The 144,179-nt window shown below is 44.4% G+C and overlaps 3 protein-coding genes and 1 pseudogene across 3 annotated transcripts in view; 1 reads left to right on the forward strand and 3 right to left on the reverse strand.

Moving 5' to 3' along the window:
• Positions 1 to 2,091: 2,091 nt before the first annotated feature.
• On the reverse strand, positions 2,092 to 88,721 carry Gpr156 (G protein-coupled receptor 156). Its single transcript, XM_041673210.1, has 10 exons — positions 88,577 to 88,721; positions 57,371 to 57,799; positions 56,753 to 56,889; positions 29,270 to 29,399; positions 28,850 to 28,960; positions 19,296 to 19,421; positions 18,346 to 18,441; positions 15,519 to 15,755; positions 8,703 to 8,861; positions 2,092 to 3,372 (listed from the first exon to the last, which is right to left on the reverse strand). The coding sequence occupies exons 2-10, from the start codon at positions 57,464 to 57,466 to the stop codon at positions 2,092 to 2,094; spliced, it is 2,373 nt and encodes a 790-aa protein (XP_041529144.1). The 5' UTR covers positions 57,467 to 57,799; positions 88,577 to 88,721.
• Positions 27,844 to 27,992, reverse strand: LOC121462073 (annotated as a pseudogene).
• A 25,857-nt stretch (positions 88,722 to 114,578) lies between the features above and the next one.
• On the reverse strand, positions 114,579 to 130,475 carry Lrrc58 (leucine rich repeat containing 58). The gene is made up of 4 exons (XM_041673408.1): positions 129,829 to 130,475; positions 119,263 to 119,391; positions 117,843 to 118,120; positions 114,579 to 116,062 (listed from the first exon to the last, which is right to left on the reverse strand). Exons 1-4 carry the CDS (start codon positions 130,311 to 130,313, stop codon positions 115,854 to 115,856), a joined length of 1,101 nt encoding a protein of 366 aa, XP_041529342.1. The 5' UTR covers positions 130,314 to 130,475; the 3' UTR covers positions 114,579 to 115,853.
• Positions 130,476 to 143,104: 12,629 nt separating this feature from the next.
• LOC121461627 (V-set domain-containing T-cell activation inhibitor 1-like) overlaps positions 143,105 to 144,179 on the forward strand; it is a 9,291-nt gene continuing 8,216 nt past the window's right edge. Inside the window, exons 1-2 of the mRNA XM_041672717.1 lie at positions 143,105 to 143,144; positions 143,703 to 144,104. Of these exons, the coding sequence (XP_041528651.1) occupies positions 143,105 to 143,144; positions 143,703 to 144,104 (442 nt within the window). The remainder of the gene's footprint in view (positions 143,145 to 143,702; positions 144,105 to 144,179) is intronic.

The raw sequence follows: 144,179 nt of genomic DNA on the forward strand, positions 1-144,179 counted from the left end.
ATTTGACTGTGAATCCTCAGGTCCAACATAAGGAAGAGAAGGCTGCCAGGGGTAGCATACTGGGGGGAGGAGAGCTAAGGAGAAGCTCATCCAGAGACCCCACCACTTGGGAGGAGTTTCTAGGGGTCTTCACTGTGTCCTCTGCCAGCTCAAGGGGATGTTTTGGGGATAAGGACCTGTGCAGATAGATCATCAGAGAGTCTGTTACAAATGGAACTTTGTAAAAAGTTGCTCACGGAACTGTCATAACCCAAGGGCGGTTCTGTATCTTCCCCTTTCAGCAGCTTAGTCTTCCCCAGGCTCCTCCCAGAGCAAGACTACAGCTTTAGAAAAGACTTACTTGAGGGTCATTTCCCTTTTATTAAGGTATGCTTGGTGATCATTCAAACAACACACATGGGAACTACAGCCCCCTATGCAGAATAAATTATGAACAGTAGATGGCAGAAGCTGCTGTCCGGCCAGCAGGGCTCCCATGGCTAAGCACCTGGAGGCTCATGAGGTGTCAGCAGACCCTGAGAGAATGTTTTATGTTAAATGCACCCCTCCTCCCAAACCCAAACTCCTTCACAAAACCCACACACAGCCCAGATGCAGGATGGCAGCCAGGGCAGGAGATGACGGGTTAAACAACAATTGAAGTGGACCCGCTTGACTTCCCTGCAGCTTTAGTGGCGGGTGGGTTTCCGGATCTCACTCCTTATCAACTCCGTGCCTCCCCTGGAACTGCAGGCGCCCCAGCAGTGGAAAGAGGGGGTGAAGAACTTGGCTTTGTCCTCTGAGACTGCAGGCTGAGCACATCTTCAAAGTTCACTCTGCTCATGTTTAGCTCTCTCCTCAGTCTCGCCAGCCACTTGCAGAAGAATGAATAGAGAGATGCGTCCCTGGGGAAAGCCATCAGCAGTGCAGGCAAACTGGCAGAGGCCAGTCACTTTCCAGCACTGTGGTGCTGGGGAGACATTGCATTTCCCCAGTCCCATGGTCCCTAGCTGAAGAAATAAGGGCATCCATCTATTTTAAAGGGGTGTCGTGAGGAACTACTAGAATTTGCTATTGCCAAGTCCCAAGCGAAATGTTCACAACCTTTTGTCTTTCTTGCCTTCTTTCCTTCCTTTTTTTTTTTTTTTGTATTTTTAGTTTTAGACAGGGTCTCTCTACATAGCCCTGGTTGTCTTAGAACTCATTCTGTAGACCAGGCTGGCCTCGGATTCACAGAGATCCACCTGCCTCTGCCTCTGCCTCCCGAGTGCTGGGATTAAACGCTACTCCTGGCCCTTCATTTCTTCTTTTCTATTTCCCCATTTTGAGCAATAATTCTCCCAGCACAGACTGCTGCTATGTGTTCGCGTAGAACAGTGTCACTAGGAAGCAGCAAGAAACGGGTACTATTGAGTGCACTGAGAAGACTATGGGCACATGTTAGGAAACTATTGGGGATCATGGTGAGTGAGGCACCACAATAGTGGCTGGACAGGAAGAAGCAGGGTAGGAAGTGCTGAACTGACTTGAACCAGAAGTTGGAACCCTGAATCAGTGATGCTTACGGCCTTCAGCAGCAAGCAAGTCACCCTTCCTACAGGTTGGACAGATAACAGCGTAGGTCTGGTCACTGAAAGGCTAATTTGGTGGGTCACAGTGGTTCTGCGTAGGCTTATCTACCTGGCAGGTCTGGCCACTGAAAGGCTAATTTGGTGGGTCACGGTGGTTCCGCAGAATTTTCCCATCCATCAACGCATCTTTCTGTCCATCCAGCCAGCTAGCCACTTGGTATACATTCAGAGTTTCGTAGAATCCAGGCTGAGTTGAATGGACAGCTCTGTCTGCTCATTTAGCACCTTCAGGGTAAGGAGGTCTACAGTCCCTCACCAAAGCTCTTCACAGGAATGCTGAGGTAGTAGCGGGGTGGACAATGCCCTTCTTTTCATAGACTGAGACGTCTTCAAAGTAAGAGTGAACACAGCAAAAACCCAGCCGAGGTTGGTCAAGGCTGGCGCCGATCTGGTCCTCGAAGACAGATCTAGCTCTCCTGCCACGATTGCCTGTTTCTAGGGGACCCAGACTGGCCTCTGGCCAGCCCTACCTTGCTGCTTCTCACACTAGTGTGGGTTTCAAGTCATCTTTAAAGTTCACAACAGGCTTGGAGCGGGACCACAGCTTTTCCCAGGAGGCTCGTCCTGAAGCCTGCTCAAGGTCACTGTCTGAGGTGTCGCTGTCACCAGAGTCTGAAGAGCTCTGGAAGCAGAGTTCACAGTAGGGCCGGTGGCAGCGACAAAAGAATTCGTCTGAGCTGCTGGACTCACTGTCCAGGTTGTAGCACCCAGAGGACAAGGCAGGATATCCAGGGGACGCTGGGAGTCGAGACTGACGGTGCCTGGGCAGACCTGGTGAAGAGGGTGGGCGTGGGGCAAAAGCGGAAGGTTGGCAGGGAACGCTCACATCGCATCCTCCATTCCCCTGAGGCTCGGGCTGGCATCGCTTGCTATCCTCTAGGGCACTCCGTCTTTGGGGAGGATCTGTGAGTGGTGACAGTTTTACAGAAGAGGACCGTGGTACCTTGGACCTCGCATTTTGGTGGTCCAGCCTGGGGCTGTCCCGGCTCTGCTCAACCAGCCCGCTTTGCGCATCAAAAACCGCCCTATTTGCCTGTTGCCCCATATTGAGGGCCACAGAAGCAGGGATATGGGAGCGAGCCCGCTGGGCTGCCCGTCTCCTCCTCACCACATATGGGCTGAAACCCAGTTTAGATGGGGACAGCTTCTGGGGACTGCGGGAAGTGGTGCTCTTCCAAAGCTGTTGGGAACAAGGTAGTGGGGAAAGGGGAGCCTCGGGGCCCAGGTCCAGCTCTTGTAGGACTTCCTGAAGCTTCTCTCTGACCACTGAACTGACCCGAGGTGGCCTCTCTGGGACTTCCTCTGAATTCTGCTTGGGCCTATGGGGGTTACACCCCACTCCATCAGGCATGAAACTCTGGCTGGGTGTCATGGGTCCCTGATCACCTCTTTCTGGACCCTCACTTTGTTCAGCCTGTGGCTTTGGGCTGCAACCTCTGTCCAAATGATCACAGAACTGTTTCAAAGTCACGTTATCCTTTTGGTCTCGGGAAGGACTATCGTCCCTTTTAGATGCCCCAGGGCTTTTCAGGTACCGGGAGGCCACCGAGGCATGCAGGGAGTCCTCCGCAGCTGCACCGACAGCATTCTCAGAGGCAGTGGGGTGTTCTGAAGGTCCCTGAACTGCCAGCCCATGGGCCGAGGCTGCATGTGGGACAGTCCATTCCGGGGAGTCGTAGGAGCACTCCGAAGACATCAGCTTTACTATCTTCGCCTTGGCGTTGTTGACTTGTTCTTGCAGGCTTTCGATTACTGCGTTTTTCTGTGGAATAAAAGCAAGACCATCAACAAAAGATGCTTCTAAAGGCCTTCTGCGGTGGAAAATGTGACACTGGAGACCCTGCTTAAATCCCAGTTTTTCCAGTGCCCTGGTTGGTGACCTTAAGCTTAGAGGCAGGACTTAACATTGGGTGAACTAACTAGGCCTGCCAAGTGTTTAGCACAGGCACGGGTATGTGGTTCCCAGAAAGGCAGTATGGGCTCTCCTCCCAGCCCTGGACTATGCACTGCTGTCTGTGAGGATGAAGGGGGCCCAGCCTCAAGGCTTGCTGGTAGCTGCAGTATCGTCTCATTTCCCCCAGCCCCAAGAGGGTCAGGTTACTCTGAGGAAACCAGACTGAAGAGGGATCGGGATTGTTCAGCTCGGCCTTCTCAGACTTGTAGGAACCACAGATGAATCTGAAGCGCGTCTCTCGGGATGACCACAGAGAAAACAAACGCTTTGCCTCTTGTGAAACAGCCCGGAGAATGGGAAGGAGAGGGAGATACCATTCATACCGGAACTACGTGAGCCAACGAGGATCTCAAGGCAGCTTCAACTCATCCTTGGAAGTGGCAGGGTCTCCTGGAGTGATGGGCCTCAGGGACCAACTGGCTATCACTAGCTCTTAAAGAAGTGTGTGTATCAGCATTATTGTAGCTTAACATGTAATAATAGCAAGAATGGCAAGCAGGGTTACATCAGAGTAAAAGTCTACTAAGAAGCACAGAGAACAACCCAACGATGACCGATAGAACCAGAGAGGTTTGTTTGTCATCAATTCCTCTACGGAGGGCCAATGTGCAGAATATAGAAAGAACCTAAAAACTACTCAGCAATAAGGACTCAAAGAGTCCAATTTTAAAATGGGTGGACGATCTAAATAGGTACTTCTCTAAAGAAAAAAATACGAGTAGTCAATACATATATGAAAAGATACTCAACATATTTATCCATAAGGGGAATACAAAAATCAAATCACATGAGAAATAACCTTATCCAGTTAGGATGTCTGTAGTTAAAAACGCTGGTGAGGGTATGGAGAGCACAGAGCCCTTATACGATGTTGGTGGGAATGAAATTAGTACAGCCACTTTGGAAATCAAGGCAGCGGTTTTCAAAAAACTAGGAGTAAAACTACCAGGTGACCTAGCTATCCCAGTCCTGAGTAGACAGAGAGCCAAAGGAAATGAAATGGCTATCGTTACCATCCTGCCATGCACTGACTGCAAAGCACAAAGGAGAGAACCAGCTGAGGCGCCCGTCAACAGAAGAGTTAATCAAGAAAATACAACACACATCAACAGAGTGTTATTCAACTCTGAAGAAGTATGACGCCCTGCCATTTGTAGAAAAATGGGTGGAATTTCAGGACATCATGTCAAGTGAAATAAACCAGACCCAGTCAAATGGTTCATGTTATTTTTCCCTCAGGTGTCGATGCAAAAAGAATAATGACCTAAATTAGAAAATAGGCTATTAGGAACTAAGAAGGAAGTGTGTGGGGGTTGGGGGGAGAAGTAAGGTGGGGGAGAAGGTGCGGATGGCCATGATCAATGCAGACTGTACACAGGCCCAGGAATATCACAGTGAGTCCCATTAATTCCCAAATTAATCCGTGATAACTTAAGAAAAGGCTTGCTAGAGGAGCTGAAAGCAGATCGCTTGATTAAGTAGCTCTAGAACCCAGTGCAGAAGGCGAAGGAGGCCGGAGCAGTTCTGCCGTCCTGTGCAGATGTCAGTGAGTCAACAGGCTGTGCCCCAGAGGGCAGGCAGGAGACAGCTGCAGAAGTGTGCCTGTCCTAACTGCACGCTGTGGGGCAGGAAGCAGACACGGGTGTGAGCTGCCGCTGGGTGTCTGGGCATGCCCACACTCTAGCCGAAGTGGAGGGCAGCAGTGAACTGTCTAGCTCAGAATGTGTGTTCTCCCACGCTCAAGGCAGAGCAGCGGTGAAAAGTGTCTCATGAGGAATGGATGGGCTGAGGAAGATGAAACAGACTCTGGGGAAAATGGTCTGGCAAGCACTGGGTTCCAGCAAGATTTGTCTGGATAATTCAGTGCTGATCTTGTGGCTGCCTCCTTTTTAGGAGCTAACGACCAGTACTGAGATACCCTTTATCATGCCTGGAAACAAAAGAATGCACTCTCTCTCTCTCTCTTCCTCTACCTCTCCCTCCCCCCCCCCCCCCCTCCAGGGTTTCTCTGTGTAGCTTTGGAGCCTGTCCTGGAACTTGCTCTGTAGACCAGGCTGGTCTCGAACACACAGAGATCTGCCTGCCTCTGCTACCAAGCGCTGGAGTTAAAAGTGTGCACCACCACTGCCCTGTCTGGACTCTGCCTTACAATAATAAAACTCCAGTCTGGGGGGATGGAAAGATGGCTTAGAGGTTAAGATTGCTGTTCCAGAGGTCCTGAGTTCAGTTCCCAGCAACCACATGGTGGCTCACAATCATCTGCAATGAGATCTGGCGCCCTCTTCTGGCCTGCAGGCATACATGCCAGAACACTGTATACATAATAAATAAATACATTAAGGAAAAAAAAGTTAAAACTCTAGTCTGGCCATGGACAGAACCTAGGCTTGCTTAAATAAATTACATTGAAAAGTTGACCAGAAATGATTCTTTTTGGTTTTGAGACAGGGTACCCCAGCTGGCCTAAAACTCACTATGTAGCCCAAGCCGCCCTCAGATTCATGGCAATTCTCCTGTTTTGATATCCCAAGCGTTAAAATTACGGGCATGCACACCACACCTGGTCAGAAATGACAATTTAAGGGAGGAAGGCATGGAATACAACCTTCCAATAAACCTGCAGTGGCCTGTAAGTCCCTGTCCCTGGGCAAAACCAGGAGGTGGTATTTACTGGTGCTGGCTTTCCTGTTCTTCCTTGCCATCAGAAGAGAAGCCAAGGCCAGTGAGAGACTGATGGAGCAGGCAGAAGGGACTTTCAGAGGAGTTCCCACCTGCCAGGTCTCCCTCCCCCTCTTGAAGTGATGTAGATCCGCTGGTTGGTGAGGGGAGACTCACCCAGAACAGAGTCCACGAGTGACAGGGGAATTTGTCAGGTGGCTCTAAGGACCTCACAAGGTAACCATGGTGGTAGCTGCTCAGTAGAGACTTGATCCCCTTCTTCCTCCCCCAGCGCCCATTCCTGAAACCCACCCTGCCAGCCTCAGCAGGCAGGAAGAAGCCGTAGCTGATGAGCCCACTCTAGGGGTGAAATGGGACTTCTGTCTCCTTGTGCTTTCTCTCCAAATGGCTTTGAGTATAGGAAACTCTTATGAACATCCAGATGAGAACGCCCTCCTCCCAGCTCACCAAATGTCTGAAGCTGGCTGACTACCGATTTAGAAACATCAATGTAAACAGTCAATTTCCCTTCTTCCACAAAAGGAAGCAAGACTGTGTTTTCACCGCGGCTTTGTTAATTAGAGGCGTAGTGTGAGGTCCTGCCACAAGGAGATCTGTCCTCTTGTGGCAGCAGCTTTTACACGAATATTTAAATCATTGCTTTGGTCTACGGTGACATGGAAGAGGAAACGGACCCTAGGAGTCCACATCTCACGTCTCTAGTACCAGGACAAAAGAAAGGGTCGCCAGCACAAGGGACAGTCTGCCCATTGCTCTCTTGCACACTGGTGCAAGAGAAACGCGCTGTGCGAGAGGCCAAGAGAAGACCTAATTGTGGTGGTGCATGCCTGTAATTCTAGTCCTTGGGGAACTGAGGCAGGAGGATCGCAGTTTAATGGCAACCTGGTTACACAGACACTGTCTCAAAAACAAAAGCAAATAGAAAAACACAAGACACAAATGAGAAGCTGGGCTGTCAAATCATGGCAACTGCAAGGGAGGTCTAGTGAGCTTAGACCAAACCCTGGCTAGGCGGGTGCTGTCCTGCATAAGGAAAAGGCAGCAGGGGTAGCACCCAGGATGAAGAGCCAACCATGCCCTGGCTGCCCACCTCTGGTCGCCAGGACTGGCTACTGGCTCTCGGGCCTGTTCTACGGAAGACGCTCTGGCATTGCCAGCGCAACAGAAGCCGTGTTTTGCTGCTAATGTACTCGAGCCTGCAAAGGGCTCTTGCCCTGCAGACTCAAGGTTTCTTTTGGAAAGAGCACATTCAGCCACTGCGTGGGAAACAGGGTAGCATGGCAGAGGTACAATAAGCTGCTCAAAAAAATTACCATAAGGCTAAAGAATCCGTTCCAGTCCATTTGGCCGTTCCAGTGTTAGCTGATTGTAAATGAGGACCGCCCTGCTGAGTCTAGCCAAGTTTCAGGCCTTCTGTTTATCGGGGGAAAATATTTCTTTAAAAACTTTGCAGAACACCAGAGGCAGGGCCACTGCATTGCCAGGTGGAGAGACAGCAGGCTTTAAAATAATGCCCAGAGTGATTAATAAAGAGGGAAGAAAAGCAGAGGTTTCTCTGATGGGTAAAGAAGACCCAGAGGGGAGGGTATATTGTAGGAGGCCGAGAAGCAGGGCCCCATGGGTGCTGACCAGGCTTGGCCTTTCATCTGGGCATGACTATGTCTAAGGTTTCTCCCGCACTGTACTCTCATGAGGATGTTCATGCTCAGGACACAGTCCTGCTATCAAAAACAAGTTTGCTTTCCCTAATAGCACTAACTCAGGCATGTTTTGCATATATATGCATACACACACACACACACACACACACACACACGTAATTTGACTTAATTTGTGTCAAAATACTAATTCCTTCACCTGGCCTGTACTGCCTTCTTATGGAGCAGAGTCCTCAGGGTTTTCAAGTCCACACTATGCTTGTCTGGGAGAGGGGCCAATTCTGGTTTAAGTACAGAATAAAAAAGGCCCGGCCGGGGCACCCAGGCTGCCTTGATGCTGTGGTGACCTTCAGAGACCCGTATTCACCCCACTCCCACCTGTAGACACATCGGGAAATGCTGGGCACTGAGAAGGTTGAGCTGCCCCAGAGAGGCCCCATCATGTTGTGGACACAATGTCATGACTGTACATAGAGAGCGCTCACACAGATCCTAGTCGCTAGAGCTCAGGGTCTTTCTAATGCTCGTCCCTCTGCATGGGTTTGTTTTGTTTTTTTGACTCATTCCCTGGCCAATTGGTCCTCATCATTAGTCTTCATCCAGAGCCTTTTCTGACTATTCTGCTGGGTTTCTTTTCCCCCCTTCCCCAGCCCATCGCTCTCACTTATCAACCTGATTGCTTCTTTCCTGGTTGTCATCACTGTTTCAATTCTTTCCTTTCTTTGGTTCTGGAGCATGTGGGATTGCTCCCACGGGGTTGAAGTTCCTCACAGGGAGCCTGCGAGGCAAGGTGAGGCTTACTTCTGTGAGAAGCCTCTCCATGCAGCTCTTCTCATCCCTCAGGTGGCCGTTCTGGTCCTCATCAAACTGGCTGTGGAAGGGTTTGCTAGGCGTGCTGAAATATTTGGCCATGCGCTGGGTTGTTTGGTTTTCTCCTTCAAATGCCTTCCATTGCTTCAGCTGTTAGTCAAAAGAACACATGTTATTTATTTAATCGCACGCCCAGAAATACTTCCCTTGCTCTTGCTCGTAAATACCAAGGGACGACACTGTCACCAACACACATATGCACGTGCTATTTACCCCTTGCAACGCCGTTTGCTCTGCAGTGTCCATGGGCAGTAATGACAGAAAACACGGACGATGTTAAGGTGTCATGCTTTAAAAATGCCCAAGAATAAGACAGACTATGATACAGAGCAGCCTCTCTGGGGTCAGAGTGTCAAAGGAAATCAGAGCAAAGATGTGTCTCGAGCAGTGTTCTAAACTCCTGGTTGGAAGCTGACTGAACAAGAACATGTCTATGATGCTTATCCTAGTGTGTAGTTCCTCTTGGCATTTTCAGTTGTTGAGGAACGATGTGTTAATTGTTGGAGGCTTTCTACTCCAAATTAATGACCAAAGACCAAATAAAAACCCACAGGTTCCCAAAAAGAAAAACAAAAACAGAATGTCAGGCATGACACATGACCATATTTTCAACAGTGAAAATGGGTAGGAGTGTGACTTTTCCACGGTCACACGTCACTTTTGACAGCTGGAATCAGGGCCACCACACTTTGGATTCTCATGTAACTGATGAAGAGACAGAACGTTGGGTATCCAGAAACTGTTTTGGGGGAGCACTCGGTAGAGGCATGGACTGGTCAACTTTCATAGTGTCAGAAGTGAGCTAGAACATTCTCAGACAGGAGTCTGCTACAGAGTTGCAGGGACACTGTATCTACCTAGCAAGTGTCGATGACGTGAATGACAGGGGACCATTGCAATAGAGGCAGAGACCTCTTATCTTTGGCATCTCAGTATCCCTGCTGGAGCCATGCTGGCACTGCTGCCAAGGACTAGCTCAACATAAGCACAAGGCCATGTTAGCCTTGGGTTTAGCTCACGTAAGCTGGTGGAGCCATGGCACCATTTGACCAAAGTCCTCCAATCCCTTTCAGTTCCTTCTTTTGGAAGGTCCTGGTCCTCAAGATTCGACTCTTTGCATTTTCTGGGATATCCATAATCAATCCTCAAGGAGCAAAACACTTCCTCCAAAGGACCAGCAAAAAAAAAAAAAAAAAAAAAAAATTCTGGCTTCTGGGTGACGTGAGTGCTATAGCACATGTTCTGGCTACTCATGTCTCTTACCTGTCTCTGAGTCCTTGCACCTGGTTGACTGTTGTCTCAGACGGCCAATGGAATTTCGTGAATGTAATGTTAAGGTTGGGGATGGAAGGATTATTCAGATAGGCCATTGTCATTAAAGAGTCCATATAAGTGAGGAGGAGGAGAGTCAGAGAAGAAGGTGTGGGTAAAGAGAGAGAGAAGGGATGGCCATGAAGATGCCTCTCTGCTCGATCAGAAAGGGGAGGGAGGACCATGACCTAAAGAAGACAGGGGGCCTCTAGAAACTGGAAAAACCAAGAAATGGATTCTCCTCTTGTCTGAAGAATAAATACAGATCTATGGATACTTTGGTTATAGTCAAATAAAACCCATTTCAGATATCTGCCCTACAGAACTGCAAGACTGGTGGTTTGAAAGAGAATGGCCCCCAAAAGGAGTGGCATTATTAGGAGGTGCGGCCTTGTTGGAGGAAGTGTGTCACTGTGGGGGCACACTTTGAGGTCTCTTTTGCTCAAGCTTCCCTCAGTGTGACTGTTAGTCAACTTCCTGTTGCCTCTGTCAAGATGCAAGGATTGTTAGCTCCAGCACAGTGTCTGCCTGCGCACCATCATGCTCCCTGCCCTGATGATAGTGGACTGACCCTCTGAAACTGTAAGCGAGCCACCCCAATTAAATGTTTCCTATAAGAGTTGCTGTGTTCATGGTGTCTCTTCCCAGTCATAGAAACCCTAAGACAAAAACAATACATTTGTTTGGTTTAAAGCCACTGGTGATTATTACAGCAGCCACTGGAAGCCGGTACCCGTGGGAATCTGTGTGGCATCGGGCCACACTGTGCTTCTAGAAACCCACAGAGCTGCCCCTCTACCCTCTCACCTTATCTCCATTTCAGAACTAGCAGAGAGGCTGGAGAGATGGCTTAGCAGTTCAAAACACTGACTGCTCTTCTAGAGGACCCCAGTTCGGGTCTCAGCACCCATGTATTGGCTTACAACTGTCTGTAACTCCAGTTCCAGGGGGTTTGGTACCTTCTTTTGGACTCTGTGGGCACCAAGAATGCACATGGTGCAAAGACATACATGCGGGCACATAAAAGATTAATAAAAATAAAATTAATTGAAAAATAGCAAAGAGTGGACTGGCAAGATGGTACAGTGGGTAGGGGTGCTTGTCATTAGGCCTGGTGACCTGGGTTCACTCCCAGGAACCCCCACAGTGAAAGGAAAGAACCAGTTCCTCCTGAAAGTTGTCCTCTGACCTCCCTCCGTGCTCCATGGTATTCATGCATACACATATATGCACACACATACACATATGCACACACATACACATATGCACACACATACACATATGCACACATATGCACATGCACATACACACAAATAAAAGTATTTTTAAATACAATAAAATGAAAAGAGTAAAGTCTGGATATTCCTTCCCCGGAGTTGTCCCACTCTTACGAGTTTTTTCTCACTTTCTGTCTTATTTCTTTCTACCTGCTTGCTGCATTTGTCTCAAGACTGACCTCCAACGCCCGTTTGTTGTGAAGATGCCGCGAGCTCTAGGAAAGTCTAGGGCAGCTTCCAAAGCATCTGGCATGCGTATCTTAATTCCTCTTATATCTACTTCCCACCAGACTTAAAGAGGGGAAGGACCCTGTGCGTCACTGCCTGTACGTACCAGCTAAGATGTGACCAGAGGACTCCCAAATAAACAAACGATGTTCTCCAATCTTGTGGGCACAAGGGAAAGGGGACAAGTCCTAAGTGTGTCGCGGATGCGGGGCTGAAAAAGAAAATATCCTCGGAATTTTGCCTTTCGGGATGGAATGGAGAGTTGGGGGATGGGTCACACCCAGGTCACAAAAGCAGGGGCTGGCTGGAGGCTGGCGATGACCTCAGCGCTTGGCATCAGAGACACCCAGGCATTTCCTGAGAGCTGTGTACAAGCTTCTTAGTTCCCTTGCCTACAGTCGCTTCACCCTGCTCTCCAGCGCCGCCTAGAGACCCTTCCGACAGCAGCTCGGAAGGCTCCGGCTAGCCCAGGACTCACCTCCCTTTCAGCCAGCCATCGGATCCTCCCCCTAGCCCGCCTCGGACGTCTCTCGGCCCTGGGGGCACAGCGCGAGTCTCACAGGGAGAGCCAGCCCTGCTTCTACCAAACATCTCTGAGCTCAGAGGAGAAATCAATATAGGAACAGACCTCGGTCATTTTTCTCTGATGAAAAACGATTTAGCCTCTAAAACTATAATACTATAAAATATAGTTTAATCTCAGAAAACAGTAAGTTCAAGAGGCAAAACCGAGAGAGAGAGAGAGAGAGAGAGACAGAGAGAGAAAGAGAGAGAGAGAGAGAGAGAGAGAGAGAAAGGCCAAGAAAACCAGGAGGAAAAGGGGTGAGGCAGGGGAGGGACAGTCGCCCACCCACCACATTCCGGGACTCAATAGCGGTCCCTTCCCCGCTCGCGCTCCGGCACAGTTGGCAACAGTAGGTAAATTCTGGGGGACAGCAGTTAATGTGTTCATCACAGATGCAGAGGATTCTAACGCCAGAGGAAGGAGGCCTATGCTGAGGCTCAGGACAAAGGGTAAGAGTGACAAGCAGAAACACAATCCAGGACCAGCCAGGGAGACTGCCTCCATTTTCACAGGGCATGTTGCTCAGAAAGCCTTTCCTTCGGAGTTCCTTGGTGGTTAGTGTTCGCCTTCTCTCATCCTCCCCCATCCCCTTCCCTCTCTGTTCACTATAAACTCTGCCCCAGACCTATTCTTTATATATTTTAAAATTTAGTCTCTTGTATCTGTCTGTCTTTTGCTCCCTTAGTTTGCTAACTCAATATTTTGTGGTGTCTAAATTGCCTATTCAGGGCTTCATTTCAATTTAGCATCGGTTTTCATCCTTACTCAATATTTTATTATCTAAGACTAGACTCCTGACTTTGTGCTTTGCTTTTGTTGAAAAGGGGCAATGCCCTTGGAATCCTGTTGACCAAGCAGAATAAATATCTTGGAACATTTCCAGCTGTAGAAGAAGGCCGGACCTTCAGCCATGTGGTCTCCTTTGTGCCTGTGGGTTTTCCTCAAGAATCCTTTTGCCAGGTGGTGACACAGACCTTTAGTCCCAGCTCTCGGGAGACAGAGGCAGGTGGATCTCTTGTGAGATGGAGGGCAGCCTGGTCTACCGAGAGAGAGAGAGTTCCAGCCAGGGCTAAACAGAGAAACCCTGTCTCGAAAACCAAAAAACCAAAACCAAACCAAAATAACAACATCAAAAACCCTCTTCTTTAAACAGAAGGAGCTACAGTATAATAAATATATTTTATTGATCACAACTGACTGCCTTCACTCCAGACATTACATATATTCAGGTATTCAAGGCAGAAAGAAGGTAAAAAGGATATGCCAACAATATTTGTCTTTATTTATTTATTTCTTTTCAGGAAGGTAGGAAGTTTCTAAGACACCCTCCAGAAAACCTCTAGCGTTTCAGATGGTGTTCTGGGGATACCTCTAGCCAGCGGGAGGCTGGAAAGGCAAATGCTTCGTTCTTTCACAGCTAAATAAGAAAGGAAAGGAATGACAAAAAAAAAAAAAAAAGGCTAGGCCACCCCAAAGTTTCTCCTCACTTCTATATCTCCTAGGGATGAAGAGCCCAAACAATGAACCTCCACTCTTTTTGTTGTTATTGTTTTGGTTTGGTTTTTCAAGACAGGGTTTCTATGTAAAACAGTCCTGCTCCCCCTGGACTCACTCTGTAGAGCAGGCTGGCCTCAAACTCTCAGAGATCCACCTGCCACTGCCTCCTGGGTGCTGGGATTCAAGGCGTGCGCCACCACCACCCAGGTGAGCCTCCACTCTTAGTGGTCTTCTCTAGCACAGTTCTTACAGTGTTAGATGCTGCGAAGTCCCTCCAGTTTGTGACACAAAAGGCACACCCAGGTTTATCCACCCCCCCATTTGTTTATATGCTGAATGTTTTGTTGAGAACTATTGAGCAGGCACCCCCCCCATTTGTTTATATGCTGAATGTTTTGTTGAGAACTATTGAGCAGGCACCCCCCCCCCCATTTGTTTGTATGCTGAATGTTTTGTTGAGAACTATTGAGCAGGAAGAGACTGAAGTGCCTATGTGTCACGCCATGGTGGTCCAGGGTTGTCTGTAACCTTGACAGTCAACAGTGGGATGGGCCCTTAGTTTCACCAAGGGATTCAGAATGGGGCTAGGCTCAGGGGACGAAAGGGAGAGCGAGAGGGAAAAAGAACGCATGCAGCAGCTACATCACTGAGGTGATGGTTAAGGCCCTGTGGCCCATCAGCTCAGGAAAACAGCCACCAGAGCTTTCCTCCCCAGGCTTAAAGACTTCCCCGCCTCTTCTCTCCTTGCCAGGATGTGTTCTCTGCTTCTGCCTTCCTCCTCTATTTGATTTTATTCTTAACCTACATAATAGGAAATGCATTTTAACTCTCTCTCTCTTTCTCTGTGTGTGTATGTATTAATGTAGGATTCCCCTCTGTATGCCATGAGTATGTTTTATTACCATTGGTTAATAAAGAAGCTGCTTTGGCAGGGGAGAATATAGGTAAACAGGAAAACTAAACTGAATGCAGGGAGAAAGACAGGTGGGTCAGGCAGATGCCATATGGCTGCTGAAGAAAAAAGATGCTGGAACCTTACTGGTTAGCCACAGCCTCATGGCGATACATAGATTAATAGAAATGGGTTAATTTAAGATGTAAGAGTTAGTTAATAAGAAGCCTGAGCTAATAGGCCAAGCAGTGTTGTAGTTCATATAGTTTCTGTGTGATTATTCGGGTCTGGGTGGCCAGGAAATGGATAAGTAGTCTCATTTACAGTGTGTGTTTCAAGACAGGATTTCTCTGTGCAGCCCTGGATATCCTGTATCCTCAAACCTGCTCTGTAGACCAGGCTGGCCTTGAATTTATAGAGATCCACCTGCCTCTGCCTTATGATTGTTGGGATTAAAGGTGTGTGCTACCACCACCACCCAGCTAATTTCTCCCTTTCATAAAGAGAATGCTTTATGTGGCAGAGAGAGAGAGACAGAGAGAGACAGAGAGTATCTGAGGGTGACTCAACTCTCCTGCTTCCTTCTCCCAGGAGTTGGGGTTACAGGGGTTCACCACCACACCTGGCTAGGAAAACCATTCTACATCTCGAAGTTCTAACAGAAAATTCTCTATGAACCTGCAATCCCAAATCCCAAATTAGAAACGAAAAGGCTTTCTTCTTTGAGGTTAGCCTGAACTACACAGTAAGTTTCAGAGCAGAGTGGGAGCTGGGTGGGAAGCAGGGGTGCAGTCACCGAGGAACAGACCCCCCAGCACTGGTCGCTGTCTTTGGCCTGACTTGGGAACAGAGCTGTCTTCTCCTAAGCATTGAAGAGGTACGGAGGGGCTGTAGGCCTTCTTCTGACCACTATGACTGCAGGGAAAGCAAGTGACCCATCGTGCCCATGAAGAACCCTACAAAGCACTCGTGCGTACCTGGGGAAGGAACACACAGCAGTTCACAGTGGTTGTGCAAACGAAGATCCCTCCAGATGTGAATCCAAAGACTAGATTGGGCCAGGAGTGCAAGTATTTGGTGAGCACGAAAATCAGGCCAGCAGTGAGCAGCAGGAGGTTGACTCCGACCATGATGGTCAAGGATTGGTTCACCGGAGGAGAGCTGACATGGTTGGTCAGGCCAGCCAGGTAAGCACCATACAGCAGCAGCAGCCCCTGCAGGAGGAGCAGGAACCACAGGTCAGAGGAGCAGGGTTGGGGCCAGTGTCCTCATCGGTAACACCAGCTAATCATATCTGCCTAAAGATTTGCTATGAGCTCACACTAAGAGACGTCCCTAGAAACCAGGAGATAAATCCTTCTACCTATGGGTTCTGAAAGTCACTTCCGGTTCTTCACTAAGAAGTTTATCAGAGGCTGGCGAACAAGCTATCGGATAATACAACATTCTTTGGGGAGAAGGCACAGAGCCTAGTGGCGGTGCCTAGGAGTTCCACAGATGGGCAGTGGGCATGCGGAAGGCAGGGGAGCCGGCTCCTGCTGTTGTTTATGTCGGGGGAGGGGGGGCGTGCTACATATCCGTTATGGCTTAGCAGTGAGCGAGGCTGAGTGGCATGTGGGAACCAGAAGGGACCTACGGTGCGCTTCTCCAGTCCTGTGCTACAGACACAGGGCAGTGCCAGAGGGAGGGGCTGCTATTTGATTTCCCAGGGTACTCAAAGGCACCATCTGCCTGCCAGACTCTGCACCTGCAGGTCTGCCTCTGCCCGCAAGAGCAGGGTTTTCTGCTCCACACAAAGGAACTCCATAGGCTACCGGTGCTCTGTGCAGCAGGGGTTCTTGGGAGAAGAAAGATGGAAAACGAGGAGAACAAAGGCAGGCTGGGATCCCAGCAAGAAGGAGGGGTGGGACAGCCAGTAGGCGCTACATCTGAACTGCTTTGTGACATTCCCCGCCTCTACCACAAGGAACTGGGGCCCAGCTCTCTCTCTCTCTTCACAAGCAAAAATCTGTCCTCCCGGTTCTCACTTGTACTAGGGAGAAAATGGCGTGGTCCCTGACAGTGCTGTTTCCCCGGGACAGCTGCGCACATCTGGACGTCAAAGTTTTCATCGGCCATCCTCCGTGTACAGATTCTGTATGCACTGGTCTTTCTGACTTGTTCAGAGCACTATGCTACAAACCATTGAGACCAAGGACATTCACAACCAGGCATGATGGGTAACTAGTCATCCCAGCACTAGTGAGGCTGAGGCAGCAGGATTGCTGTGAGTCTGAGACCAGTTTGGGCCACACGTGGAGACCTTGACTCAAAACAAGAGCGATAACATCAGGAGGGCAACAATAGCAGAATGGAGGGCTTGGATGGTAGGGAGAGGAGAGGAGGCCAGCCAAGCCCTTGCTCAGAACTGGAATATGTAGATGCTGTTGGGTATGAGGTGAGGCTGAGAGCTAAGGGGATTTGAGAGAAGGAAAGTCAGGCCAGGTGTCCTGTTGACTCTGACATCACATGACCTGGCCAACTCCAACTGCAGGTATGGCTCTCAGGGGTAACTTTGGAAGCTTTGGTTCTACCAAATGGGGGTGCAGGGTCAAAGCCGCTCACCATCGGATCTTCACTGATGACCCTGGGTACCACTGAGTGCCACTCAGCACTTACATCATTACCAAAGGTGAATAAAATTAATTCTGTGATTCTGAAATGTTAGATATGATTTTCATAAAACAGTTTAGTTCCAATAAGGGAATATTAATTTCATTAATATTCTTGCTAAAAAGGGAAACAGGTATGAGTAAAAGCCAGTGTGCCCATGACTGCTATTTGAGGGTTGTCACACCTGATCCTTGATTGTCATCTGTCTTTTGTTAGCAAGCTTGGGGCGGGGGTGGGGGTCAGCCCTTCTCAGGAGCTCCTTGCTGGCTGGTGCCCCCAGGAGGTCGGCTGAGGTGGTATTCCTTTCCTCATATCTATAGACACTGCGGTAGTAAAAAGAAGCGCCATGGGAACACGCAGAAAATAATGGAGGAGGTGTACGAAGACAGGGTGTGGGGTGGAGGGATGAAGTGGAGGATAAGCTCCAGAATCCAAGAACTGAGATGACCGAGTGCTTCAGAAGTGTCCAGAGGAAGAACAAGAATAATAAGATGGAAAGTTCTGCAGCCCTCGCTAAGGGCAGGGGTGGCTGGAAACTCTAAGCCAGTGAAAGCGGCTCTAAAGGGGCTGTATCTTTGTCCCTACTCCTGGGGGAATATGGCTCCTGGGGGTTAGATGAGGTTGGGGTTCAGCTCAGAAGGAGTTCAGCGCCATTTGGCAGCATTCAGAGGTTCAGTTCCTAACCATTTCCAGGATACAAGCGAGTGATGGCTGTTTGCTTCCTGGATTCTTTAAGAAAAGAAAAAAGAAACACTCCTAAGTCAGTTACAGTGAGTCACATTGTGAGTTCAAGGACAGCCTGGCTTATACAGCAATTAGGGCTGCATATAAAGACCCTCAATAAACAAAGTTCCTCCCTGAGAAACCCACCCCAAACAGAAAAACAAATCATAATATGAGAGAAACTGATCTCAGTGATTTGTCAGTAGACTGAAAGAAGGCCCATGAGGAGTTGCAAAAGTGCCCCTCCAAATGTAAACGGTGAAGAAATAAAAGGTTCACAGTTTGGGACTTCCGCATGAGCTCAGGCTGGCTCTGAGCTTACCATTCTCTATCATCTCTATCCATGAATAAATCTCTTTAATTCGCCATTCTCTTTCCAAACCCATCTTATTGGAGACGGCCTGTAACCTGTGGAGTTGTCGTACCAACCTTGCATCCCCAAACCAGAGCAATCCAGACATCGGAGTACCGCGAAGCACAGGTGTGTGTGTTGGTCAAAGAGCAGGACACATCTCTCCCTGTCACCTGTGAGGGACACAGGATCAGAACCAAGGGCATTTAATTCCTGGGACCACACAGCAGAGCTCTGTGAACTTCCAGGGGTATAAACTCCTCCCTAGCAGAGAATTTCCCTGCTCAGTACATAAAAACGGGAGAAAAATGTAGAAAAGTTTACGTTCTGTAGAACCTAAACCAGAGTGCCTGAGTGAGAGGGAAGGGAAAGAAAGGTGGGTGGCTAGAGACACTGGGCCACTTCGGGGCTTACCTGAGGGTGTGGGCTTTGCTACCACGGTGGCTTCAGACAGCACCTCAGCAAAATTACAAGAGTATTCTACATCGTGAACCATTATTCAAAAATAGTCTTCACTGACCCTTGCAGTATCGATTCCATTCAGCCCTGTATCTGAACTCTTTCTCCTAATCTTCACTTGAGCTCAGTGAAGAAGGTGATCTTGTTACCTCCTCCTTACCCCTCTCTCTGGAAAGGAGAGGTTTGCAGCCTTCCCCCAGGAGCACGGCTGGTGCAGGGTGTGATTTGAACTGAAGAATACAGAGACAGCCGCAAGACATCACCTGTATCTCTCAACAGGGAGTGGAAGGCAACTAACTCCCTAGAGCAGGATGTTCTCATCAGTGACTGCAAGCCCAGAGCGAGTTGTCAGGCAGATTCCCCAAGCACTGACATCTGGGAGGACACCCACGAGAAGATCAGGGACACGAGGAGCATTGTGGGTGGCAGCACAGCCTGCAGACACGTGACAGGGTGCCCAGGGCAGCCAGGACTCCTGATTTCTCTGCAGGACAGCTGTTCAGTGAGTGCTGCTGACATGAGCACCAGCCCACATGAAGAACCAGAAGGCTTAGGGATAGGCCCTCACCTTCATGCTCACACCAAGGATCTGGAGGCACTGGATGGGATCAGTCAGCACCCACGTGACAAGCAGGATGACATCAGCCACCACCAGGACTGCCACCAACCCCAGCAACTGCAGGTCTTTGATAATCTGCAAAAGAGTCACGGTCAAAATGTCTCCTCAATTGCTGACTGTATTTAACACGATTGCAAGAGTGTGCCCTGTGTTCAGAGCTGTGGGCTATAGTAACAGCGCTCCATAGGACCCAGCCATCAACGCCACCACCACTAGCCCTGTTTAGAATGAGGCTGTAAGACTGAATGCCTCCTCATAAGTATTCAGTTATTATTATTGGTACCACTAAACATTTCCATTTGTTTAGCATTTTGTTTGTTTATTTTGTTTTTGATTTTCAAGATAGTTTCTCTTTGCCCTGGCTGTCCTGGAACTTGCCCAGTGGACCAGGCTGGACTCAAACTCAGAGCTCTACCTGCCTCAACCTCCTGAGTGCTGGGATTAAAGGTGTGCACCACCACTCAGCTGGTTTAATATTTTGATGTTCTAACTTTTCTGGCAGAGGTTTCCAGGGGTCTTATAAAGGAAGCTCACTTTTATTTCTAGATGTAGCTCTATGAGCACGTAGAGAAATGGAGAGGTTTTACTGCCAGACTTCGCCATTAGCTCAGGCATGGGATTAAAAGATGAAGGAATTATTAGCATTTTTCTATAATTTTACTAGTACGAGAGAATGTTTTTTTTTATTTATTGATTTTTATTGAGCTCTACATTTTTCTCTGTTTCCCTCCCTACCTCCCCCCTCCCCTTCAACCTTCTCCCAAGGTCCCCATGCTCCCAATTTACTCAGGAGATCTTGTCTTTTTCAACTTCCCATGTAGATTAGATCTATGTATGTCTCTCTTAGGGTCCTCATTGTTGTTTAGGTTCTCTGGGATTGTGATTTGTAGGCTTATGGTGAGTACATGTGATAATTGTCTTTCTGGGTCTGGATTACCTCATTCAAAATGATGTTTTCTAGCTCCATCCATTTGCCTGCAAATTTCAGGATGTCATTATTTTTTCCTGCTGTGTAGTACTCCATTGTGTAAATGTACCACATTTTTATTATCCATTCTTCTGTCGAGGGGCATTTAAGTTGTTTCCAGGTTCTGGCTATGACAAACAAAGCTGCTATGAACAAAGTAGAGCTCATGTCCTTGTGGCACTACTGAGCATCCTTTGGATATATACCCAAAAGTGATATTGCTGGGTCTTGAGGAAGGTTGCTTCCTAATTTTCTGAGAAATTGCCACACTGACATCCAAAGGGGCTGTACCAGCTTGCACTTCCACCAGCAATGAAGGAGTGTTTGTTTCTTTACCCCACATCCTCTCCAGCATAAGTTGTCATCAGCGTTTTTGATCTTGACCATTCTTACATTTCTTTATTTACATATGAGGGTGCCCTTGTACTTGGGGCATAGATGTTCAGTATTGAGATTTCCTCTTGTATGCAGCAGAAGGATGGATTCTGTTTTTGTACCCAATCTGTTAGCCTGTGTCTTTTTTATAGGGGAGTTGAATCCATTTATATTAAGGGATATTAAAGACCAGTGATTGTTATCTTATGTTAATTTAGTTTAGTTGTTGGTGATGTTAATTTATGTGTTTTCCCCTTCTTTGGGATTTGCTGTTGTGAGTTCATCTATTATCTGTGTTTTTGTTGATGTAGCCAACTTCCTTGGGTTGGAGTTTTCCTCCTAGTACTTTGTGTAGGGTTGGGTTTGTGACTAGGTATTGGTTAAATCTGGTTTTGTCATGGAATATCTTGTTTTATCCTTCTACAGTGACTGAAAGTTTTGCTGGGTCTAGTAGTCTGGGCTGGTATCCATGTTCTCTTAATGTCTGCATAACGCTTGACCACAACCTTCTGACTTTTATTGTCTCCAATGATAAGTCAGATATAATTCTGATAGGTCTACCTTTATATGTTTCTTGGCCCTTTTCCTTTGCAGCTCTTAAAAATCTCTCTTTATTCTGAATGTTTAGTGTTTTGACTATTATGTGGCAAGGGGACTTTTTTTTTTTGATCCAGTCTATTTGGTGTTCTATAAGCTTCTTGTATCTTCATAGGCATATCTTTCTTTAGGTTGGGAAAGTTTTCTTTCATGATTTTGCTAAATATATTTTCTGTGCTTTTGAGTTGAACTTCTCTTTCCTCTATATCTGTTATTCTTAGGTTTGACCTTTTCATGGTGTCCCATATTTTCTGGATAATCTGTGTTAAGCTTTTGTTAGATTTAATGTTTTCTTTGACTGATGAGTGTATTTCTCTATTGTATCTCAGTGCTTGAGATTCTCTCTTTCATCTCTTGTATTCTGCTGTTTATGCTTGTTTGTGGTGCCTGATTGTTTTCTCATGATTTCTGTTTATATAATTCCCTCAGCTTGTGCTTTCTTTATTGTCTCTATTTCAGTTTTCAAGTCTTGAATAGTTTCTTTCATATGTTTGATTATATTTTCCTGGTTTTCTTTAAGGGATTTGCTGATGTCTTGCAATTTTTTGTTTGTCTTTTCCACCATTTCTTTGAGGGAATTCCTCATTTCCTCTTTAAGAGTCTCAAACATTTTCCTGAAGTTATTTTTTATGTTATTTTCTTCTCTTTCATCTATATTTGGTTGCTTGAATCTTGCTGTTGTAGGGTCTTTAGGTGTCATTTTGCTCTTTGTGGTGTTGTGTGTGTTCTTACCTTGTCTGCTTGTCTTTTCCTCTCATTGGTATGGTTGGGGCTGTCTAGAACTTTGGTGATTAATCTTGGTGGATCCAAGGCTCAGATGGCTGTTCCTCATGGTACATGGTACATGAACACCATGTTCCTAGAGGTCACTCAGCATTCCCCGGGTTTGCTCTTCTCCGTAGAGTTTGCTGTCTCAGGCCTGCTCTGGTCTAGGTTGCCAGCTCAGACATGTTTCTCTAAATGTCCCTGGTCTGGATCTGCTCCTGCAGAGGTCCCTGGCTTGGGGTTGATCCTGCAAAGGTCTCTGGCTCTGATCTACTCCCTTGGAGGTCCCAGACTCATGCCTGGACCTGCAGAGGTTTCTGGTTCCTGCCTACTCTCTCAGAGGTCCCAGACTGATGCCCAGACCCACAGAGGTCCTGGCTCAGGTCTACTCCCTCAAAGGTCCTAGATTCACACCTGAAACCCCACAGTAGTCTCTGGCTCTGGCCCAGGTTGCTGGCTCAGTCCTGCCTTGCAAATGCCCCTGGTCTGGATCTGCTCCTGCTCCCATGGAGCTTGCCATCTCAGGCCTGCTCAGGCCTATGTTGCTGGCTCAGTTCCCTCCTGTGGAGCTTGCTGCCTCAGGCCTGTTCCAGCCTAGGTCACTGGTCCCAAGAGCTCTTTTACAAATATGTATTCATGTATTGTGTTATATGTGCATGTTCATACACTCAGAGGAAGGCCAGCTTGTGGAAGTTGGTTCTCTTCTTCCATCACATGGGTTTTAGAGATCAAATTCAGACCATCAAACTTGGCAGCAAGCGCCTTTACTCACTAAGCCTTCTCAGTACCTGGGCTCTTCATTTCTGCAGAGTCAAAATCCCACTATCATCTGTCCAAGCAGTCACCGGGATCCCTTTTCCATATTAAGTAGTTGCAGTCACTGCTACTTCAAGGCTGCTCACATCTCTCCTCTCTGCATGCGTCCTATAGCAGGTTCCTGGCAAGTCCATTTCCCTTTCACACTGCACTAAGGGTCAGCATGAGCGGCAGAGACAGGTGCTCATCTTGGACTCTTTCGTTTTATGAAGTGAGAATGTTTTTTTATGACAATAAATCTTAAACTTTTTATGACAATTTAATAAAAGTATGTATAACACTGTTGATTTTTTATGTTTAGTTCTTTATATATTCTAGCTAACTATCTAATTGGTAAAGTGTTTTCCATTCTGTAGGCTTCTGCTTTGTCCAAATGATGGTGTCCTTTCCGTACAGAAGTTTTTAGTTTCACAAAGTCCCGTTTATTAATTGTTGGTCTTAATGCCTATGGTGTTCATTCAGAAAGCCTCTACCTGTGTCAGAGAGTCCAAGCCTATTCCCACTTTCTTTTCTACCAGTTCAGGGTATTTGGTCTAATGTTGAGGTCCTTGATCTATTTGGAGTTCCGTTTTCTACAGGGTGATGGATGTGGTAGATCCACGTTCTTGACAACCACCAAAGAAAAGAAGCAAGCTAGTTATAAAGTTCGCAAGAGCAAGATAAACTTTGCTTAATCAAATTGCTCACAAGAGAAACCACTGCTAGCAATTAGGGGAAAAAACAAACTCTGTACGGAGAAGCAAAGATCAGGAGTCAGACCTCACCATATAAGGTCAAGTGAGAAGACACTGGGAGAGATCATCTTCATCCATGTACGGAAACAAAAGGAAACATTCGAAGGTTGGGATGCAGCTAGCGGTAGATCCACTGCCTAGTGTGAGTGGCTCTGTTCTCCACCCCCAACACTACACAACAATCAAGTGGCACTATATCTTTTGGAAATACAGTCACAATAAAGACATTTTCAGTCCTATGAAGCTGAAAGAGTTCAGCACTTCTACACTCACACTAGAACGTTTTTAATCCTTCAGATCAAAAGGGAATGATACCAAATAAAAATGAGGATATAAGGCTGAGGGTGGTGATATACTTCTTTAATTCCAGCACTTGGGAGGCAGAGGCAGGTGAATTTCTGAGTGGCAGGCCAATCAGGGCTACATAGTGAGACCTCATCTCAAAAAACAAACAGACAAAATGTGTACAGGAAATTAAGAGCACTGGAAATGTCAACTATTTAGGAAAATGTGTGATTTATTTTTCCTAAATAACTTTACGAGATAGTTGTTTAATAAAAATTACAACAACTGAGTGGGGCTTATAGTACATGTAAAAATGAAAGCAATAGCATGCAGAATAGAATGAGAAGAAAGGGAAGTGCACAGCTGCATGGTGACAAGTGCACAGCAATAGCGCACAGATTGGGATGAGAAGAAAGGGAAGTGCACAGCTTCATGGTGAGAAGTGCACAGCAATAGTGCACAGATTTGGATGGGAAGAAAGGGAAGTGCACAGCTTCATGGTGACAAGTGCACAGATTGGGATGAGAAGAAAGGGAAGTGCACAGCTTCATGGTGAGAAGTGCACAGCAATAGTGCACAGATTGGGATGAGAAGAAAGGGAAGTGCACAGCTTCATGGTGACAAGTGCACAGCAATAGTGCACAGATTGGGATGAGAAGAAAGGGAAGTGCACAGCTGCATGGTGAGAAGTGCACAGCAATTTTACCATTGTCTACAAAGCTCTCTAGAAACCGAAGAGAAAAGAATCCTATCCAGCTCATTCTACAACATCAGAATTACCCTGATACCCAAACTGGGCAAATGAATGCACTGTAAGACAAGAAAACTGCAAAGCAATAGCCGCTAAAAGCATAAGTGTGCAAATCCAAACAAAATTATCATAAAGAGGAATTCTAACAAACAGAAAGCATATAACAGCGCATGACCAACTTAAATTTACCCAGGAATACAAGTCTGTTTGGGCATCCTACAATCATTTTAACACAATCCATCATATGAGCAGATCAGACAAGAAAATAATATGACAACTTCAATAGACAAGGAAATTTGTTAGACAAAACCCAACACCAATATTGATAAAAATTATCAGGAACCTAAGGGGGGAAACAAAAACCTTCCGCAAGTGGAAAAACAGAGTCTATGAAACTGCAGCCAACACCCATGCTTTGTTTGTTCTTTAAAATGTTTTTATTAGTATACATTAATTATACATGATAATGCAACTCATTATGACATCTTCATGCATGCATATGATGATTCTTTTTGTTGTTTGTTTTGTTTTTGAGACAGGGTCTTGCTTTGGCTGGCCTCAGACTCACCAAATTCCTGCCTCTGCTTCCCAAGTGTTAGGACTACTGGGATAAGCCACACACCCAATCCATGCTTAGTATGGAAGGGCTTCCCCATCGGCCAAGAATAATTGAAGGAAGCTGGAAAGCGGGCTTATCCTTTAAGAGGGCCAGAAGAGGCCCAGTTTCCAGCATCCATGTGGAGCCTCACAAATATCTGCAACGCCAGTTCCAAGGGATCTGATGCCCTCTTCTGGCCCCCTTGGGCACTGCATGCACACGGTGCACAGATATACAAGTGGTCAAGACACACATATTTATATAAAATAACAACCATTGAAGGATATTTTACTCATCACTTCGGTTTGAAGTTGTACTATTGCTTTTTCCAGTTCTCCCAGAAAAGAGCTCTTTACTTACGGGTGATGTGACAACAATGCAGAGAATCTAATGGAGTCTATTAAAGAATTGCTGGAAGAGCTGGGCAGTGGTGGCGCACACCTTTAATCCCAGCACTCGGGAGGCAGAGGCAGGCACATCTCTGTGAGTTTAAGGCCAGCCTGGTCTACAGAGTGAGTTCCAGGACAGGCTCCAAAAGCTACAGAGAAACCCTGTCTCAAAAAACCAAAATTAATAATAATAATAATAATAATAATAATAATAATAATAATGAAGTTGCTACAAGTCTGCACATGCTAGAATGACTATAGTAGTCTGGCATTTTGGAAGCTGAGACAGGAAGACCACCATGAACCCAAGGCAAGCCTAGACGACAGAGGTCAACTTGGTCTATATTATGAGACCGTCTTAAAAAACGACACTGCTAGAACTCTTATGGAATTTAGCAAGGTTGAGATATACATGGTCAGCACCAAAACCCATCTGTCTGTCTGCATCTGAGCAAAAATCAATATAAAAGTATAGTTTACAAAACAATAAAACATTCAACATATAACAACTTAAAGAGTAATAAATCTGGAAAAATACGTGAAAGCTCTATACTGAGAAATACACAATATTGCTGAGATAAATTAATAAAAACCTAAATGGGTGGAGACATGTACAGTAGTTATAGATTAAAAACCATCATTGTTAAGAAATCAATTCTCAATAGTTTAATCTTAGATTCAAAGCGTTTCCCATCATAATCCAAATGTGATTTTTACACAGATTGGCAAACCACTTTAAAGCTTTGTTTGCGAGCTGGTGAAATGGCTCACAGGTAAAACTGCTTGTCAGCAAGCCTGATGACCTGAGCTGGTCCCCCGGTCTCACATGGTGAAAGGAGAGAGCCATACATACGCCGTGGCCAGAGTGCCCATTCTGTCACACACACACACACACACACACACACACACACACACACGCACATGCGCGCACACGCACACGAAAAAAAAAACTCTAAAATTTCTAGAAGTAAACTCAGGAGAAAAAATAAAAATTTTGATGACACCGATGAGGCAAATATTTCTTATATTTAATAACCAAAGCATGAGCTATGAAGAATAAGTTAGCGCTGGAGTGGGACACACATCTATAATTCCAGTACTCAGAAAGCAAAGGCAGGCAGATCTCTGTGAATGCAAGGCCAACCTTGAAGTGAGTTGTGAGTTACACACAAGCTAGGGCTATCCAGTGAGACCTCACCTCAAAAACAAAAACAAAACAAAAACGTGCAGAACAAAGTTAAATACACACTGGCTATGTGCGCCAACCATTCTCCTCTCAGGTTTTGAGCAAAGAAAATGGAAGCATGTATCTATGCAAATATGAGGATATGAATGTTCACACCATCTTTATCTGTATTAGTCCCAAACTGCAAACAACTCCAACTCCATCAGTGGACAAACAGATAAACTACTGCTGGACACAGCAATGTGGATGAGTAATTACATTCAAAATAATTACATGAATAAAATAAACCAGATTAAATGAGAGTACCCACTGCATGGTTCACAGCAGGCAGTCTTCCCACTGAAATACGTCACCAGCAGCAAAATTGTATTTTCATTTATTTATTTAATTTTGAGATAGGGTCTCATGTGTTCTTACTATATGGCTAAGGATGACTTTGAACTTTTGTTTCTCTTCAACGATTTGTTTTTAGGTGCTGGAGAGATGGCTCAGTGGTTAAGAGTACTTGCAGAAGATCTACATTTGGTTCCCAGCACACAAGTAGTGGCTCACAGCCATCTGTAACTCCGGTTCTGCGGGATCTGATGCTCGATTCTTACCTCCTTGGTCACAGGCACACACATGGTGCACATACATACATGTAGGCAAAGCACTTACACACATAAAATAAATATAAAATTTGTTTTTTTAAAAAAAGATTTATTTTTAGTTTTAAATTAAACACATGTGTGCACTTTTGCGTAGGTGTGTGCGCATGCCCAACATGGGTGCTGACAACCCACTGTGTTAACTGCTCAGCTATCTCTCCAGCCCATGATTCTACTGATGTAAAACCCTGGAAAAGGAAAACCAGTCTTTAATGCTGGAAACCAAAACAGTGATGTCCTCGGGATAAGGAGGGACAATGTAACAATGTGACGATGTAACAATGTGATGATGTAACAAAGGGCAGAGGATGCTGAGAGTCTGGGGATGGTGATGTTTGCAGGATCACATGTTTCATGGGTTGACATAATACCACACTTTTTTATTCAGGAGAGAGAGCTAATACAGTCCCTCACTACCACAAATTATGCAGCCGAGTTTCCTGTGTGTGTGGAAATCTCAGGAGTCAGCTCACCCTAAGTGTGTGAGCCTTTCTCTGGAAAAACCTGATCATGGTGTTCCCCTGCCAGGTAAGTATCTTGTCACACTTTTAATATTGTATTTCCTGTGTGTCAATTCTGCCTAAAAGAAAGAAAGAAAGAAAGACAACAACAACAACAAAAAAACCCCATAGTTTTGAATCCGTCCTTTTAGCCAACTTTCTGCATCTGTGTGCTTAAAGCAAAACTTTTGCTAAGTAGCCACCGTGATCCAATAATGTTTGCTTTTTAACATCCCATAATTACAGAGAAGCAGTCTGACAGAATTAAATATAAAAGTCTGGGGAGTCTCTAGCCAAAGAGACTCATGGTCTGGGCAGTCATAATCAGGGAATCTGATAAAATGGAGGAATATAGTTATAATAAATGCTGGATGTCAGGGCCATGCGGATGACCTAGCTGCTGCAGGGCTTGCTCAGTCAATTCTTCCTGCTGAGTCCCTTTTATGCTCACTGCTTTAGCTATGCCCTTCTCTGGGCAGAAAATTGCCTGTTTAAGAAAGACCTGCACCCTAGGGAGAGGAATCGTTCTGCTTCTTGCTATAGCTTCTCTGCACTCCCTCTTTCACTTACAGCTCCTATCTGTGCCAAGAGCCAGTCTCTGGGCATCTTGTTTTCATTCCCATTGTGCCAGGTACTGGCCAGCTCACAGGTTCCCGTGGAGCCTGGTGTACTTAAAGCAGCCCATGTTCCCAGATGTAGTTCCCGGCTGCGCTCACTCTCAGACCTAGAAGTCTGGGCCTTTACGGAGCCACATCACTCTAAGGATTGAAGAGAGGAGCAAGAATTCCAGCCATCCTATAGTTATCCTAGAGATCTGTACTAACTTTCTCAGCTCTGAGCCTCCATGGAGCTCCTGCTGCCACCCAGCATTGTGTACCGGCTGTCCAACTCACCACTCTCTTGTCGGGGACCCTCTGGGTGAAGACCTTGTAGAGTCGCCAGCTCTTCCCCAGAATAGGGCCGAACACAAGGGATGTCCCAATGCATAGCATGGACAGTCTCATCTGAGGGCAAACGAGGACAGAAGCAAGAGTCACGGTGGAACCTTCCTCCATCTTCAACATCTCAGGTCCACAGAGGATGGGGGATAGAAAGTGGGCCTCACTGAATGTGCCCATAACACGGACACATAGCTATAACACAGATACACAACTGTAACATGGATACACAACTGTAACGCAGATACATAACTATAGCATGGATACAAACTACAACATGGATACATATCTACCACTCACAGAAAGAGCCATGATCATGGAATATCATCAAAATCTAACATGGTGTCCGAAACAAAATTTCAAAGTGTCACCTACCTGAACGAGCGCTTCCATTGAATTCCCCACTGAAGCATCTTGAATCCCAAAAAGGTAAGCACTACTGTAAGTCAGACAGCTGCCCAGTAAGGTCACAATGTTCAGATTGGGGCTGGACATCTTCACAATCCTGGGTGGGAATAGGAAGAGTGGCATAGCTGTGACCCATTGAGCCCGTGTCGAAGGCATGCCAGAGCAATGTCCTTCTAAGGACAATCCCCACTGCAGCCCTGTCACTGGGGAGGAGCCACTGTGCACCCTCCAAGAAACTTATGGTTTATTTACATGCATTTAAAAACAACCAAACCCTGGTTTGCTTTATTTTTTATGTTTTGAGATAGGACCTATTGTAGCCCAGGCTGGCCTTGAACTCCTGTCTCTCTTGTCTCTATCCTGTGCTGGTATGGCAGGCACGTGCCAATATGTCTAATTTAAAAAAGAAAAAAATTTATATGCCGGATGTCATGGTGCATGCCTTTAATCCCAGGACTTGGAAAGCAGAAGCAGGCTGATCTCTGTGATTTCAAGACCAGCCTGTTCTGCAAAGCAAGTTTCAGGACAGCTAGGGCTGTTACACAGAGAAATCCTGTCTCAAAACAAACAAACGAAACACCAAAAATGTCTCGAAAGTTTTATTTTATAAATACGAATGCTTTGTCTACATGTATGTATGTGTGTGTATCATGTGTGCACCTCATGCCCACGGAGAACAAAGAAAGGCATCTGATTCCTCAGAGCTGGCGCTATGGAGAGCAGTGAACCAACTATGTAAGTGCTGGATACTGAACCCCGGTCCTCTGCAAGAGCAACTCGGAACTGTTGAGCCGTCTCCCCAGCCCTCCTGGCTTTTAGTTTCTTGAACCCAAATTCTTGTATCTCTTGCTTTTATAACAGAGACTTTGAAAGGAAGGCTGACCATCGACACACAGATGACGCCAGAGAAGGGCGAGGGCTTGGTCGGTGAAGTTGAGGCTGTTAAGGGACAGGCCAGCGTATGGGAGCCACAGCCCGTGGGTGCACAGGGGGACAGCGTGGGGCTTGCAGAACTGAGCTGTAAAGGAGACTACTGTTTGCAGAGGGGTCTGGGTTTCTTTACAAACACTCATTGTTACACGCACACATTGCTTTTCTTTCTTCACTTGACTGAAACAAGAGGCAGCAGAGATTAAAATAGGGGATTAAGTTAGGGTCGTTTTTAGGAGGGGGCAAAACGAAGTCAGTGGTGGATGGAGAATGCAGATAACTGGGGTCTTAGACAAAGTTGGCACGGGCAGAGGCTCCGGGTGTGATATCAATCTAAGGCAGAAATCAGGCTGATTTTGTGGATCACTGATGTGTGAGCTTCTGTAAGACCCTTTTCCATTAGCCTCCCACAAGCTCCTACACATAAGCCATGACCACAATGGCGGCCCTCTCATGACTTCCTGCCAGGACCTCGTAGCTAAACGTCTGCTTGTCTACATCACTGACAAACAGCTTTGCAGCCCAGCTCAGCTTGGCACCTACCTTGTTCGAACGCCCTACTTTGGTCTCATTTGCACAATCCAGTATTTCACAGATCCTAATTTGGAATTCTCCCCCTTTCTGACTTAGTGAAGAGGAGCCCTGTCTAGTTATTTCTAAGGAACTAGGCATTCTCTAGCATTCATGTCTCAAGCCCTGGTGTAAACCCCTTGTCCAGGTAAACATGCCTTGGACCCAGACGTGAATTTTTTTTTTTTTTGGTATTTTTTTCTTGAGAGGTTTTTACTGAGGGTATCTCATAAAAGAAAACATGAATAGGAGATGATTAACCTGTTTAGTTTGGCTGAGTGAGTGAACATCTGTGAAGCCATGTAAGTGTCAATCAGCTCCAATTCAGTAGGTAATGACTTGTCTGGGGACCTTCTTTGCTGTGTGGGGAGGTATTCAGCCACCATGTCATTTTATTTTTCTATTGAACTAAATGATGAAGTCTGCAAAGCTGAATGTCTTCCCTCATCTACCAACATGCAGAAGATTTTATAATGCCAGGAGAGTTGGGCCTCATGAGGCCCCGAGTAACTTCCTGAGCCTAACTTGAGTTTGAGGAGAGAGGAGTGACTCAGCACAGCCTGACCTAGCCCCGCCTCTGTCTAGTCACCACTGACGTGGCAGGATATTATTGGCCCCTATTCCTCACTCCACTACCTCAGCCCTATATAAGTTCCTGCCCTGAGGCAATCAAGTGAGCTGCTGCTTTAACAGACTCCCACTTCAGTGTGTGTTTCTCCTCAGTGGCCAAGGGGGAGGTCTGGATTGTCAACACTCACCATCCTGCTCAGCCCCAGGGAGAGATCAGCTGGAGCCACTCTGCCTCAGCCCTATCTGCTGGAGAACCCGGCACAGGAGATTTAAATATTACACACTTAGTTACAATGACATGACTTGTGTTGCACGTACCAAGAGTTGAAAGTCTAGACTAGGTGACTAGCAGTCAGAAAACAAGGTGTTGGGGGGTGTTGGGGATTATATAACAATCTTTTTTCTTTTCATACTTATTTATCGACTAGAAACGTGAGACAAGGATTTTCTCAATTTTTCTGTTCTCCAGTAGACTCAGGTCATGCAAACAAACATGTAGGTCTTGTATTGTCACTCTTGTGGTCTAGTAGACCCAGGAACTGTGGCATTCACCAGCTCAAACACTGGCCTCTGAGCTAGGGGACTTTGAGAGTTACTGAATTTGGAAACACAGTTCAAGGTTGTGTCTGGGATGTATCTGGGCAAGTTATGGCTAGGCTAGAAGGAAACTTCCCTTAAAACATCACAGGGCACACTTTATATGACGCGTCATGAGTTGATGCAAAGGCTAACACTGAGTAGCTTGGTTCTGTTTAAATTTATGGGTATGGATGTTTTGCATGTGTGTATGGATGTCTGTGCACCAGTTGTATGTCTGGACAGGAACAGGCACCAGATTCCCTGGAACTGGAGTTACGGACATTGGTGAACCGTGTGGGTGCTGGGAGGAGTTGAACCTGGGGCCTCTGGACTGCAGTGAGTAGTATATGCTCTTAACCACTGAGTCGTCTCTCCAGCCCCTATCACTGAGCTCCGTCACAGCTAAAACAAATACAGGAGTCATTCACAGCTCGGCAGTGGAAAAAATTTATTTCTGAGAATCTGTTGAGTTTTTCATTCAGTCTGCTAATTTGATCATATTATGTTACATACAATAAGATTATAAATGTATGTCATACACAACTCCAGCTTTATTATGTGACCTGCTGTCATGCCACAGATCTGATCTGCTGCCGTTTTGTCGATTTGGTTTGAGTTCATCAATCCAAATCCTGCACACCTCACGCTAACACTATAGCGTGACCTCTAACTATTGGGCTTCACGCCTGTGCCGGCCTGCGGCTTCATCCCACCTGGGCCTCCTTAGAGGACCATCCAGAGAGGTCAGTGTAACCTTTCAGCTCCCTGGGCTCTACATCCGCTCATCAGAACGATTTCATTTTATTTTGCTTCAGGGTCTCTGGATCCTTTGTCTCATCATTTGAAAGAGTCCTACTTTCAGGATTCTGAAACATAAATATACTCCCCCACCCCACCCCACCCTCATTAAGATAGGGCCTCACTGTGTGTCCCTGGCTGCTCTGGAACTTGCTGTATGTTCCAGGCTGACATTGAACTCACAAAGACCCACCTGCCTCTGCCTTTGCCTGGGATCAAAGGTGTGTACCACCGCATCTGGCGCTCTCTCTCTGTCTCCCTCCCTCCCTCTCTCTCTAAACCACAGTCCATTCAGAATTTAACTCTTTGTCTTCTTCCATATGTTGTTATCTGCCATCCTTCTCCAGCTCAGCACACGAACTCCATCTTTCTGTTTGCTTGGATCAAAAACCTTGAAGTCATTGCTGACTCTTTACCTCCCACATCCAATCTGTCTTGAAGTCTCATTCTGGAAATACAAGCAGAACCCAGCTACTTCTCACTACCTCTACTGCCACCAACTGATCAAAGTCTTCCTTGCAGCGGCCTAACTGCTCTCCCAGCTTCTATCCGGGAACTTCCTTCTCAATCACTGGAAGCCAGAGGGGGCCAGGAGCTGGCTTAACGTCCACGTGTTAGACAAAGAGGGCACGTGTTGGGGAACAGAAGTGGCTTCCAGGTGTCTCTGCGGACTTTCATGGAATGGTTGAGACTTCCCTGCTGTTAGTGCACACAGAAAGATCAGAGTTATTTTAGGGCTGTGAGCGCTGTGGAGTTCTGTAGACCAGACTGGAGTCCTCACTGACAAGCCTAGTTGTGTGGGTGAGCCTCTCCCGGGCTTCCCTCCCAGCATGGTGCTGAGAGAAGCCCGGAAATAGAGAAGCCCGGAAATAGACGAGAGATCCTAACCTGGTGTCTGTGCAGCTCCGTGCTCCCCCACCCTCTGTTTCTAGGGAACCGCAGCGTCTGTGGCAGGATGGCTTCACATATGCACATGCGCACGTAGGTTCACGGTCTCCAATGAGATCAGTCTCCTCCAAAGTGCCCCTTCCATTGGCCAAATCCTTCCTGGAGAATTGTCCTAGGAAATGCTTCTGTCTAACCCATCTCCCAGGTCACGCGGCCAAGAGGGCCCCGAGGGCCCAGCAGACCTCATCTTGATGACCACACATCCCACGTCTCAGCTGACATTAGTGACAGAAGTGAACGGCGCACATTGCTCTCCCAGACTTCAGAAAACCTGCTGATCTTGGATGGCCTTGCTGCTTGCAGCTGGCAAGGAAGCTTGAGTGCCCGGTGGCCTGGCCTCTCTAAGCTCACTTGCTTTTTAAAGCAAACTCAGTGCTTGTACAGCTTTGTCTAATCCAAAGAGCGAAATTCCCAACCACCAACCTGTCATTTGGACCCACAGTCACTGACTCCATAAAGGACCTGGAAGCAGAAGGCTACAGGATAGCTGCGTAGCTAGCAGCAGTGGGACCCAATGAGACCCAGGGTCCCTTCCAGCTCTTCCCTTTAGCCACAGAATCTTCTCCTGCCGCTAGCTTGTCAGCAAGCTAGTCACGTGCATTTCTGCCTCAATTCCTTAGCCTGTAAAGCAGACTGACCTGGTTTCCAGAGATGTGGTGGGTTTTACAGCCCGATCACCTGATCATCCAAATAAAAGCTTTGCTTATTAAGTACTAAAGAAAACTTGCCAAATGTCCTGGCCCCAGATTCGCCTTTAGCCGATGGCCTCGGTGTTCTTGGCTTTGCTCATCCTCTCATTAATGGTCATTTTGTGTCAAACATTAATTCCTGAATAGCAGCCTATCACAGCATTGAGAAAATGGAGATGGCAATGCAGATTAGCTAGAATCTCTGCCCTCAACTCATGAGGCTGCTTCCTGGGGGGGGGGGGGGGTAGCTTTCTCACGACAAAGATAGTGTTCTGATTTCTCTTTTAAGACAGAATAAAAGCTGCACATAACACTAACAGTCCTTTCCTCAGCATCCAGGGCTATCTAACACACACATATGAGAACATATAGACTAAAAAATTCAAACTACATTTATTTGCATGTGCCTTAACACCTGTGTACCATGGCATGCACACGGAGTCCAGAGGACAACTCACAGTTCTTGGTTTTCCTTTCCACTGCGTGGGTCTGGCATGGTGGCAAGCACCTTTGTCTGTTGAGCCAGCTACACAGCCCATAGAATTATATATATATATTTGCATATATATGTATATATGTGTGTATGCTATATAAATTTAATATATGAAAATACATATAGATTTATAGTACACATATTTCAGAATTCATAGCTTTCCTGGGCTACAGACATAACTGAGTCTCGATTCAAAACTGCATCCTCACATCCATTTTAAAAGCTGGAACATGGAAATGTAGATTTCCATTTCACAGCAAATGTCCCTTAGCTCGTTGTACCGGCTCAGGTGTAGGACGGTAGTGGAAGGCCCATTGAGACACACTGCTGGTGAGGGGAAGCAAAAGCCACAGGGCACCCTTAGAAAGAAAGCCTGCTTTCTTTAGGAGTATTAAGGTAACATTTGGCATCTATTAAAAAAAAAAATCAACTCCCAAATGTATATTTCCATGTCTCGTGACAACTGTACAATATTTTAAATGTGCTTTTAAACAACAAGAGGGGACAATAGACGCACAGAAGAAAATCCCATTTTCCCTAAACTCTCCCACCCGAGGGTTCCAGTTCCACACGTGTTGTGATTGATTGTTCAGGCTGCGATTTTAACTTCCGTTCTCCCTCCCACTGCCCGACTGCAGCTGTAGGAAAGGCCTCCAGTGATTTCTAGCAAGACTCTTGTAGCTCTTCCAAAAAAAAAAAAGAGAGAGAGAGAAAAGAAACAAAGCCAGCCCAGGCGTCCTGGTTCTATGCAGGACAAAAAACACAGGCACAGTTGGCCGTCAGACGCAACCAATCGCGGGGCGCCAGCCCCAGGTGGCTGTAAATCCGTCTTTGCTCCTCGTTCCTCTTCAGGTTTATTATGTCGGGAGAATGCTGGGCCACGGTGTGCATGGGACTCTGTGAGGAATGCTGAATACATAAACACCAGCAAGAATGGTTCTCTACTGGGCCAGAATCTGGGAATCCACGACCCTGGGGCTGAGTTTGGCCCAGCTTTCTACCTACGAGCACCTTCTATGAGGCCTCTCAGTAGCACCTCATTATTTATCTTCCGAGGTACAGGGTTTCTCTGTAGCTTTGGAGCCTGTCCTGGAACTATTTCTTGTAGACCAGCCTGGCGTCAAACTCAGAGATCTGCCTGCTTCTGCCTTCCTAGTACTGGGATTGAAGGCATGCGCCAAAACCACCCAGCCTGTAAAATTAATTCTGCCACTAGATTTAGATGAGTGTTAGGCCTTAGAAAAACAAGAAATAAGAGATCACGAAAAAAGATCTGTTGCTCCCTGTTGCCTTGTCCCCACCAGCTGTCCAGGGCAGGACTGGAGTCCCCAGGCCCTGAGACTCACACCCTCCCCTGGCTCTCCTTTTACGATGAAAGGACTGGGGACAGTGTGGGCACAACTGACCTGCACACCCTCTCTGACTCTGGGATCCTCTAGCATTCTTTTTCTTTCCTGAACTGATCACAGTTGCCTGGGACCCTGTTCTTTCTCAGAGGCCTTTCTGACGCTGGCTGCTAACACCCTGTAATAGTGTTATTAGACCGTGGGTTTGCACCTGGCTCCCCAAAGGCCCTGTTTGGCTGACAGCGACAGCAAGAGCAGACCCAGAGGACCACTGCTCTCCTTGTGGTATACACAGCCTTCGGTGCTCTTCACAGGGACTGTGTCTTCAGATCCCATTGCTGGCTCAGGCCTAGGAATCTGGCTGATTTCCCATCATGCTTCCTGGTTTTACCCACTGGCTGGAATCCAGTCTGAATTCCTGCTGCAGCTGGCTTTGGGCTCTTGGGCTTTTGCCATTGTCTAGTGTCTCGAAGCCTTGGCTCCAGCGATGGCTTGGCAGCGTTGGCTCTGTACTATGGCAGACAGGAATTATGCATTCTTTCCTATAATCTGATGAAAAAGGAACAACTAATTGTGTGTATGTGTGTGTGGGATGTGTGCGAACATCTGTACATGTGCACACTCACGCTACAGGTACGGGTACACACCTGGAGGTCAGAGGACAACCCCAAGTGTCCATCTCTCTCCACCTTGTTTGAGTCATGCTCTCTTGGTTGTTGACTGCCTTGGACCATGGGCCTCTGGGGATTGTCCTGACTCTACCTTCCATCTTGCCATAAGAGTCCTAGAATTACAGCCATGAGAACTACCATGCTCAGTTTTACATAGATTCTGGGGAGTCAAACTCAGGTCCTTGAATGTGTGTAGCAAGTGCTCTAGCTCCCGAGTCTCCTCTCAAGCTCCCAATTTATTTCATTGATTATTTTGACACTATTATAAATGAGATTGTTGTCTGGATTTCCTTTTCAGACAGTACATTGCCAGTGTCTCCAGTCATAAATATCAAGCTAACATAAATATTTATATCTAGGTTTTTGGGTAAACATATGTTTCCATTTCTCTAGGGTAAATACCCAGTAATACAATGACTAAGTCACACAGTATGTGTTTGATTTTTCTAAGAAATTACTAAAATGTCACGCAGAGATTCATGAGAGATTTAATTTTTCCATATGTTTCCTAACATTTAGTATTGGTGTGTGTATGTGTGTGGTATATATCGGCCTTTAAGAGTAGAAGCCTTGGGGTTGGGGCTGGAGAGATAGCCCAGTGGTTAAGAGCATGGACTGTTCTTCCAGAGGATCCAGGTTCCAGTCTCTGTGGTGATACTTTGTTTGTGTTTTAACAAATAAAGCTTGCCTGAAGATCAGAGTGCAGAGCTAAGCCACTAGAGGCCAGGCAGTGGTGACACACATCTTTAATCCCAGGACTCGGGGAAGACAGAGGCAAACAGACCTCTGTGAGTTCAAGGCCACCCTGAGCTATACTAGATTAATCTAGTTTCAAAGAGAAACAGAGTCAGCTGGTGGTAGCTCACATCTTTAATCCCAGCACTAGGGAGATGGAGACATGAGTGATATGGCTGGGTGGAGAGAGGAGTATAAAGTGGGAGGAGACAGGAGCTCAGTGTTGTCTGAAGTTTGGTGGAAACAGTTGCAATCCAAGCATACAGTCTGAGGTGCAGTCTGAAGCAGTCTGAGGACAGGATTTTACTTTGGTCTGAGCATTGGTAGAGGTAAAAGGTCTCTCTAGTGGCTGGCCACCCTGCTTCTCTGATCTCTCAGCTTTTACCCCCTAATATCTGACTGCGGGTTTTTATTATTAAGAGCTCTTAGAATGCATGCTACAAGTCAGACCCACATGGTGGCTCATAGCAATTACTGCAGGTCTCTGAGGGTACCTTATGAGTGTGGCACACAGACATACAGCAAAACACCCATTGATTTTAAAAAAAATGAATAAATCTTTTAAAAAATGAATAGAAGCCTTGGATTCCATTTGTTTATCAGGAATAAATCTTGTAGGGGAGAAGGTATATTTCAGTAAGCTGAATTTTTGCTCATATAAGTGTACATGCAGAAGTTGACATCAGCTTCTTCCTCAATTGCTTGTCACCTTATATTTTAATGTTTATTCATATATATACATTATATTTATATATACATTATATATGCATATATATATATAGAGAGAGAGAGAGAGAAAGAGAGAGAGAGAGAGAGAGAGAGAGAGTGTCTGTTTGTCTATGTTGAGGAGCACCCATGGGCACCCATGGAGCCAGAGGAGGGTTTTAGAATCCCTGGAACTAGGTGTGCTCTTAACCTCTGAGCCAGCTCTCTTGTCCTCATCACCATATCCGTTTGAGGGAGAGTCTCTTCTGCACCTGGAGCTCATAGATTTGACTAGACTGACTGCCCAGTTTGCTTCAGGGATCCCCACTGCCTCTTCAGTGCTGGGATTCTAAGTGACTGTCACTGCATTCAACATGTTTGTGTGGGTGCGGGAGACGGAGCTGAGGGCTTCAGGCTGCCCAGCAAGCACTTCACTGACTGGGCCAAATCCCAGCCTCTAATGTCCTCAACCCGGATCAACACCCTTCTTAGTGCTAGGCCTTGTGGCAGATGTGGAAAACAAAAATATAGGCCTTGCCTCAGATGTTAGCAAAGGCAATGGGAGAGTGAACAAGGAGATCTACTTCTGAGATAAAATAAGCATTGGTCAACGGATGTGGAGCTTGATAAGGGAACTGTGCCTTACCACGGTTGTTCTTAAATTCCAGAAGGACCAGAACCATGTGGAGACTTGTCAACACACAGACTGCTGGTCCTCATCACCCCCAAAAGTTTTGGATTAAGTAGACTCTAGGGTTGGGTCTGAGGTTGCATTTTGGACAGGTTTCCGGGTGGTTCTGCTAATTCGGACCTAGGACCCTCATTTGAAGAGGCAGGAGTTTGTTTTAAAGGGTGAATGACTTTCTCTGGTGATAAACGGAGAGCCACGAAACACTTCTACATGAAAACCCAACTACAGAAGGTAACCAATGTGCACGCTACACTGCTAGAGTTTGGAGTAAAGGGAAAACGTGGGCATTGTGTGTTACAAACAACACAAACACTTAAATGTGTGTCAGGCATGGTGGTGCATGCCTTTAGTCCCAGCACTCAGGACACAGAGGAACCCTCTGTGAGTTCCAGGACAGCCTGGTCTACATAGTGACCCTATCTCAAAAACAAAACTTCCCTAAACTTTAAATGCTTACCTAAGGAGCTGTGTAGGCAAGCCCAAGCCTGCATTAGGAAACCATGATGAGCTTCTTAAGTTATATTGACAAAAGATTGAAGCTTACAAAATGAGACCTAATAAGGGGACAAGGCAACCATTCCAATAAAAACAAATTAAGGGGACTGGAGAGATGGCTCAGTGGTTAGGAGCACTGGCTGTTCTTTCAGAGGACCCAGATTCAATTCCCAGCATCCACATGACAGCTCACAACTGTCTGTAATTCCAGTTCTAGGATTTGATACCCGCACATAGACATACACACAGGCAAAACACCAATATATATAAAGTAAATAAGCAAATCTTTTGAAAAGCTAAGACTATACTTAGACAATGGTGCTGGATAATAAGAGACAAATTTGAGAGACATTCCAGAGTTTAAATAGCTGAGACTTGTTGGCAACTATCTGTATATATGGGATATGATAGAAATAGATATGGATGAATTGTTTATTAATAAATGATATGAAATTCCCCTCTGTATGCTGTGAATATGAGTTCTTACCATTAGTTAATAAAGAAGTTGCTTCGGCCTATGGCAGAATAGAACAGAGCTAGTGTGGGGGGAACTAAACTGAATGCTGGGAGAAAGAAGGCAGAGAAGCAGATGCCATGTAGTTGCCAAAGGAGATAGATGCCAGAAACTTACCAGTAGGCTATAGCCTCGTGGGGATACATTGATTAATAGAAATGGGTGATGGAGGAAGGTCATTGGCTAATAAAGAAACTGCCTTGGCCCATTCGATAGGCCAGCCTTTAGGTGGGTGGAGTAAACAGAACAGAATGCTGGGAGGAAGAGGAAGTGAGCTCAGATGCAAGGTGCTGCTCTCCAGGGCAGACGCGATGAAGCTCCAACCCAGGATGGATGTAGGCTAGAATCTTCCTGGTAAGCGCACTTCGTGGTGCTACATACATTAATAGAAATGGGTCAAGCAGTGTTTATATGAATACAGTTTGTGTGTAGTTATTTTGGGGCATAAGCTAGCCAGGCGGCCAGGAACTGGGTGGCAGGAACGCAGCCTGCAGCTCCTTCTACAAATGGGTTAATTTAAGATGTAAGATTTAGTTAATAAGAAGCCTGAACTAATAGGCCAAGCAGTGTTGCAATTAATAGAGTTTCTATGTGATTATTTGGGTCTGGGTGGCCAGGAAACAAATTAGCAGTCTCCATCTGCAAATAAACAAGATGGAAATTACATGGTCAAGGGGAGAGCAAGACTAGTTGCTTGTAGATGAAAGTTTCTCTCCTGCCTGGTCTCTCCAACCATTCAGTGCCAAAGAAACACATAGAGGCTTATATAAATTGTAAGCTGTTTGGCCTGTTAGCTCAGGTTTATTATTAACTAGCTCTTTCAGCTTAAATTAATTCTTATCTATGTATAGCCACATATGGTACCTTTTCTCAGTGAGGTATTCTCATCTTGCTTCCTCTGTGTCTGGCTGATGACTGTGTCTCTGACTTTCCTTTTTCTAAAATTCCCTTTGTCTGGTTGCCCCACCTATACTTCTATCTGGTTACTGTCCAATCAGCATTTTATTAAACCAATACAAGTGACAAATCTTTAGTGTACAAAAGCATTATTCCACAGCAGTGACTAAAGTCTGGTTTTAGTCAATGAATCTAAACTAACTATGGAAAAATCCTTAAGGGCAACTGTGAGGTCAGACAGGATTAGAGAAAGTCATGGCTGAGGACACTGAAGAGGAGACATTAAGACCAGACAAAAGGCTCAGTGTAAGAAGTAAATCAAGAATCAAGAATCAAGACTGGAATTCAGGGTGACATCAAAATTAAGTGGGTAGATGGAATTCTAGAACTGTTGGAAGCAACTGGTGAGTACAGAGGTAAAACTGGATTCTTAAAAATTTGTTTTATTTTTAATTATGTGCGTGTGTGTGTGTGTGTGTGTGTGTGTGTGTGTACATGAGTGTATTGCCTACCAGGTCAAAAGAGGATGTTGAATTCCCCTGGAGTGGGAGTTACAAGCGGCTGTGAGCTTCCTGAGGTGGTGCTGGGGACTAACCTTGAATCCTCTGGAAGAGCAGCAAGCACTGTTAACCCCTGAGCCATCTATCCAGTCCCCCAGAACTGGATAAATGGTAGAAATTGAGAAAAGAGAATGTTCAGAAAGAAGAATGGAGCCAGGCACAGTGGAACATGCTTATAATCTTGGTACCTGGGAGGCAAAAGCAGGAGGATTATGAGTTCCAGAATAATCCTGGGCTACATAGTGAGGCCCTGTCTACAAAAAAAAAATTGTAAGAAAAACAAAGAAGGAAAGGAAGGAAGGGGAGATGGTTAACTGCATTAATGTATCTTCAAAAGCTAAAAAGTGTGATGGTTCAGAATCATCTGTTGAGTTAGTGGCCTTGGCAAGGAATCAGACTTAATGACCTTTCCGGGAGGAAAGTGTTGAAGAATCAACTACAGATAAGAAGACAGAGCTGGCTGCTGAGGACACTCTTTTAAGAGGTTTGGTGATGAGGGGTGGGTGGGGGCGAAAGCTTCAGGGAGAGGGACAACCAAGGGAAGATGCTTCTGGAAGCCTTCTAAAAGCTAACCTGTATTTATTTGACTGCCTAAACAAAAATTTGTAAAATCCAGCGAAATACTCGATGACTGCAACTGGGTCCCGTTAGGAGGCAGCTTAGGGGTGACAGTAACTCTGGTGTTTTCAATAAGCTCAGAGGTGTGAAATTACGTAGCCCATTGTCTTCTGTAAGTGGAGCAGTCCCTGTGGCCCCTAGAGCAGCAAAAGATGCCACTGTCGTCCGAGCTTCCTCCTTTTAATAGATTTAAAAATAATCCCCTTATGTGCTCTTAGCTCTCTTCAAAAGCACTTCTAAATGTCTAACACACACGCCCGACACCGTTCCTAACCCAACACCCCGTGAGCCCCCCCCCCTTTTACATTTTTTGAGAGACATCATTTTCCTCCAGCAGTAACCGCTGTGACTGTCATGTTTTCATGTGCTTAGATTTCTGAAAATTCCTCACTTGCTCTTTTGCTATGCTTCTAATAAAGTCTTTAAAAATAGCCTCCACTTCTCCTGTGACTTTCAAAACCACCTTTCAATTTTTCCTAGAGAATATTTTTTTTCCTTCGGTGAACATCAAATGTTGAGATAAGTTCCCTGGGCTCACAGATTTAATTGTGTCTGCTTTAATTCTCACACATGCATGGTTACCTCATGAGAGTGTCTCCTGGACAAGACTCACAGCTAGGTCATTTTCTCTAGCTCTAGGCAGTTTGAAACTTCCTGTAACAGGGATGCTCATTTCTCTTTCCTTCCTTCTTTCTTTTTCTTTTGAGACAGAGTTTCTCTGTAGCTTTGGAGCTTGTCCTGGAACTCGCTCTATAGACCAGGCTGGCCTCAAACTCACAGAGATCCGCCTGCTTCTGCTTCCTGAATGCTGGGATTAAATGTTGGCAGCGATGTTCATTTTATTATCCCCCCATTAAATAGCTAATCACTGCCTTTTGTCCCCATCAGCCACTTGATGACTTATATTTGAGTCAACTCTTATTATGACTTGCATAATATCTGTGTTTCTGTGCTGTTAATGTTTCTGTGTTAGCATCATGGGCTTTTGGTCAGCTCGTCTGTGTAGTGATGAGGTGAGCAGGCCTGCTTTTCTTCCCACCCAGCTCCCACATGGCTAGCTTTGCACCCGAGATAACAACACACAAACTGTATTCATTTAAACACTGCCTGGCCCATTAGCTCTAGCCTCTTACTGGCTAACTCTCACATCTTGATTAACCCATTTCTATTAATGTGTATTGCCACTTGACTGTGGCTTACCGGCATGAGTCTAACCACTGTCCATCCTGGGTAGGAGAAGCATGGTGTCTGTCAGACTCTGCTTTTTTCCTCCCAGAATTCTGTTCTGTCTACTCCACCCACCTAAGGGCTGGCCTATCAGGCCAAGCAGTTTTCTTTATTAATTAACCAATGAAAGCAACAGATAGATAGAAGACCCTCCTACATCACATCTGTAGCAATGTTTCTCAAAAACTTTAATCACATGCATAGATTTTTAATGTCTGCTTGATATTCTGATTTAACTAAAATAAATAAAGCCTAAGCAGTTTTTTTAAGAAAGATGCACTTTTTAAAATTTTTATTTATTTATTTTTTGAGACAAGGTTTCTTTGTAGCTTTGTGCCTGTCCTGGAACTTGCTCTTGTAGACCAGGCTGGCCTTGAACTCACAGAGATCCACCTGCTTCTGCCTCCTGAGTGCTGGGATTAAAGGCGTGTACCACCACCACCTGGCACACTTTTTTATTATATGAGTGTTCTGCCTGAATGCATATATGTTCACCACATGCCTGCAGTGCCCATGGAGACCAGAAGAGAGCACTGATCTTCTAAAACTGGAGTTACCAGTGGTTGTGAGTATTGGAAATCTCTCTAGCCCCCAGCATGAAGATTTTGTTTTTAAAAGTCTCATAGGAGAGCTTAAAGCAAATCAAGTTCGACATACATTATTTCAAGTACAACCCTATAAAGTAATGAATATTTTTGGAATTATCAAAGGATTTGGATAGGCGTGTCTCCAGCAAAGATACTGAAATGACCAATAAGAATATGAAAAAACTCTCAGCATCGTTGGTCATCAAGGAAATGGAAATGAAAACCGTGAGACACCGCTTTATATCCATTGGGATGACTGGAATTGAACAGGTCGTGCATACGGGCACTGGTGAGGATGTGGAGAAGTAGGAGTCGCCATAGATTGTTGGTGAGACTTTAAATTATGTAGCCATTTTGTTAAACAGTTTTAAAGGTAGGTTAAACAGTTGCCATGAAACTCTGTTCCATGGCAAGCAAAATGTGTGCTTACATAAAGACTTACATGTGAATTCCCGAGCAGCATTTTATTGAATAACAGCCTCAAAGCAGGAAAAAAGAAGCATCTGTTAGCTGACGAATGGATAAACAAAATGTGTGGCATCCATGTAATGGGATGCTACTCAGTCACCAAAAGAAATGAAACGCTGATTGATCCTACCGCACGAATACACTTGAAACATGCTAACATTATACTACTAATAATAACATTATACTACTAATAAAAGAAGCCAGACATTAATGTGTGAATCCATTTACATGAAGAGTCTGGAACAGACAAAGCTACAGATATAGAAAGGATCATTGGTTTCCAGGGGCTCAGGGAAGGAGGACTGGAGAGAAGCTGCAAACCAACACAGGGTACCTTTGGGGTAATAAAGTGGTCTGGGATTAGTGATCCTTGAACTTACTGTCTAGTGATGGCTTCCGGACAGAGAGACTATACCGCAAACTTCTGAAAGGCAGGGTTGATGTATGGTGTATGAGCCCCATCTCCAAAGACATCAAAAGGGCCTCTGAATTTCTCCTGTCATCTCGCAGGTCCGAGGGGTTCCTACTCACAGTTCCTTGAGGACAATGCCCTTTGCTAAGCACATTTCTGATTTACTATGTTTCCCAACAGCTCGAGCACCGGGATGGAAAAGAAGGGAGTCGCCTAGTTTCGTCTGATGCCTACACGACGTTCTCAGAGGATATCATTGTGGACTGTCTGACATTAGCCACTTTGAGGAGAAGAGAAAAATAAGTTCTATGGAAGGAAAACACGAGTTACAAGGGACCCTAATAAATGAGGCTGGATCATTTTGAAGCCAAGAAATAAACAGACCATGGAGGTGTGAAGAGATCCTGAGTGAGTCTGGCAGAATACAATTCCTGAACGCTTGAAAGATAAACTACCACTTAAAAGTTTGGATACGAGGCCAGTGAGGCGGCTCTGTGAGCAAGGGTGATTGTTCCTAAGCCTGGCAATCTGAATTTGACCCTGGGACTCTCAGGGTGGAAGAAGAGAACCAACTCCTGAAAGTTGTCCTCTGACTGCCACGTGCACACGGTAGCATGTACATGCCCATGATCCCGCACACACATAGATAAATAAGTACATGCAAGAAGAAGAAAAGGCTCAGATATGTAAATTAGGCTATTATAGATAAATTGCTTTATCTATAGTATTTTTTATTTATAATTTTTATAATATATTTTATTTCTATCTATAACTTTTTTAACCTGTGAAACAGTAAATTTTAGAATGGTTATTACCATCTAACAGACAGTACAGGAAAAAAAAATACATAATGTTAAAGCAGTGTTTCTATAGTAGAATCTGTTCAAAGTGAGCTACCGCTAATAGGTGCTTTAAGTCTCTTGTTTTGGGAGACAGCCCTAACCATGAAGGCTGATGTGTATCTGTGTTCTCCTGCAAAGATGACTGTTGTCGCTTCTAGAGGTAGAAATATTGTCAGCACTGACAAACGGTAGTCAAAGAATTTAAATGAGAAGAGTTTAAATCCTGCAGGCAGATCCACAAACCTTGACATCATAGGCAGTGGTGAGCAAGGGACTGAATACATAAAGATGTGCACAGCCAGGAGATATTCTGCGGAAGAAAGGAAAGACAGACAAAAGACCAGACTGTGCACGTGAGTCTATCAGGCAGAAAACCCCCACAGTGCCCAAGGAGGGGAAGGTGGGGGCATACAGGCCCAGGCTGGCTGGGACATCTTCCCCAGGTCTAGGACTATGGACGGGCAATTGACCATCAGAAAGGAATGAACATATCTTGACAGCTGTGGTCTGCTCCCTTTAGCTATCCCCCTAAGGCGTGCTGACATACATGATTTGGTGACTATTGGGGCAGCAGAATAAAAACAGACAAAAGCCCAGGCCCACCAAACTACACTGGGTTTGGGGACCAAGTTCCAACATGCCTAATGTCCATCCAGGCCCGTGTCAGGATCCCCAGGGGTTGATCAGCTGGAGCCGTGGAGACATCTGGACAATAAGAGTGTTAGGACCCAGGAAGTGGTGGTTATGATCTGAGGGTTGTAGATGGTTGTAGCACAAATAATAAGATCCCAGAGACAGATATTGGGGTTCACGCTAAAGATCAGAAAAGCCAAGCAGTCAACCGCTAGAGAGACCTTTTCTCTCTACCAAATCTTCAGATTGTAAGGGTGAGATCTTATCTCCATGAATCCACAGACTCCCTACTCCAGTGAGTTCCTGTCCCTCCCTTTACATTTCTCTCTCTGCCCAGCCATATTGCTCTTGTCTCCACCTCCCTAGTACTGGGATTAAAAGTGTGTGACTCCCAAACACTGTGTTTAAAGATGTGAGCCACCACTACCTGGATCTGTTGTTTCTGGATCAATCTTGTGTAGCACAGGGTAGCCTTGAACTCACAGAGATCCCTCTACCTCTGTCTTCTGAGTCCTGGGAACAAAGGTGTGTGCCACCACTCCCTGGCCTCTAGTGGCTTAGGTTTGCATTCTGAACTCCAGGCAAGCTTTATTTATTAAAATGCAAATAAAATATCACTATAGATGGTCTTGCTATAAAATATTTAGTGCTAAGTAAACCCAGACCATTCATTTTTGTGGGACCAGAAGCATGGTATTCTCAGGTCTGAAGAAGGCACGGAGTGGGACTTGCTTCTTTGCAGTCCTAGGCTGGAGGCCGTGCCACATCAAAAGATCAGAAGGGAAAACATCATCCCAGCGTCCCAGAAACAGCATGGCCGCTGGTATCGCCTTCTCTTTCTTTTCTTCCTCCTCTTCCTCCTCTTTCTTAAGGTTCAAGGTGTGTATTTAAAGATGTGTAGGAAATAAAAAAAACCAAACCATGTTTTTAGAAATCTTTACTTACAGGTAAGTGACTCCAATTTGTTAGCTCTTTTGTGCTCGGGCATGTTTTCCAACAAACAAAACACCCTGATAAATCTATCAGGAGCAGGGAGGCAGTGGGGGACAGCTGCAGCTGCGCCATCTAGGAGTGACAATGATTAATCCCTGCATCTATCTGCTCAGTCAGATAGAAACAAAGGTCATTGTGCATAGATCAGGGCGGCCATCGCCTCGCTTCCCACCACAGACAGGCAGGCAGACAGGACACACGCGACATACACACACAGAATCAGCTGCTATTGCCAAATTCAATACGCTTGAAAACATGTTCACTATCAGGTGAATCACAATGGTAAAAGCAAGCTCCTGGCCTCGTGGGAAGTGAAGAGGGAGGGATCAGGTGTAGATTAATGTTAGATTATTTTCAAATCTAGTTAGTACCCCAATTGAGTAAACTATGGATATTCAGTTACAGTTACTGAAAACGGGAGAGCACAGGAAATGTAGGACTAAGTCTCCACACAGTATCTGATCAGAGAAAGACAGGTTAGTTATTCCCACTCTGGAGCTATTATAAATCATATCATGGACATCCATTTATAAGTTTAGATGTGGACTCGTGTTTTCATTTCCTTAGATATAGACCTAGGCATTTAACTGTTGCTCAAGTAACACTTGGGGGATTCTCAAACGACATCCATAGCAGGTCAAGTATTTTCCACTCCCGTGGTAACATTGTATATAAGAGAATGGTATCACTGTATATATGGGAATGGTATCACTGTATAAATGGGAATGGTATCACTGTATATAAGGGAATGGTATCACTGTATATATGGGAATGGTATCACTGTATATAAGGGAATGGTATCACTGTATATATGGGAATGGTATCACTGTATATATGAAAATGGTATCATTGTATATATGGGAATGGTATCACTATATATGGGAATGGTATCACTATATATATGGGAATGGTATCACTGTATATATGAGAATGGTATCATTGTATATATGGGAATGGTATCACTGTATATAAGGGAATGGTATCACTGTATATAAGGGAATGGTATCACTATATATGGGAACGGTATCACTGTATATATGAAAATGGTATCACTGTATATATGGGAATGGTATCATTGTATATAAGGGAATGGTATCACTATATATGGGAACGGTATCACTGTATATATGAAAATGGTATCACTGTATATATGGGAATGGTATCATTGTATATAAGGGAATGGTATCATTCTGCCACAGCCTCAAAAACACTTGTTAACTTTTAAATTATAGCCACAGTGGCTGGAAAGTTAGCTACTGGGTTGATCTGGCTTCCTCTTCCTACTTAAGGAGTACCTGCTGATTTTCTATATATCTTTTCAGATATGCATCTATTCAGATTTCTGACCCACTTTATACTGTTTTCCAAGATGGTTTACTCAATTTCCACTCTTCATCCTGAGAGTGAGATTATGTCCCACACGGGTGGCCTACTGACATGAACCACAGAGAGCAGAGCTGGTTTCCCACATCCATTTTATTTTGGTTTGTCTTTTATCACTGGGTAAACATTTTATTATTCATTCCTTCAAATATCTAGGTATAAATCCTTGACTTGGTATATGGTTTCAAAACACTTCGTTTTTACGTTTTTTTTTATTGTTTTTGTTTTTTGGGTTTTTTTTGTTTTTTGTTTTTGATTTTTCGAGACAGGGTTTCTCTGTAGCTTTTGGTTCCTGTCCTGGAACTAGCTCTTTTAGACCAGGCTGGCCTCAAACTCCCAGAGACCCGCCTGCCTCTGCCTCCCGAGTGCTGGGATTAAAGGCATGCGCCACCACCGCCCAGCTCATTTTTACGTTTTTATCTTTATTTTCTGTGCATTGCTGTTTTGCCTGCGTGTATATCTGTGTGAGGTGTCAGATCTCCTAACTTTGGAGTTATAGGCCATTTTGAGCAACCTGATGTGGGGGCTGAGAACTGAACTCTGGCCCTTTGCAAGAGCAGTGTTTGCTCTTAAACTGAGCTGTCTCTCCATCTCCTGGGTGCAGAAGTTTTAACTTTGGTGTGGTTTTCTTTTATTGTGTGTACTTTTGCTGCCATTTAATTGAGTCTTTTGATAAACAAGTTCTTTTTTCTTCATTTACTTGGTGTGTGTGTGCGCGCATGCGCATGTATGTGTCTGTGTATGAGCATGAACCAGGCCACATGTTGGTTGTCAAAGAACAACTGCCAGAAGTTGGCTCTCTCCTTCCACCACATGGTTCTGGGGATCAAATCCAAGTTGTCAGGCCTGCCAGCAAGCACCTTCTATCAACTGAGCGGTCTTGCTGGCCTAAATTCTCCTTCTCCTCCTTCTCCTTCTTTTTTTCTTTTTAAATCAGTGGTATATAAACAAGTCTTACATAGTTCGCTTCACATTTACAGTATAACTAATCATTATGTCCTTAAATAAATATAATATAGACATAAATAAAAATATTTTTCCAGAAAAAATGATATTTAAGAATTTTTGTTTCTTATAACAAACTGACATACATCAGTTTGGAGGTTTTCATCTTGTGGGAAAAAGAAACCCAATGGGAGGAGGTGGAAATTTTTAATAAATAAATTTAAAAAAAAAGAAACCCAATGACACTTTTAAAAGCACATTGAAGAAAAATATACACAGTGGGGCATGAAGGTGGTCTATGCTTATAATCCCAGCCCTCTAGGTAGAAGCAGGAAGATTGCCATGAATTTGAGACCAGAGTAGGCTACACACCAGGCAGGCCAGGGCTACATAGCAAAACAGTCTCAAAAAGCAAATAAAAACCAAACACAAATCCAAAACAAAACAGAAACAAAGATAAAATGATATGTATAAATATACAGCTCAGTAATTCACACCAAACACGCCTCTGCATCCAGCGCACAGCTCAGTAATTCACACCAAACACGCCTCTGCATCCAGCGCACAGCTCAGTAATTCACACCAAACACGCCTCTGCATCCAGCGCACAGCTCAGTAATTCACACCAAACACGTCTCTGAATCCAGCGCACAGCTCAAGGAAGCCTGTCCCTTGCTCCCCTGGTCACCATGTTGCTTCCCCTTTCTCCCTGCTGACCTAGGGTCAACCCCGCCCTGACTTCTGACTGGCTAGCTTGTCTGTCTTTGTGCTTCTCATTATACCGTGCCAGGTATAACCTTGTGTTTGCCTTCTTTTGGTCGAAAATATTTCTCAGAAAGCCATGGTACCATGACAGGTAACTAGAGACCATTATATTGTCCTGGAGCGTCGATTTATGGAATGCATCTGAAGATATTGGTAAAACTATTGATGGGCATTTGAGCTGCGTCCAGTATCTTCACAGTTCGACCATGGTGTGAATATCGTCTGTTCCCACCCAAACTGATGTTGAGTGTGGTTCCTAGTGCAACACCGTTGCCAGGTGATGGGACATCAAAGGGTGATTTGGGCCATGGCACCTCCATGGAAGGGATTAATGTCCACCTCATGGCCATAGGTTGTTCTTGTGAGACTAGGTTGGTTACTCCCACATACTTTGCCTCTTTGGTGTATTTTTAGTTCGCTGTTCTGTCGTGTTGTGATACAGTTAGGGGCCTCTTACCCAGCAGTAACGCCATCCTGTTTGAACTTTCCAGCTACCAGAAGCAAGAGCCAAATAAAGCTCTTCTCTGTATACATAACTCAAGTCTTAGATACTCTGCTAAAGCAACACAAAGTGGGCTGAAATAGGTTTGTTATAAATAGTACTGCTAAGAATTTTCTAGTAAATGTATTTTGGTAGCTATATGTGCAGTTTTTCTTGGATTTCAGACATACAGGGTATGAATATGTTCAAGATTTATAGACCTTGCTAAACACTTTTGCAAAGTGAATGCATCTATATATACCCTCAGATACCACATGCATACAGTCTGCATATACAGCGGTAATCTCTATAGCCGAGGTCTGTGGTAGGCTGTACCATCTGGGTGTGTGTAATGTACTATGACATTCACACAATGCCTTGCATCATGAGGTATTTCTCAGATGGGTATCCCTCTAGCTAAGCAACTATACTTCCATCACAATGCATCAGAATTCCTATTGTTCTTTGTTTTCTCCAAACTTAATTTTGTCCCTCCTCAGGACTTCTTTCTGTTCCCTCTGTCTGGCTGGTCTCCTCTCATGACTGGTTTCTCAAGCCATTTTAGTCTATTTTCAAGTGTTGTTACCTTCTCAGCAAGGCCTTCCTGGCCACTCTAAACCAGCATGGCCACCCCGAGCGCTCCCATCCACTCTCCCTGTTCACTAAAATCCCTAATATTTATGCTCTACTTCCTGGCTCCTCATATTCTGAGAAACCAAATTCCATGAAGGAGAGGATTTTTTTTTTTTGGCTAGTTTATCCTTTAATGTGACCCCTAGAACCTAGATAGTATCTGGCACACTGCTTGACAATTGTGTGTGTGTATGTGTGTGTGTGTGTGTGTGTGTGTGCGCGCGCGCGCGAGCACAGCCTTATTCTTAAAGACAGAGTCTGCCTGTAGTCCCATTTTGCGCAGAACCCTGTGCGAAGACCAACCTGGCCTTGAACTCACAGATCTGTAGGTAACAAGAACCTGACTCAGGAAGGGTGGCCCACCATTGCTGTGGCGCTAGTGAGCCAAGGACAGCCCCGCTTCAGTGGGGTGACAGGATTGAGAGGACAGTTGGAAGAACCACAACCAGAAGGGCTGGGGATCTGGAACTTCCCAGGTCATGCCTGGGGCCCGGAGAGGGGGCAAACACGAGGGGAGCGGCTATGGTGGAAAGCAGCTGCTTTGCTATGCGCAGTCTGGGTAGACCTGAAGCTGCGTTCTAAGAGTTTATCCCGGGACTTGGACTTGCTTTTATTCCAGGCAGCTGACGTGCTCCCCTGGGAAACAGGGTAATCTGGGCACAATGGAGAGCAATGAAGAAAACACTCAGGAGGTGGGGTGTGGCCAATGGCAGACTAATTGCCTAGCACGAGCAAGGCCCTGGGTTCGACCCTCAGCACCACTAGTAAATTAATAAATATTAAAAATCCAGGAAGGGGGGTTGGAGAGATGGCTCAGTGGTTGAGAGTACTGGGCCAGGGTTCGAGTCCGAGCATCTACATGGTAACTCACACCTGCCTGTCACTTCAATTTTAGGGGATATGGTGTCCTTTTCCTGACTCTGAGGGCACTGCGTGCCCTTATGGTGTGCAGACACACCTACAGACAAAACACCAATGAGCATAAAAACGAATCTTTAATTTTTCTTTTAAAAAAAGAGTTCAAGGATCTCAATATTTGGTAAGGGAGTTAAAACTCCCTTCTCCCAATTCAGTAAATGCCATCCACCACAGCTGTAATAGGCTAATGACAGTTGTGTTCAGCTGTCTGTCTGTCTGTCTGTTTGTGTGCATGTGCACGCATACCATGGAATGCATGTGGAGAGCAGAGGAAAACTTGTGGGAGTCGGCTCTCTCCTTCCTCCTCATGGGCCCTGGGACTGAAGTCAGGTGAACAGGCTTGGCAGGAAGTGCTTTTACCACTTTATTATCTTGCCAGCCCATGCGTCTCTTTTTGTTTTAGTTACTTATTTAGTTTTGGTTTTCTCAGACAGGGATTTCACTATGTAGCCCAGGCTGGTCTTGAACCGGTGATCCTCCAGCTTCTGATTCCTAAGGCTTATGCCACTATGCTTGGCTGGGTACGTAAGCTCCCATACAACAGATGTTTGAAGGATGGTGTGAGCAGTTCGTCTGGGCTTGATGTCCATCTAGGCCCTGTGCTGAGACCCCACTATTAACCCTACTACCTCATTAGTCTTCATACACTCCCACCGTACTCCTTTCCACAGGCAGGACCCAGGAAAGACCTCCCGACACAGCACCCTGCATCCGCATTGCGTCTCCTTTCTCGCCCTGTTCCCACACACCAGTGGCATCTGACCTCATAAATACTACATCTGCTCTTAGCTCACTGCTCAATCCCTTGGAAACGACGACCCAAATAATATTTTCCTTCTGTGAATCGCAGCTTCTTGCAGGATCTGTTCCTGGCCCCTCTGCTTCATCCAGCCCCTGACCCTGCGACGTCATCCTAACTTGAGCTACATGGCCAGTGTCTGTTCCCCTGCTGACATCATCCTAACATGAGCTACATGGCCAGTGTCTGTTCCCAGCTGGACTGCTTCCTCTTCTCCTGTCCTGCTTAGCAATTACAAGATCAAAGGTTACAGCGATGATCCCAGAACTCCGTGCACAAGCTTTCCCTCAGCCCTAAGTGATTGGGATTGCTGGCCTGTCCTTCCCATCACCTTGCTTTCAGCTCCAATGAATCAAACCACAAAGATGACGGCCCTGGAGCAATAAATACGAAAACACCACAAGTCCTACCCAGCAGCAAGGCATTAGGGCTTCAACACGGGGTTTTAAAACCAGTGTCTTAAAAATCAGTATAAAGGCAATGGATTTTATTTTGGCATTTTCATATATTCTTTGTTTTGTTGACCTTTCCCCAGACCCCAACCCTTTCTACAGGTCCTCTCTCTCCCCTCTAGCCCCATTTCTGCCTGAAAGTCATTTCCCCCCCCAAATAGAATGTACCTCGACTTGTTCATGTTTCTTTACCCAGGGGACAGATAAAATTTAAGGTCTCTGAAACCCATAAATCACATTTTACACGGTATCCTGGCCATATAAGTATTCAGTTCACTGAACATTTCCTACTGACTGTAACAGGATCAGCCTCACTCAGATAATAATACAGCGCTCTCAGAAATGGAAAGAATGAGGAAAAGCTGAGTCTTAGCCTTCTCAAGAAAGCATGGAGATCTTAAGGACTTTTGTAATGAGGATCAATGAATCTTTCTAGGTAAATCAGGCAAATGTTGTGCGTGTCCTTGTTAAGAATGTGAGCCTGGCTGTTGTTGGGATGAGGGTCATACAAGTACCAGTTTGGTCAGGTTTCCTACATCTTTACTGGTTTTCTGTTGGTGACTATGTTAATTTTACTTTAAAATAAAAAAAAAATGCAATGTCTACAACTAACCATCATTATACTATTTTGTTTTAGTAATATACTTTTCTTCCTTTGGCATTCATATTAATCACTCGCACACGCATATGCAGGAACACACACACACACACACACATATAGCACGCATGCACAGGAGACCTCGACAGAAATAAGCCAGACCATCTGATTGTGATGTTGCTCATTTGAACAAATTTTATGTTCAGTAAGGTACTCTCAAAAAATGGATTCTTTCATCTTCCCTTTCAGATCTCATAAACTACATCGCCATACACTGTAATTTGATCTACGGGGCTTCTTATAATCTCATTCATTATGCCAAGTCATGCTCCCACTGAAAACAAGACAGGCAGAAAATCTTTAGTGGAATGACAAAAATATAGGCGCCTCCACTTTAGTGTTGCTCATAGGTGTTTCTGGGTTTTGTTTTGTTCTTTTGAGACAGGTTTTCTCTGTGTAGTCCTGGCTGTCCTGGAACTCACTCTGTAGCCTAGGCTGATCTTGAACTCAGAGATCCATCTGCCTCTGCTTCCCAAGTGCTGGGATTAAAGGCGTGCATCATCACACCCAGCAGGTGTTCCTGTTTTAGTAGTATGCATGCATGTTTGATAAAGCTTTTAAACTTTAATTTAATTCTGTGTGCATGGGTGTTTTGCTTGCATGCCTATCTGTGCACCACATGTGTGCTTGGTACCTGCAGAGGCCAGAAGAGGCCTTTGGGTGCTCTGGAACTAGTGTTACAGAGGGATGAGAGCTATCCTGTAGCTGGGAATCAAACCTGAGTCATCTGGAAGAGCAACCAAAACTCTTAACCTTTGAGCCATCTTTACACCCATGTTTGATAAATCTTGCCTTGTGAACGATTATATAAAAATTATGGGTCTTGGTCAGAAGAAAAAGACTAGGTTGTTCTTGAAAGCATAACGCTCAAACTACATTTAATTTTATAGCTAACCAAATACTAATTCTCCCAGTTCAAACACTAATCCTCAGCAAATATCCATGAAGCCGTGTACCCAGAATCACTGTTCACCTTTGTCGTCTTAAATCTCAAGGTGTAGGTTCGACGGCATTCATCCTCAAAGGACAGCATTGTCACTGAAACTTAAAGTGGACTCTAGACCCAGTGCTTCAGCAATCGAGGGATTGCGCTTGTCTGTTCTTAACACGGGCAAATGTCTCCTCTGTGTCCTCTTCTGCTCCTTCAGCTCCATGGGTAGGGAAGGCACAGCCCGTGCAGCCACTGAACTGGCCACTGCATGCACTGTGGGAGCCCACGGCGCGGTATTCCCAGGTTAAGGCTTTCTTTCCTTTATGGGAGTGTGAAGTTTAAATCTTACTCTGTTTTTTAGTGTGTGTGTGTGTGTGTGTGTGTGTGTGTGTGTGTGTGTGTGTGTGAAACTTACAACAGCTAGTTTTCTCCCTCCACCATGTGGGGTCTCAGAGATAAAACTCAGGTCGTCAATCTTGGCAGCAAGTTCCTTTACCCACTGAGCCATCCCACTGACTAGGAGGGAAGAGCCTATCCCAAACTCGCTATAGTCAAGGATGACTGGCGCTTTGACTAGGAATAGCCCCATAGACTCAGGAATTTGAATGCTTGGCTTATAGGTAGTGACACTATTAGGAAGTGTGACCTTGTAGGAGTAGGTGTGGCCTTGTTGGGAGAAGTATGTCACTGTTGGGGCAGGCTTGGAGGTCTTACAAGCTCAAGCTACACCCAGGCTGGTATCCAGTCTCCTCCTGCTGACTGTGGATCAGAACTCTTAGCTCCTTCTCCAGCACGTCCTCCATGGCGTTCTTCATCTAATAGGCTAAACCTCGGAAACCGTATGCCAACCCTAATGGAACCTTTCTCTTTATAAGAGTTACCTAGTCTCGGTTTCTTTTCACAGCAAGAAAACCCTAAAACAATGACATTGAACTCCTGATCTTCCCGCCTCCCCTCCTGAGTTCCGGGATTACAGGCACGTGTCACCACACCCGGTTGTACATGACTCAGGAGACTGAACCCAGAACTTGGTAAATGCTAAGCAGGCACTCAGTCAGTCAGGTTTCCTCTCCAGCCCCAAGTTTCTTTGTTTCCGCTGACAACGCTTGCCCCGGAATGCTTTCAGCTACTGGTTCCCTGGGAGCGAACCACATGGGAGACAATGCCATGCTTGTGTAATCTGCTGACCGGGCACTAGCTTACATGATAGAAATCTTGTCGTTCTCTCACCCCGAAACATGTGCTTTCCCCAGTCATTTTCTTGGCAGCATTCACGGCTTGGATTGGTCTCCCCTCCAAGACCACCAGACATATTTACTGAGCGACCATTAGGTATCAATCTGTTCTAAATGCTGGAGGCACTGTGGGGAGCACGGGAGACAAGACCCCTGTGATCACAGTCTTCACAGGGGTGGATGCTGGCTAAGCTGCTCGTGGGGCCAAGATGATGTTAGCACTCTGGGTTTGACAGTACTGGCTATAGGAGGTGAGAATCCAGGCAGGAAGTTGCTTACCTGTTCTTCCTGCAGCGAATTGTGAAAGTAAGAAAGAAAAGCACCAGAAGTAATCCACAGCTGAGAAAAGTCCAAACAACCCCCAAGAGGGCGGGAGACAGCGGAGAGACATCTGCACCGCTGTGTTGTGAGTCAATCTGGAGGTGCATAAAAAAGAAAGAAGAAGAAGCTGTTAAGAATGAAGGATGGTCGGGGCGGTGGTGGCGCACGCCTTTAATCCCAGCACTCGGGAGGCAGAGGCAGGTGGATCTTTGTGAGTTCAAGGCTGGCTTGATCTACCTGGCAAGTTCCAGGACAGCCAGGGCTACACAGAGAAACCTTGTCTCGAAAAACAAAATAAAACAAGAATGAAGGCTCTTGAGAAAGTGCAAAGCTGAGAGATGCTTGTTCTACATGGGCAATTCCTCTTCTACCACCCCATCCCCACCACCACCCGCATGCCCAGCACACCATCTCCACCACCATCCACATCACCATTTCCACCCACATCCTCTCCACCACTCCCATTCGCTCCACCATCCCCATCACTCTCCCCCGACCAGCCCCACCCTCACCACCCCCACCCCCACCCCCACTCCCATACATGAGTAGCACTGACGCCCATGGCTGCTCACTTACAAGGGTTGTCTTGCAAAGATCATGGAGGGGTCTCCGATCCAGCTCCTGGTCAGGAAAACTGTCACAGAATTCAGAGCAGTTGATTTCCAGCTCCATGTCACCACATGCCCCCTCCACGGGCGCCTACTCAGTTGCGGCTACTCCCTGGCAAAGATGCAGAAACAACTGAAGTTTTTCCTTCAGAGGCCCCATCTCAGAGCTGCCGCCAGACTCCAAACCCAGGGTCGAAGAGGGATTCCAGTAGAAGCGAGGGACGTTTCAGTTAGGATCTTTCAGTAGTCATATTTGAACACCAGACATTCTTCAGCTGGCCCCTTGCTGCCAGCGGCTACCACGTGATCGAGAGTGGGCATCTCAGGTCACACATGGTGTTGATTCCACTTCACCACCAGAGGGCACTCAGCGCTCCACGCACTCCCACACTGGGCCCTGCAGGAAAGCAAGTAGGCCAGCTGACAAACATGCACACACAGGTTTACAATACATTTACTATCTTAATTATATGTCGTCACATTCTATTATGTGTCGTTCTCTGCTTATAAATATCACAACATTCTAAGATAGAAAATACTCTAATAAATACATTAAACTCATTGTAATGAGTACTTTAGAAACAGAGATAAAGTATGTTTAATAATTTCTAGGTAAAAAAAGAAATCTCTTCACTCTCCAGAATCTTATTACTAAGCTCTTTAAAAAAACTTCATTTTTGACTTATGAGTCATATCTTCCCCCTTTCCCTCCTCAAAGTTCGTGTCCTAGGATCTTTCCACATAGCTCTTGCCTTTGCCTTCTTCCTTCCTTCCTTCCTTCCTTTCTTTCTTTCTTTTTGTTTTTGTTTTTCGAGACAGGGTTTTTCTGTAGCTTTGGAGCTTGCCCTGGAACTAGCTCTTGTAGACCAGGCTGGCTTCGAACTCACAGAGATCCCTTTGCCTCTGCCTCCCGAGTGCTGGGACTAAAGGCGTGCGCCACCATTGCACAGCTAGCTCTTGGCTTCAGCTGTTTCAGTCTAGGTGGTTCCGGGCTGAGTACCCATGTTGTCTCTCTGTATTAATTATCTTGTAGCTATTTGCTCTTGTCTCTCAGTGTGTGGAGGAGGAGTCTTCCATGTCCAGACAGCTGAGTTGCCCTGAGCTTGGCTTGGTTTTTAAATTGTCAGAGGTGCAATGGGCTTGTCAGGTTCTAGGGAAGGGACTGAGAAATGGGCTGAGGAAGGCGTCACTTCTCTCAGAAGATGTTTGTAATAAGAATAGTGTGATCTTCAGAGAAGGAAAGCCAGACATCTCAGGGCTTGGAATGCCGAGCTAGGTGAACAGGAGCTGGAAGCCAGTCTGGCTACAAAGATAGAAGAGGAGGAGGGGTGGGGTGGTAGAGAGAGGAAGGGGAGGCATATGTGGTCCATGGGTTACAGATTGGATATGCCTGAGTCCCACCCTTGCTTTTGAAAACCAATCCATCCTTTACGAGAGAGAACCAACCTGGGGACAGTGGAGGACCTTATGAGGGAGCCATTTCCAATTGGTGCTTTTGAAAGTGCCCCGCCAGTACAGGGTTCTCTGTGGAGGAGACTTGGGACAAATATTAATTACTACTAATCCGTAGTCAAGGAACACTAGACCCATGATTAAGGCAAAACAATGGTGACAGGTGCAGAGTGTCATCTTTGGAGTCCGTGTGCTTAGACATGGACAATACAGCACCAGGTGTTGCCCGGTCACTGGCCTCCACTGTGCTTCTGAATTATTTACCAGCTTCATGGCAGAGCAATCACGAGAAAACTGAAGTCCACTGTCTCCCATCAAGCATTTGGATTCTTTTGTGGTCTGAGCAGATGACTGGATAAGAAGCAAACAAGGCATGGCTACTCATATTCTAATTTTGTTAGAATTACAACTGAAAAGACTCTTATTTTAGACATCCCCTTCTGAGCAAAGTCACAAATCACAGAGCAGATTACACTGTGGCAGTCTGAAAGGAGATGTGTTTTCATGTTGCCTTTCCCACCATTCTGGAAAGCGAAAGACGTGTCTTCCTGGCTTGACAATCTTTTGTTGTCTGGACCATTCCGTGACTGTAGGATGCTCTGTGGAATGCCTGGCACTCTCCTCCCTCTGGACCATTCCGTGACTGTAGGATGCTCCGTGGAATGCCTGGCACTCTCCTCCCTCTGGGCCATTCCGTGACTGTAGGATGCTCCGTGGAATGCCTGACACTCTCCTCCCTCTGGACCATTCCGTGACTGTAGGATGCTCCGTGGCGTGCCTGGCACTCTCCTCCCTCTGGGCCATTCCGTGACTGTAGGATGCTCCGTGGCGTGCCTGGCACTCTCCTCCCTCTGGACCATTCCGTGACTGTAGGATGCTCCGTGGCGTGCCTGGCACTCTCCTCCCTCTGGGCCATTCCGTGACTGTAGGATGCTCCGTGGAATGCCTGGCACTTTCCTCCCAGCTCCAACAACCACACATCTCCAACAACCACACATCTCGAGTCATTGCCCGCTGTCCCCAGCATGTGAAACTGAGACTTCCAGGTTAGAGATATATGATACATTACATACTCAAGAAAGCTTTTGGAGTTGAGTCTTGAGAAACCCTTCTTTTGGCCCATGAATACCCAGTTCAGGAACCTTATGTAGGACAAGATTAGATTGCCATATGGGGCAGGCATGCAATCCCAAAGACGGCACTTAGTTACAGAAATTCACAAAGGAACCTATCACAGGTGAATCTCTCAGGGTTGACAAACTCCTAGATCCAAGTTCTGAAACATTGGAGGACTTGACCATTGAAAAGGGAACAATTGAAAGGTTATAGTGTTGGCTGACTAGGGAGAAGCCTCAGATCTCATGGTTCAAGGTGTAAAGTCTGCCACACCCTTGCTAAGACAAATCCACCCCCACATCCCCATACATAATGTTCCCATGGGGAACTAGTTAATTTTATGCACAGCAGCAGACCCAAGGCCTTTTATCAGTCACTATAGAATTCTTTTCTAAAACGGTGTTTTATGGGGCTTTTAGTGGTCTTATATCCTATTTATTAACCTAGTTATTCAATTTTTATTATAAATAATCTTATTTATTTCTGGTCATTGAAAAGTTGGTCACATGACCACCATTTACTAACAAGTTATTTTGCAATTCATAGAACTTCTGCTACTGCCCAGGAAGAATTAACCACTGTGAGAACTGCTTTCCTCCGTTAAACAACTTAGAAACCAGACAAAACGTATGAAGCAATGCTTTTTTCAGACATTAGGCAACAGATCATAGGGCTTTGGTTCCTAAGAGACATTCCGCCTGAAGGCAAATTCTGGACTGGGGCACCAGGAGGGAAAACCAATCCAAACAGAAGCTAGATGTTTTGCTAAGAGAAAGAAAGAAAGAAAGAAAAAAAGAAAGAAAGAAAGAAAGAAAGGGGAAAGGAGGAGGAGGAGGAGGAGGAGGGAGGGAGGGAGAGAGAGAGGGAGGGAAAGAGAAAGAAAAAGCTGGGAGTTTAGGGTTGTTGAGGTGGCTGGAATCTATAAAATAGAGTATTGGAACAGGGAAGGTATAGAGAGGAGGAAAGAGAGAGAAGGTGCTTAGGGGATCCACAGGGAGCCTGAGGCTTTCATGGTCTCTGCACAAATGAGAGCAGTGACTATTGGCAGGCAGCAGCTGCACAGCCCCTAGAGCTGCCATCACAGTGTTCCCAGCAGCCGGAGAAGAGAGACTCACAATAGGCAGAACCCTGAAGAGAATCTTCAGGAAAATGACACCATAAGAGTTGAACTAAATTAAGCCAAGTCCAAAGGATGCTGTGGGCCTGCCCTAACAGTGCTTCAAAACAAACAAGCAAACAAACAAAACCAATAACAAGCAAACAAAGAAGCCTACAAAGGACCGGAGCAATCCTTAGAGTGTTCAGCCATCTCAAGAACACAACCCAGTTTTTTCTCAGCATCACAACAGGATCTAACAGTTAGCAACATGAATTAGAAATGTCTATCACCCAAGAGCTGGAGACACGGTTCAGCTATAAAATGCTTGCTGGCAAGCATAAGGGCATGGGTTCAATCCCCAGCATCCATGATTTTTAAAAAAGCCTAACAGGGCGATGTACACTTGCAATCCCAGCACTGGGGAGGCAGAGACAGGAAGAGCCCGTATAGCTGGATTAGTGAGAATAAAGTCAAGGAGAGATCCTGTCTCAAAAAATAAAGTGGATGACAACTGGAGGAGACAAGCTACTTCAACCTCTGGCCTCTCAAGTGCATGCACACATGTATCTAAATATGCATGTGCAACCCACGTGCACATAGAGATGATCATGTAGATATGCGCACACATGCAACATCCGATAAATATGCCAGGCACTGAAAGATTCCAAATGAATATGACTCACAAATATAAAAGATTTAAAATAGTTTGATGGAAACAGATAACAGAAATGATGCAGCTAGCACATAGAGGCCTTAAAACAACCGTTGTACATCGCTACGAGAACAGAAAGCCAAACACGAGAAGGGCCAGGAAACGAAGATACGAAGAGCTGGACGGAGCTCCCTCAGATAAAAATAGAGTACCTGGAACAAAATACCCTAGATTAAATACTTTAGAGAGAAATACGGGTTACCTTCAAGACTCAGCAAGAGAGATTCTTGAAGATGAAGCGTAGGGGGAGAATGGCCAACAAAAATAAGCACAGAGATGATAGGGAGTGTCCAATACACACCTAATGGGGTTCCAAGTGGGGAGGGTAGAAAACAGTTTGAAAGAAGTAACAACCTTGTCTAAAAATTTCAGGCTGAGAAAAATATGAGAACTGGGTTCTATAAGCAGTTGATGGCTTCTGGAGGATGGAGAGGATGGAGAGGACGGAGAGGGTGAAGAGGACGGAGAGGACGGAGAGGGTGAAGAGGACGGAGAGGGTGGAGAGGACGGAGAGGGTGGAGAGGACGGAGAGGCTGAAGAGGACGGAGAGGGTGGAGAGGACGGAGAGGATGGAGAGGACGGAGAGGATGGAGAGGATGGAGAGGGTGAAGAGGACGGAGAGGGTGGAGAGGACGGAGAGGGTGGAGAGGACGGAGATGGTGAAGAGGACGGAGAGGACGGAGAGGATGGAGAGGATGGAGGGGATGAAGAGGAGAGGATGGAGAGGACGGAGAGGATGGAGAGGGTGGAGGATGAAGAGGATGGTGAGGATGGAGAGGATGGAGAGGATGAAGAGGAGAGGATGGAGAGGGATTTTTGTTTGTTTGTTTTTAAGATGTGGCCCTGGTAGATGGGCCTTGCTCCAATAGATTGCCCCATGCCTATGTATAGCAGCACAACTTGAAGTCAGTGGGATATATCTGTATCTCTATCCACCCGTCTGTCTGTCTGTCTGTCTGCACGTGTGTGCACATAAAGTGTCCAGTGAAGATGGGAGTTGGGTGGATCTGGTAGGCGTTGGGGGAAGGAATGAAAGTGAACATTATCAAGATACTTTGTAAGCATATGTGAAACTCTAAGAATTTTATAAAAATATATTTAAAGAAAGAAATGACAGAAGAAGGTCTTTTTTGCCAAAGAATGATTCCAGATGTAAATGTGGACCTAAGCCAAGGAATCTAGAGCGGTAACAAGGTAAATTTAATTGTGTGGCCATTTTCTCCAGATTAAAACACGGAGGCACAGGGAGACTCACAGGCTTGTGAAACTCACAAGAGACTTAGAAGAATCAGGAGGCTCAAGAAACTTACAAGACTCACTGGAGGGAAACGGACTAAGAAGGCTTGTCCCTCAGGTTGTGTAAGCAGTTGCCTGCATTGGGCAGGGAACTCCAGGATACAGGTTTCGTGACTTGCCACCCATGCTGGGTTGGGCTTTGCTTCAGCTGCCAAAGTGTTGCCTTGCTCAAGGTAACCTGATAGCTCTTTTGTCCTCCAAAGTGGGTTTAGACAGAAGTCTTAACTTGATCAGTTACTGCCCTCTCTTTCTGGGGGTGAACAGAAATAGTCTCCTCAGGAAAAAATCAAAACAATGGGGGGAAGATTTTATTATTTTGAAAGTTATATCTATAGGTCTATTTGTGTTGGAAAACATGCAAGTGTTGAATTGTCCTTTATGTTCAAATCATATACATTTTTATGTCTCAAACACAAGCTCTTTGGATTATATTCTCACCTCCAATTGAGTAGGACCCCGCCTTACTAACAGTAAAATGGAACCGTGGCAGGCCTGGGAACTCAGGCCAGGTGAAGGGCTCGCCTAGTACGTTCTGGGCTTGGGGTTTGATTGCCAGCACCATACAATACAACACAACAGACCAACTTGAATCATGACGGTGCTCCAGAGCTAGGAAACAAGGGTGTGAATGTTCACAGATCCCTGTGATGATGCATTCTGTTTCTCTAGGATGTTATTGCTGCCAGTATGCAGACGGGATGCTGGCCTGGATTCCCAAAGGTTCCAGTCAAAGTATGCACAGAGGCCAGAAGAGAGCATCCGATGCCCATGTTCTGGAGTTACAGAGCACTGTGAGCTGTCATGGAAGCACTAGGAACTGAACCCTGGTCCTCTACAAGAGCATCAAGAGTTTTTACCTTCTGCGTCATCTCTCTAGTCCCATAAGCAGTAATTTTTATAAACAGTGAGTCATCTAAACAAAGACAATACTGTAATGTCTGTCCCTGGGCCAACTTACCCCTCCATCCAGTATGTGGAGTTTGGCTTCCCTTCTCCTATTTTGAGATTAATTAATCAATTAATTAGTCCATTAATGGCACTGTGATAGACATAGCTTGGTCTCAATTTAAGCTCCAGCTTCATAATACTCTAATAGTAGTATCTCAGGACAGGATTTCTCCAGTTCTTAGCTGCCTGCTCAATGAAACAGGAATATATGCTTCATGGGATTGCTGATGATTAAATCAGGTCACATGTGGTACATCTGCAAAGGCAATGATCCTACTGTATCTTCAGTGAATGTCAACTTCTTTCTTTTCCACCATCTAGAAGGGTCATCTATACAGAACATGAGTGTACACAGAACCAACGTTATCCACCCATTCATATTGTTTCCCTGAATATCTGTAGTTAAAATTTGTGGGGCTGGAGAGATGGCTCTGCAGTTAAGAGCACTGGCTGCTCTTCCAGAGGACCTGGGTTCAAGTCCCACCATCTGCATGGCCACTTACAAGTGTTTGTAACTCCAGTTCCAGGGGATCGAACACCTGCATACCAATGCATAGAAAATAAAATAAAATTTTAAAAATCAGCTTTTGTAAGAATAATGAATTACAGAGCTCGAGAGCAGAGATCATATTGTTTAATTCAATGAACAATGATTAACGTTACCTGCTAGCCACTGGTAGGGATGCCCCTGGGAACAAGCCAACCCAAGCTACTCAAACATTTAGCACAGTACCTGTTACACACAGTAGGCAAGCAATACCTACTTGCTGACATGACCCAAAGGTCACTGTAGCAGGCTTTCTTTTGGGCCACCAACCAGCCCCCAAATCATGACACGGAGACTTACTGTTAGTCAAAATGCTAGATCACTTCTTGCTAGCTCTTATAACCTAATTTAACCTGTTCATCTTCATCTACATTTTACCTTGGAACTTTTTACCTTTCTTTCATTCTTTTTTTTAATTGATTTTATTGAGGTATATGTTTTTCTCTGCTCCCCTCCCTTCCTCTTTTTTCTTTCATTATGTATGTTCTACTTTTCCTGCTTTTTCTATGTCTGGCTGGCTGGCAGCTCCCTGGCTGGCTGGTCCCAAGCATGTCCTCTTTCTCCCTCATTCTCTTCTTTTGTTCCCTTTTTACTCTCTTTGCCCCACCTATTCCTCTACAGCCTAGATGTTGGCTGTTCAGCTCTTTATTAGACCAATCAGGTACCTCAGGTAGGCAAGGTGAAACAGCAACACACTTTACATAGTTAAACAAATGCAGCAGAAACAAACGTAACACACCTTTGCCCAGTTACAGTAATACCACACAACAATTCACTAGCTGGGGTGCTGCTGTGTTACTCGGGCACATCTCCCGACTTCAGAGACCTGCCCTGAAGTGTGTGGCTGACTCTCAGGTACATGCCAACACAACCACAAAACCAGCCTGTGAATGTCTGCTGCCTCATACTGGGATCCTGGAGACCCCTTAATATCCCACAGACCGGAATTTGATAATTGAAAAAAACAAAGCATCATACGAAACCCTCACTAACTTTCAGAGTTCCCCTGTTACCTAGTGGCACTTAGCTACTGTTAGGTAAATTGTATGTGCACGAGTTCCATAAAAATGAGTCCACAGATATCAATTAGTGCTCATTAATATGCAATAAAGTTCTCATTTGAAGACTGTTAAGAGCCAAGGATGAACGACACTTGGCTGCTCTCTTTCAGTGAGAAAATTGCTGTGAAGTCCCTGCTGTCATTCCTCGCCAGCCCAACAGTCAGGTGTCCTAACAAATCAAGCTTCTGGCTGCAGGAAAACCAGACAGAACAGCAAGGTGAAGGCTTCAGATTTGGGTTTTGGACAGCGCAGGTTTTACCTCCTGCAGCGGAGACCCTTGTCCCTCTCAGCATTCAGATCGCAGGCTGAGCGGCTCATCAAGTTCCTGGGCACAGTGACCCTAAGCCCCAGGCTAAAGGACATTCGTGAAGATGCTACACAGCCGGGTGAGGGTCACTCTGTTCAAGGGACTGGATGTTCTACTCCACAAACGGATGTGAGGGCCAAAGCCTCTGGGACCCAGGGGCTCATCATGAAAGCCTCGGGCAGGGATAGTTGTAAGATAGCTCTCCCGCTGTCTGTGAGTTCCTGTCTGAACTGGACACTAGATTTCCCTAAACTGTAGTTCAATATTGCTGTGCAGTCCACATCATCACTTGAGTGAGAGCAATTTGAGCTCTTTTAGGAGGAAGACAGAAAATACAGACTATCAATACCCCAGTCACTCTGTAGCCGATTCCTTAACAAGCTATCCTTAATGTAGCTAGGACTTGGGAATTTCTTCTCCTCCCTCCTTCACTTCTTGCTATGTTGCCCTGCCTGACCTTGCCTTCTCACAAATTCTAGGTGATGATGGCTGCTATTGCCTGGGAAATCATCCAATGAGAACCCTGGCTCAGCAAAGGAATACGGGACTCCATCAGAGTACAAATTGCACAAATCGTTGATACAACTCCCTGCAGGCCACTCTGATAAAGATCATGCACACACACGTGTCAAGACACTAGAGTTATTCCCCAGAATCAACTTCAAGGACGTATGATTAAGAAATTAGACACTTAGAAGGTTGTAGGAGCCAGAGGGGATGGAGGTCACCAAGGAAACAAGGCAGACAGCACAACCGACGCACAAGAAACTCACAGAGACTCTGACATTGTGCACAGGGCTTGCACAATTCTGCATCTGATGGGGTCCTAGTGCTGAGAGAAGCGGGAACACCCCCACCTCTAACCCAGAAGCTTTCAGCACCTGATAACTTTCACAAATGAAAAATTGGTTTCCTCCTGGTTGCTCTTAAGGGCAGGCTCCATATCCGGTAGTACCAACACAAAACAAACTGAATGGCATCTTTGGTTCTTTGTCTCATAATATTGTGTCAGGGCTTGTTTATTTATTTATTTACCTTACAGGTCTTTTGTGTATATATCGTGGCTTCTGATTTTGTACTTTAACAGGATTCCCGTGTGTGCAAACGTGTGTGTCTCTGTGTCTCTACATCTGTATATGTTTCTCATGTGCATTTTTTGTTTTGGCTTTTTCTTCTGTTCTATCCTATTCTGACTGGTTTTTCTTTTTCTTTTCTTTTCTTTTTTTTTAAATTTATTTATTTATTAAGGATTTCTGCCTCGTCCCCACAACCGCTTCCCATTTCCCTCCCCCTCCCCCGATCAAGTCCCCCCCCCTCATCTGCTCGAAGAGCAATCAGGGTTCCCTGACCTGTGGGAAGCCCAAGGACTGCCCACCTCTATCCAGGTCTCGTAAGGTGAGCATTCAAACTGCCTAGGCTCCCACAAAGCCAGTACGTGCTGTAGGATCAAAAACCCACTGCAATTGTTCTTGAATTCTCAGTATTCCTCATTGTCCGCTATGTTCAGCTAGTCCGGATTTATCCCATGCTTTTTCAGACCTAGGCCAGCTGGCCTTGGTGAGATCCCAATAGAACATCCCCATTGTCTCAGTGTGTGGGTGCACCCCTCGTGGTCCTGAGTTCCTTGCTCGTGCTCCGTCTCCTTCTGCTCCTGATTTGGACCTTGAGATTTCGGTCCAGTGCTCCCGTGTGGGTCTCTGTCTCTGTCTCCTTTCATCGCCTGATGAAGGTTAATATTCCTGAGGATGCCTATGTGTTTGTCTTTGGATTCACCTTATTTAGCTTCTCTAGGAACATGAATTATAGGCTCAATGTCCTTTATTTATGGCTAGAAACCAAATATGAGTGAGTACATCCCATGTTCCTCTTTTTGGGTCTGGCTTACCTCACTCAGGATAGTGTTTTCTATTTCCATCCATTTGTATGCAAAATTCAAGAAGTCCTTGTTTTTTACTGCTGAGTAATACTCTAATATGTATATATTCCATACTTTCTTCATCCATTCTTCCGTTGAAGGGCATCTAGGTTGTTTCCAGGTTCTGGCTATTACAAACAATGCTGCCATGAACATAGTTGAGCATATACTTTTGTTGTATGATAGGGCCTCTCTTGGGTATATTCCCAAGAGTGGTATTGCTGGATCCAGGGGTAGGTTGATCCCGAATTTCCTGAGAAACCGAAACACTGCTTTCCAGAGTGGTTGCACAAGTTCGCATTCCCACCAGCAATGGGTGAGTGTACCCCTTTCTCCACAACCTCTCCAGCAAAGGCTATCATTGGTGTTTTTTATTTTAGCCATTCTGACAGGTGTAAGGTGGTATCTTAAAGTTGTCTTGATTTGCATTTCCCTGATCGCTAAGGAAGTTGAGCATGACCTTAAGTGTCTTTTGGCCATTTGAAGTTCTTCTGTTGAGAATTCTCTGTTCAGATCAGTGCCCCAATTTATAATTGGGTTGATTAGCCTTTTACGGTCTAGTTTCTTGAGTTCTTTATATATTTTGGAGATCAAACCTTTGTCAGTTGCAGGGTTGGTGAAGATCTTCTCCCAGTCAGTGGGTTGTCTTTTTGTCTTAGTGACAGTGTCCTTTGCTTTACAGAAGCTTCTCAGCCTCAGGAAGTCCCATTTATTCAATGATGCCCTTAGTGTCTGTGCTGCTGGGGTTATACATAGGAAGTGGTCTCCTGTGCCCATGTGCTGTAGAGTACTTCCCACTTTCTCTTCTATCAGGTTCAGTGTGTTCGGACTGATATTGAGGTCTTTAATCCATTTGGATTTGAGTTTTGTGCATGGTGATAGATATGGATCTATTTTCATTCTTCTACAGATTGACATCCAGTTTTGCCAGCACCATTTGTTGAAGATGCTCTCTTTTTTCCATTGTATACTTTTAGCTCCTTTATCGAAGATCAGGTGTTCATAGGTTTGTGGGTTAATGTCAGGGTCTTCTATTCGATTCCATTGGTCGACTTCTCTGTTTTTATGCCAATACCAAGCTGTTTTCAATACTGTAGCTCTGTAATAGAGTTTGAAGTCAGGGATGGTAATGCCTCCAGACAATCCTTTATTGTATAAGATTGTTTTGGCTATCCTGGGTTTTTTGTTTTTCCATATAAAGTTGATTATTGTCTTCTCCAGATCTGTGAAGAATTTTGATGGGGTTTTGATGGGGATTGCATTGAATCTATAGATTGCTTTTGGTAGAATTGCCATTTTTACTATGTTGATCCTCCCAATCCAAGAGCAAGGGAGGTCTTTCCATTTTCTGGTGTCTTCTTCAATTTCTTTCTTCAAAGACTTATAGTTCTTGTCAAGTAGATCTTTCACTTCCTTGGTCAGGATTACCCCAAGGTATTTTATGCTATTTGTGGCTATCGTGAAAGGTGATGCTTCTCTGATTTCCCTCTCTGCTTCCTTATCCTTGATGTATAGGAAGGCAACTGATTTTTTGGAGTTGATCTTGTATCCTGCCACGTTACTAAAGCTGTTTATCAGCTGTAGGAGTTCTTTGGTAGAATTTTTGGGGTCGCTTATGTACACTATCATATCATCTGCAAATAATGAAAGCTTAACTTCTTCCTTTCCAATACGAATCCCCTTGATCTCCTTATGTTGTCTTATTGCTATTGCTAGAATTTCAAGCACTATATTGAAGAGGTATGGAGAGAGTGGACATCCTTGTCGTGTTCCTGATTTTAGTGGGATGGCTTTGAGTTTTTCTCCGTTTAATTTAATGTTAGCTGTTGGCTTGCTGTAAATAGCTTTTATTATATTTAGGTAGGACCCTTGTATCCCTATTCTCTCCAAGACCTTTATCATAAAGGGGTGTTGAATTTTGTCGAATGCTTTTTCAGCATCTAGTGAAATGATCATATGGTTTTTTTCTTTCAGTTTATTTATATGGTGGATTACATTGATAGATTTGCATATGTTGAACCAGCCCTGCATCTCTGGGATGAAGCCTACTTGATCATAATGGATAATTTTTCTTATGTGTTCTTGGATTCGGTTTGCCAGTATTTTATTGAAAATTTTTGCGTCGATGTTCATGAGTGAGATCGGTCTGTAATTCTCTTTCTTGGTTGGGTCTTTTTGTGGTTTTGGTATCAGGGTAACTGTAGCTTCATAAAAGGAATTTGGCAATGACTCTTCTGATTCTATATTGTGAAATACATTAAGGAGTATAGGTATTAGTTCTTCTTGGAAGTTCTGGTAGAATTCTGCATTGAAACCATCTGGTCCTGGGCTTTTTTTCGAAGGGAGATTTTTGATAACCATTTCTAATTCTTCGCGAGAAACCGGTCTATTTAGATCATTCACCTGGTCTTGGTTTAGCTTTGGTATATGATACTTATTTAAAAAAATGTCCATTTCTTTTGTATTTTCCAGTTTTGTGGCATACAGGCTTTTGTAGTAAGATCTAATGATTCTCTGAATTTCCTCTGTGTCTGTGGTTATGTCCCCTTTTCATTTTTGATCTTATTTATTTGCGTGCTCTCTCTCTGTCGTTTAATTAGTTTGGATAGGGGTTTGTCGATCTTGTTGATTTTCTCCAAGAACCAGCTTTTTGTTTCATTGATTCTTTGGACTGTTTTCTGTGTTTCTATTTTGTTGATTTCAGCCCTCAGTTTTATTATTTCCAGTCTTCTACTTCTCCTGGGCGCGTCTGCTTCTTTTTTTTCTAGAGCTTTCAGGTGTGTTTTTAAGTCCCCAATGTATGCATTCTCCGTTTTCTTTAAGTGGGCACTTAGTGCTATGAACTTTCCTCTTAGCACTGCTTTCATTGTGTCCCATAGGTTTGAGTATGTTGTCCCTTTATTTTCATTAAATTCAAGGAAGACTTTAATTTCTTTCTTGATTTCTTCCTTGACCCAGGTGTGGTTCAGTAGTTGACTGTTCAGTTTCCATGAGTTTGTCGGTTGCTCAGGGGTCGCGTAACTAGTTAGCATGCCAGAGTCTCGTTCGTTATCGGAATTAACCAGACAAATCGCTCCACCAACTAAGAACGGCCATGCACCACCACCCACGGAATCGAGAAAGAGCTATCGATCTGTCAATCCTGTCCGTGTCCGGGCCGGGTGAGGTTTCCCGTGTTGAGTCAAATTAAGCCGCAGGCTCCACTCCTGGTGGTGCCCTTCCGTCAATTCCTTTAAGTTTCAGCTTTGCAACCATACTCCCCCCGGAACCCAAAGACTTTGGTTTCCCGGGGGCTGCCCGGCGGGTCATGGGAATAACGCCGCTGCATCACCAGTCGGCATCGTTTATGGTCGGAACTACGACGGTATCTGATCGTCTTCGAACCTCCGACTTTCGTTCTTGATTAATGAAAACATTCTTGGCAAATGCTTTCTTTTCTTTTCTTAATCTTCTTTAGATGCCTGTTTATTTTCTAATGATAGACAGAAACGGTGTGGATCTGGGTAGGAGGGGAGGCGGGGAAGAACTGGGAAGAGTTTAGGAAAGGGAAATGTAATCATTCTGATTAGAGAATTAAAAGTATGAACAAAATGAAAATTGTATGAAAAATGTATTTTCAATAAAAGAGAAAAATTCATCCAATCCTTCATCACTCAAGTCATGATTCTTAAATGCTCTCAGTCATACTTAAGAAGGTATGAACGCTTTCCTGGAGAAAACAGACTCTGTAGTAATTCCCCCCCCCTCCCCTCTCTCTGATTTTCAAGACTGGGTCTTTCTGTGTAACAGTCCTAGCTGTCCAGGAACTCACTCTGTAGACCAGGCTGGGCCCTGAACTCACAGAGATCCACCTGCCTCTGTCTAACAAGTGTTGGGGTTAAAGGTGTGCGCCACCACCACCCAACTTACATTGTTTTCTTTTGTTTTTTTTTTTTGAGATGGGGGTCTCACTCTGTAGACCTGGCTGTCCTAGAACTCGTTATGTAGACTAGGCTATCCTTGCCCTCACAGACACTCTCCTACTTCAGCCTCCCGGGTGCAGGGATTAAAGGTGTGTGCTGTCATACCCAGCTAGTTTGTGTTCATGTGATTTCTGTGAGTATATAGGCTTGTGTACATGCCTGTGCATGTGTGTTTGAGTACATGTGGAGGGTGAAAGTCAGATCTAGCATCTTCCTCTACTAGACCTCACCTTTTTTTTTTTTTGAAACATGGTAAACCCAGGACTTACTGGCTGACTAGCCGGCTTGGTCAGCAAGCTCCAGAGTTCTTCCAGCATAGTCTACCCCAGCCAAGGGTTACAGATGCATGCCATCATTCCTGACTTTCCTGAGGGTCTGAAGTCGGGCTCTCATGCTTGTGTGCTGGATGCTGCAGCCACCGAGCGATCTCTCCAGTCCTTGACTAATTCTTTGATTCATAAGTTATTTGGGAAGCATGTTATTTTATTATCAAATGTTTATAGATTGTTTATTGATTTCTCAATTCTACCACGTTCAAAAACATGTTCGAATAACTTCAATCTCTTTAATCTTATTGAGTCTTTGTGCTACGATAGAATGCAACATATGGTCTGTGTTGACCATATGTTCCATTTATACTTAAACATATATTCCATTTATACTTAAACATATATCCCATTTATACTTAAAAAGTGAGGTGGCTTAACTGAGAACCACCCCTATAGGCTCATATAATTGAATACTTGATTCATTATGGAACTTTATGTATGTATCATGAGGTGTGGCCTTGTTGGAGGAGATGTGTTTCTGGGGGTGGGCTTTGAGACTTCAAACACCCACCCTAGTCCCAGTTAGCACTCTCTCTGCCTCCTGCTTATGCATCAGATGTGAGCTCTCAGCCACTGTTCTAGCACCATGCCTGCCTACCTGCTGCCGTAAAGGTCACAGACTCTAACCTTCTGGAGCTGCGACCCCAAATTAAATACTTTCTTTTATAAGCAGTCTTGGTCATGTGTAGACAGAGGCTGCTCATTCGTTTCCCAGCCACTCATACTCAAATAATCACACAGAAACTATATTAATTACAACACTCTTTGGCCAATGACTCAGGCATATTTCTAGCTAGCTCTTACATCTTGAATTAACCCATTTCTGTTCATCTGTGTATCACCACGAGGCTGTGGCTTACTGGGTAAGGTTTTGATTGGCGTCTTTCTCCTTCAGCAGCTACATGACTTCTCTCTGACTTCATCTACTCTTTATATCTATCTCTTCCAGCCTGGCTATATTGCCCTGCTCCAGGCTGAAGCAGCTTGTTTATTAACCAATGGTTGCATATAGAGGGGAATCCCACATCAGTCATGGTGTTTTGTCAGACAACTCAAAAGTAACTAGGCCGAAAAGAATGTCTGTTTTCCTATTGTTGGGTAGTAGGTCACCTAAAGACCAACAGGGTGAAGTAGGTTTCTTACGTTGCTATCTTTGATAGTCTTAATTATTTTTGTTGTCTTGTTTATCACACTGTTAGGCCTGAGGTGTCCTGAGAAACTCTCTGACGCCTTCTCCATGCTTCTCTTCTCCAGTATTCTTTCCGGTGAACTCCAGCTGCCTCTCTCCCTAGACTCTCGAAGCAGAGAGCACAAGCTGTCCTTTTCACACTGTGTTCTGGGAGCTCCATTTTGCGTGCCTGTTGTTTTATTTTGCTGAATCTCATGAACTATGTTTTAGCACATAGATGCCCTAGATAGTTTTCCTTCCTCAAAGGAAAATGGAAATGGCTTCTGCGGGGGCTAAAATAAGAACAGTTTCTCCTGATCAGCGACTGGCTGAGCGTTCATATTGTACAAGACTTCTTCTGTCTCCCCAACTGTGCAGCCACAATCCTTCAGGAACCCCAGAAAATAGTTAGGGTGCTTTTCAAGCTCTTCCATTTTGGTAGGATCTGAACCTCATTTTTATCTTCAAATAGGAGGGCTGGAGAGATGGCTCAGCAATTAAGAGTACTGGCTGCTCTTCCAGAAGAATCTAGGTTCAATTCCCCGCACCCACGTGCTAGCTAACATCTATAATTTCAGTTCCAGGGACTCTGACACCCTCTTCTGGCTTCAGTGGGTACTACATCAATGTGGTCCGTAGACACACATGCAGGCAAAACACCCATGCCCTTAAAACTTTTTTTTTTGTTTTTTTGTTTTTTTTGTTTTTCGAGACAGGGTTGCTCTGTAGCTTTGGTGCCTGTCCTTGAACTAGCTCTTGTAGACCAGGCTGGCCTCGAACTCCCAGAGATCCGCCTGCCTCTGCCTCCCGAGTGCTGGGATTAAAGGCGTGCGCCACCACTGCCCGGCACTTTTTTAAAAACATTAAAAACAATACAAGTAGTTCTGATTAGCCTCTCAGCTTTTTAATTTTTTAATATTTATTTTTGTTATGTGTATGTCTGTGTCTCTGTGTGAGTATGTGTGCATGAGTGCATCTGATTCCTCTGGAGCTGGAGTGACAGGTGCCTGTGAGCTGCCTAGCACAAGTGCTGGGAATTCAATTCTCGTGCTGGGAATTCAATTCTCGTCCTTGGAAAGAGCAATACTCTTGACCTCTGAACAATTGCTCCAATCCCCTCAGCCACTGCCTGATTTTCTAAACACCCCTTTTGTCTATGCTACTTACAAGGCAGTCCATCCACCACTAGGCTGATGTCACTGTGCCTCTTCCCTTTCGTGAGTGCGGTCTCCCGGGCCCAGCTCCTGTGCCTGTCCTTTCTTCTCAGTCCTATCAGACCACACAATATTCTTCTGATATTCTTCTGAGACCCCTAGCAGCTACTTCATTGTTTATTACTGAACAAGCAGCTCCAGTAAAATGCAGTTTGGAATGCGAGGTATTTAATGAGTTTCTTTCCTCCGTGTGTGTGTGTGTGTGTGTGTGTGTGTGTGTGTGTGTATGTCTTAGCTCTTAAATTCTTAGCTGCTTTAGTATGTCTTCTATGGCTTTGAATAGTTTTTTAAAATATGGCTTTTCTAGATTTTTCTCTATGGAAGCAACAGTCCACTGCCAGTTAGCCTGTGATGTCAGAAGCAGATACTGAGTGCTGGAAATATCTTTAACCTTACTTGTTGTTGTTGTTGTTGTTGTTCACACAACAAAACAGTTTAAAGAACATTTACAGGCTTGTGAGATGGCTCAGTGGGTAAGGGCACCTGTTGCTAAGTCTAAAGCCCTGAGTTCGATCCCTGGGCCCCACATGGTGGAAGGAGACAGCCAAATCCCTCAAGTTGTTCTCTGACCTTGACATGCACACTGTGACATGCAGGTGAGCACACACAAATAAAGAAATGCAATTTAAAAATGAAGGCAACTTTTACCCTATGGGCACAAATGGCAGTACAAATACTATACAACATGACCATCCTTACTATTAACTACAGCATCAATTAAGATACTTAATAGAACTGAGCCAGTTATCTAGGCCAGAGCAGGTCTGAGCCAGTGACCTGGGTTGGAGCGGGCCTGGGACTGCTGAACTCCACAGGAGCAGGACTGAGCCAGTGACCTGGACTGGGGTGGGCCTGAGGCAACAAATCCACAGGAGTAGGACTGAGCTAGCAACCTAGGCCAGAGCAGGACTGAGGCAGTGAACACCACAGGAACAGGATTGAGTCAGCGTCCTGGGATGGAGTGGCCCTGGCCTAGGCCTGGGACAGTGAACATAGGAACTGATCCAGACCAGGAACATTTGCAGAAGCAGGACTGGGCCAGTGACCTAGGCCAGAGTGGACTTGAGTCAGCAAACTCCACAGGAGCAGATACAGGTGCTGAACAAGAGCCAGAGAACACAGCAGGTCTGAGCAGGAATCTGGGACCTTCAAGAGAGTAGACCTGAGGCAGGACTCCTGTGGGTCTGGGTGCGAGTCTGGGACTTCTGAGGGAATAGGCCTGAGCCAGAACCTCTGCAGGTCCAGGCCTTGGTCTGGTACCTCCAAGGGAGTAGGCAGGAACCAGAAACCTCTGCCGGTCTGGGTGTGAGTCTGGGACCTCTGAGGGAGTAGGCCAGACCCAGATTCACATACCTTCAAACACCTGATTTTTGACAAAGAACCAAAAATATAAAATGAAAAAAGAAAGCATATTTAACAAATGGTGCTGGCATACCTGGATATCAACATGTAGAAGAATGAATATAGACCCATATCTATCACCATGCAGAAAACTTAAGTCCAAATGGATCAAAGATTGCAACATAAAGTCAACCACACTGAACCTCATAGAAGAGAATGTGGGAAGTACACTTGAACACTTTGGCACAGGAGACCACTTCCTAAATATAACCCCAGTAGCGCAGACACTGAGAGAAACAATTAATAAGTGGAACCTCCTGAAACTGAAAAGCTTCTGTAAAGCATAAGACATGGTCAACAAGACAAACAACAGCCTACAGAATGGGAAAAGAACTTTACCAACTCCACATAGACAGAGGTCTGATCTCCAAAATATACAAAACATTCAAGAAATTGGTCATCAAAAGAACAAATAATCTAATAAAAAAAATGGAGTTTAGACCTTAACAGAGAACTCTCAACAGAGGAATCTAAAATGGCTGAAAGACACTTAAGGAAATGCTCAACATCCTTAGTCATCAGAGAAATGCAAATCAAAACAACTCTGAGATTCTATCTTACACCTGTAGGAATGGCCAAGATAAAAAACATTGATGACAAGTTATGCTGGAGAGAATGTGGGGTAAAGGAAACACTCCTGCACAGCTGGTGGAAATGCAAGCTGGTACAGTCCCTTTGGATGTCAATATGGCAATTTTTCAGAAAATTAATAAACAACCTTTCTCAAGACACAGAAATACTATTTTTGGGTATATATCCAAAGGATGCTCAACCATGCCACAAGGACATGTGCTTAACTATGTTGAAAGCAGAATTGTTTGTCATAACCAGAATCTGGAATCAACCTAAATGCCCCTCGACTGAAGAATGGATAAGGAAAATGTGGTACATTTACACAATGGAGTACTACACAGCAGAAAAATAATAACGACATCTTGAAATTTTCAGGCAAATGGATGGAGCTAGAAAACATCATACTGAGTGAGGTAACCCAGATCCAGAAAGACAATGTATCATATGTATTCACTCATAAGTGGTTTTTAAACAAAAACCAAAAGCAAAGAAAACCAGCCAACAAATCACAATCCCACAGATTCTAGACAACAAATGAGGACTCTAAGAGAGACATAAATAGATCTAATCTACATGGGAAGTAGAAAAAGACAAGATCTCCTGAGTAAATTTGGAGCATGGGGACCATGGGAGAAGATTCAAGGGAACAGGAGAGGCAGAGAGGGGAGCAGAGAAAAATGTAGAGCTCAATTAAAATCAATAAAAGTATATAAAGAGAAAAATCAAAAGTACAATAAATAAGATAAAAACTGTATTAAATTTAAAGAAGATTTTTAATAGAGTCAGATGATGGTGGTGCACACCTTAATTCAGTACTCAGGAGGCAGATGAATTTCTGTAAGTTTGAGGCTAGCCTGGTCTACAGAGTGAGTTTCAGGACAGCCCAGGCTCCATAAAGAAACCCTTTCCATAAAGAAAAACCAAGAAAAAAAAAGATACAGAATAGAATCCTTAAGTTATAAAAGACATACTTACTAATTTTATTATTATCATAGAGTACATACTTGAAAATTAAAAGTTTATATAAAATATATTTTAACATAAAAGTTGATGTTTATGTGAAAACTAGCTTTAAACATTTGTTTTAGAAATTAGTTGTAATAATTTCTATTCTGTTTCTGTTATTTTAGTGTTCAGTCTGGGGTTCTGAAATCTACTCTGAAGCTGCTAAGCCCAAACTGCAGCCTCTGGAAGCAGTTTTTTTTCTGTAGCAGCCTACAGAAGTGTTCCCAGGAAACTGCCGGGGATACGCCTTAATCGGTAACGTTAGCATTTTAAGTGCGGACTAAGGTTAGCACATGTCTGCTCGCTTACAGGCCCTCGTCCACATGCCGCCTTCACTGGGGATTTAAACATCTCCTATTTTGCTGTTGCCTGGCTCTTGCTAACTTGTGCTCAGCAGCCTCCCTCAAGGGCCTTCTGCTGTTGTCGCCATCTCTGGTATGGTGGGGAGTCCTGCTTTTCCCTGGCCTAACAGACCGAATTTAAGTCACAAGAGCAAAACTAAAACTGAAAGCTAAGTTCCATTGAAAAGTTCATTCCTACCTCCAGGGTTCACAAAAAAAAAACAAAAAAAAAAAACATTTGTTTAAATGCTCACATCTGCTGCTTGGCGCCGATCCTTAAGCTCCAAGACCCCTAGCTTCGCATGTAATTATCCTCATGTCAGATAATCAGTTACAGTTGATTGACTATATACTTATAAAGCACCCCCAAATGCTGAAGATGGAAGAAGACTGAGACAGGAATGGAAGGACGTTTCTCAAGGAAACCATTAAAGAAAGCGTGCTATAAACACAGCAGATCCGGCTTGGTGGGAGAGCAGGGAAACTTTATCGAAATCCCGGCCCTCCCCTGCACACTGCCCTCACCCCAGATAAAGGCTGTGTATAATTCTACTCCACAGCATGGAAGAAATTAGCAAAGGGAATTATAAACAGTCTGGCCAACCAACAGCAAGAGCTAGATACAATGAAACCGAGACCCGCAGACTCCCTACCGCTGAGCTGGTATAATCCAGATATGGCAGAGAGTCTTCCATAGGCTCTCCTGCACACAGGCCTTTCTGCAGAAAGGCAAGGAGAGAAAGATGAAAGGTGGCAGGGATCACCTCATCCACCCTAGAATTACAATTGTGTGTGTTCCCATTGGTTTAGAAACGCCAGTCTATGGAATCTCTCCAACAGAAATGGAAAATAACGTGTATGGGGACTAGGGACACAGCTCAGTGGTAGAGCCCTGCATTGCTTGCATAAGGCTCTAGGTTCAACACTCAGTCCTGCTAAAAAAATCTAGAAAATACAAACTCCTCAAACTGTGTGCAGAAACAAAATATACTGATTATCACACGGTTTGTTGTGTAAAAGTGAAGGAACTAGAGGTAAACATGAATAAATTATCAATGGAGAAATTATAAAAATTTTCTATTAATAGTAAATTGGATTATTTATATGTGTTAACCTAGAATATGTACATAATATGATGATAAGTAAAATGAAAATAGTAACTGGCATGTTATTATTCTGTTTACATATAAATTAAAAATAATTCCATAATAACTGGTTTGGAATGGAACTAGAAAGAAAGCATTCACACTGAACCTCTCCCACATTCCCCACAATGAAGAGAATAAAGAAAGTTTAGGTTCACTAGCATTTTCTCATATACTTCTTTCTTGCTAGACTCATTGTATAGTGTGAGTATTAATTCTGTAATTTAAAAATTCAAAAAAAAATTCAATGTGGTTAAACGTTTTAAAGGACCTGAAATCTTACAATTGCAAGTAAGACCAGTCCCCAGAGCTCAGGGGGGCATGTGGTTTTCTGGCATTTGCTTTTAATTGATCCTCGTGGACAAAGGCAGAGAGAAACTCCTGGAGAGAGGACTCACCTCGTGTCACTCAACAGGAGCCAATTAAAGCACAGAATCGACAGTGCTACCGGACAATCCGAAGGACGGTGAAATGATAATCGTATCTACTCCAATGCCTCGTCTACAGAGCCTCCCGAGAGGCTGCCAGAGTCCATGGGCAGCCAGCAGGGGCATGGCTAAGAATAGCCTAGGCTTTTGTCTGCGAAAATCCCATCACTCCAACCCCCGACAGCCTTTGCTGGCACTGCTTGCTTCCTCCGGGGACGGGACACACAGAGCTAGCCCAGCCTCTGCAGGAATTCACATGGAGCTGTGGGGCAACAGGGCCGCTCAGGCTTGAAGAGACCCGTGACAGTTCTTGTGGAAGATACTGTGAATAGAGCTGGCAGACACCCGAGGACCTTCCAGTTCTCACCCCCAGAAAGGCACTGGGCAAGGCAACGGCCCTCATTCCTGGCTCTGGTTCTGTGACTTTGTTTCATTCTAATAGACGTTTTCAGGATCTTTGTGTGTGTGTGTGTGTGTGTGTGTGTGTGTGTGTGTGTGTGTGTGTGTGACAGATATGTGAATTCAAAAGCATTTTTAAGCTGAAAATCTGAAGAATTTTTACCTACTCATTTTCCAGCACCCATTTCTCTCCTACAGTCCTACCCAGCACAAACCGTACCTCTTCCATCCTCTTATGTCGCCTTTAAATTTCTATTTATTTATATTTTATGTGAATGAGTGTTTCATTCGCATGCATGTATATGCACCATATGCCTGCCTAGAGACGGTAGAGGTCAGAAGAGGGGGTTGGGCCCCCTGAAACTGAGAGCTGTTGTAGGAGGCCGCCTGTAGTTTCTGGCTGCTCAGCCCTGAAATAATGCCACAGAAACCATAATATTTGCAATACTGTTTGGCCAATAGCTTATTTCTGGCTAACTCATATCTTAAATTAACCTATCTCTATTAATCTGTGTATCACCACAAGGTTGTGGCTTACTGGGTAAAGCTCCAGAGTCTGTCTCTGGTGGAGCTCCATGGCTTCTCCTAACTCTGCCTTCCTTCTCCCAGCATTCAGTTTAGTTTTCCCCACATAGCTCTACTTTTTTGCCCTATCACAGGCCAAGACAGTTTCTTTATTTATTAACCAATAAAAGCAACACATATACAGAAGGACTTCCTACATCAGAGAGCCACCATGTGGGTGATGGGAGCCGAGCTATGGGCCCCTGAAGAACAGAGCTGTCTTAACCATCTCTTTGGTTCACTTACTTGGCTTCTTTTTTTTTTTTTTTTTTTTTTTTGGCAGGGTGGAGTTGGGTCAGGGTCTTACTAAGTAGCCCTGGCTGGCCTGAACTCACTATGTACACCAGGTTGGCCTCAAACTCAGAAAGATTGGCTCTCTCCCCAGTGCAAGGATTAAAAGCATATGCCACCATGCCTAGACTCCGAGAAAAGTTTTGTTGATCCAGAATCTTGCTATACTGGTTTTTTCAAGTCCTTACCACACCGTCAGCCCAGGCCACATTTTCAGGCTCTCGGCATTTCCTAGCTAAGATGCTCACTTTTGCTTTTTCTCTCAAGGTCTTTCCAATTACCCTTAGGAATCCATGACGGAGTGCTGGCAGTGCCCATGGACAACCTGATGTTCCAGCAGAGGTGGCGGCCATGGGAAGCCTAGTTCACACTTGGTCAGATGTTCCCAGTGTCACTCTGGAACCCTGCCATGCCATCATAGCAAGAGAAGAATTCCAACCAGCCGGAATGGAAGTGTCTGCTTGAGACCTTCCCATACCATTTCCTGTTCTCACTCCAAGAAATGTTCTCCGACTCCAGGGCTCTGGCTAATCCAAAGTCAGCCTTCTCTATCTGTGGGAACTGTCGTCCCTGACTCCAGAGCTCTGGCTAAACCACACACAGCCTTCTCTATCTGTGGGAACTGTCGTCCCTGACTCCAGAGCTCTGGCTAAACCACACACAGCCTTCTCTATCTGTGGGAACTGTCGTCCCTGACTCCAGAGCTCTGGCTAAACCACACACAGCCTTCTCTATCTGTGGGAACTGTCGTCCCTGACTCCAGAGCTCTGGCTAAACCACACACAGCCTTCTCTATCTGTGGGAACTGTCGTCCCTGACTCCAGAGCTCTGGCTAAACCACACACAGCCTTCTCTATCTGTGGGAACTGTCGTCCCTGACTCCAGAGCTCTGGCTAAACCACACACAGCCTTCTCTATCTGTGGGAACTGTCGTCCCTGACTTCAGAGCTCTGGCTAATTCACATACAGCCAGCCTTTGCTATCTGAAAGGTTCTGCACCTATGAACTCTGTTGAGCACACGCACAAAATACTGGGGAAAGGAAAAATTGTGTCTGTGCATAGACTTTTTCTTGTCATCATTCCCTAAACAATAGAATATAGAATTGTTTATATTGCATTTACATTGTAATAGGTACCATAAATAATCTAGAATTATACAAGAGGATGCGTATAGGCTATATGCAAATATTATACTATTTCATATGAGACACATGAGCATCTGGAGACTTCGGTATCTGCATGGGCTTCTGAACCAACTTATCTCAGATACCCAAGGATGGTTGTGTATCCAAAGATCCCCAACTCCTGCTCCCAAGACTGACGTCCGAGAACCATCATTTCCCCTATTACATTCCCCATCACAGCATCACTGTGGAAGGCTATCACACTTAACATCCCTCATACCAATATCCATTCCAGGTTTTAAAAAGAAAATCAACATCCCAGCTTGATGAGAAGTGTGGTCAGTTTTGAATAGAAACCTGCAGCCTGAAAGAAGGTGGCTAGCAGCCCTGTCCAGGGGCCATCATGCACAAGACTTCGGTTCCACTGCTAGCTGTCACCACAGTCCAGTCTGGTGGACTGGGATGATGATTTGGCAGCCCCATCACTTAGCCTTTTGCTGCTTTTGTCTCAGGATTTTATTACTGTGAAGAGATGCCCTGACTACGGCAACTCTTAGAAAGGCAAGTGTTTAACTGCATCTGGTTTACAGTTCAGAGGTTTAGTCCATTGTTATCATGGCAGGAAGCATGTACCACAGTCAGACATGGTACTAGAGGAGCTAAGGATTCTGTATCCTGAGGGCAGGCAGCAGGAAGAAAGAGACACACTAGGCCTGGCTTGAGCATCTGAGATCTCAAAGTCTGCCCCTAGTGACACACTTCCTCCAACACGGCCACACCTCCCAGTAGTGCCATTCCCTATGGAACTGTGGGGCCATTGTCATTCAGACCACCACACCTACTAACCCTCGGCTGATGGATGCTGGATGAAGGGGTACATAGACTCCAGTCACCCCCACTGAAGTAAAGGCATTATAACAGAGCTGAGGATCAGCACCAGCCTCTAAATCCTGTTTAACTTGGAGCATTTGTATTTTGTTAAGAGCAGTAAGGTGGGTACTGAGACCTGCTGTGGTCCTGTCTGGGAATGTATTAAGGGAACCTAACCTCCCGGTGTCACCTCCCTTAGATTAGATTGCACCGAGCCTCTCTCTAGACTGGACAGGACATCAGAGAATAGTCTAGAAGTACTTTCTACAACCATATATCAAGATTTTGCCTTTGTTGGATGCATATCCCAAGAATGACTCAAAATCTGACCCAGTTTCTGGCCAAAAGTTGCAAGGATACCTATGATAAACAGACTAAAGTCCCGTCAATACCTTTGTCATTAGCTTTCTTTTTTTTTTTTTTTTTTTTTTTTTTGGCTTTTTCGAGACAGGGTTTCTCTGTGGCTTTGGAGCCTGTCCTGGAACTAGCTCTGTAGACCAGGCTGGTCTCGAACTCACAGAGATCCGCCTGCCTCTGCCTCCCGAGTGCTGGGATTAAAGGCGTGCTCCACCACCGCCCAGCGTCATTAGCTTTCTTGCTGGCCTGCTATCTGTCTCTATTTGTCTGTCTATCTGCCTGTCTATCTATCATCTATCTTTCTTCCTTTCTATTTATCAACTACATATCATCCATCCATCCATCCATCTATCTGTCTGTCTATCTATCCACCTACATACCTATCTATCTATCTCAGACAGAGTCTCACTATGTAATCTGGCTTTCCTGGAACTCTACATACTACAGGCTGGCCTTAGCCTCACAGAGATTCTCCTGCCTTTGCTTTTTGAGTACTGGGGTTTAAGGCATGTGCTACCCACCAGCTTTGTCTGTTACTGAAATTTGGCCATCCATCCCCTCACTCTCTTGTATCTTCCTTACACCATGCTGGCTCTTTGGTCCTGATTATAATACCTGATCTTATTATAATTCAAATTATAAATTCGCCCCTGGAAATGCCCTCTACACTGTAGCTGCAGGTCAGAGAGGCACCGATCCTTCAGAACCCTACCCCAAAGACATTTCTTCTTTTGACTTATTTCTCCCATGGAAATTCTACAGAGACTCCTCCTCTGCCCAAAGGCTCTCAGGGCAGGAAGTCACAATTTAATTGAGCACTGGATGTAGTTAGCTTGTGTAGGCTCCATCATGGCAGAATCAGAGGAACTAACCCTGTGACAAGATCCCCTCATCCTAGCATTTGAGGTGTAAGCATCCCACTTTAACGAATCCTTCATCCTAGCGCATTCTTTTCGCTGACCCCTCCAAATCACATCTGTGAGTGTGCCACGTTAACAAGCCCTTCTCTTCTCAGCCATTTCAACAGTGCACGCTTGATGTGGACACACCAGAAGCTCATCGTTTTCTGTGTGCTGATTATCTCCGTCTCTGGTGAGCAGGGTGCTCTAAGGTTGGCCTCAGTAGCACGGGATCATCTGAGGCTGTATCGTCTGTCTGTATGTCTCATGAGTATGACAAAAAGCTCAGAAAAACGCCTTGAGAAATCTAGATGGAAACCAATGCCCCATGGAAAGACATAAATATTTGATCAGGTTCTGAACAAGACTCCTTCTCATGAATGTTTGAACACCTCGGTAGCATAATGTTCAGAGGCTGATTAGAGTCAGCTTGTGCTAAGACAGGGAAGCTGGAGAGGAGGAGGGGCATATAACAGTGAGGGAGGAGGCATGGCGCACTGTCTCTTTTAAGGACCTAAAATACATCTAAGGAATACCCGAGGGCTCCCCTGATTTGCATGGGTGCTCATTTTCCAAGTGCTAGCCCCAGCAGAATATGAGGCAGAGCAGCTCCTAGCAGCAATGTCTCTGGAAGGACACCACACTGCCTGTTACTGAACCCCTGTCCATTTGCCATACGTCTCTCGGCACAGGGACACGGGAGCATTTTCTCTTTCACGTGAAATATTCAGGACTAAACAGAGGCAGGATCTATAAGCATAATCATAGCAGCTTTATTCAAAATAGCCCCCAACTGGAAACAACCTGAGTGTCCATGAATAGGAGCATGAATAAACATAACAGGAATATTCATACAACGGATGCCACCTTTCAAGGTGGTATTTATTTTATTGCAGTAAAAGGAAATGGCCTATTGATATACTCAACAACAGCAATGAGTCTCACAGAGACTGCTGCAAAAAGAAGTCAGACAAAGAGGATATGCTACGTAAATGCATTTATATGGGTGCAGGAACCATTAACACCCAGGCAAAGAGGAATCGACTGCTTCTGGATGGTGGGGGTGGCTAGAAAGAGGCATGAGGGAAATTCTGAGGGAGTGAAATTTTGTGTATTTTGTTTGGGCTGCATGATCAAAACTGAACCAACCTCCAGCAGGCAAAGCTTAGGAACACCATTAAGATAAGGAGTTCACTGATCTCCAGACCATCATTTCCCTATAGAGTATTGACTACCTGACTTCTAGTATTTTACCAATTTTTTTTTAAAACTTGGTTTCACAAGCCTGGTGGGAGAGAGATAAGGCTTTGTGTTATTTATTGCCTAATTGATTCAATAATATCTGCTAATTGCTTATCATTTGCCAAGTAGGAACATAGCCATAAAACAACAACAAAAATCTCTTGTTCTTATGGTGTTTCCAGTGGAGGATCTGTCCAATTCACAGAGACACAGCATCGAAGTGACAAATGCCAGGGATATTCTCACTAAGGTCACAAGAATCAGGGGCAGATGAGCTCAGCAGTGAAAACCACAGGCAACAGATGTGACCTAGTGAAGTCAAGCACACCCCACCATGCAGGGCTGTGGTCACCTTTGATGGAGGACTGGATTTTATTCAAGTGTGAGTTGAAGCTATTGGAGGGTTTTACATTGGGGAGGGGTGATAAATCCAACTGATGTCTTAAGAATGAGACATCTGTGATCTCTGCATTGGAGGCGGAGGCAGGAGGATTGGGAATTGGAGGCCAGCGTGGACTACAAAGAAAGACCCTGTTGTAATGAATGAATGGATGAGAAAAAGAACAGCGTCAGTGTGCGTTTCTTCCTTTTGTCTCTTTACCTCTCGTGCCTTAAGTTTGGGGGTAGGGAGAGGAGAGGGGGAGAGAGAGAGTAAAAGAGAGAGAGGGAAGCAGGGAGCGCCCCAAAATCAAGAGATCTGTTGTCTGTTATAGGAGATTTATAAGAACAAAATTCACATAATATAATTAATATTTTCTCAAAAAAATCTTTCTAATATTTTTTTCTTAATCAGTTTAACCTTTGTCCAGGCCTGAGTCACATACATCTGAGTCTCAAACTCTTATTTTTTTTTTATGTTTTAAGATAATTAAAAGGGCTGGAAAGATGGGTAAGTAGTTAAGAGCACTGACTGCTCCTCCTGATTACCTGTGTTCCATTCCAGCACCCACATGGTAGCTGACAACCACCTGTAATTCCAGTTCTAGGTGGATCTGATGCCCCCTTCTGTTCTCCATGAGAACTGCATGCATGTGGTGCACAGACATACATGCAGTCAAAAACACTCATATGCATAAAATAAAAATAAACAGTTTTTTTTTTTGAGACACGGTTTCTCTGTGTAGCCCTGGCTGTCCTGGAACTAGTGCTGTAGACCAGGCTAGCTTCGAACTCACAAAGATCCACCTTCCTCTGCTTCCTAAGTGTTGGAGTTAAAGGCGTGCCCCACCAACAACTGGCAATAAAATTTTAAAAATAAGATTATTAAAAGTTTATGAAAAGAAAGGTAGGTAACTTCTGGGTATATCTAAAATTTCTCCTAATAAAGTGTTGGTAGGAAAGAAGTGAGGGATTTGCATTTATTATCAGCATCCTTCAGCAAACTCATCAGAAACTAAACACCAATAGTTCTCCATTCTTTCTGCAAACAAGGGCTCCATCTGTTTTCTGTTCAACTATCAAGTCCAGCTTCTCTGCTCAAGTCAGCCTGCACTTCCCTGCTCCTGTGCTTCACAGGAGCCCTGGCCCAAGTTACACCCTGAAAAACATTCAAGGCCTGAAAGGAAACATGCATTCCGTAGGTAAACTGCTTGCTGTGGAAGTGTTTGGATCCCCAGAACACAAATAAAACCAGAAGTTATAGAGCATTCAGGCCTGGATCCCAGTCCTCTTTCCAGGAGGGGAGAGGCAGAGACAGGAGAATCCTTGGATTTTGGCCAACTAGCCTGGTGCACACAACAAACAAATACCAGAGACCCTGCCTCAAACAAGGTGGAAACAAGAACCCACACCTGTGGCATCCTCTGACTGCATGTGCCTGCACACACAGACGCACAGACACATACAGACACGCAGGCACACAGAAACTTTTTAAAAGGTAAATCTGAGGAGCGGATGCACTTCTCAGAGGCCTCATTTTCTTCCACTACAACTTTCAAATATCTTTACATACAAATAGGGAGTGAGTGGGATATAGGAGCCCTCATCAAGGAACAAGGTGTCCAAGGCCTCTTCTTTGCAGGTGACCCCGTTCCTTTGACCATCCTTCCACTCTTTAGACTGGAAGCTGTTTACCCTCCATGTCTCTGCTGGGGGCCATTTCCATTTTCCCTAGACCAGGGCATGTCTATCTCCAGACTGCCACTATTCTGCCTCTGACCAGGCCAACTCTGGGCTATCAGGGAACAGAAAGAAGCTGAAAGTTGGAGGTGAGAGACAGAGAAACAAAGAGAATATGCCAGATACAGTAGTGGTCCCGAAGGGGAATTAGACAGGCAAAATGGGGACCAGAGAGGCCCTCCACTCTTACTGAGAGATCCCTGATTTAAGCTAAATTTACCAAAGCGTGTTATAACCCAGACAGACTCCAAGTGTCTGAAGCCCCGAGACAAGTGGTCCTCCTTCACTTATCTGTATACACCCAAGTGTTCCTTCAGCAGCAGTTAAATACAAACAATCTACAAATTTGGAAGCCTGGCTGGTACTCCAACTTCTGGGAGAATCCAGCTATTGGTGGAGAAAAGGGTTGTTTTTTTCTTTACCCACCTGGCTGCCTAATTAACACACTAACACATAAGGTGCTTTTAAACCCCTACCGGGAAACCTTTTCTTTTCACCTAAGTGTGCCCACAATGTCACCCTCTGAATCTCCTTTAAAGAATACAATGGAAAAGTCAATTTATTATAGGGTCAGGGCATAATTTACTTATTCCTCATACATTCACCCAGAACAACAGTGTATGGGTAAGAGCAGCCACGCCATCCTCCCCTAAGGATCTTACTCTTGAAATGGTAACATTTCAAGGAAAGCTAAGGAAGCAGCACGTGGTGCCTAGCTTTCTAAGTGCTGGCCAGAGCCAAGAACGCTTGGGCGCCTGGGGCACTCCTCTGGTGCCCAGGAACAAAGCCATCACACGGAACGTACATAGTGTAGTAAAACTTTTTTTCTCAGACTTCAGAGTCAGGATGGGAAACAGCAGCTCGCTGCCCTGCCCTCCGGAGGAGCTTGCACCTGCAGGGTAGATTTGGGATCAAGCCTGGAAATCTCCAGACTGTAGGGATTAGTTCTGAGACCTTTTTTTTCCCCCAGCAGTTTGCCGCTTTTTCAACGAAACAGAGAAGTCACACTTTGTTCACACCCAGTTACAGCACTCTCTCCTCTTTTTTCTTTCACCTCCCAAATTGCCATCTGCATCCCTGATGCATGGCCACGAGTTCTTCCCTAATACTTCTTGGATTTCTTAAATCATTCCCGAATTCCCTGCCCAGGTTTTGAAGAGAAGGAAATGCCCCTTCCCTCTCCACTTCTTACTGTAGAATTCAGGTGCCCCGTGTTTTGTGGACACACGGCATCCACCAGGAGCTCTTACAAAAGCTCGCGTGTAGGGTCCTCAAGGGCGCATTGCTCACCTCGCGGGGTCCCCGGCTCTGTGGCTGGGATGCGCGTGCTCTCCAGGTCTCTGGTGGGCTCCCTGGGCTGAAAGACGGCGGGAGGGACGCGGACGCGCCCATCGCCACACTGACAGCCGGAGTGGCGGCCGTGCGGTGTGCGCGGTGCCCTGCGGGTCGCCTCCTCCCCTGCCCGCGCGCCGTCCCTCCTCTGGCGCCACCCCGCGCCGGGACTCGATTCTGCGGTCCGCCGCTGGCCGCTCCACCACTCCCGCATCCTCCATTCCTCAGACCTCCACTCCCATCTGCCCGCTTCGAGAGTCCCCGGGCAGCTCCTCGCCGCAGTGCGTTCAAAGTGCCTCAGGGACGCTGTCTAGGAGCCTGCGGGCGGAGGATGCTCAGGTCCTGTGCCTGGATCCTCAGACTCAGGTCCCAAACTGGTTCCTGTTGTTCGAGAATTAGATATCCATTAGTTTTCTCCGGGCCTTTCCGTCCCTCCCATCCCACGCCTTTCCTGTCTCTCTCCTTTCCTTACTTCCCTCTCGCTTTTCCCCTTCTCTCTTCTTTCCTTTTCCGTATTCTTCTCTTTTATTTCTGTACTTTTTGATTCTTTGCATTGAGTTTATGCTTATTTTAGAATCAGAAAGACAAGAATGTTGCTTATAATAGGCATGTACCTGTGTACATTAAGGAAAACCTGGCTTGGGCTCAGGTGGGGAGCGAGTGTGAGATGGGTGCTGAGAATCTACTTTGAATTTTCATATCTTCCTTTATTGTATTTTAAAAGTACAGATCCAAGTGTCTATGTACAAAGATGTAGGGACGGAGATGGCTGTAGGATTCACTCAGGCAGGGAGCCACTTCTCAGGCCCCCAACATTTTTACCGCAAACTTTAGGGACAGGAGAGGAGGGGGAACAGACTAGAGCTCCAGGGTTCAGATCACATGGCAGGGAGGGTTGGGTTTAACTTCTTACACCCCCACTATGCCACTCAAAGGCTTAATTTCACAGGAAAACACTCCATTAAAGAGAAAAGTATAAGGAAAGAAATAAAGCAAACGCTTTATATAAGAAAATGAGCAAAACGTGACTTCCGGTTCTACACAGCTAGAAACTGCCATGGAGGGGGCCGAGGAGGTCCCTTTGATTCTCCACCTTTGGAGTTACTCGGTTTAAAAGGCCATGGCGTCGTCGTGGGGTGGGGGAGCTGGAACAATGCCCGAGGACCTGAGTCAGTTCTGACACCCGTGTTAAAAGCCCCCGTGACTATTATCCCAAGGCCGGAGTTGGGAGTGCACGGGGTGCGGGGAGGAGGTGTGTGTGTAGAGACAGAGACCGGAGGATCTCCGGGTTTGCTCGCCAGCCAGTCTCAACTGGTAAGCTTCAGGTTCGGTGCGAGTGCCTGTCTCAAAACTAGGGCTGAGGACAACCGAGGAAGACAACGGCCATCAACTTCGGGCCTCCACGCGTATGTACGCGTGCGCGCTCGTTCACACACACTTTTCCGGGACAATCTTTCTCTGCCAATGCTCACTTCAGAGTGTAAAGCTGGATCTTGAGCCCGTGGTTCCACATTAAGGATTTCCCCTCTGATCTCCGTGGCCGTTTACCTTTCCTCAGAGTCCCTCTAAACGGAGCCGGTTACTCTCAGTGCCCCTCAATACTGGACTCCTTCCAGCTCGGTCCCCTTCCCCACCCTTCTGTCCCTTCTCCATTAAGCTGTCCCGCAGTTCCTCAGGTACTAGGCACCGATATTCATCTCCCACCTGGAACTACCACGTTTACTTCAGAAGTGTTTCTGGAGACTCTTCCCCTCTGCATTCCCACACTGCTGCCCTTGTTAAGTTTTAATTACCCTGGGCTGAATCATTTTATTAGTTTCCTAACAGGTTCTCTTGCCTCGGGTCTCCTCACCATCAGCACAGACTTGAGAATATGTCACTTTCATGGCAAAACAAACTAACCACTCGCCTACTCCTGCAATAACTCGACATTTTAACACCGTCCAAGCTTTCACAGTCCGAGTGGCTGCTGCTTTTCCAAACCTCTGTCCTCTTCCACCAAGCCTTATCAACTCAGATCTCCGAATACACCTCGGACTGTCGATGCATCTATGTCTTTGGCTCCTTCTCCTCTGCCATCCACATCTTTACCTGCTGAAATGCCCTCAGCCCTTCAATGTCTGAATCAAATGCCTTGTCCTTCAACGTCATTCTTCCAGTTCTTATCATTCAGGTTGGTGAGGTGAGTGACCTCCTCCTTAGCATTCTGTCTGTTCCAGACCTAAATTGAGCTGTGCGCTACAGCGGGCTGTGTGATCCTGTCACCCTGGTAACTACCCGAGTGTACAAGTCCAAGGATGCTTCTGCCTCATCTTCATTCCCTCAAGGCATTGGCCACCTATGTTTTTATTTTATTTAACAAGGTTTGCATCTCAGCCCGGTGATGCTGGTGCATGCCTTTAATCCCAGCACCTGGGAGGCAGAGCCAGGCCAATCTTTGCATTTGTGGTCAGCCTGGACTACAGAATGTGTTCCTGGACAGAAACCCTGTTTCAAAAATAAATAAATAAAACAATAAAACAAAAAGCTTAAATCTCGCCCCCCCCCGACCCCCGTAGACACTGAGTAACTTCCTTATTCTCCACCACATTTATTCAGGCAGGGACTCTCACTGAACCAATGCTTGCTGATTTCCTCATCTAACTATCCAGCTTGCCCTGGGATGACTCCCCCCAAACTCCAGTCCTCATATAAAAGTGGATATATATAATGTTTACTTAATCTATTTAATTATACACACATATATGTATATGTGTATGTACATACATATATGTGTGTATAATGAAACATATATTGTATAATTTCCTGAAAACAGGGTCTCGTGTGGCATGTATCTCAGGCCAGCCTCAAACCTATGGCAGTTCTTCTGTTCCTGCCTCCCAATCATGTGACTGTAATCTTTTTTTTTATTGAAAAAAAAATTCCGCCTCCTCCCAGCCTCCCATTTTCCTCCCCCTCCTCCCACTCCTCTCCCCCTCCCCCCACTCCTCTTCCCCTCTCTCTCCAGTCCAAAGAACAGTCAGGGTTTTCTGCCCTGTGGAAAGTCCAAGGTCCTCCCTGCTCCATCCAGGTCTAGGAAGGTGAGCATCCAGACTGGCTAGGCTCCCAGAAAGCCAGAACATGAAGTAGGATCAAAACCCAGTGCCATTGTCCTTGACTTCTCATCAGCCCTCATTGTCCGCCATGTTCAGAGATTCCGGGGTGCACCCACCCACTGAGACAGTGGGGCTGATCTATTGGGAGCTCACCAAGGCCAGCTGGACTGGGACTGAAAAAGCATGGGATAAACCCAGAATCTCTGGACTGTAATCTTTTTAAGAACAGATTTGTTCTTATCTAATGTGTGTTTGCCTGCGTATATGCATGTGCACCAAGTGCATGCCCGGTGCCCACCACGTTTAGAAGAGGAAATTGCATATCTTAGAACTGGAGTTATAGACAGTTGTGAGCTGCCATTAGGGTGTTGGGAACTGAACCAGATTTCCTGCAGGCATTCTACAAACTCATGTACGCAACCTAGAGCCTAGCTTATTTTGCTAAGCAGGATGAGTTCTAGCTCCATCCATTTTACTATAGATGGCATAATTTCATTATTCTTTTAAAAACAAATCCATCACTTTTTTTTCTTGATTTTATTAAGCTCTACATTTTTCTCTGCTCCTCTCCCTTTCTCTCCCCTCCCCTTCTACCCTTTTCCACAGTCCTGTTGCTCCCAATTTACTCAGGAGATCTTGTCTTTTTCTACTTCCCGTGTAGATTAGATCTATGTATGTCTCTCTTAGGGTCCTCATTGTTGTTTAGGTTCTCTGGGATTGTGATTTGTAGATTGGTTTTCCTTTGTTTTGTGTCTAAAAGTCACTTATGAGTGAGTACCTGTGGTAATTGCCTTATGGATCTGGGTTACCATATAACTCAATATGATGTTTTCTAGCTCCATTCATTTTCCTGCAGATTTCAAGATGTCATTATTTTTTCTGCTGTGTAGTACTCCATTGTGTAAATGTACTACATTTTCCTCATCTATTCTTCAGTCGAGGGGCATTTAGGTTGTTTCCACGTTCTGGCTATGACAAACAATGCTTCTATGAACATAGTTGAGCACATGTCCATGTGGCATGGTTGAGCATCCTTTGGGTATATACCCAAAAGTTGTATTACTGGGTCTTGAGGAAGGTTGTTTATTAACTTTCTGAGAAATTGCCACACTGACATCCAAAGGGGCTGTACCAGCTTGCACTCCCACCAGCAATGCAGGAGTGTTCCCTTTACCCAACATCCTCTTCAGCATAAGTTGTCATCAGTATTTTTGATCTTGGCCATTCTTACAGGTGTAAGATGAAATCTCAGAGTTGTTTTGACTTGCATTTCTTTGATGGCCAAGGATGTTGAGCATTCCCTTTAGTGTCTTTCAGCCATTTTAGATTTCTCTGTTGAGAGTTCTCTGTTTAGGTCTATACTCCATTTTTATTGGATTATGTGTTCTTTTGATGACCAGTTTCTTGAGTTCTTTGTATATTTTGGAGATTAGACCTCTGTCTGATGTGAGGTTGGTGAAGATTTTTTTCCCATTCTGTAGGCTGCCATTTTGTCTTGTTGACTGTGTCCTTTGCTTTACAGAGCTTTTCAGTTTCAGGAGGTCCCATTTATTAATTGTTTCTCTCAGTGTCTGTGCTGCTGGGGTTATATTTAGGAAGTGGTTCCCTGTGCCAATGTGTTCAAGTGTACTTCCCACTTTTTCTTCTATGAGGTTCAGTGTGCCTGGCTTTATGTCAAGGTCTTTGATCCATTTAGACCTGAGTTTTCTACATGGTGATAGATATGGATCTATTTTCATTCTTCTACATGTTGATATCCAGTTATGCCAGCATCATTTGTTAAATATGCTTTCTGTTTTTCCATTTGAAATCTTTTGCTTCTTTGTCAAAAATCAGGTGTTCATATGGTGTAGGAGGGTCTTCTGTCTATGTGTTACTTTCATTGGTTAAATAAAGAAGCTTCCTTGGCCTTTTAATAGGCCAGCCCTTAGGTGGGTGGAGTAGACAGAACAGAATTCTGGGAGAAAGAAAGCAGAGTCAGGCAGACACCATGGCTCTCCTCTCCTAGACAGACATTTGTTAGACTCATGCTGGTAAGCCACAGTCAAGTGGCAATACAGATTATTAGAAATGGGTTAGATCAATATGTGAGAGTTAGCCAATAAGAGGTTAGAACTAATGGGCCAGGCATTGTTTAAATGAATACAATTTCCGTGTAATTATTTTGGGTAAAGCTAGCCAGGAGCCGGGCGGCAGGAAGTGGCCCCCCACCCCTTTTACAACATTTGTAGATGTGTGGATTAGTATCTGGGTCTTCAATTCAGTTCCATTTGTCCTCCTGTCTGTTTTTATGCCAATACCAGGCTGTTTTCAGTACTGTAGTAGAGTTTGAAGCCTGGGATTGTGATACCTCCAGAAATTTTTTTATTGTACAGGATTGTTTTGTCTATGCTGGGTTTTTTGCTTTTCCATATGAAGTTGAGTATTGTTTTTTCAAAGTTTTTGAAGAATTTTGCTGGGATTTTGATGGACATTGCTTTGAATCTGTTGATTGCTTTTGGTAAGATTGCCAATTTTACTATGTTAATTCTACCTACCCAAGAGCATGGGAGATCTTTCTGGTGTCTTCTTCAATTTCTTTCTTCAAAGATTTAAAGTTCTTAGGATCTTATTTTTAATGTCAACATTTAAAAGCAGCCTATATTTTGATTTTGAGAATTAAGAACATTTAATTAAAGATTATTATTGAAATGGGTATCTTTTTTAACATGAAGGCTTTATTGCTTACTGAGTTAATAACTGTATTGACTAATCTTCATTGCCAATTTGAGTAGATTTAGAGTCATCTAGGAGATTAAGAAGGTACACCACTGAGTGTACCTGGGAAGATATTTCCAAAGAGGATTATCTGAGGGGGAGGACCCACATTAGGTTGGCCCCCTTCTTTTACTGAATGGCCAGATGGAATAAAAAGAAGAAAAGGAGAATGCCAGCAGAGTCTCTTCTTTATACTTCCTGTCTGTCATGATGTGAGCTTTTCTGTATCCTCCTGGCCATGATGAATTGGAGAAACCAAGATTGTCAATCACCATGGTCTATTGATGCCTGGTCACCGGGAATGCTGGAGTGATGTGGTCAAACAACCTGGCGATTCTTTGCTATTCTATCAGGAGCCCGCCTCCACCTGAATCCCTTGAATATCCTGAACATTGTTCAGCCCTAATCCTAACCCTGTAGTGAATAGGACACATCCCTAAGAAAGGGACCCCATGTACTCTGCATCCTCCACCCACAGAATCTATCCTTGTGCTTATCACAGATCCTTCCTCTAGATCCTAGCCCTGAGCTCTGCTTATCAGCCAGTAGAATTCATCCTTATTGTAAAGGTCACAGGTCACAAGTTCTACTGTGTTTAAATGTGTAAGAAAAGTAAATCACGAGGCCGGTCTCGGAAGATTTTGGCCTACTGCTTGCAAAGATGGCACCGTCTTGAGTCTCCTCCTTCACCTCTCCTTAGGTTAGTCCCCTGCTGGTTGTGAGGGATCCCCCACATGCTGTGACAATCTGTCTTATACCATCCCAGACACCTCTACATCCACCATGTACTGTAACTTCTGAGATCATGAGCCCAAATAACCCCCCCCCCCCCATTATGTTGTTTTTCTCAGGTATTTTACTTCAAGGATACTGTGGCAGTCTGAGTGAAAATGGCCCCCATAGGTCCACAGGGGGTGACATTATAGGAGGTGTGGCCTTGTGAGTGATGTTAACAGACATGGCATTAGAGTTCCTATGATTAGAATAACTTCCTTTTTATTTTTTATTTTTGTTTTTGCCTTTTTTTTATTTTGAGATAGGATCTCCTGCTATCCCAGGTGGCCTTGAACTTGCTCTATAGCTGAGAGTGACTTGAATTTCTGATGCTCCTGTTTGTTTCTCCTGGGTGCTATGGTTACAGAAGGGGACCACCTCCCCCAGTTTATAGTTGGTCCTAGGGACTGAACCCAGGGCCTCATGCTTGCCAGGTAAGCCCTAATTGCTTGAGCTATAGCCCCAGCTTTCACTGTTGTTTTTTTTTTTTTAAAAAAATAATTAAATTTATTTACTTATGTACACGTGTGTGTGTGTGTGTGATAACTTAAAGGGGTCTCTTTTTCTCAGTTTTCTCCTTCCACCACATGGGCTCCAGAGAACAAACTCAGGTCACCAGGTTTAGCAGCATGTGCTTTCACCCACTGAGCCGTCTACTCAATCCCTATATTGGTTTATTTTTTTAATTGAATACACCATGTTAACATCTCATTTCCTCCCACAATGCTGATTTCTTCATTCGTGTCATCGGAGAGAATTTTGAAATTTAGGTCTTGACACTTTGGGGGCCACTTTTCGAAGATAACTAACTTGTGAAGTGTTTCCAAAGTTGGAACAACTTACACGGCAAGATGAATTACTAATTGCAAAATGGCTGTCAGGAAGTTGAAGGCAGACCGACGGTATACGTGTGCGCATTTCAGTAGAAACAGTCTGCAGATAAAATGACATTAGTGAGCCTTCTTAAGGAGGGTGGGGAATTCAAGGTGAACAGAAGGAAAGGCACCCCCGTGCCCAGCTGGTAGATGAAATGTTTTCATATAGGTCCAAACATTATTACCTAAGTTTATATTGATAGATTATCAATTAGCTGTTGTAGATTGGCTAAGTTAAGCCTTTTATCCACCCTAACCCTTCTCAAAAAAACTATAACTTCTGTTTTGGATTTTCATCGTGATTCCCTTTTCATTTTGTTCCTCATTAGATTTGAAAACAAAGTCCTAGGAGTTTTATCTTGAAATTTCCCAAAGGAAAAGACCCCTGAGCATTGTAGAGATGCAGGGATGCCCAAGGCAAGAGGCCTATTTTGATTGAACAGCAGAGATTTTGTTGGGGAGTAAGGAGGGGATGATCGGTCCAGTAGGGTGGAACTAGAACGTGCAGTTTCCTGACCCATTGTCTAAACAGTGGCGACTGATGGTTAAATGTCAGGGATGTTGAATAGAAACACAAGGCAGAGGGGTTCCCCACCGGGTCTAAAATCTCCTCAGAAGGAAGGAAAACCATGTGGCCACCCTCCTCTACAACTGACTCAACAGGCAGGTGGAGCACTGCAAAACTGGCACCGTCCTTCAAGGCAGTCAAGGCCAAACATCTCCTTTTAAAAATGAAGAAAGAGTGGGCAGTGGTTGTGCACGCCTTTAATCCTAGCACTGGGGGGGGGGGGGGGGGGGGGGCAGAGGCAGATGGATCTCTGTGAGTTCAAGGAGGTCAGCCTGGTCTACAAGAGCTAGTTCCAGGACAGACTCCAAAGCTACAGAGAAACTGTGTCTTGAAAAACAAACTAATAATAATAATAATAATAATAAATACAGTGAAGAAAGAAGTTAAGAGAGATGAAAAATTAACCATGTGCACATGTGCACACCGGGTAGTACCTAGAGAAATAAACAGTAACATCAATGGGAGGAATCTGTTCAGCGGCAGCAGCTTTGAAGAAGAGGGACCATTGCCCCATAGGCTTCCAATAAATCAGTGTTAGACCTGTGTCGGGGGCACAAATCAAATAACTTCCTACAACGTGAGTAGGGGAATCCTGGTCCTTATGTGTGGGTGTCTGTCTTGTGTGAACAAAGAGGCTGAGTCATAGTAACGAGCAGGCTTTCGTTAGCTCGTCCTTCTAATGTTACAGCCATGTCTGGGGCAGCACTTTGGTTACGCCTTTAGCTACCAGCAAGCCTTTTAAAGTAGTGAGCGTCCTCTTTGGTCAGTACTTGGTTGCACCCAAGGCCATAGGGGTGAAACACAATTGTGACTCTCAACAGGGACCTGTCTTCTAGGTCTCACCTGTCAGACCATGATTCCACAGGACAGGTAGGAACAAGACACCCAGGAGAAGACTTGTGGGAAACAGAAGTACACATTTTATTAAGCAAAAAATTGCTGGGTGGCAGTGGTGCAAGCTTTTAATCCCAGCACTAGGGAGGCAAGGGCAAATGCATCTCTGGGTTCTAGGCCATCCCAGACCACATAGTGAGTTTCAGGGATTTTCTTATACGGAGAAACCCTGTCTCAAAACAAAACAAAACGAAACAAACAAACAAAAACAAAACAAAACAAAGGCAAAAACAAGTGAACTCTGTCTTAAGTTCTCTTGCTCTCTTTCTTTCTTTTTCTTTTTTTCTTTCTTCCTTCCTTTCTTCTTTCCTATCTTCATTCTTTCCTTTCTTTCAAGATTTACTTGTTTTTATTTTATGTGTATGAATGTTTTGCCTTCATGTATGTCTGTGCGCCGTGTGTATGCCAAGCCGAAGGAGGCCAGCAGAAAGTGTTGGATCTCCTGGGACTTGGAATTACAGGTGAGCCACCAAACTTGGTTCCTCTGCAAGAGCAGCCAGTACTCTCGGCTGCTGAGCCATCTCTCCAGCCCTTTAATTTGCTTTCTATTGCTGTGATAAAACCCCATGACCAAAGGCAACTTGAGGAGGAAAGGGCTTGTCTCACCTTACAGCTTACAGTCTGCCCATCTAAAGAGGACTTAGAGGAGGAACTTGGGGCAGGAACCTAGAGGCAGGAATTGAAGCAGAGACGATGGAGTAATGCTGCTGACTTTCTGCCTACCTGCCTGCCAAGGTTAGCACTCCATACCATGATCTGGGCTCTCCAACATCAATCATTGATCAAGAAAATGTGGGGGCTGTTCTTGCAAATGGCTTGGGTTAGATTCCTAGCACCTAAATGGGGGCTCACAACTATCTGTAAGTCCACTGTACTTTTCTGACTTCCGTGGACAGGGTATGCATGTGATGCATAGACAGACTGTCACACAGAGCATCCACACCATACAATAAAATAGTTAAAAAGAAAACAAACAAACCCACTCTCACAGACTTGCCTACAGGTCAGGGTGTTGGATACAATTTCTTAACTGAGTTTCTCTCTTCCCAGGTATGTCTAAGTTTCTGGCAAAGGTTAACCAGCACCATCTCCAACCTGCTTTTGCCACCAAATATTTTATACACCATAGCTCCATGCTTTGTTTTATTTTTATAATTTTTAGATGTGTATGTGTGCATGCATGCATGTGTGCACATGGACCTGTGACTGCAGATGTATGCAGAGGCCAGAGGCATTGGATCTCCCGCTACTTGAGTTATAGGTGGTTGTGAGTCACCTGCATGGGTTCTGGGACCCAAACTTGGGTCCTCTCCAAGAGCAGCACATGCTCTTAACCACTGAACCATAGCCCTCGCCCTACAGTGGGTTTCATCATGGTGTCTCTATACATATACATCACCATGCTTTGGTCTTATCTATCCCTCTCCCTCACTGGCCTCCCCTCTCTTCTTCAGCTGCTTCCTGTTCTTGCTCTACTTAGTTCCCAATTCTTCTTTCCTAGTACATGGATCCCACTACTTTCTATTTTCTTCTTCCCCTCTCCTGATCCAGAGGGAGTTTTAACAGGACTCCCACACTCCTCCAAGCAAGATGTCCAGAGTCCAAACCCAGGCAGTCCTCTGAGCCTGGGAAGCTTAATGGTTATCTTAGCTCTTCTTAAGATAGAAATTGAGAATGAATTACCTAGTCTTAATGTTTTTAAGAAAATGCCTCCCCTCCCTGCTTCTGTGAGGTCCTGAATTCAATCCTATGATGCACACATGCACATACCTGTGTGTATATTGTCTATATATGCATAATATCCATACACCATACATAAAAGGATATTTCTATGTATGAAATATATGCATATATAATTAATTTTTGTGTATGACATGCATACATGTAGATATGTATAATTGCATTTTTATATGTGACATTTTACATACTTAAACCACACTTTGTTTGTCCATAAAGACTTCATTCTTCATTAAGGGTCGCTGGTACTCCACTATGTGAATGTGCCATTGTTTCAGCCTTCTCCATTGATAAAATTCGAGCGGCCTCTAATGTTTCACTGACATGACACAATATCGACACTTGTTTTTTTGTGCTAGTATTTCTCAGAACTGGAGTGGCCGGGTCAAAGGGCATGAAAATACACTTATGTAACTCACTACTTTAAACCTATTACTTAATATATCACGAAAGCCTTTCCAGACCATTAAATAGTCAGTCGAGCTGCCAATATTATAATCTATGCATATGCTAGAAGCTGTTCTCTGTGTTCTCAAGCAATCAAGATTGAGCTGCATCTAAATGTTCACTGTTACAAACCATTTGGCAACATTGTAGCTTAGTCTTTGTATGCAAGCTTAAACTCAGAGATGAACTCCAGAAACACGGGTGCTTGTTTAAAGAGTATGAATATTAAAAATGATAACTTCATTATAGAAACAATACATTATTATCCTTGCCCAAGAAACACAGATAGGTAAAACTGTCACGGCTGGACATCCTAGCTCCCAGAGGTAACTTCTTCTATCTATTCTGTTGTATTTTTTGAATGTACAAGATGAAGTGCGTGCTACTTAGAGCCACTAATAATTAAACTTTCAATGATATCCATCATTTTAAATGCCTGCACAGTTATATCTTAGGTGCACGAGATCTTATTTCCACAAGCCTCGTTGCTGGGCATTTAGCTTATCAATGAAACGTTTCTGGTGTGGGCAGTTTAAGTGGAAGCCACCCTCTTACTGTTGAGGAGCCTTTAAGAAAGTCCCCGCGTATTCCACCAGGGACTAGGAGGCAGGAAAAGAGGCTAGGGGTGGAAAGGTCCTGGGTCGAAGTACAGAATGTGCTCCAGCAAGACTTTCAGTAAAGAGGAAGTGCCAGGGAAACGCATCAGCCAACTCCTAGAAGAGGTCTCTGAATGGAGGAAGGTGCCCGAGCTTTGAAGATAAATACACGGGCTAGGCTGGCTCGTGAGGGGAGAGGGAGGCAGATCCTTGACTTCAGTTCAGGTTGCAATTAACTGGTGGAGCCTCTGGTGCAGCAGGCTCGCCTAGCAAAGCCCACAGTCAGTTTTCAAAGGTCACATACGGGGGTTTTCGGCCTGGGGCCAGACTCCACAACAAATAACATATTGCCACAACTTGCACCATGTCCTTTCCTACCTGAGCATGCGAGGGTGCCTGTAATTTAAGGGGAAGTTTGTCAGGTTGGAACAGCAAGGACCAAAATGATTTCCTTTGAGGTACATCTCTGACATTGAAGAGCGAGGGGTGGGGAGACAGGAGACGACAAAGGGTTCCAGCAAAATTGGGCTACTGAGCCTGTGTGGTTCCTAAGCAGGCTGGGCCCGGTCTAGGGTGAGGTCAGACTAAGCCGACCCCATTCATCGTGGCTGAGGACTCTACTGGACTAAATCCCAAACTCGTGCCGTGTGAACGATGGCTCTGCTGTACAATGCAAGACAGTTCTGAGAAATTCCGTTCTAGTTTTCCCCTTTAAAAAATCATCTGTTTTGGCCGGGTGGTGGTGTCACACGCCTTTAATCCCAGCACTCGGGAGGCTGAGGTAGGCGGATCTCTGTGAGTTCGAGACCAACCTGATCTATAGAGGTAGTTTCAGGATAGGCTCCAAATCTACAGTAAAACAAACAAACAAAAAACCCAAAAAACTAATGGATTCTTAGTCAGTTATCCATTATGTGTATTACTTTGTTAAAATTTTTGGCTCTAGGATTTAAATACTTTGATATTTAAGGTCGATTAAAGTGGTCTGATTGTCACCACACGGGATCCTTCACGGTTGTTCAACCTTTCATGGTATCTCCTTTCCATTGCCTCCCACTAGCCCAGATAGGATCTGTTTTGTTGTTCTTTTCAGCAATAAAACGAAAGACTCTTGAGGCCTATGGCCAGCATATGCGAACATTCCTGGGTTTGATTAAAAGGTTATTCTGACGATGATCATTACTGTCTTGGCTGCCAATCACAGAACACCGTTAAAAATTTCTTCATTTCTTCTTAGTCTATTGAAGTAGTTCTTTTGGCCAGTCTTCAGAGCGGAGTTTTCCCTGGCCACCTCTGTTCCTGGAACCCTTCCCTTCAGTTGGTGTTTCTCTGTCTCTTTACAGGATCTCACACATCCTAGGCTGTCCTCAATTTTCCCAGTGCTGGGATTATGTGCATGAACCACCATGCTGTGTTCACGTGATGCCAGGACTCGAACCTGGATCTCCGTGCAAGCCCCTGCTAACTGAGTTACATCCCTAGCCTTTGGCTCTTTATTAATTTAAAAGATTTACTTCTTTATTTTGCCTGCATGTGTGTGAGCCTGCAGTGAGATTATGCGTACCACACGAGTGCAGGAGCCTGCAGGGGAAAAAAAGAAATCCTTGAAACAGCAAGTACAAGCAGTTATGGGCGGCCATGTGGGCTCTACGAACCAAACCCGGGTCTTCTGAAAGAGCGGTAAGAGCTCTGACTGAGATGGCGGAAAGCCGTCTTCTCACCCTCTGATTCATTTATTCTTTTTAATGAATGTAAATGTAAAATGTAAATAAGGGGTTGCACAACAGTGTACTGTGGGTGTATTTAATGCTACTGAGCTCCTTTAAATGAGCCAGGCATAGGGGCTCACGCCTTTAATCCCAGCACTTGGGAGAAAGAGGCCCATGGATGGATCTCTGAGTCTACAGAGTGAGTTCCAGGACAGCCAAGGCTGTTACACAGAGAACGCTTTTCTCAAGAACAAAACAATTCCCCCCCCCAAAAAAAAGACAAAAAAAGAAAGGAAGGAAGGAAGGAAGAATGGAAGGAAATTGTTAAAATGTTAAATTTCTGTTGTGCCTATTTTTCTATAATTAGAAAGTAAGTAAATAAGCATATGTAAACTCACTTTAATAAAAATTACTTGCAGAAGAGAGAATGGCCGGGTGTGTGAGCAGCTCTGAGGTGGTATTCAAAACAAGCTTTTTGCCAGTGTCTGTGACTCTCACAAGGCAGTTGAGGTTAACCTTGGCTTTTATGGGATCCTCAGTAAGGAGCCAGGACATGCATATTCGCCTGGAGTAGGTCGAGAAGGAGAACTTAGTCATTTTAAATTCCCATTTGAGCTGGCATTAGACTCTGCACTGTTGTGTGAAATTAAAGAGCAGGAAGATTTATTGGGCAGTGTGACCAGTTTTCTTCCTGAGTAACCAAGGGTTTGACTTGTACAGAACCTAGGTAAAACCTGGGCTGGATTCTTGGGGCTCATCCGTAGTCCTAGACCCACAGACTCCTAGAAGAGACCCAGGTATGCCCTACTTTCACAGGAAGACAAGGAGAGCCAGAGAGGGGTGTGTATGCTCCAGGCACGTGCATGGTAGGTGACTGAACAAGGCTACACCTCACAATTCCAGCACTGGTCTCAATAACAATGAGGACAAATTTTAAAATATCTCAATATCATAGCTCAAACATCTCCCTTCATCTCTCTCCTCAACTAGAGATCATAATTTTGGGTCTGGTGTTTGGTAATTCTTCTGATATATGATCTGGATTACTAATACTTTTTCTAGAATATTCATGCCTATATTCTATAAGTGAGATGGGCCTGCAGTATTCTCTTTGCATATTATTTTATTCACCGATGCTGTGATGTATATGTTTCTGTTTTGATGTCTCTGAAATCAGAATGCAGGGCAAAAGCTGCCATTGGCCTGACCTTTGTCAAGACCTGATGCTCATGTCCTCTGCTGGACAGGTCTGAAATGTTCCCATGTCAACCTTTCTTTCCGAAACAGTTATACTACCTGTATTTTGGTAGCATAGGGTATGACATTGTAGAGAAAGTCATTGACAGCATCTGAGACCTGAAAACTAATCATACAGAATGGCACCGCCAGAGGACAAAGACTCTCCTTCCCTTCCTTTCTTTTGTCTCTGCTTCTCTCTGTCTCGCTTCCCCTCGTCTCTATTTCTCTCTCTCTCTCTCTCTCTCTCTCTCTCTCTCTCTCTCTCTCTCTCTCTCTCTCGTTGTTCTTTGAAACCTTAAAAATAGAACCGAAGCAGCGCTTTTATTAAATTTAAAACAAAAATTCTAAGAGCTTTTGTACTAACACATAAAATGAAGTGAGTTTTACAGCCCTTGGCATTTTCCTTTGTATGATATAAACCATACAGGTTTGATATTAAACCACAAAGGGGACTGAAGAGAATCCTATTTTAATTTTCTTCGAGACTTTGTACAGGTGGAGTTTTCCTGTCCTGACCACCTATTCCCAAATAACCAGCAGCTGCTTCCCAAATAACTGACTAGGAGACTTAATATAAATTACAAATGCTTAGTCAATACCTCTGGCTTATTACTAACTAGCTCTTACACCTTACCCCAATGCTATTTGTCTATGTGCTGCCCAAAGGCTCGTGTTTTTTATCTCTATCCCATTTTGTGTGTCTGATTCATTCTTTGGCTAGCTGGTGACTCCTCTGACTCCACCCTTCTTCCCATCATTCTCAGTTTGACTCACCTCCTAACTTTATCCTGTTCGGCTAGTGGCCAGTCAGCTTGTTTATTAAACCAATCATAGCAACATATATTCACACAATGTACAGAGGTATTATCCCACAGCAAGCTTGACTGTTTACAACATCATCAGAATTAGCAATAGGCCCCTGATACTCTGCTATGAGCACATGGAAACCTGGGATTGTCTCCACCCAGGATCTGAAAGGACCATTCCAAGCTTTCCTACAATTAATTGACTTATCTTTCTTCCTCCGGTTTCACTTTGATAATCTGCATTTTCACTAGGAAATTACCCACTGTCCTCAGAATTGCAGTTTGTGGGCAGAGCTTCCTTACCATTTTAACCATTTCTCTCTCTGGCTCAGACTGCTTTCACTCAGTCCGGTCCCAAACACATCTGCACACCCTTTGTACGTGAGGCTCGTGTCCATCCATAGTTTCTTCTTTTCTGATAGAATCACTTGCTTTGTCTTCCATCCATTGCTGTTTTCTTAAATATACTTATGAAAAACAAACTTTTATTTTCTCCTATTTAACACTGAAAACATTTATGAGAGATAGTTTTATTTTCCGAGTATAGTTTTCACTGTGACCTTTGGATTTTGGTAAAAAGTATTTTCTTTCTGGTTGATTATAAGTACTTTATACTTTGAAGTTTTTTTTTTTCTCTTCACGATTTTGATCATTTAAAAATCCTAACTTTGTGTATGCATGCGCTTCGGTGTGTGGATAGGGGCCTGTAGTGCAGGTTACCCGGGAGGCTGCCGGATCCTCTGGCTTTGGAGTTCCAGGTGTTTGTGAGCTGTCTAGACTGCAAGCTGGGAGCCAAACTCCGGTCCTCTGTGAGGGAAGTACTGTATGAGTACCTAATGGCTGAGCCATCACTCTAGTCCCAATTTTGATAATTTTTCTATTATTGAATTCCAACTTTATTTTCGTGAGATCAAAAACTACGTGTAAGGACACATCACAGCAGTGCAGAGAAAAGCAAAGGGCCTTGGGTGCCAGACTCACCAGTACAAACAAAGCAACAGGACCAGAGACTGTCCTTGTGAGAATTTGTTAACGTTTTTGTTTGTTTTGTTTTTCAGGCAGGTTCTCACTTATGTAGCCCAGGCTGGCCTTGAACTCATGATCCTTCCTCCTCTACCTTCTGAATGCTGGGGTACAGTCTTCTCCCTTCAAGATTCATTATTAAATACATCTGACTTTTGTAAGCATTCTATGGATACCAAAGTATCTTTTCATTTTTTGTTCATTTGAGAGATGGTGCATTTATACACAGACACCCATTTTATCATGTTATTTTCTTTTTAAAAAAGTTTTTTATTTGTTATGTATACAGTGTTCTGCCTGCATGTATCCTTGTAGGCCAGAAGAGAACACCAGATTTCATTTTGGAAGGCTGTGAGCCACCATGTGGTTGCTGGGAATTGAACTCAGGACCTCTAGAAGAGCAGCCAGTGTTCTTAACCGCTGAAACCATCTCTCCAGCCATTATTCAGTTCTTTGACCATGCCATACCATACATAACATGTGCTCAAGATTTGACCAATTCTGAAATCAGCATAATGGAGTCTTTGGGTATAACTATTTTATCTAATTCTTCTTGCATGTCTTACAATTTTGGCCTATTTAGCCCTTGTGCTGTTTATCATGTGTGCTTATACATTCGTGGTCTGTGTTTTTATCTATGTACCTCTATTTCAATTTTCTTTTTTTAAATTTATTTTTATTGATTTTATTGAGCTATACATTTTTCTCTGCTTCCCTAACTTTCTCTCCCCTCCCCTTCAACCCTCTCTCATGGTCCCTATGCTCCCAATTTACTCAGGAGATCTTGTCTTTTTCTACTTCCCACGTAGATTAGATCTATACATGTCTCTCTTAGGGTCCTCATTGTTGTTTAGGTTCTCTGGGATTGTGAACTGTAGGCTGGCTTTCTTTGCTTTATGATTAAAATCCACTTATGAGTACATGTGATAATTGTCTTTCTAGGTCTGCGTTACTTCACTCAGTATGTTTTCTAGCTCCATCCATTTGCCCGCAATCTATTTCAATTTTCATTGCTCATCACCATGACCTCCTGTTATCATCCTCCTAGCTCTGCTGGGATTTGTATGTGGGTCTTAAACGTTTTCCTCAGGTAGGAAAACAGGCATTAGCCTCCAACTTTTCGCATATTTGTCAGTAAACTGTTTTCTCCCTGTTGACTGAGTGGAGTTTTGACTGATCAAGGATTTCATGAGTTGGAGTCCTTTCCTATCAGAAATCTGTGGATATCATTGCACTAACTTCCAGAGATCAGATCTTGTTCTTTTTTTTTAATATGATTTATTTTAGTAATATTTTAAATAAGGTTTAATAAGATTTATGTATGTTTATATGTGTATTTCACCCACATGTATGTATACCAACTGCATGCGGTACCTGTGGAGGCCAGAAGTGGGCATCATATCCTTCTAGAGCTGGAGGATGATGGTACCTTAGCTGTTTGTATGGTAGGAACTGAACTCTGGTCCTCTGCAAGAACATCAAGTGCTCTTAACTGGGGAGCCATCTTCCTAGTCCCCAGGCTCTAATTCCTGCTGTGTATCCTCTTGTAACCCCCATCCCACCTGCACACAGTGTCAGATTTGATCAGGAACTTGCTAGGGTGTGTTCACAGTCTGGAATGTCATTCCCTGGGATTTCTTGGTCTAACAAAATTTCTCCTTTACAAGTTTGTTTCTTTTATCTGAGCCTCCCCCCCCCCCCCCCCGAGCCAGCTCCCCGAACACAACCTCCTAAACCCCTTGGACTATTTATTTGTCCTCCAGTCTCATCTTTGTTCTGTGCTCTGAAAGATTTCCTACTTGATCTTTTAGCCCATTAATCTGGATCTCAGTAGTGATTAATCTCTTTCATTTAGGTATAAAATCAAGTGCATTTTTTTAAAATCCCTTCTATGTTTATTTGTGTGTGTCTGTGGGGGAAGGCGGTACATGCACCAGTGCGCATTTGTGGAGGTCAGAACTTGTGGGAGTTGGTTCTCTCCTTCCACTGCTTGGGTTCCCAGGATGATCAAACTCAGATCATCAAACTTTGCAGCAAGTGCCTTTACCTTTCGAGTCATCTGGCTAGACTTCTGGTTTTTGAGTCAGAGTCATATTACAGTCCTGACTCTTAATCTAAAGAAAAAAACCTCTAACTTCTGCCTTCTGAACTCTGGGTTACAAACCTGATCCTTCTGTCCCTTTAGATAATAGTGTTATTTCTGTGTAGGCTCAGTGAGGTTTGGGGATTGGGACTTTTGCGGAATACATGTTCCGAGCTGCAAATTCCCTCCCTGGGACGGAGAGAATGTGTTATCTTTCTCCAAGTTTCCTGTGAGAAGCAAGCTGTGCAGTGTTCTTCTGAAGCAGGGAGAGAGATACTTGCTCACTTGTCTCTGGGTTCCGCTCAGAGGATGGAGGGAGGATAGAAGAGGGAGGATGGGCACCACACACTGTTCAATCCTTCTTGCCACTCTGGGACCCAGAAAAGTCACTTATTCATATGGAGTTTGAAAACAACTTCATCCTTGGGAGCCACAAGATTTTGAGATCCAGCTTTTCCTTGCCTTTGGTAGTTTGTTCTTCCTTTGAGGACGCCAGTGCTAGGGGATGGGCGAGCCTTTTGACGTTTTCTCTGTTCTGAGACTCCTGCAGAACCCACAGCCTCATTCTGTCATATGCTCAGTAGCTTCTAGTTACTGACTACTGCTATTTCCTTTATATTTAATTGGGTGGCTTACACATCATTATCAGAATGTCAAAGGAAGAATAGGAAGACAATGAAAAGGGGGAAAAAGGAAGGCAGGATAGCATGACAGAAGACCTTCTGAGAATTGGTTCTGAGTTCCAAAACATTGCCTAGTGTCCCCTCTGACACCTCTTCAACTTTCTACCTGTCCAGTTTTATGAGGATGTACACTAATGGGGTCTGTATTTCTGGATTTACTGATTTTATGTCAGATCAAACACTTGGCCTCTGTTCCAGGATGGCTTCATTCCTATATTTCTCAAGGGAGAAAATAAAAAAGCTATTTTTTAACAGAGTGTTTTTAACAGTGTAACCCCTCTGTCTACACTGGTCTATGTCCTAGTGTAAGGTTGGAAGCTTCAGTCGAGAGCCTCTCTTCCCATAGTTTGACATCCAGTCATTGCAGCTGGACCTATGACTTGTGAATGTGGAGCTCTGTGTGTGTGTGTGTGTGTGTGTGTGTATGTCAACTGCCATCCCCGTGTGGGCCAAGTTCACAGTGATGAGAAAGTCACGAGATCACTAGGTGCACCCGCTCTGTTCTGCTGACCAAAAAGCAACCTGGTAGTTGGGGGCAAGGATTTATCTGGCTTATACTTCCAGGTCCAATCTGTTATTGAGGGAATTCAGGGCTGAAACTCCAGAAATTTGACACAGCAACCACAGAAGACCAGTACTTGCTGGCTTAATCCCTGGCTCCTGCTCAGTTGGCTTTTTACATACCCACAGGACCACAATGGGCTAGGCCCTCCTGCATCAATTAATAAACATGACAATCCCTCATAGATGCACCCACGACCAACCTAATCTAGGCAAACCCTCGGTTGAGGTTTCTTCAGATTTCTGGCTGTGTCAGTTAACAAGTAGACGCGTAGGTCTGTATGCTATTTATTGTACTCTTGCTGTCATATTTAATCTGGCTAGCACCCATCAAAAGAACCTCAGGAGACTTGAAACCTGAGATTGACTGAAGTAGTCTCCGAGCTGCTGAAACATAGGTTCTATTCCTGATGGCGGGGTTGTCCACTGCGCGTATGTCTTCTCAGGCCCTCACTGGTGAACCTTTGATTCTGTGACTGCTTAGGATGGGGGAGAAATTCCTAGTGCACACCTGCATAAAACATGTATATAAGTAATATATAATTAATTATACCACTGGCATCCCCAAACCATATGGTTCACTCCTAGCCATTGGCCAATTACCACATGTCTTTCTTTTACAGGATGCAGAAATAAAAAACAAAGAAGAAACAATTATTTGTTTCAAAGCTGCTCCCTGTCATTGGAGGTGACATAAAGGCTGGAATTTTAATTACAGATGAGGGTACCATTCTCATTAGCCACTAACTACACATGCATTGCTTTAGGAGGAGAAAGTAAAAGAACTAAATAGGGGTGACTAAAGGGGGCATCGCGTGTGATTTTAAGAATTTAAAAATATTTGAAAGCTACAAAAAAAAAAAAAGGGAAGGATCATTTGCACACAGGTAATTGTAGACTCTAGAAGTTAGGAAGAACCTCAGATGCCATTTTTAAGGTTACAAAGGCTTTCAAATTAACAAAAATTTCAAAAATTGTAGGAGCTCAGCAGCTGTAAAAGCTTATAAATTTTCTAAGAAGTTCAGACTTATTTTATAGATTTTTTTATTTACTGCACCTTTTAAAACTATCAGACCAACATCTTAAATTCAGTCTTTATATGAATGTTAAATACGTATCAATAACGACATTTTAAGAATTTTACGAATATTTTTTTGGGCTAGAGAGCTTAAGAGCACTGGCTGTTCTAGAGGTACTGAGTTCAATTCCCAGCAACCACATGGTGTCTCACAATCATCTGTAATAAGATCTGATGCCCTCTTCTGGCCTGCAGGCATACACGCAGACAGGACACTGTACACATAATAAATAAACTCTAAAAAGGATATTTTCTTTTTTATAGAGTTCCCATTCCATGATGCACAAACTGGGACTAACCGTGGCTGCAAGATGGTTAGAGCCTACACAAACAGGGCGGGGCAGCAACTCTCACAGGGGAGATCACAAGATGGTTAGAGCCTACACAAACAGGGCGGGGCAGCAACTCTCACAGCGGAACATGCTCTGACTTGATTTTCCCTTGTATCTAGCACTCACAATAAATGCTAATACACATTTTATTTTTGGAGTTGTGTATTCAAATAAATTCAATAAACAGATAAGCAGTGATATACCAAATACAGGCATTATAAATTTTCTTTTTAAAATAAATGTTTGTTTAGAATAAAATGCTGTTACAAAGACCAGAATTGGAATCTAATAAAACAATTTAATAAAACAAGGCACAATGTTTAAGGCAAAATTCATGAAGAAAGTATATAAAGTTAATATAAGATCATATTTTTTCATGTCCTTTGGGGGAAGGAGGCACAAGAATTTAAATAGTTTAAGCATTCTTTTTAGAATATTAGCCATTATAAGGTAACATAAATTTGATACAACAGGACTATATCTTTTCCAGAAAACAAACTCCATTATTAATTCACATTTCTGAGTTACATTTTAGTTATATATATACTTATACAGATATTTCTAATACATAAGACTTTAGGTACTGAAAACTAAAGAAGTCAGAGCATACATAATAATTTGACCAAAGTAGAAGTAACACTTTTCAGCATCTTGTTGGCATTTGAAGCCCCCGACTTTACAGAGAGCGAAGGTTGGTTATGCAGACAGTCTTTCCCATTGTGTTCTGTTCTAACAACACCAAATGGACTCAGAATACAACAAACCTCAGCACAAGTCTGCACATGACTGTTAGAAAGTGACCACTGGGGTCAGCACTGTTTCTCAGGAACACCGGTGCTGATCACGTTAACTGTGAGAACAGGGATTCTCAACCATCCCTGTACACAAAACCAATCAACTTACTTATGTATGGTTGCAGTAACAGCATTACCAACCTCATCCTACTTTCTTCCTCCAGCTAGAGTTTTGAATAAACAATTTTATTCAATTTAGTTATGGCCAAAAGAACAGAGTATATTCTAGTAAATGCAGACAGTTTTCTGCATGTAAATAACCTTCACTAAGCTACTAGATTTAATACACACGTAACACACACGCGAGACTGAATATTCTATCAGTTATCGAGGCTGACTAATGCTAAGAGAAAGCCTAGCAGCACCCGTCAAGACCACCTTCTAAGTGTTCAGAAGTGAGTTAGTGGAATGCTTAATTCAATCCTTAGTAAATAGAGATCAAGAAAAATGGAAAAAGAACGGTGGCACTTAAACATATTAAACTATCCCCTTCAGCCTATAGGAAAACGGTGATACAACATGCTATATACCTCAGTGACAATATTTTCCTAAGATGCTATAACTTCTCTTGTCCTTTGTGGTAGCATATACATTTAAATAAAACACTATATAAAAGATACACTTCTTTTCTGGGGGCCGGGTAGCGGTGGTGCTTGATCCTTGGTTCCAGAGGGCTCTTATCTCCTGGTACAGTATGATTAAGATTCCCTCCCCAGAACCTCCCCACCCCCCGAGAAACCAGCAGGCCTGTGGTGGCAAAGGAATCTCTCAGGATCAGACTTTCTCCTTCAAGTCAATGCAGAAGACCACACGGCCATCACTGACAATTTACCATATAATATACTTTATGTACTGTATTTTGAGTTAAATGCAAGACTTAAGGCACTTACTCTCAGACCACAAAGGATACTGCTACCAACTATACTATCAAAAAGATTACACGATGATGAAAATATAATACTACATGCTACTGAATCAATGTTACATAATATTAAATGCTTAGCATGCAGAAGATGAAGCTAACTAAACACTTCTTTTCTAAGCAAAGAAACAGAGTTACATGCTATAGGTCCCACACCTGAAGCCTACACAGCACCCTTCACCAGGGTTACACTGCCTAGCCTAACTTAAAAACGCAGTATGTTAACTGGAGAGCAATACTTAAAATGTACTTTTAGACGAAAGGCAAATCAATTAGGTAAAAATTAGGCACTTTAAACTAAATGCAGCTAAATAATTTTACATATACACTTTTACTGATAGTCATATCTATAAGCACTCATATGGGAACTTAGAGAATAAACATGTTTTTATGCAAAGAGCTACTTACTAAATGCTTAATTTGCAGTTTAAAAGAAAATAGCGCGATTCACCAAGGCTACCTGCTGTACTAGTAATGAGGCCAATGAGAAACTACTTTCCAGCTCTGGTAAGAGCAAGGGTAAGAGAAAGCCTACAGCTTGCTGGCTCTACTTTACCAGAGCAATGGAGCAGCCTCCAGCACAGGGACCAATAGAATAATAACAGTATTAAACTCAGTGACCAGGCTATCAGATGCCAGCAACAGACCACTTGGCAAGTCAATTTTAAAACAATTCCTTATTACTCAAAAGAGCTTCACTGACTTAATTTTCCCTATCCTTTGCTGCTTCTAAAGATTTGTTTTTCTTAACATTCAAGCAAGGAGCCTCTTCTTGAGCCTTCATAAACCCAGTATTTGCAGTGTCTGTCAGAACTGGTCTGCACTGACATGCTGCACTATTGAGGGTTGCCTTTAATTTTTACTTATATCACCCCCAACTTTCTCATATTTGAAGTCAATTTACAATGTATGTGTATTTTTAATATTAGTGACAAAAATTTAAACATCAAGACTTTCAGACCAGGAGGCCCCTCTGGCATACTTCTACTGAGCTGGGTCCGTGGTTTACACCTGTGACTTGAGCAGCTGGGAAGCTGAGGCAAGACTGGGCTACACACATTAAGTTCAAGGCTAGCCTGAGCTACACAGCCAGGCCCTGTCTCAGAAAATAAAATAGCTGTATTATGAAAATTAGCCCTTGCCAATTCTGAAACTCTAAGAGTTCATTAGCTGTATAAATAATGGGATTCATAACTAGCGAGACAGACTACCACTACTACAGCATTCGGCTGACTTCAGAAGATGATCAGAATTCTAAATGGCCAATTCCTATCTCACTAAGCTAATGTCTATTATCAGTTTTCTAAAAAAGGAAAAGGACGAAAAAGGAAGAAAAAAGATTTTAGCAATCATTGGCAGCTCTTGTAAAGGATAAGGCCAAAGATGGATTAAAAACAAACAAAAAAAGTAAAACAGCTACCAAAGAAGACTTCATAAAAGCTATCTATGCTAGGCGTTGACTGTAGCTTGCTTAGCATGCACAAGGCCCTGCATCTATCCCTATAAACCCAACCCCTGCCCAAAAGACAGCTACACACTGACCTGGCTCACTGTTCACAGAGTTTAACTACACATATAAAAAACTCTTCATTGAAAGAACTCCATAGGATAGATACATCTACATGCCACAGGCGGGAATATTTATATTTATGACAGATGAAACAGTACAGCTTCTCTCTAGGAAGCTGGAAAGAGTAGCATTAGATGCTCTATTTACAAGGCTATTTACAAGTAATTCCTAAAAGGCTACTCAAGCTATCACTTAGTACTAGAGGATTATCAATAAAAAAAACTAGAAGTATTTAAACCAGAAGAATAGGGTCCCATCATCTGAACATTTTCCATGAAAATATTCTATGTTGTTTAAGTAAAGTCATCTAGTTACAAAGCATTTACAAGTTTGACACTTGGGTACTGCCCAAGTGTCACTGCCTGTCCTAATCCAGCAGTCTGCAGCTTACAGCTGCATACTTGGGAAGTACAAAGACTATAACTTCTATTGTACAATTAACTATGCTAGCAGTACAAACATCACTTCTATAAACACAGGAAGAAAATTCCTAAATAAAAAATTATCTTACTACACTATTTTGAGGAAAAGGTAAGGGGACTCACTATAGCAGCGTTTCACAACTGCAGCCACGAAACTCTCGTGTTTCATGACGTAACACAAACACACACAAACCCTGAATTACCCTATAATCTACAAATATAATCTACTAAAATAAAAGCAATATATACAAGAAACCTACCATGCAAATATTGTCGGCATACAGCTGGCTTCTAACAAAGCACTCTTCAAGATCACCGGCACCCTAATGTGATCTGAACCTACTGTTAGCGCTTACCAACCAGTCTTCATGCTACTACATACAGGCTGCTTATTCGATCATCAGTATTGAGAGTCAGTGTTTCCTAATTCCAACTTAAAGTTTTAACATTAGTTTTTATTGCATAATCAACTAGCTAGCAAATCTGTTAATTTCCAATGACAATAATTTGCGTTGCTACTTTTCTCCTACACTTTAAGGATACAACATTTTAGCGTTTTCTGTCCTGTTTTATTGATATTTCTTTCTCAGTGCTCAACAGTTCTATGAGATGAACAAAATGAGCTCCACTTCTGACTATCTTCGAATAGTCATGTTATATTAATCTAGTTGTAGTTTTTCTTTCAAATGGGGAGGAATTTTTGGTTTAGTTTTTAATAAAAGCAAAGGAGACACATTTTGGTGTGGGAGAATTGTCTGTATTCTGTCAATCATGTTTTAAATAAACGCTGATTGGCCAGGCAGAAAGTATAGGTGGGAAAACCAGACAGGAAGTAGAAATGATATAATGAGAACAGGAGAATTCTGGGAAGGAGGAAGTTGATTCCTCCCACTCCTGCCCAGATCACCGAAGCAGCAGGATGTGATCTGTCTCACTGAAAAAGATACTGAGCCACATGGCTAACATAGATCAAAAAAATGGGTTAATCAAGGTGAGAGAGTTAGCCAGTGAGAGGCTAGAGCTAATGGGCCAATCAGCTTTATAACTTAGAGATTTATGTGTGATTTTTCTCTGGGACTAAACAGCTGGGGGTACCGGGCAGGACAGAAAACCCCAACAAACGAGCCAGTCCCCTTGATGGTTAAAATCCACCCCCACCCTAACCCACCCCCACTTTGAGACAAGTTTTCATGTATCTATCCCAGGCTGGCCTCAACCTCACAATGGCGCCCAGGCTAACTCTGAACTCATCTTCTGCCTCTACCTCCTAGTGCTGGTTTGGAGGTATGCACAACCATGGCCAACTTTTCTTGATTTAGTCCACGATTATAAAGCAGTTTTTCTTAGATCACTTGCCATCTAGATTTTCCTGTTGGGAAATATTATTATAGATTATTCTATCTTTTGGCAAATAGATTGATCACTCCCATAAGTGTAAAAGCCATGCTTACAAGAGATCATTGCAATTAGCAAAATGAAGTTAAGATGGTCATGGAGGCAGGTGGTGGCACGCACCTTTAATGCCGGCAACAGGAGGTAGAGGCAGGTGGATCTCTGAGTTCCTGGCCAGCCCATTCTACATAGAGTTCCAGGCCTGTAGGGCTCGGGTATTATCTACATAGTTCTTTACCTAGCCTGTTAAAGCACATTTCCAAGTGTTCTGCAGAGTGTCAGGTTGCAGGCTTTTCTGAAATCATTTCTAGAATAAGCTTCCATACCCTCGCTATGATTAAGGCACTGTAACACATCACAACTAGACTGCATATATTTAGTAACAATCACACAAAACAAGAGCTGAAGTTTAAATTCCATTTAAAAGGGATAGTTCTCACAGTACCAATTGGTTGGTCAGAAAGGCTCAAGAACGGATGACGCTCATTCTATTTACAGCCTAGTGTTCAGCACAGATCAGGACAACTCTGGAAGCACAATTGTGATGACTGACATCTTAGTCAACCCAATGGCCCCAGGTAACACCACTCCAGGCTGATTGTGACTGCTCCTCAGAGTGTACCATTCTCTAGTGTTTGATCAAAGACTTAGTAAAAATTGTGACCAACCAGCTGATGAATTCTGAACTGCCATGCAGAATAAATTACACCCAAAGAACCTAGGCAAGGAACTGGACTCTTTCTAAACAGATAGATCACTGCAACTCTTACATGGACAGTCAAGATGAAAACACTAAGGCTTCCAATCAACTTCAAGCTTCATTTTCTTTTTGAATCATCTTTGCTTAGTGTTTTAGCATTATCAACACCCACTGCTGCTCAACCAAGAAGGACCTTCTGCATCCTGTGCGCCGCAACACTGGCCTCATCTTCTGAGTCAGACTCACTCTGGGACGTGGAGCTGTGCGAGGCAGAGCTGCAGGGGGAAGAGCATTCTGGAGAACACAAATAGTGCATCAGGGGGAGGCGGTACTTCCCACAGAAGTCCACAAACTTAATTTGTCTGACACAGCAGTCAAAATAGACTCCTAGAGAGAAGAAGAATATAAATCAGTAAAAGCAAAGACGCAGTTTTTTTTCTATAAAAAAAAACCAAAAAACAAAAAACACCACCACCACCATTCTGAAAAAAGTTGAATTCCGGATCCTCCTGCCTCCACCCGTCCCAAGGGTCTAGGATTACACATGTGCACAATCACTGGGAGAGCAAAACTGACAGAAACAAGGCCATTCTACATTTATGCTGGCTCTAAATCTCTGGGTTACAAAGCTAATGATTTCATTTAGTATATGCAAAATCAAATATACTTTGGTAGATTAAAATTGGTACTTCCCTTACTTGGCTCTTCAGTGCTCCTGAACTATGACCCTTCAGTGAAGTAGAGCTACAGCCAGAGTTGAGAGGAAAGCAAGGTCACCATGTCCCAGACTCTAGCTGGTCCTTTAGGAATACTTTACACACACCAAGGCCACCCCTATGCCTGCAGTATAACCAAACTATGGAGATTTGTGCCCACTGTCTCTCTGAAGAAAAATCTCAACTTCAAGTCTGAGTTTCCCTACTATTCTCTATCCCACAATGGGCCAAAACAAAGTAATGTGGTCTAATCAAAGGAGAACTCCCCACTGACAAGACTCCCTCGCTCACCGTTTTACTAGGTAACCCAGCTGGCCTGGAACTCTCAGGATGGCCTCCAACTGACAGAGCTCCTTGCCTGTGCCTTCTGAGTGTGGGAATAAAAGCACGTGCCAATCTGGCTCCCCTATAACCCTTTATGGTTTACTACTCTGAACAACTGAGAAAGTAGATACATTCAATAGGTTTATAATAAAGCCTCATAACTAGGTTATCTCTAGTTTTCATCTCTAAGCTTTCAAACCATACAGAGAAAATGTCTCATAAATGAGATAATTTTTAACTTATAATTCATTAAGGAACCTGGGGTGGTGGGGATAGGAAAGCATGATTGATTTTATTTTACTTATTTATTGATGTTATCTGAAAATTTAAACTTGTAATTTTTAAGGCATTCCTAAGATAAACTACTCTTTAGAATACTAAAGAAGTCAATAAAAACCCGGCAAAGAGAAGAGTTCTTTTCTTTTTAGAGGGCCATTCCCAAAAGGGCAGATTCTGGCACACTGGATTTCACAGGAAGCAATGGTGTGAATGCTGCCTCTTACAAATCTTCACACCCAGTTTCAACAGTTCCTGCCTCTGCCAAAGCTACTTCAGGACAGACAGAGGTCCACAGAGGAAGACAGCAAACCTTGCTTCTGAGGGGAGTTGGCCAAACCAGCTCAGAGAATGCTTTTCTTTTTAAACCCAGCCTTTTTGTCTTGCAACAATCTTGGAGAAATTTAACTTTTGTTTTCCTCTATCACCTCTCATGTTCAGATGACCCTTCCTGGGAAAAATCTCACCTGGCTCTGACAAGGCTGTGCCACACTCTCTCGGTATTTACACCTGTCCCCATGCCAGCACCTTTCCATACTCACTAAAAACGGACTCGCATGGAAGATAGCCAAACATTTTCAAACTATTTTAAGGAATTAGAACCATTTACACTTCTCTGTGTTTCCTTTCATCTGATCATCTTACTTTCAACACCATGTTCCAAAGCAGGAAGACATCCTGGGTATTTTCCTTGTGTTTGAAAGAAAACTAGTGTGAAAATAATTTCTAAGGAAGGAGGCACAGGGGGTAAATGCCTTTGTGTGAAGACATTTTAGCTAATTAAATCAACGCTGAATCAATTTTTACAAATGGCTAAATGAGTGAAAAAGGCTAACACCAGACTCACTTACCACCACATTTTGGGTTTGGGCAATTGCTGGCTGAACCCAAGTATCTAAGGAGATTCCCAGGAAGATCATAGGGAGTGTAAGAAACACTTCGGATCTTAATGGTCCTTGCAGCTAATTCCAGAAGAGTTGGAGGGTCATATGTTAAATCCCTAACAAAACGGACAACCAATGGATTTCCTCGCAAACTCAACTCTTCCAGATGAATAAGGTTGAGGATCTCACGAGGCAGGTATGTCAGCAAGTTATTGTGAAGACTCAGGGAACGAAGGGAATGCAACCTAGAGTGAACACAATACACAAGCCAAGGGCAGCGGATGAGCGCAACAGCCTAGAAAGCTACGTTAACATACATTTCTATACATACATAACCACGTCTATGTGTGTATATTCAGGGTCTGAGCTTTCCATATGAATGAACAATTAGGATTGAGGCCAATAAAGGAAAAGAATTAAAGTGTCTAAAACAGCTCAAAATACAGCTTCACAAATGCTACCAAAGACTTTCCCTCTGGGATCTTAAGAGTACTCAAAACATTTACAAACTATTCTGAAGTCCTAACTTAAACACACACACACACACACACACACACACACACAAAATGATAGATTTAAAGACATTGAAGGGCATATTTTATTTATCACTTACACACCCGAAAATGATTTCAGGTATGCTATGAATAATGATCCTTTTCATTATAAAGCCATACCAGGACAGGAGTGCTTAACATCAAATACAAACTGCCAAGTTCCACAAGACCCAAGGAAAGCTATACCAAATATTTTTCTCTCTCTCTCCCCCTCTATATATCTATAGATATGGATATAGAGGTAGATAAATAGATATCTGTATCTAGGTATATCTAGATATAGATATATCTTTTAAAAAACACAAACAAGAAGAAAGCTGAGAGGTTGGGTCAGTCAGTAAAGTCTCTGACTTGCACAAGGATCCAAGTTCAATCCGCAGCATCAATGTGAAAATGCCAGTAAAAAATGTCAGGTGTGGTGCATACTTGTAATCCCACAAGTAACTCCCTGGGGCCTTCTGGCCAACAAGTCTAGACCAACTGATGAACTCCAGGCCAATGAAAGACCCCATCCACATGAGCATGCATACCTGTACCTACCTGCACACATACATGTACTCACACACACACAAACACAGCAAGCTGAGCAAATAACTTGGGTAATAAACCAGAACACTTATTAAAAATTACTCAGCTTAAAACAAACTTTTTTTGACTACTTATTTCTTTTCCTTTTCTTTATGAATCAAGCTGGTCTTAAGACACTCCTGTCTCGGCCTCCCTAGTTCTGATTACTGGCACACTCTTCATTCTTTCCCATACATAAGGCACGAGAGCGTTCTGACAGTGGTCCCAACCACAGCTGCCTGTGTCTAGAAGCTGAGACTACTCACTGTGAGAGCTGAGGAGGCACACTCTGGATTTTGTTGTCACATAACACCAAGTAATTCAGAGAAGGAAGATTTGCTAATTCTGGTGGGATTTCTTTAATGAAGTTTCCTCCAAGGTATAAGCATTCTAAACTGCAAAAGCAAATTGTAAAAAAGTAAATAAACACAAGATATTTCATCGCCTCCACTGTAACAGACACATTCACCACAATCTTACTCAGGATTTGCTATAAACTAGCCAGTGGTTCTCAATGCTGCAGCCCCTTAATACAGTTCCTCGTGTTCTGGTGACCCCAACCATAAATCAGTTTCACTCATAACTGTATTTTGCTACTGTTAAGAATCATAATGTAAGTATCTGATATAATGAAACTGGTCTTAGGTTAGTTATCCCTGTGATAGGGTCATTTGACCACAAAAGGGTCACCACCCATAGGTTGAGAAACACTGTACAAGGCAGTCTCCAGAGAGAGAATGAAATCCCCAGGGAGTTGATACCTTATCTTGTTAGACAAGACACATATGATTAAACCACCAAAACAAAAGGAACAGTTCAGGGCACTGAAAGAGAACAGGAAGGGTCACTGCAGCTCTCATTGGAAAAGCTTCCCAGAGTACTGTGAACCCAGCTGGGCTCTGAACTTAGCCCACAGACAGAGAAAAAGAGATTTCCAGGTAGAGGAGGGGGCTTTAAAGACTCAACAGGCACATTTGTTAACTAAAGAGAATTTTTACTGAACCCAAACAAGGCTGGAGATGCCAGATTACAGCATCACAAGATTCCAAGCTGGCATGCTTGTGTTGGATGCATTTACTAATAGACAACAGGGAAACCAATAGCCCTGCCCACTCCTGGAAAAGGGCAGAAAACCATAAACAAAGTTTCTACATAAAAGTTTTTTCCTTTGTTCTTAATAAAGTAAGTACATTCTTCAGAGGCAACCTGAATAAATTATGTAAAACCAATCATTACTATGAAGTTCAAGTTTTAGGTAAGGCTGTTTACTTAACAAAATAACATCTTAGAGGTAGGGTGCATTTATTGTAACAAAATATGACTCCATTTTCTTATGACTGCTGAAAGGCTCCAAAGGGATTTTTTTTTTTTTTTGCAGGGAGGTGGTAGTCAGCTCTTACAATATTCAAAAATAGACAGAACATACACTTATAATGCATTTGGAAGTTGCCCACTATTACTTTTGGTTTTGGTTTTCTGCTCAGAACTATCATTCTTTCAAACACTTTCAAGTAAAACATCAAAACAACAGCTTTATAGTGGGAAAAATCAGGCTACCACACTGTTATCCAAAACAGGAATTATCTGGAGGGCATTTCACTTTTTGTACATGTGTGTGCAAATGTGCATGTGAGTGGAAGCTAGAGTGAATGTGAGTGTCCTCCTCAATTGCTCTACCCAGAGCTCCCAGAGCCACCTGCTCATCAGCCTTCTCTGGTGATCCCAGCTCCACCTCAAACCATACTGCTGACACTCTAGTTTTCTTAAGATAATTCGATGGTGTAAGAAAGGTACCATTCTGAACTTTCCACCTATAGAGCTGCAGTTTACTAATTTGTGAAATTTAGTATGGTCTTTCTGTGTTCTGGCCATTTGCATTCAGAGCATTTCCTGTTCATACCATTTTCCCATGGGTTAGACATTTCCATTAGTTTGCCGAGAGCATTGCTGTTAAATGTGTTCTGCATAGCCTTGTTCCTTTGTGACCTCCTTTTGTCTGTTTTATACGTATTACAAGAATTCTTAGTGACTTTTTAAAAGGAGCAATTCAGAAGCTCTAGTTTGTCATCTGCCTTCTCACTGGATGTTAGTCTCCTACATAACCACCGCAATCCCTTGAGAGGTCTGCCATTTTTTGCTTCCAATATACAAAAAGCTACACTGCAGGCATATCAAGTTTCTGACTCCTAAAACTTCCTGTTGGAGTATTACTTAATTCATATCAAGTATTTCTGTTTCTTTAAATCCATTTTGCTTTGAAATCTACTTCCCTTGACTATGAATAATGCTTCCAGCTTTTGTTGTTGCTGTCAGCATTTACTTCATTCAATTCTACTCCTTCCTGGCCTAAGAATTAGGGCCAGTTATTTGCTGCTTATTAAATGGCATAGAATTATAAAGCACACAAAATATCCAGTCAACAAGTAATGAACACCTACCACGTGCTAGGCATCATTTCAGTCAGTCACTTGAGCTGTTGAAGAAGCACGTCTCTTAGGGCACACAGCACTTACAGGAGAAAGGGGTCAACCAGAAAGTAATGGGAGATTTTGCGATGTGAGCAGAGCTGAGTGAGCGGACTATGAGCTCCAGAGGGAAGTGACAGCTGCAATGCAAAGCTGTATGTAGCACAGCTGGTGTGGGGAGATCAGACTGCAGTGGAAATGAGGTAGTGTCAACAGGCAGCCTGGGAAGGCCAATCACAAAGCCTCACAAGAATTTTGAATATTATCCTAGGTATGATGAGTGGGTTTTAATACTTAATTTTCTGTGATTATTTACATACATGCATATGTGTGTGGTGCTCAGAGAAGTCGGACGTCATTGGATCCCCTAGAGCTGGAGTTACAGGCAGTTCTGAGGCACCAATCTTAGTGGTGGAACCTAACTCCAACCCTTTCCAAGACAGCTCTTAACAGAGTCATCTCTCAACCCTTTGGTGCATGGGGTTTAAATGAAAGCTAGCTGCGTCACTTCACTCACAGTTTAGAAGAATCACAATTAGTTGGGTGAGTGTGTGTGGCTGGAACACAGTGCAATTCCGATGAGAAGAAATGTCTTTTCACTTCTAACTTACTAAGTGTTTTTAAGGACCTTTCACGCACAAACAGGGAACAACCTGATTGCTGGTGCTAGGGTGCAGGTTCTACAACAACCTATCTCAGTTCTGCCTTCTTACTGGCACAGTTCCTTTCTTTCATTCACTTCCCCCACTGTTCTGGGTCATAAATGCTACTTCTATTTTGCTGGTAGATGTCCTTCAATTTCCTTCCACAACTGGCCTCATTATCTCACCAGTCACTGTTACTAACTTGTTCCTTTTCTCTTTAGCAGCTCTACGGTCATCCACAGTGGCTCCTACGTGTTCCTATTGTGAATGCCTGGTTCCCAGCTGGAGGTGCTAGTCAAGGTGGGGCCTCGCTGGCACAAGTGGGTCACTAGTGGCAGACCTCTCCTTCCCCAGTTCTTGCCATCTACCATGTAAGAGCCAACCTCTGCCACACATTCCATCATGAACTGAGCTGCTTCCCACGCTTCTCAACCACAAGGCTGACACTGTCTGAAACTGTGAGCCAGTTCTGTCCTCAAGTTACTCTTGTTAGGAATTCTGCTCCAGTTAAGCAAAAACAATCACCAAGGTAGCTACTAAGTGATTAACAGGCAGGCAGGCAGGCCTATAGAGTACTAAGGAAGATGAGGGGGACCAAGGAGCAGAGAGCAAGGTGGGAACCAGGGACTGGGTAGCACCTTCAAAGGCCCATTCAGGTTTTGGATGGAGCAACTCAAGATTTCATCATGATTCTCAGAATGGACTGCAACTTAAAAGTGATGAAATGCTTATTTCTAGAATTCTGCATGTAATGTTTCTGGGTCACAGTTGATTTTGAGTACCTGAAAGCTAGTAAATAAAATCATGAACAGATGTGGGAGGCAGCTGCATGTTTTTCTAAGAATTCTAATTGTGGCCGGGAGGTGGTGGCACATGCCTTTAATCCCAGCACTGGGGAGGCAGAGGCAGGCGGATCTCTGGGAGTTCGAGGCCAGCCTGGTCTACAAAAGCTAGTTCCGGGACGGGCACCAAAGCTACAGAGAAACCCTGTCTCGAAAAACCAAAAACCAAACAAAAAAAAAGAGAATTCTAATTGTGTTTCCATAAATGTTCATTTCAAAACTTCCCTTACTATTTCACTGAGAAATTTCCCCATTTATGGCCACCCATCAGATACATTCTCAGGCAAAATCAATCGCTCCCATCTATTAAATTCCACCTGCCTTTTATAAGCTTGCCTTCCCTTGCTCTGGGGTGATTCTAACAGTCAGCCTGAATCTGAAGCTGTCTTTTGTTTTAACTCTATCAATGGTATACTCTTTTCTAGTTCCCATTATGTAAAGCTTTTCAAACTTGCGATTCTCTCTAGACAAATGTTAACACTTAGAAAGATAAAGCAGACAGGCACTCTGTGTGTTTATAGTTTTCCTTTCTAAGATTACTCTGTAGCAAAAACAATACAAACCACCTGACCACCTAGACAAAGACACACTCTGGTTCTAAAGCTCATCTTTTCTACCAGTAAATATCTAAATACTAATGAAAAACAAAATCCTAGGCAGGCTGTTTTGATCCTACCAAGTCTGGGTTAATAAGTTAATGCTCAGACTCTCAGAGCACAACATGGAGGAGTTCCAGGCCGGCCAGGGCTACACAATGAGATGTCTCGAAATAAGACAGAGCAGCACAACACCAACAAAACAACAGTTTTTGGAATTCACACAACAAAACTATCCTGCAAGAGGAATTATTTTAATAAGAACACTAGTAGGGAGAAAAGTTTACCAAAGCTGGAAGTTTTTAATAAAGAATTCAACAGTGAAATGGTAGCATGCTCCAGAGCGAGGATAAACACGTACTCTTTACTTAGGTCAGCGCTATGAACTGAATGCTCTTTCCAGTGGAAACTAGTCCTTAAGGGGTGTCATTAGGAGGTAGCGGGCTCTGGTGACTGTTATCACACAAGCTCTGCATGGAGGCTAGAGAATGATCACACGGACTAGATGCCATCTGCCGGTGGCTGTTCTGACTTTGCCAGAGAAAGATCTGAAATTCTGAAATATAGCCTATGATTTTGAAATGATGCACTCATAAATCCTCTTGTGCAACTCATAGATATCACTAATCATGTCATGATCAGAATATTAAACTTACACTGTCAGAATTACTTCTCACTTTCAAACTCAAATAATTCCCAAAGCTCTAGGGACTTGAAATGTTTCAAGGATTTATGAGAATTAAACTTCTAAGCAAACATCTGTTCTAAACATCCTTTTCTGTAGTCAGAAAGACAACTGCTGAATTTAAAGCAAATCAGAGTGTTTAAAACACACTGGGGCTGAAGAGATGGCTCAGCAGTTAAGTGAACTGGCTGCTCTTCCCAGCACCCACATGACAGCTCACAACCATCTGTAACTCTAGTTCCAGGGGACCTGACATCCTCACAAAGTCATACATGCAGAGAAAATACTAATGCACATAAAATAAAACATCTGTCAGCCTTGACCTATTCCATCAGAACTGGGGTAACCCATTCTTCCAGTGTTGACATATGCAGAAAACAGGAAAATAATTCATCACCAAACTAATGGAATGAGTTTTTCTTTTCTTTTTAATATTAATATACCAATCCTGAATTTGTTCCTGATGGCTGGCTCTGCCTGCTTTCTTTCTTTCTTTCTTTTCTTTGGGTTTTTCAAGACAGGGTTTCTCTGTGTAGTACTGGCTGTCTTGGAACTAGCTCTGTAGACCAGGCTGGCCTTGAACTCAAGAGATCTGCCTGCCTCTGCCTCCTGAGTGCTGGGGATTAAAGGTGTGTGCTATACAACCTGGCTTCTTTCTTTCTGTTTAGTAGGCAGCTATTATAACATTTATTAAAACAATGCTACAAGTTAGTAGAAACAGCAGAAAACCCAGTTCCGCCTGCTTTCTTAGTAGCTAGCACCCCGGACCACCAGTGAGCTGGATCCTCCCACACCAGTCATCAGTTGAGAAAATGAAGCACAGGCCAGTCTGGCAGGGGCATTTTCTCAACTGAGATTCCCTCTTCCCAAATGATTGTAGCTTGTATCAAGCTGACATAAAACTAGCCAGCAGAATACCCCAACTATAACATAGTAGGAATAGTTGACTTCTTTTCTGAGTTGTGGTCAATGGGGTCCTGGAGACCCTAAATATCACAGGCTCTTGTCACTGCTTTTGGCTATCCTCCAGCTCTTGATGGTTAGACACATTGCTGAAGACATACATATGTGAATCATAAACCATGGAGAAATCCAACTGGTACTGCCCTGGCAGCTTCACCTCTCCTGGTTAGCTAGGAGTTATGTTCAATACCAGAGGAAAGTAATCATCAATTCTCAGCCAGCTGTGAACCCTTCAGGCTACAGGAACTGGCCAGGCAGAGATGCCACTGGTGCAGAAGTGGCAATGACGTTACAGCAGCAAACCAACCACTTTCTGATTGGACTTAAGGCCTCTTCTATAACTTCAAGGAAGCAGTATTTTCTAGACACAAGGACTGTTGCACACACTAACTCACAGCAATTGTGACAGCATGCAAAAGACCTGCACAAACTCAACCCACCAACCACCACAACAGGCCAAGAGTAGCAGGGTAATAGGAACCATGACCTTGGTGGGTTTAAAAGAAAAACAAAAAGAGAACTTGAAGTTGGGTGGGGAGGGAGGTAGAGTAGGAGGGAGGGAGGGCGGAAGCGCACGTGCGCGAGAGCATGCCAGTTGGCGGTGGCATGGGGGGTGACTACCCTCAAAATAGTATGAAATTAAAGGAAATCAACACAAATTCAATGCAAGGTTTTAAACAGGCACACTGTTTTATTTAAATTTTAGCACATTTTTCTACTTATCTTGTTGGGGCTAGTCATTCCTAGGATAGCTCCAACAGCTTTAAACACTCCAGGGATTGCCATCTCTTGTCTCGTCACAATCCTCCTAGACCACACTAAACAGACACCAATAGACAGTCACTAAAAAAAGACACTGCTTTTTTTAAAAAGATGAGAAAAGGACCCATGAAACTCATTTGGCTCAGATTCAGTCTCCAAATAGCATCCAGAGTCACACAACCCATTTACTCAGTTTGCTGCTCAGTGAGAAATAAATTTAAGCCCTTCTTCAATTAGTTTCTGAACTGAGGAATAAAACCTAAATTCATTAGAAGAAACTGTGAACCACTCCTACCTTTCAGCACTGTAAACAAAAACAAGCCTGCCTACACAAAGCTGAAAACTTACACTTATTTGCTGAAGAACCTGTATTTTAATGAACAGAATGTATATTTATACGATGGCCTGATTTACTGGGGGGAATGAAGCCAGTCATAAAAATAAACAAAACTTCCAGTACCCATTTGTTTGTTATTTGTCTGAAAGTCATCTTTTAGATTTTTTTTTTTGAGACAGGGGTTTCTGTGTAGCTTTGAGGCCTGTCCTTGAACTTGCTCTTGCAGACCAGGCTGGCCTCAAACTCACAGAGATCCGCCTGCCTCTGCTGGGATTAAAGGCGTGCGCTGCCACCACCACCCAGCCCTAGCATTTCTTTTTAATTCAGATTTTTGCCACTAAGGGAAAAATCAACAAGCAGAATGAAGCTACATCTAACACACACAGGAAAACCTGGACAGGCCAATGCACACGAAACCAAGATTTGTTACCCTTCCTGGAACAGTAACAGGTAGAGAAGGGGAAAATTCTGTTGGTCATATGCTCTTTTAAAAATTGCTCTTAACTGTTCTGTAAAAGGACAGAATCTTCTTCATATGCCAAAATATTAGATTGGCTCAAGAAGTGGCTCTTGGGGGCTGGAGAGATGGCTCAGTGGTTGAGAGCATTGCCTGCTCTTCCAAAGGTCCTGAGTTCAATTCCCAGCAACCACATGGTGGCTCACAACCATCTGGAATGAGGTCTGGTGCCCTCTTCTGGCCTGCAGACATACACACAGTCAGAATATTGTATATATAATAAGTAAATAAATATTAAAAAAAAAAGACAAACATTTAAAAAAAAAAAAAGAAGTGGCTCTTGCCGAGATGGAAGGTCACGTGGTCCACCCTCAGCACCAGAAGGGTGGAGAGGTGCAGAGCAGTGCAGCGCAGGCCAGGTTCACAACAAAGAGCAGTTACACAGACTCTGGAAGGACACAGTGTTTAGGAGCTACATAGGCTCCAAGCGACTGTGACACCACCAACCTCCCCTTTTTCCAGTTTCAAAATAGTTAACAGTCTGAGAACTGAACCACCTGAGCTCTCATTGTGGTCATGATTTGGCTCCAAGCAACTCATTCACATGAAATCTCAGCTTCCTCATCCGTGAAAAGAAGGAAATGAACTAGGTCATGGCCAAATCTAGGAATACAATTCTGTATGACCCTTCTGGCCTACATCCAACTAGAATTTATTATCTAACCTTTGCTGATTCCTATCAGTAGAGAAATAAAGCACAGGACTGACAACAAAAATCATGATGCAAAAAGTCCCACAATTTATCAAGTCAAGAGATTAAAGACTAACAACCTTCAGTAGCAGGTATCAGGCCGGAAAATCAGGTCAACCAGGTGTAAATGACCTGAAGCGGTTCTCTGGATCACTCAAGCCAGCACAACAGAAGCCTAGGGACTCAGGTCCAAGCCCTATCCACCCACTGTGGAAAATTCATGGGTTTGGTCCACCCTGAGCACAAGACCTCAGAAGTCAAACCCAGTTCTACTACTTAATGGGTTTGTGATCTTGAGATTTCTCTTCTCTGAGCCTTTGTTCCTCACCTCATCTTAGAGAATGTTAGAGCCCTAAGATGGGGTACATGGCACTGCATAGTTTTATGCTTTCCATACATGTATTCTGCCTACTTCCTTTTCAATGTGGAGATAATACTCTCCCTGGGCTCCTCTTAATATGCTGGAATTGAAAAGGTTGAATTACATATCAGAATTAAAGGGAACCAAAGCCTGTCAAACTAACAAAATCTCTCCTTAACTGTCCCACATCCTCTCTTTCCCAAGCACGTAGCGTATTGTAGACTACCATCATTTCTATTTTACTGCAGCAGCCTCTTAAGCAGCCTCAAAGTTCCCTGTCTCCCACGTCACAGGAACAAGACACGTGTGCACTCGGAAAGGAAGCCACGCTCTATAGCAGTCTTCAAGCTGTGGTCCAGCCCGAGTGGCCCCAGTTTCTGTCCTCCACTGTCTAGTACAATGCCCATCTTTCAGCAGTTTGGCCGTTCTCCTCCTCCTCGTGCCGGGGCTTTCACAGCCACTCTTCTCTACTGGAGTGACCTTCATGGCTCCTTCCTTCAAAAGCCTGACTCAAACGGCACTTGCTCCAGGACTGACTTCTAAGCTCTGTAATTTAATAAGGAAGTCTATGATGCATTAGCGTCACTACCCTTTGCTAATATATCTGTTAGATCCATGCGGGCAGGGCATGCTCATGTCTCCCCAGAACCTAAGAAAACATTGGACACACTAAGTACTCTGTAAACATCTATCAAGGAGCAAATTAAGGGACACGGTGTCCAGATGCCTCATTTTGCAAATAGGACACGTTGAGTGGCCCGCCTAAGGCTGAGATGTTGATTTTTATTCCCAGGTCAATGTTTTCCCTGTTAATTCAAAGGTTCTTTCCTGCTCCACATTCTTTTACCTTGGCTCATCCAGTGAAGGAGCTGAAAATATTTAACAAATGGAAGATAGTTCATTGCTGCTGTTTTACTTCCAACTTCCCTGCAGGGCACCCTAGGGAACTTTCAGTCCCCTTTTCCTGTACCTCCTCGTCCCATTAAATTCTACATTACTGAATAAGCTACTTAGGTGAGGTAGACAACTCCTGTAAGGAAGAAATTATAGTCAATAAGATAAACGCAATGGTTTAATGAGTGAGACAGAGACAAAGTAGTTTGGCTGTAATTGTCCGGGGAACAGTAAAGAAGGGAGTCACAAGATGGGCGGTGGTGGGGCATGCCTTTAATTTCAGGCACGGGCCTGAACTCTCCGAGTTCGAGGCCAGCCTGGTCTATAGAGTGAGTTCCAGGACAGGGAGGGCTACACAGTGAAACTGTCTCAATAACCTGAAAGAAAAGGAAAAGGAAAAGAAAGAAAGGAATAACGGAAGAAACTCCTAAAATACGATTTTGAAGTGGGAATAAGTTCCCCGAAAGAGGCTTTGTATCCACCCAATCCAATCCACATTTAGCGAGTGTCAAGCTCCCTTTCCAACACGATGGGAAATGCAGATGCTCACTAACTCCACAACAGTATTTCCAGTTACGCTAAAGAGAAGAGGAATCTGGAAACAGAATGGAAAACAAGGGAGTAGGCCAGAGCACCTCCTACGCCACGTTAAAGGGCACGCACTTTGATGCAAGGGCATGGCAAGTCATGGAAAGCTTGCCCTCCGTTAATGGGTGCCCATTTGGCTGCTTCTCTAGACTCAAGAAATAAGGCAAAGCCGGATTTCGGGGCGCACGCCTTTAATCCCAGAACTTGGGAGGCGGAGACTAGCGCATCTCCGTGAGTTCCCGGCCAGCCTGGTCTACAGAGCGAGTTCTAGAGTCCATCGTTGGGGGGAGTGGGGGAAGCCTGCGGCTAAACTGCCTCGAAGATCTGTGCAGGCCAAACCCGATCCAAACGCCATGACCCACTCAACCTCATCTGTATGCTCCCACTGGCGATGGCCAGGCAGTCCTCGCCTCCAACTCAGTGCCACGGAGCTCGGGCCACCGCCCTGCTCTCCACCCCATCCCCACCCTGTCCCGCCGCCTCTCACCTCTGCAAGTTCTCGATCTCGGCGGGGATGCTCTGCAGCTGGTTGCCGCCCAGGCTGAGGGTCTGCAGCGCCCGCAGCTCCAGCAGCGAGGGGGGCACCTCCTGGAAGCAGTTGCCGCTGAGGTTGAGAACCTGGAGGCTGCGGCAGAGCGGCGAGCGGGCCAGGCCCTTGGGCAGCGAGCCCGGGCCGCCGAGCCGGTTGTTCCTGGCCAGCAGCGTGCGCAGGCCGCTCAGCGTCAGCAACTCGGGCCCCAGCGCCGTGAGCGCGTTGCCGCTCACGTCCAGGAGCTGGAGGTGCGGGAAGCCGCCGCCCAGCGACCGCGGCAGCGACGTCAGCCGGGTGTAAGGCAGCAGCAGCCGCAGCAGCGCCTCCCGCGAGCCCCGCCGCTCCTCGGCGCGCGCCTCCAGCTCCGACTCCAGGGCCTCGGCCGACACGTTAAGGCGGGACCAGTTGAGTTCGGCATCCCCGATCGCGGCCTCCTCCATCCCGCCCGAAGCCCAGGCCGCCGCCGCCGCCGCCGCCGCCGCGGCCCAGCGGCGCGCCCCGGAACCTCACGCCGAGCGCGGCGTCGGAAGTGGCGCGGCCCGGGGCGGCCCGCCGCTCACCCCGCGCGCCGCGCACACCCCGCGCGCCCGCCCGAGTCACGCGACGCCCTGCGCCGGGTGCGCGCGCCGCTCGGGGGCGGGCTCCGGCTCACGTGGCGCGCGGCGCGGCGGCCGACGGGAGCGAGCCGGGGCCTGGGCTCGCAGGAAGCTGCCGGGAGAGCCGTCCTGGCCGCCGGGGCGAGCTCCGCCTCGCGTGGCTCTAAGGGCGGCGCGCTGCTGGGCGAGCGGAAGCCTGTGGCGCTCTGAGTCCCGCCGCGCGCCCTTTATAGCCCAGCGGCCCGCGGCCTTGGCCCCGAGTAAACAGCTCCGGGGCTGAAGAGCCCGCCCGAGGGCCTACGCGTCACGGGGCGCCGCCCTCTTTGTTCTCACTCGAGGCCAGGCCCCCAAATCTGTGGATCTGGAGAGCGCAGCCATGATGGGAACTGACCCCGAGAATTTCTAGTCTGCGGGGGAACAGGCCTGCGGGAGAACGCCTCTAGTCCCGGGACTGGAATATAGAGGCAGGGATCTGGAGTTTGAGGCCAGCCTGTCCTAGGAAGCGAGCCCCAGGCCAGCCAGGGTGACGTGGTGTAGAACAAAGCCCTCTTCGAAGCTAAGGCCCAAATCAGATTTAACTCGTTTGCAATTGCCCCATCCGGAAAACATGCTTAAGGACCTTCCCGACTTTCCCTCCAAGATTTTTTTCTTTTGCCCTTTAAAGCAGCGTTGTAAAAAGCCACAGAGGTCGCAGCTCCCACGGTTCAGGCCACTGAGTGAGTTGGAGCTACGATTGAGTGGTCCTGAGCTCCTCTGCAGACAACTAAGCAAAAGGAAAAAAAGGTGGAAGGAAAATAAAGTTCCTATAAGCTATCAAAGAAAAGGAATGTGTGTCGAATGAGAACTTTGTCCACTTCAACTACAGATCGTGTGGGCTTTGATCTGTCCTCGTGGAAGGGAATGAATTTGGGAGTTGGCTTGAGGAGGTTCCTTGGTTTCAGCTAGTTTCCACTGAGCTCAGTTTGAGAAAGCACTCGGAGTCCACTGCAAGTGACAGCCAGAGTTTAGTTGGGAAACTCTTGACTCAGGCTCTAATTTAGTAATTCCTGTTCGTGTATTTTCATTCTTATCCCAATTTCAATCTTTTCTGAAATTGCACTTTGTAATTTTAAAGTCATTAATGGAAATGAGAAAAATACTTGGTGTTTTCTTATTGAGCTACATGGTTATGTGTACAACAGATGGCATTGGATTGCTTTCTTCCTAAAAACACAAAAAACCCTGTGTCGTCAGTCATGTAGATGACAGGCTTCAACCTATGGGTGAAATTAAAAAAAAAAAACAAAGACTGTCTCAGGCATAGTGAGGCAGAAGCATAGGCAGGCCGGTCTCAGAGGTAGAGGCCAGCCTGATGTACAGAGTGAGTTCCAAGACAGTCAGGGCTACACAGAGAAATCCTGTCTGGAAAAACAAAAACAAAATCTGCAAGTGTCTTGCAGGTATCTGATCTGAAAGTTTCTTTTTTTAAAGTGGGCCTTATTTCAGATCAAACTAACATTCTAGAAGTAGTTCTACTGTAATCACCGACAGTAACACAACTTCATGCTTTAAAAACGTCTATCCTTGATTAAAAAATAGTGTAATATAAAAAATGTGATTCAGAAAAAGAGTGAAGATTACACATCAGGTATCAGAGCAAAGATGACCTCAATAGTAGAAAATGAAGCTACGTGGAAAGTTTCAAGTAGGACATAAACTAATTTTTAAAAAAATAAAATAAAATAAAAAGTGAATAAAAGAGGGTAGAAAATGGAGCTTTAGCAAGATTTTAAGTATACTGCTTGCAGAACTGAGGTGTGACCTATTTTAATAAAGATTTGAACTCTTAGTATCTATTCGTTGAATTTAGGATAGATGTAAACATGGACAGAAACTATCTTCTAAAAGCTGAACACGGTATTGTTTTTGAAGCTCTAATGAGAAAACTGTATCAGTGTAAAGAGGTATCTTCTTCAGTTAGAATAGGCCCCACACAGGAAAGCTCTAACAAGAAAACTCTATCAGTGTAAACAGGTATCTCTTCAGTTAGAATAGGCCCCACACAGGAAAGCTCTAACAAGAAAACCGTATCAGTGTAAAGAGGTATCTCTTCAGTTAGAATAGGCCCCACACAGGAAAGCTCTTTCTTTTCCCTTTTGTGCAGTCCCCTACGTTCAGCTCCCCATCATTGCAAGTATGATTTCTTTTAATGCCAGCGTACTAAGTAGTGGGTTTCTTCATGACCTTTTCATACACGTATATCATTGTATTTGCTCCTTCCATTCACCATCTCCTTCCCTTGCCCCCTCCCCCAACCCTTTCTTCCCTGCAAACTATCCCCTCTGCTTTCATGTTCTGCAGGAGGGTATACAATTGTCTTCTTCTTCTTCCCTCCCCTTCAGAACAAACCCTTCTAATCCTTACACACACACACACACACACACACACACTCAAATGTACACACGCAAACACATCTATCTATATATGTATCTAATCTACCTATGGAGAGATTTTGATTCTAAACTATAGATTCATGTATGTGAAAAACCATGGGACATTTGTCCTTCTGAGTCTGGTGTGCTCCCCTTTACATGATGATCTCTGTTCTACTCTGTGGAGTTTTTTTTGTTTTTGTTTGTTTTGTATGTGTAGGTTTTTTGGTTTTGTTTGTTTTGTTTTCTCTGTGTAGTAGCCCTGGCTCTCCTGGAACTCACAGAGATCTGCCTGCCTCTGCCTCCCGAGTGCTGGGATTAAAGGCGTGCGCCACCACCACCCGGCCAGGTGTACTTTTTTTAAATTTACTTTTATTTTGTGTTCAAAAGTTATTTATTTATTTATTTATTTATTTTTATTTATCTATTTGCCTGCATGTATGTCTGTGTGAGTGTGTCAGAAGCCCTGGAACTGGAGTCACAGACAGTTGTGAGCTGCCATATGGGTGCTGGGGATTGAACCTGGGTCCTCTGGAAGAACAGACAGTGCTCTAAACTGCTGAACCATCGCTCCAGCCTCCGGGTGTAATTTCTTTCAGATGATTTTCACTGATTGGACTAGTGTGTCGTGTGTCTGACTTACCGGGTTGATTTTTATTTTATTTTATTTTATTTAGTGATTCGGTTAGATTGAAAGAGCCCTAAGAGGAGTGTCTTCAGTAGTGAATTTGTCCCCAATCTCCACAGTGACTAAGCTTTTGAGTAGCAGTATATTTATAAATATTTTTAGTTGAAAGAGGGCTAACATTAATTAAGCACCCACATTTATCAAGAACTTGATATTTCGTTTGATTTTCCACATCAGATAAATTACATTTTAAACAACTTATAATTTGATGTAATTTATTTAAAGGAGCTTTTGGCCCCACTTTAAAGGGGAGGAACCCTAAACTGAGAAGAGTAAATGTCTCGTATGACATAGATGGTGACAGGCACTGTAGAAATTTAGCATCACGTTTGTGTGGCTCCAAAGTCCATGACCTTTAAATTACGACACACTGACTCATTGAACTTAGTCTAGTGCGCTTTCTTTTTCCTTCTTCAGAATGATAAGATTGTTCAAATAGTGAGTAGACAGGATTTCAAAAGACATCTACCCACTGTGGTATTTGAAAACATATTGTGATTATTAGAGTTAAAGGGCATTTGTTGAGGTTGGAGATTTTGTGGGCGTCGAACACACAGCCAGAGTGGACCACTTAGGTGAAAACAAAATTCGAGGTGCTGGGCTTTTGCTGTGTGACTGTACTTCAGGGTCACGGGCCTGGTGGGTGCTGAGCAAGACAGGCCAGTCTGTAGACTGGAAACCTACCATTTGTACAACACTGCCCAAGTGAAGAGAACCACAAGTGTGCACCTGTGTCTGTGTGCAGTTCTTAGTCTCTGGCAGAAGAACCCAAGCAACCCAGAGGGAAATTATGGAAGCAGACTAGAAAGACACATAGAGTGCCAATAATTTTTCCCAGTTGTGAAACCTATGTGCAAAGACTTGCTGATGTCTAGGGTTATTGTTGCCTAGCAGATGAAGAACAAATGCTCAGATTGGTTTACCAGGTTTTAAATTATTTCCATGGCAGAATCTTTTCACTTTGGCTTATCCAAGGGTATGGATGGGTTAAAGTTCTTTTATCTTCCTATCACTCTAGTTCAAGTCTTTAGAAAAAAAATCAGTAACTTGGGGTCAGGTATGGTGGAACATGACTTTAGTCCCTGCACTCAGGCGGCAGAGGCAGGTGGCTCTCTGTGATTTGGGGGACAGCCTTGTCTACATACTGAGTTCTAGATCAATCAGGGCTACATAGTGACCCTGTCTCAACAAACACATAAAAAAAAAAAACCCTCAGAACAATAACTCCCTACCTGAGGCAAAATTAAAGGTAGGCTTTAGTAATTCTTTTTATTTTATAATTGTTATTTTTAGTAAGTATACAAAAATAATGGATTTCTTCATGATATTGTGCATATAATTGTATTTTGCTGGAAGCTCTAGTGTGCCAGATACCGTCCTATGGGCTTTGTATCAATATTTTGCTAAGCCTATCTCCAAACTGTAGATAGTATTATCTCTATTTTACATACAATAAAATCAAGATATGGGAGAATTAGTTAATTTTCCAAGCTACAAGATATGGTGGAGCTGGGTGCCAACACAGCAGAACTTAATTATAGTCGTCATAATTTTTTTAAAGCCTTTAATCACTGCCTGGCTTAGTTACTTTTCTATTACTGTGAAAAAACACCATGACCAAAACAACATATAGAAAACAATTGATTTGGTTCCAGCTGCAGAGGGATAATAGTCCATGTTGGAGGAGCAGAGGTAGCAGGTGGTGAGCAGCCGCAGCTGAGAACTCAAGTCTCAGAACTCCAAAGAAGGAAAGAAACCACAGCACACTGGAAAGGATGCTTGGCTTTTGAAGTCTCAAAACCCACCTGTTGTGGGATATTTGATCACACTGTGATACCCCGAGACTGTGTTAATAAAGTTCCTCGAATCAGGGGGCGGAGCCAGTGATTAGCTGACCAGAATTAGTCATAGAAAAGACAAGGATGTGGATAGAGAAGATACACAGGAAGGAGTAGGGAGACACTTGGAGATTTTGCACTGCCTTAGATCTGCAAGTGTCGAGAGAAGGTCAGCTGGTCGCTCCCCTGCTGCCTCTTCAATATAGCAGGTTTTTTACCCCACTATCTGACTCCGGGTCTTTATTGGTAATAGAAGAACTTAGATGAACACAACATCCATCCCCAGTGACATACTGCCTTCAACAAAACCATACCTAAACCTACCCAAGTAATGTCACCAACTGGAGACTAAGTACTTAGATGCCCAAGAATATAAGGGACTATCTCATTCAATACCACACCGTGTTTGAGGAACTTTCTGTGTATGAATAGGAAGAAAGCACGAATCATTGAAAACTGCAATTTTAGAAAGGAAAAATCTACATACCACTCAAGCACATGAAAAGGTGATAAACATTATTAGCCATCTGGGAACTATGAATAAAAGCTACAACAAGCTACTTATGTTGTTTTTTCTGTCGGCGTAGTGGCTGCACCTGAATCTACTGTTATTTTAAATACCATCTGCAGGCCCCATGGCCCCACAGTCAGAGCCCCATAGTTTAGGCCTTGGCCTGGTGGGATTTCTGGTCCATTCAGTACCAATTCTGCTTCAGTTGTGAAATATAGTTGTTAACTAAGTCTTTATCATTCCCTTTACCAATAAAGACTAGGGAGTCAGATGTTGGGGTGAAAACCTACTAGCTCAGCGAAATTGAGAAGCAACTAGTGACCTTCCCTTTTGACTGCAGACCCAGCAAGAGTGTCTCTTCAGCCATCTAAACCAAAAAAAGACCCTCAGAACTCCAAGTCCCTCCCTCTTGCTTCCTGTGCATCCTTTATCTGTCTTCCTGGGTCCTCCATACTCTATGGCTAATTTCTGTCACCTAGTTGCTGGCTCCACCCCTCATCCAAGGTTGATTCCATTAACAGTCTTGGGTTTCACAGTGTGATCAAATATCCTGTAATACTCATGCCCACCTAGAAAAGCTAAAACAAAATGGTGACTCGTGCTGGTGCATATGTGAATAACAGTCACCCTCACAGGCTGACGGTGGGAATGAAAAATGGTGTAGTCACTTTGGAAACCCGTCTGGACAGTCTGAAAAAGTTTAAAACTGGAGTTGTCTTATGACACAGCGATCCGTCTCTCGGGTACATACCAAAGAGAAAATGAACACGTCATTCCAGGCATGTACACACGAATGTTTGTAACATCATTATCCATCACAGTAAGCGATGGGATTAACCCCAAATCCCTAAACCAATAGAGCGTAGATAAAACACAGCGGAACACATTCAGCAATGGAAATAAAAGAAATGCCCGTCTATGTTACATGGACTACTCTGGAAGACCTTGTGTAATCTCTCTGTTGTGATGGACTCATATCCTGGTCCATAGTTCACCTCAGCTATTCTGAGGGTCAGCATGCAGTCAACCCAGTTAAGAAGAGATGGTAATTTATATGCTGCGTAGATGGGAAAGGGAATGAGATGCCTTAATAAAAAATTTCCCGCCGGGTGGTGGTGGCGGCACACACCTTTAATTCTAACACTTGCGAGGCAGAGGCAGGCGGATCTCTGTGAGTTCAAGGATAACCTGGTCTACAGAGCAAGGTCCAGGACACCCAGGGCTGACAAACCAAAACAGAACAGAATAAAAAAGAGCCTTCCGTTACTGAATGTGAATGTGTGGGTTAATGGAGGAGGCTTCAGGAGGACGCAAACCATACTTACCAACAAGAGGGGGAAACTGAGGACGCTCTCCTTTACTCACTCTTTCCTGGACCTTCATTCTCTGTATCACAGTAAGTGTAAAAGTCGGCCACTCTGCTGTCGTTCCACGTGTAGTCTTTGTTATAATGTGATAGAAAAGGTCACTAACTCGGGAATACAATATGAAAGCACTAGAATTGCAATGCCACCATCAAGAAATAATTCCTGTCATTATTATTATGATGAATTTATTTTCTTCCTCCACGAGCACACACTGTCCTTCACGAGGCTGACATTATATATCATGCTATCACGTCCGTATAAAGTTTCATACTTTGTTTTCTCACTAAAATTATATAGTAAGTCTTACCCACATGCTATTTTATTTGTCTTCAAATTTTTAATTTAAAAGAAAAAATGAGCGCAAAATAATTGCCCAGCAGAGGCTTAGAGTTTTCTTTTTAATTCTCAGCATAACACCCTGAAAGACTTTTCCAGCTAATAATTATGACTGTGAAAATACACCGAGAATCCTCACCGAGCATCTGTGGCAACAGCTTGGTAAGAGCAGCTCTCGGAGCCTTCTCCCTGAGGACCGCCACACAACTGTCCCTTCAAAGCCACGCTGACTTCTCCTGACTTGCTTCCGAGCTGGCTGAGCAGGGAAACCAGCTGGCTAACAGGTAAGCTCTCTGTATGAAGTGACTGTCTATTTGGGAGGAATTGGTGGCCAATCAAGCAACTCACAGCGTGACTAACGTGTCGAGGTGTCTGTGCCAACTGTGTCCTGTCCCTTCCTGTTCACATTGCCACAGTGATGCTTCACAGACTTCTCTGGGGTTCCTCCCCAAATCAGACCTCAAGAAGCTATAACCGCTAGAGCCGAGGCCTGGCTACATGACCGGGATTTTCTGCTTTAGGATAATTTCCTCTCATTAATATTAGTACATAAATCTCTTGTTTGTTTTGAGTTGGGGGGGTCTGCTGTTTTATTTTTTCCCTTTATACAGTAAAACTTTGTAAAAATATCAAGTCAGATGCAATTAATTCTACTAATGCATACTTGTTGGATGTGAACTCTATGGACTGCTCTGGCAGATGTTTAACATGGAGGAGCACCTAGTCCTGTTCTTGAGGGGCAAGCAGCCCAGTAGAGCTGTAGTCTAATATGAATATAAACAGCTATAAGACAAAGCAGATAAGTTGAGAGTGACTTTAATGTTCTCGTCTATAAAATTATTTTTACATTGAGCCTGTGTTACTGTTGGGACCATTGAGAACAAGCTTTAATAAATACATCAGAGCCGGGCGATGGTGGCACACGCCTTTAATCCCAGCACTCGGGAGGCAGAGGCAGGCGGATCTCTGTGAGTTCGAGACCAGCCTGGTCTACAGAGCTAGTTCCAGGACAGGCTCCAAAGCCACAGCGAAACCCTGTCTCGAAAAACCAAAAAAAAAAAAAAAATGCATCAGAGGATTACAGGGCAAAGGAGAGAAAACTCTGTTCAACCAGAGTTGAAAGGGAATGAAGAAGGCCTTGGAGTTCCTGTCTTTTCTAATGACGAAAGACTTTTGTATAAGACAAAGTTGACAAAATTTCATTGAACTATAAAAGATATCATATCATATTTTTAGAACCTTTTCTCCCTGACATTTGCTTATTCCTTTTCTCTGTTAACTACAATAGCCCTAGTGGCTGTCATATTACTCCTTAACTTTCTATTAATTTAGGTCTAGTTTCAAGCCATTTGGCCGTGTCTTCCATGGACGCATAGTTAGCACTTAGCTGTATCGTAAGTAGTGGCGGGGGACAGTGGTGGGATGTTCCCCTACTAACCAAATGACAGGAAAGAAAGGAGACAAGCCTACATGCCGAGAGGGAATCTTGGTCTTGCCTGTAAAACAGAAAGAGATAAAGGACATGTGAACAATAACTGCGTGCAGTGTGATTTGTGCAATGGAATTATGCTGAGGGCGATGTGGAAGGAATGACTAGCCGGTTGCGAGGTGAGAGGATGTCAGGAGGGCTACCTTTAACAGTGTACGTGCGTGGGAGCACTGAGGTCAGGGATGAGTGACACAGGCAATGATGGGGGTGGCGTGGGCTGAGGTGGGGTGGTACCATGATTTGGGGATATATTAGTGGAGAAAATGTTGGCGCACACCTTTAATCCCAGCACTCTGGAAGCAGAGGCAGGTGGATCTCGGAGTTTGAGGCCAGCCTGGTCTACAGATTGAGTTTCAGTACAGCCAGGGATACACAGAGAAACCTTATCTCTAAAAGAAAGCAAAACAAAACAACGTACAAACAAAACAAGATCAGAGAGAGAGAGAGAGAGAGAGAGAGAGAGAGAGAGAGAGAGAGAGAGAAAGCCAAGTGGGAAGTTGGCTTCAGTTCGAGTGTTGAACCTTTATCTGCATACAGATACACTTCTGTGTTAGCAATCCGGCAAGTGGCGGAGCATTGTCACCCAGATGTCATTGGCACATGGAGGACAGGTTATGAGGCCTCCTCAGCTGACGCAGCTCTGCTAGGCCTGGGAGGTAGACTTGGTGCTGATGAAGACCTGTCCCCTACCCAACACACACACACACACACACACACACACACACACACACACACACGGCTGTGGATGTAGGGCCCAGATCATCTCTTAGCTGAAGCTGATTTCTGCCTTTTTCTCTGTTACAGGATGGCTTTCTTTTGGATGTGGGCCAACCTACTTCTACTTCTTCACGGTGCAGGTGAGTCATTTTTCAAAAACTTTTGGAAATGTTTTGGAAACCATTTTGGAGATCATGAGGACAATGATATAGTGATTAAAAAAAAAAAACCAACCAACCAACCAACAAGGACCAGTCTAGAAATGATTTAGTCTCTTAAAATCTCAGTCTTGTTATTTACTAAATGTGAAAAGCAAATATTATATTTGCTTTACAAAACGTGGCGAAATGTGTTGGAGACTATAGCATACCTTTTGCAGCCTTAATTCTATCTGTTCTAACGAGAAACCCCTCCCTCCAAATTAGATTTGTCCATTTGAAGCCATATGACCAACTTGATTCCCATGCTGATTGCAAACTTCCCAAAAGAAAAGACATTCAGGCCCTAGCGGTGGTGGTGCACGCCTTTAATCCCAGCACTCGGGAGGCAGAGGCAGGCGGATCTCTGTGAGTTCGAGACCAGCCTGGTCTACAAGAGCTAGTTCCAGGACAGGAACCAAAACTACAGAGAAACCCTGTCTCGAAAATCCAAAAAAAAAAAAAAAATAGAAAAGACATTCAGAACCCCCACCTTCAAGTGACTTTGTAAAGTATCAAATTTTATAGTATCAGAATATTTGAAATCAGACCTGTCCTAAAAAAATCTAGATGGTCATACAACTCAGTTTTTTAATTTCACTTTATACTCAAGTCTGCAACAATGTGTGTGACGAAATTTTTAACGTGACTGAGCTAACCTGAAGCATAGGACTGAAAGTTTCTATAAAGTTACTGTGCAGGCAAGGCCTGCCATCTAACTACTCCACACAGCAACCAAACACATTACAGTCCTCAGGGACACGCAATGTCACAGGAACAGTGGCTCTGATCTCTGATGGGCAGCAGCAGTTTAAGAGTATCCTTAGGCCCCAGACATAACTCAGAAGTTAGTGCAAGTCTTGGTTTATTTCTTGGCTCTTTTCACTTGATGATGGAGGTGTGAGTGAGTATGTGTGTGGGGGTGGGGGGGGTGCGAGTGTAGGTAAAGGGACGAAGGCAAAGTGAGCTGACGGTCTCTCACACTGAAAGTGCTACAGAAATGTTAAAAAGAATGCAGATGAGAATGGGGAAGATACATCTACTAATATATTTTTGAACAATACTGTCAACCTGGTAAGCTGTGCCAGGTGCTATAGCAGTGCAGTAGATACTCATATTTTCCGTATAATTTTCAAAGTATTTTTCTACGTTTTTAGCTTTTCGGTGCATTTTTGTCTTGGGCTTTTCGATCTGGGGTTGCTAAAGACTCAACAGCCTAGAAACAACGGTTTGAGAAAGATGAAAGACATACTTAGATAGAAGTAGGGCCTTGTGCGGACACACCAGTTAGGGGTTGGTGACTTCCATCCTCGGCCGGTCATGTCTGCCTTAGAATCCAGAGTGTGAAGCCAAGTGTCCTGCCAAGGCCATAGACAGTACAGCTGTAGCAAGAGCTCAGAGGCTGAAGCCTAGATAATAAGCCCACGATCGATTAAAGAGGAAAATACGTGTTCTTAGGAGAGAGATTGGAGTGAGGGTGGGTACACACATCTGGTCTCTTCCCTGTGTCCCTCTGGAGGATGACTGAGTCAAAACAGTCACCAAAATCCCAAGGTGTTTCACAACTACCTGGAGCAGGTGGTGTCCTAATTATATATACAGAAATAAACTCAGGGACATGAACCGCCCGAAGCCACACGATTAGTTAGGGTTACTTAGCACTGGAGCTTGGATTTGTAATTCTTCAGACCAGGGCTTTAGGAACCACTATTAAAAATGTGCAAACCCATCCTTCTAGACATTGCATAAGTTGTCTCTTCCTACGCTGCCCCTCTGTCATGCCTTTCTTTGTATTCTTCACCCGATTCCTCGGTAATTGATTTGCTTGTCAACTTTAGAGAGAATGATTACTCTTAGCTGAAAGAACACATCTCAAACAGAGAGCTTTGGAACCAGAGTCCTGAGACTCAGCAGTCTCCTCCCGCCCACAGAGTGAACTGCGTCTCTAAACAACCCACCTCCTGGTACTAAATAGTATCTGCTTCAATGTCGTCTGCAGATAAAGGTTAAATCCAGAAAAGAAAGCTCTTTCAATACGTTTAGCATATTGTAAACACAAAATAAATGTAAGCTGATAGAGTCGGGGTTCTCCAGCATGCGCATGTGCGCGCGCGTGCGCGCGCGCGCGCACACACACACACACACACACACACACACACAGGGTGGGGGGGAGACAGAGAGAGAGACACACAGAGAGAGACACAGAGAGAGAGTGAGAGAGACACACACACACACAGGGTGGGGGGAGACAGAGACAGAGAGAGAGAGAGAGACAGACAGACAGACAGACAGAGGCGTGATCTGATCTGAGTCCAAGAACCTGAGACCCAAGAGGAGCCCATGTCTCACTCAGGTATGAGGTGTGGAATAGATTACCCAGGCATTTGCGCAGGCGCCCTGATGGCTGGTAGGACAGTCCGCTGTTTTGTTCTATTCTGGATTCGGATAGAGTGGGAGGGTAACTGCTTTACTCAAGTTTGTCCTTTCAACTGTTAACCTAACACAAAATGGTCTCCATAAACTCCCATAGTAACATTTGTCCAAGTATCTGACAGCACCATCAGCTGCCACCAGGTCCCTGCACGCTGGGATAGGCAGACTGTGTCTCTGTCCTCTACTGGCTGGCTGGCTGCAGTTTGCTGATGGCTTGGAAGCTTCCTTGCCCACTTAGCGTGATACCCAGATTTGCTCTTAGTGCGTAAGTTAGTTTTCTTCTATTTTGTCATAGCTTTTATACCACGCAACACCCTTACCGAGCCTCCCGCTCACCAATTCTGCCTCCTTTTATTCCTGGCATTACTTGGGGTGGGGAGGAGAAACAGACAAACACACAAACACAGAAAGAAAGACAGAGACAGATAGACAGATACACAGACACAAACGCAGGGAGAGAGAGAGAGAGAGAGAGAGAGAGAGAGAGAGAGACAAGCAAGTTGAAATCCCACTGTTACAGTCTTCACCTGTTGCTGGTGACAGCCTCTGAAATAGTTTGAAAATGTCCAGTCAGGTGACTTGTCAACCTTCAGCTATCACATGCCAGGGTCTACCCCATGCTAAGAATCCCTGAGTTCTATATAGTCCATGGCTGTGGTCTCCACAGCCATCAGGCCCCCAGTGAGAGGTATTTGTGGCAGGTAGGTTAGTTTACTGAACAATTTTCACGTATAAACTATCTTTCTACCATCCCAATGTGCCTTCCTGGATCACTGAAACGGAGAGTAAAGAATGTTCTCAAGAACATTTCAGTGTTAAGGTTCTGGAAGCGATGCTTCCTGTCAGTCAGACATGTTTACAGAAGGGCTGAGCTGGCACCTGACTGAAGAGATGGAAAGGTTATGGCGCACGGTGCCTGCGACAGTTTTCTTTTGCCAGTGTCAATCTGGCAAGCCCAGCTTGGTTTTGGAGTCAACACCCGCAGCAACACAGCTTCTGTCAGGTCAGCTCTGACAGACGTACTTTGCTGTGTCATTGTTTGCCTAGAAAGAGGCCGGGGCAGGCGGAGCACACGTGACAAGCCGCACCCTCCCTGCCCATCTTTGGGCTCACTTCTCCAGGCTTCTCGTGATTTTATAAATGGCCAATCCCCTGCAGTGGATCTCTCTGCCTCCACTGCTGTCGTTCCTTACCCAGTGCGTGCTCACTGGTCTTTACTGACTTCATTTCCTCTTTGACAATTCAGCGTCGGCAGCTGAGGTGCGAGCCCACCCGTTCACTGACGTGACCCTCGACTGCGAGTTCTCCTTTATAGAGGGCACGGAAAACCTCGAGTTCTACTGGGAGCGAGAAGACATAATAGAGGAGTATGAAGCGGGAAATCGCGACTTTTACCGCTTCTTCACGCACTACGATTTCTCTCAAGTTTTCACAAAGGTGGTTTACCAGTTCTACGATAACGCAGAGCAACTCGAAGATCAGAACGCCTTGTATGAGGGAAGGGTCTCTGTAGACCAGAACGAGATTTCCGAGGGGATTCTGTCCCTTCTGCTGCGAAACGTGGATTTCATGGATGAAGCCATGTACAAGTGCTCGGCTGTCACTCCCAACGGCAGAGGGGAGAATAAGGTCAAGCTGATAGTGGAAGGTAAAAGAGACTTCGTGGACGAGCTTGGCTTCAAGTCTGGGCTCTTCATAAACTCTAAATTTTCTCTCTTGGAGG

This window comes from Microtus oregoni, unplaced genomic scaffold (genome assembly GCF_018167655.1).
Source record: "Microtus oregoni isolate MIOR12 unplaced genomic scaffold, Mior012 000023F_ref0000262, whole genome shotgun sequence".
In the NCBI taxonomy this organism is placed as follows: domain Eukaryota; kingdom Metazoa; phylum Chordata; class Mammalia; order Rodentia; family Cricetidae; genus Microtus; species Microtus oregoni.

Coding starts and splice junctions, on each gene's coding strand:
- Lrrc58 (XM_041673408.1), bottom strand. CDS start 130,313: ATGGAGGAGGCCGCGATCGGGGATGCCGAACTCAACTGGTCCCGCCTT. Junction 119,392..129,828: donor GAGATCGAGAACTTGCAGAG/GTGAGAGGCGGC, acceptor TTGCTTTTGCAG/TTTAGAATGCTTATACCTTG. Junction 118,121..119,262: donor GTGCCTCCTCAGCTCTCACA/GTGAGTAGTCTC, acceptor TGTTCACTCTAG/GTTGCATTCCCTTCGTTCCC.
- Gpr156 (XM_041673210.1), bottom strand. CDS start 57,466: ATGGAGCTGGAAATCAACTGCTCTGAATTCTGTGACAGTTTTCCTGAC. Junction 56,890..57,370: donor ATCTTTGCAAGACAACCCTT/GTAAGTGAGCAG, acceptor ATGCACCTCCAG/ATTGACTCACAACACAGCGG. Junction 15,756..18,345: donor CTCTGGTTTGGGGATGCAAG/GTTGGTACGACA, acceptor CTCCTCCTGCAG/GGGCTGCTGCTGCTGTATGG.